The 137,090-nt window shown below is 43.3% G+C and overlaps 22 protein-coding genes and 1 non-coding gene across 35 annotated transcripts in view; 12 read left to right on the forward strand and 11 right to left on the reverse strand.

Moving 5' to 3' along the window:
• Positions 210-1,826, forward strand: LOC8078040. Its single transcript, XM_002456964.2, has 2 exons — positions 210-687; positions 789-1,826. The coding sequence occupies exons 1-2, from the start codon at positions 366-368 to the stop codon at positions 1,547-1,549; spliced, it is 1,083 nt and encodes a 360-aa protein (XP_002457009.1). The 5' UTR covers positions 210-365; the 3' UTR covers positions 1,550-1,826.
• On the forward strand, positions 16,137-17,484 carry LOC8078043. Its single transcript, XM_002456967.2, has 2 exons — positions 16,137-16,474; positions 16,561-17,484. Exons 1-2 carry the CDS (start codon positions 16,225-16,227, stop codon positions 17,313-17,315), a joined length of 1,005 nt encoding a protein of 334 aa, XP_002457012.1. The 5' UTR covers positions 16,137-16,224; the 3' UTR covers positions 17,316-17,484.
• On the forward strand, positions 18,567-25,607 carry LOC8078044 (BTB/POZ domain-containing protein FBL11). 4 transcript variants are annotated; one of them, XR_002451355.1, is made up of 19 exons: positions 18,567-18,813; positions 18,893-18,943; positions 19,031-19,157; positions 19,458-19,596; positions 19,700-19,749; positions 19,887-19,975; positions 20,065-20,173; positions 20,304-20,340; positions 20,471-20,616; positions 21,012-21,555; positions 21,657-21,917; positions 22,089-22,234; positions 22,973-23,311; positions 23,396-23,449; positions 23,583-23,636; positions 23,717-23,772; positions 24,593-25,009; positions 25,089-25,157; positions 25,233-25,607. XR_002451355.1 is itself a non-coding variant. In XM_021457037.1 (19 exons), exons 1-19 carry the CDS (start codon positions 18,614-18,616, stop codon positions 25,404-25,406), a joined length of 2,865 nt encoding a protein of 954 aa, XP_021312712.1. In that variant the 5' UTR covers positions 18,567-18,613; the 3' UTR covers positions 25,407-25,607. The 4 variants fall into 4 exon arrangements, 2 of the variants coding, with proteins under 2 accessions (XP_021312712.1, XP_021312711.1); XM_021457037.1 differs by having other exon boundaries at positions 19,700-19,753; positions 19,887-19,906; positions 20,039-20,173; ... (1 more) ...; positions 24,593-24,673; positions 24,965-25,009; XM_021457036.1 differs by having other exon boundaries at positions 23,396-23,636; positions 24,593-24,673; positions 24,965-25,009.
• Positions 25,797-28,713, forward strand: LOC8078046 (tRNA dimethylallyltransferase 2). Of its 2 annotated transcripts, XM_002456970.2 has the most exons (10): positions 25,797-26,315; positions 26,410-26,489; positions 26,607-26,675; positions 26,782-26,866; positions 26,960-27,054; positions 27,193-27,267; positions 27,467-27,820; positions 27,937-28,012; positions 28,106-28,275; positions 28,363-28,713. In XM_002456970.2, exons 1-10 carry the CDS (start codon positions 26,048-26,050, stop codon positions 28,498-28,500), a joined length of 1,410 nt encoding a protein of 469 aa, XP_002457015.1. In that variant the 5' UTR covers positions 25,797-26,047; the 3' UTR covers positions 28,501-28,713. The 2 variants fall into 2 exon arrangements, with proteins under 2 accessions (XP_002457015.1, XP_021312713.1); XM_021457038.1 differs by lacking the exon at positions 28,363-28,713 and having other exon boundaries at positions 27,937-28,016; positions 28,106-28,270.
• LOC8078047 (dehydration-responsive element-binding protein 1F) lies at positions 31,142-32,459 on the forward strand. Its single transcript, XM_002456971.2, has one exon. The coding sequence runs from the start codon at positions 31,184-31,186 to the stop codon at positions 31,910-31,912; it is 729 nt and encodes a 242-aa protein (XP_002457016.1). The 5' UTR covers positions 31,142-31,183; the 3' UTR covers positions 31,913-32,459.
• Positions 36,071-36,154, forward strand: TRNAL-UAA. The gene has a single exon. It is a non-coding gene; the product is annotated as a tRNA-Leu (tRNA).
• LOC110434015 (protein FAR1-RELATED SEQUENCE 5-like) lies at positions 38,856-40,226 on the forward strand. The gene is made up of 2 exons (XM_021457476.1): positions 38,856-39,622; positions 39,704-40,226. Exons 1-2 carry the CDS (start codon positions 38,891-38,893, stop codon positions 39,905-39,907), a joined length of 936 nt encoding a protein of 311 aa, XP_021313151.1. The 5' UTR covers positions 38,856-38,890; the 3' UTR covers positions 39,908-40,226.
• LOC8078049 lies at positions 40,444-42,293 on the reverse strand. The gene is made up of 2 exons (XM_002459125.2): positions 41,920-42,293; positions 40,444-40,897 (listed from the first exon to the last, which is right to left on the reverse strand). Exons 1-2 carry the CDS (start codon positions 42,142-42,144, stop codon positions 40,778-40,780), a joined length of 345 nt encoding a protein of 114 aa, XP_002459170.1. The 5' UTR covers positions 42,145-42,293; the 3' UTR covers positions 40,444-40,777.
• LOC8074130 (UDP-D-apiose/UDP-D-xylose synthase) lies at positions 43,030-46,658 on the reverse strand. The gene is made up of 9 exons (XM_002459126.2): positions 46,145-46,658; positions 45,854-45,946; positions 45,633-45,740; positions 44,450-44,564; positions 44,215-44,348; positions 44,020-44,121; positions 43,833-43,925; positions 43,610-43,745; positions 43,030-43,518 (listed from the first exon to the last, which is right to left on the reverse strand). Exons 1-9 carry the CDS (start codon positions 46,439-46,441, stop codon positions 43,403-43,405), a joined length of 1,194 nt encoding a protein of 397 aa, XP_002459171.1. The 5' UTR covers positions 46,442-46,658; the 3' UTR covers positions 43,030-43,402.
• On the forward strand, positions 52,868-55,645 carry LOC8074131 (eukaryotic translation initiation factor 4E-1). The gene is made up of 5 exons (XM_002456973.2): positions 52,868-53,191; positions 54,619-54,784; positions 54,894-55,019; positions 55,225-55,290; positions 55,379-55,645. The coding sequence occupies exons 1-5, from the start codon at positions 52,938-52,940 to the stop codon at positions 55,427-55,429; spliced, it is 663 nt and encodes a 220-aa protein (XP_002457018.1). The 5' UTR covers positions 52,868-52,937; the 3' UTR covers positions 55,430-55,645.
• LOC8078050 (cellulose synthase-like protein G2) lies at positions 56,770-60,106 on the reverse strand. Its single transcript, XM_021455434.1, has 5 exons — positions 59,361-60,106; positions 58,661-58,768; positions 58,446-58,577; positions 58,141-58,362; positions 56,770-58,040 (listed from the first exon to the last, which is right to left on the reverse strand). The coding sequence occupies exons 1-5, from the start codon at positions 59,982-59,984 to the stop codon at positions 56,871-56,873; spliced, it is 2,256 nt and encodes a 751-aa protein (XP_021311109.1). The 5' UTR covers positions 59,985-60,106; the 3' UTR covers positions 56,770-56,870.
• On the forward strand, positions 62,832-65,620 carry LOC8074132 (transcription initiation factor IIA subunit 2). The gene is made up of 4 exons (XM_002456974.2): positions 62,832-62,997; positions 63,367-63,498; positions 63,585-63,635; positions 65,197-65,620. Exons 2-4 carry the CDS (start codon positions 63,370-63,372, stop codon positions 65,344-65,346), a joined length of 330 nt encoding a protein of 109 aa, XP_002457019.1. The 5' UTR covers positions 62,832-62,997; positions 63,367-63,369; the 3' UTR covers positions 65,347-65,620.
• LOC110433946 (DEAD-box ATP-dependent RNA helicase 58, chloroplastic) lies at positions 65,744-69,349 on the reverse strand. 4 transcript variants are annotated; one of them, XM_021457151.1, is made up of 10 exons: positions 69,037-69,348; positions 68,851-68,944; positions 68,607-68,720; positions 68,434-68,520; positions 68,065-68,169; positions 67,789-67,947; positions 67,634-67,702; positions 67,133-67,222; positions 66,299-66,439; positions 65,744-66,217 (listed from the first exon to the last, which is right to left on the reverse strand). In XM_021457151.1, the coding sequence occupies exons 1-10, from the start codon at positions 69,216-69,218 to the stop codon at positions 65,936-65,938; spliced, it is 1,323 nt and encodes a 440-aa protein (XP_021312826.1). In that variant the 5' UTR covers positions 69,219-69,348; the 3' UTR covers positions 65,744-65,935. The 4 variants fall into 4 exon arrangements, with proteins under 4 accessions (XP_021312826.1, XP_021312825.1, XP_021312827.1 ...); XM_021457150.1 differs by having other exon boundaries at positions 68,434-68,529; XM_021457152.1 differs by lacking the exon at positions 67,634-67,702 and having other exon boundaries at positions 68,434-68,529; positions 69,037-69,349.
• On the reverse strand, positions 71,996-75,957 carry LOC8078052 (pentatricopeptide repeat-containing protein At3g48250, chloroplastic). The gene is made up of 2 exons (XM_002459128.2): positions 74,164-75,957; positions 71,996-72,301 (listed from the first exon to the last, which is right to left on the reverse strand). Exon 1 carries the CDS (start codon positions 75,910-75,912, stop codon positions 74,188-74,190), a length of 1,725 nt encoding a protein of 574 aa, XP_002459173.1. The 5' UTR covers positions 75,913-75,957; the 3' UTR covers positions 71,996-72,301; positions 74,164-74,187.
• Positions 82,041-84,246, forward strand: LOC8074133 (protein DEHYDRATION-INDUCED 19 homolog 5). Of its 2 annotated transcripts, none has more exons than XM_002456976.2 (5): positions 82,041-82,460; positions 83,045-83,157; positions 83,405-83,482; positions 83,577-83,836; positions 83,940-84,246. In XM_002456976.2, exons 1-5 carry the CDS (start codon positions 82,319-82,321, stop codon positions 84,055-84,057), a joined length of 711 nt encoding a protein of 236 aa, XP_002457021.2. In that variant the 5' UTR covers positions 82,041-82,318; the 3' UTR covers positions 84,058-84,246. The 2 variants fall into 2 exon arrangements, with proteins under 2 accessions (XP_002457021.2, XP_021312051.1); XM_021456376.1 differs by having other exon boundaries at positions 82,076-82,460; positions 83,048-83,157; positions 83,940-84,239.
• LOC8078053 lies at positions 84,649-89,051 on the reverse strand. 5 transcript variants are annotated; one of them, XM_021456372.1, is made up of 16 exons: positions 88,895-89,050; positions 88,351-88,565; positions 88,198-88,263; positions 87,981-88,089; positions 87,493-87,636; positions 87,220-87,324; positions 86,672-86,755; positions 86,373-86,488; positions 86,180-86,281; positions 85,987-86,100; positions 85,685-85,741; positions 85,531-85,597; positions 85,401-85,454; positions 85,192-85,266; positions 85,057-85,092; positions 84,649-84,949 (listed from the first exon to the last, which is right to left on the reverse strand). In XM_021456372.1, exons 2-16 carry the CDS (start codon positions 88,542-88,544, stop codon positions 84,833-84,835), a joined length of 1,440 nt encoding a protein of 479 aa, XP_021312047.1. In that variant the 5' UTR covers positions 88,545-88,565; positions 88,895-89,050; the 3' UTR covers positions 84,649-84,832. The 5 variants fall into 5 exon arrangements, with proteins under 5 accessions (XP_021312047.1, XP_021312050.1, XP_021312049.1 ...); XM_021456375.1 differs by having other exon boundaries at positions 88,351-88,359; positions 88,895-89,045; XM_021456374.1 differs by having other exon boundaries at positions 88,198-88,359; positions 88,895-89,051.
• LOC8074134 (cysteine protease XCP2) lies at positions 93,876-95,506 on the forward strand. The gene has a single exon (XM_002456977.2). It carries the CDS (start codon positions 94,081-94,083, stop codon positions 95,215-95,217), a length of 1,137 nt encoding a protein of 378 aa, XP_002457022.1. The 5' UTR covers positions 93,876-94,080; the 3' UTR covers positions 95,218-95,506.
• On the forward strand, positions 98,136-100,695 carry LOC8078054 (cytochrome b5). Its single transcript, XM_002456978.2, has 3 exons — positions 98,136-98,469; positions 100,065-100,131; positions 100,224-100,695. Exons 1-3 carry the CDS (start codon positions 98,386-98,388, stop codon positions 100,478-100,480), a joined length of 408 nt encoding a protein of 135 aa, XP_002457023.1. The 5' UTR covers positions 98,136-98,385; the 3' UTR covers positions 100,481-100,695.
• On the reverse strand, positions 102,721-107,756 carry LOC8078055 (glycerol-3-phosphate dehydrogenase [NAD(+)]). The gene is made up of 14 exons (XM_002459130.2): positions 107,668-107,756; positions 106,734-107,563; positions 106,595-106,656; positions 105,807-106,470; positions 105,211-105,287; positions 105,027-105,099; positions 104,606-104,823; positions 104,401-104,508; positions 103,899-103,962; positions 103,771-103,808; positions 103,563-103,683; positions 103,438-103,492; positions 103,255-103,303; positions 102,721-103,182 (listed from the first exon to the last, which is right to left on the reverse strand). The coding sequence occupies exons 4-14, from the start codon at positions 105,916-105,918 to the stop codon at positions 103,000-103,002; spliced, it is 1,098 nt and encodes a 365-aa protein (XP_002459175.1). The 5' UTR covers positions 105,919-106,470; positions 106,595-106,656; positions 106,734-107,563; positions 107,668-107,756; the 3' UTR covers positions 102,721-102,999.
• Positions 110,218-111,741, reverse strand: LOC8074135. The gene is made up of 3 exons (XM_021455035.1): positions 111,230-111,741; positions 110,934-111,107; positions 110,218-110,824 (listed from the first exon to the last, which is right to left on the reverse strand). Exons 1-3 carry the CDS (start codon positions 111,689-111,691, stop codon positions 110,759-110,761), a joined length of 702 nt encoding a protein of 233 aa, XP_021310710.1. The 5' UTR covers positions 111,692-111,741; the 3' UTR covers positions 110,218-110,758.
• On the reverse strand, positions 115,520-117,048 carry LOC8074136 (transcription factor PCL1). The gene has a single exon (XM_002459132.2). It carries the CDS (start codon positions 116,736-116,738, stop codon positions 115,884-115,886), a length of 855 nt encoding a protein of 284 aa, XP_002459177.1. The 5' UTR covers positions 116,739-117,048; the 3' UTR covers positions 115,520-115,883.
• LOC8074137 (zinc transporter 1) lies at positions 126,055-127,744 on the reverse strand. The gene has a single exon (XM_002459133.2). The coding sequence runs from the start codon at positions 127,590-127,592 to the stop codon at positions 126,507-126,509; it is 1,086 nt and encodes a 361-aa protein (XP_002459178.1). The 5' UTR covers positions 127,593-127,744; the 3' UTR covers positions 126,055-126,506.
• LOC110434147 overlaps positions 136,997-137,090 on the reverse strand; it is a 1,239-nt gene continuing 1,145 nt past the window's right edge. The window contains exon 1 of the mRNA XM_021457921.1: positions 136,997-137,090. This exon is cut by the window's right edge and continues 1,145 nt beyond it. The gene's annotated coding sequence lies outside the window, so the exon portion shown is untranslated.

A 137,090-nucleotide genomic window follows, 5' to 3' on the forward strand; every position in this document is an offset into this window, starting at 1 on the left:
CGTTGGATAAAATTAAATTCTAGTATTTGCCACTTTGTCAACTTGCACGCGACCAGTGTGTGTCTTCGTTCCCAGCAACTACACGTACTGCGCTTCTCTCTGGCAGTGCCAGCACGTACGTATTGTATTAGCTTATAATTGACCTTGATCCATCCAATTGTGAGCAAATTAACTGCATCCCTCTTCCAGCTAGCGCGCAGCTCGATATATCCATGGATGCAAACTTTCTATATATACTGTTGGTTCTAGCTAGCTCGATCAATATCATCATCGATCGAGCAGAGCAGGCGATCGATCTAGCTAGCCCTATAGCTCACGCACCATTGTATTATATTAATTATACAGAAAACTAAGCTGCTAGGACGATGATGATGGGGCGGAGGCGCGCCGGCATGGCGGTGGCGGTGGCGGTGGCGGTTCTGCTGGCGCTGTCGTCGTCCTGCGGCGTGGCGTCGGCGAGGGGGCCGACCAGGACCAGGAAACCCCCGGCCAAGAAGACGCTGCCGGCAGGGCAGAAGCCACCGGCAAAATCCAAGTTCTTCCCGCTCACCCCGGGCAGGTTTGGGCACAAGCGCAACTACGAGGCCTCCTGCGCCGACGAGGGCGGTCCGTCCTGCTACGTCGGCTGCCCTTCCGATTGCCCAAAATCCTGCCTCGTCTTCTGCGAATACTGCCTCGCCTTCTGTGGTACGTGCATGCATGCATGTCTGTCTCTTAAAGCTAGATATATACCACGTACGTGCGTACGCTCACTGACACTGTACCCTTGATGTGATGCATGCATGCAGCTTGTGACCTCCGGCCGGGCACCTCCTGCGGCGACCCTCGCTTCACCGGCGGCGACGGCAACACCTTCTACTTCCACGGCAACAAGGACCAGGATTTCTGCATCGTGTCCGACGCCGACCTCCACATCAACGCGCACTTCATCGGCAACCACAACCCGGCCCTCAACCGCGACTTCACCTGGGTGCAGGCGCTGGGCGTCACCTTCCGCGGCGGCGGCGACGACAACCACCACCGGCTCTACGTCGGTGCACGCAGGGCCGTGGAGTGGGACGAGGAGGAGGACCACATCCAGGTCACCTTGGACGGCGAGCCCGTCGACGTGGACGCCGTCCGGAACGCGCGCTGGTCGTCCAAGGCCCTCCCGGGGCTCTCCGTCAGGCGCACCAAGGACGTCAACGCCGTCACGGTGGAGCTGGACGGCGTCTTCGCCATCTCCGCCGGCGCCGTGCCCATCACCGACGAGGACGACAGGGTCCACCGCTACGGAAAGACGGGCCGCGACAGCCTCGTGCACCTCGACCTTGGATTCCAGTTCCATAACCTCACCGGCGACGTCGACGGCGTGCTGGGCCAGACCTACCGCCCTGGCTACGTCACCAAGCTGAACATCACCGCCAACATGCCCATCATGGGCGGCGCACCCAACTACCGGTCCGCGGGCCTCTTCTCCACTGACTGCGCCGTCTCCAGGTTCCACCGCCGCGACCGCGACGACGCCGCCATTGCTGCCGCAAGCGTCGTCACCACATATGCCTCTTAATTAAAAATACACACGCGTACACTCCTCCGCATGGCCGCTCATCCGTCATCGGGCGTGCTGCCATGCATGATCGAGGAAGACCAAATAATTAAGAATGAACGGAGCCAGCCCAACAATATACTCCGTCGTTGTCGTCGTCCTATATATGTACTACTCTTACATACCCTTGTCAGCAAGAAATAATTAAGCCTACGCTAAGTGATCATTCCATTGATCGAAAATTTGTTATTATGTAAGGAGCTCAACAAATTGAATTGTGATACTCGTTTCCCATGCATATATATGCTACTACTCTTGTTATTAGTTCTGACTCGATTTTAGTCGTCCAACTCGCACTACTACAGAATTGGTTTGTAAGAGCCAAGGGGTTTTCACTGTAAGGGCGGCTGGTGATGCAACCGCCCTTATAGTGCATTTTCCATCAGCACTAGGCTAGTTAATCACGAGCCGCCCTTACAAATAGCACAGTAAGAGCGGCTGGTAACACGAGCCGCCCTTACAAATGATTGCATTTGTAAGGGCTGTTGTTGATCCAGCCGCCCTTACTGTGGGATTTGTAAGGGCGGTTCGTGATCCAGCCGCCCTTACAAACTTATTTCTAAGGGCGGTTGGTGATTCAACCGCCCTTACAAATCACGACTATATATATGGCTGCAGCCTTCTTCCTCCTCGGGTCACTCACTCCAACCCGAGGAGATAAGGTTGGGAGGCCTTGGGCACCTCCTAAAAATTGCTCTAGTGAGGGGAGGAGGTTTTGGTCTCAAAAACTATCATGGGGAGCTTAGAAAAGGTAAGAAAATGCTATTCCAACACTTTAATTAAAGTTTTAGTGGTTGGTTAGTGAGTAATTTGAGTTTTGCTTTTCTCTCTCTTCCATGGTGCTTGAGCTTTGTATGGAGCAAATTAGACCCTTGTTCTTAAGCTATTAGTTGGAATTAGTTAGAGATATGAGCTTGCCCTCTTTATTGGTCGTTCTTGCTTGATTTTAGTGGTGATATATTTCACTCTATCATGTATGTTCATCTAGTTCTAGATCTAGGATTTGCTTTTTAATTTTTTTATTTATGGTTCATGAAATTAGAATGGTTTGGATATGAAAAATTGTTGGTAAAATAATAATTGTTTCTAATTGTTGACAATGGAACTATATATAAGTTTATTTATATAATTATAATTTAATAATTGTTGCTAATTATTGTTGATTGGTAAAATAATACTTGTTTCTAATTTCTTTTCTAAATATAGTTTCATTAATACCCAACTAATTAATATATAAGTTAATATTTTCTAAAATAATATTTGTTTTATGTATTTTGTATTTCCGTTTTGTTGCTAATTGTGGCTAATTGGTAAAATAAAACTTGTTTCTAATTTCTTTTCCAAATATTTAGTTTCATTAATAGCCAACTAATTAATATATAAGTTAATATTTTATAAAATAATGCTTGTTTTATGTATTTTGTATTTTCATTTTGTTGCTAATTGTTGCTAATTGGTAAAATAATATTTGTTGCTTATTTCTTTTCTAAATATTTAGTTTTATTAATAACCAACTAAATAATTATCCTCTACCATGAGTATATACACAATTAATGTCTAGTTTGTATTTTTTTCTTCATTAATTTATTTTTTTTATGTATTTTATATTTTTGTTTTGTTTTAAAAGACGGAGTACAGGAACTCTTGGATGTATGGTTGGTCAAGGATTGATGAAGGTTTTCGCGATGAGGTGGATAAATTTATTGAAGCCGCAGAGAAGCATGCATTAACGTTGACACATTATAAGGATACAATTATTTGTCCCTGCAAAGATTGCAAGAACCTTATGGCATTTGCAGATCTGAATACCATTAGATCACATCTGATTATGCGAGGATTTGTTCCGAACTACACAGTGTGGACTCATCATGGCGAAACAACGGTTATTGATGATGGCAACTTTGATCTAGGAGATGCCGCCGAAGCCGAGAGGTATATGCACCAATACACAACTGAGCTTGAAGAAGAAATGGGCTATGACTATGGCAATTGACAAGGTGGTCAGTACTTTGGCAATCAAGATGGTGCTAATGATGCTGGTGATGTCAGCACTGATGGAGGAGCACGCGAGGGGGATGAAGATGACTTTGACAATTTAGAGGACATCATTCGGGCGATTGGACCAGAAATATTACTGCGGAATAAAGGTGTAGAAAATGTAGAGAGGGTGAAAAAAGCATCGATGGAGACTGTGTACAGTGTTGAGAAGGGTTGTCCGACCCATTAGACACTGCTCCGTTTTGTGCTTGAGCTACTCATCTTGAAGGCAAAGTACGGCTGGTCTGACTGCAGTTTCAATGATCTGTTGGGTCTCTTATCATGGGTGTTGCCACAGCCAAACTTAGTTCCCACCAACACATATCATGCGAAGAAGGTTATAAGTCCATTATCAATGGGTGTTGAGAAAATAGATGCATGCCCCAACCACTGTATCCTTTTTCGTGGTGATACGTTCAAAGATCTAGACAAATGTCCGCGGTGTGGGGCCAGCCGGTACAAGAACAATGACCTTTACAGTGGTGGAGAATCCTCCACTGAGAACAAGAGGAACAAGAAGGGGGCAAAAAAGGTGGTACAAGAATCTCAACCACTAGAGGACACTACATTAGGCAACGATGCAAAGAAGAGAAAAATTCCTGCCTTGGTAATATGGTACCTGCCAGTGACCGACCGCTTGAGGCGTATCTTCATGAACCCTAAGGAAGCAGCGCTCATGACATGGTGGGACATTGAGCGCAACGTCGATGACGATGTCATTGCACACCCGGCCGATGCTAGTCAGTGGCAGGACTTCGATATGAACAACCCGTTGTTCAGCTCGGACCCAAGGAATGTACGATTCGCCTTGAGCACCGATGGAATGAATCCCTTCAATGAGAGGAACAGTGACCACAGCACTTGGCCAGTGATCTTGAGCATGTACAACATCCCAACATGGTTGTGTCAGAAGAGAAAGTACATTTTCCTCACTGTTCTAGTTTCTGGCCCTCGACAACCAGGCTTCGATATGGACGTGTTCCTCGAGCCTGTGATGCAAGAATTCGAGAAACTGTGGAGGACTGGGGAGCTGATGTATGATGCATTACGACACGAGACCTTCACATTAAGGGCAATAATAATTGTGACTATCAACGATCACCTAGCGTTGTTTGCCTTGTCTGGACAGTTCAAAGGCAAGATGGGATGCTTGGTCTGTCTGGATGATACTAGGTGGGTGTTCCTAGATGAATCCAAGAAGAGTGTTTACATCGGGAATCGCCGTTTCTTAAAGGAAGGTCACAGGTACCGCAGTAAACTATACTTAAAGTACTTTGGCAACATCCCAGAGTACGAAGAACGACCTCCAGAGAGACGTCATGATGGAAAATATGTGTATGAAATGGTGAAAACCATACGCGTCATCTATGGAAAGAAGAAAATGGATGGAACGACTAGAGATAGAAGCACACCTCCTATCGAAGGGGTACCTTTTAAGAAACAATCGATCTTCTTTCAGTATCTGCCATATTGGCCACAATTGGAGGTCCCCCATGCCATTGATTCTATGCACGTTCAAAAGAATGTCTTCGAGAGTCTCATTGCTACATTGATGGACACACCCAAGTCAAAGGATGGACTGAAAGCACGAAGGGACATGGAGCAACTAAAGGTGATGCTAGAGCTTCAACCAGTACGCCAGGATAATGGGAAATACACTCTGCCCGCAGCTGCCTATAACCTAGACCTAGAAGAGAGGAGAGATTTATGCAACTTTATGAGGCAGATCAAAGTGCCGACTGGGTTTTCAGCAAACCCAAAGAAGCTAGTGTCGATGAAGGAGCTATCATTTCACTACTGCAAAGCTCACGATTGTCATATGATGCTAACAGTGTACCTACCAATTGCAATTAGGGCTATAAAGCCAGAGTTTTTGAAAATGGCCATCACCCGCATGTGCTACTTCTGGTCAAAGATCTCACAGAAGACGATTCACAGGGAAGAGCTGAGAGACCTACATGATTTCGTTGTGGAGACCCAGAACCAACTAGAGATGTGTTTACCTCCTGCTTTTTTTGATATAATGGTACATCTTATGATTCACATGGTTCATCAGATAGAGGCATTGGGACCTTGTTACTTGCATGAAATGTGGTCCTATGAGCGGTTCATGTCGGTCCTAAGCCGTTACGTGCATAATCGAGCACACCCAGAGGGCTCCATGATAGAGGGTTATAGTACTGAAGAGGTCATCGAGTGTTGTCAAGAGTTCCTAAAAGTACAGAGAGGGATTGGCAATCCTAATTCTCGTCACAAGGGTAGGGTGGCTGGGAAGGGCACATGTGGTGGAAAAACATTCATCGACAATGATTTTACAGAGGTCAGTCGAGCGCATTACTGTGTCTTGCAGAGCACAAAACTGATGCAACCGTACGTTGACGAACACTTGCTATCATTATGGAGGAGAGGAATGGCCGTTCAGATGATTGGGTCATGAAACAGCACAAGCAACGCCTAACTTCATGGCTGAAGGACCAGAACATACCACCTGGAGAAAGTGCAAATTCGATTGTCATTAGTAAGTTGGCAAGGGGGCCATCGAGACAAGTGATGTCTTGGAATGCTTATGAAATCAATGGGTACACATACTACACCCACACAAAGGATAGTAAAAGTGTGAACCAGAACAGTGGTGTTCGATGTGAGGCGGTCGACGGGCACAGGAGAAAGGTCCCTTACTTTGGCATAATTGAAGATATATGGGAGCTTGAGTATGGAAGGGATCTAAAGATGGCCCTATTTCGATGTCGCTAGATCAAGCAACATAATGTAAATGAGATTGGGTTGACAGTCCTAGACCTACAGAACATAGGATACCAAGATGACCCTTGGGTGCTCGCTTCAAGTGTCGCACAAGTTTTCTATTTGCCAGACCCGCTAAGTATCCGCCCCCCGAGGAAGAAGATAATGCATGTGGTTGTCCCTGGGAAACAACACCTTATCGGAGTTGATGGAGTGGATGATGTTGAAGCTCACAATAACTATGAAGAGATGCATTTGTTTTCTGACTTTAGTAGGAAAATCAGTGTTGTGGAAAGAAACCTACCAAAAAACGTAATGCCATGGGAAAGAAAAGGTGGCAAGGCAAAATTTGTTACAGCGGGTCCTAGCTAGTTCGAATAAGTGTGTGTGTGTGTGTCTGTATCTGTAAAACTACCTGTTGTGTATGCTTGTGAGTCGGACTATATATTTATGTATGTTTGTGAGACTACTTTTCATGTTGGGGCCGTCTAGGGTGCTTCGGTAAACTATGTTCACATGTTCTCAAAATCCAAGACTTGACTTGGTCAAACGTGGTCAAACGAGGCACTTAATGACCTCAGCCGAAAAAACTTCGAATACAAAGTTGTTATAACTCATCAAGATATACGTTTCATACATAGGCCATTTTACCATCCGGAAAAGTTTTGGTAGACTATATCCACAAAATCTTGAATCTCACATAGACTTCATGAAACAATACGCGAGACTTGTGGATTTCGAACTACACATTCATAAAACTTTCTCCAATGGAAAAATGGTCTATATATCAAATGTAGATATTGATGAGTGGAACAAACTTGGTATTCAAGACTTTTCATGTTGGGGCCGTCTAGGGTGTCGAAACTCGCACGTTGCTATCAAAATTTCGAAATTCAAGATTCGAGCGGTCCAAACTTAGTCAAATGAAAAGTTGACCATTACAAGAAATGTAGATCTTGATGTAATTGACAAACTTTGTATTTATGATTTTTCTAGTTGAGACCGTCTAGGGTTCGGTCAACGAGCCTTTCTGTTAAAATCCTATAGTTGACTTGGTCAAACGTGGTCGAACGAGGCACTAAATGACCCCATATGAAAAACTTTTGAATACAAGAGTGTTAGAACTCATCAAAACCTATATTTCATACATGGACCATTTCATCATGTGAAAAAGCTTCGGTAAACTATGTTAACATGTTCTCAAAACCCAAGACTTGACTTGGTCAAACGTGGTCAAACGAGGCACTTAATGACCTCAGCCGGAAAACCTTTGAATACAAAGTTGTTATAACTCATCAAGATATACTTTTCATACATAGGCCATTCTACCATCCGGAAAAGTTTTGGTAGACTATATGCACAAAATCTTGAATCTCAACTTCATGAAACAATACGCGAGACTTGTGGATTTCGAACTACACATTCATAAAACTTTCTCCAATGGAAAAATGGTCTATATATCAAATGTAGATATTGATGAGTGGAACAAACTTGGTATTCATGACTTTTCATGTTGGGGCCATCTAGGGTGTCGAAACTCGCACGTTGCTATCAAAATTTCAAAATTCAAGATTCGAGCGATACAAACTCAGTCAAATGAAAAGTTGACCAGTACAAGAAATGTAGATCTTGATGTGATTGACAAACTTTGTATTTATAATTTTTCAAGTTGAGACCGTCTAAGGTTCGGTCAAAGAGCCTTTTTGTTTAAATCCAATAGTTGACTTGGTCAAACGTGGTCGAACGAGGCACTAAATGACCCCTTATGAAAAACTTTTGAATATAAGAGTGTTAGAACTCATCAAAACCTACATTTCATACATGGACCATTTCATCATCTGAGAAAGCTTCGGTAAACTATGTTCACATGTTCTAAAAACCCAAGACTTGACTTGGTCAAACGTGGTCAAACGAGGCACTTAATGACATCAGCCTGAAAACCTTTGAATACAAAGTTGTTATAACTCATCAAGATATACATTTCATACATAGGCCATTTTACCATCTGGAAAAGTTATCTACTCCAAGCTATGCTTTTTAGTATATACGTCTCATATTTTGGCCGTGCTCTACTATATATTATTATACATATTAGTACAAACTTGGTAAGATTAGGTTTGACTAATTTCTATTTTTATTATAAATAAATATGTCTCCAAGCTATATATTATTATAGATATTAACTATCTAATACGTCTCATATGTTAGTTCTGATTCAAAGGTGCAGTATGTTTGAATCGTAGTATATTCGTTTGAATGCTGCACTATATCAGTTTCTACTGTGAAACATGCAAAGTTTTCAGTTTCTACTGTGAAAGATGCAAAGTTTTCAGTTACAAGATGCAAAGTTTTCAGTTACAAGATGCAAAGTTTTCAGTTACTAGATGCAAAGTTTTTAGTTACTAGATGCAAAGTTTTCTATTACTAGATGCAAAGTTTTCAGTTACTAGATGCAAAGTTTTCAGTTACTATATGCAAAGTTTTCTATTACTAGATGCAAAGTTTTCAGTTACTAGATGCAAAGTTTTGAGTTACTAGATGTATGTTTCAATTTTTTATCAATTATACATTGTTGTGACCCGAATTATCAGTCTGGGAAACATCACAATAAAACTGTTGCATTGTGGAGGGTGTTTCAATGTTTGTTTCATGGAGGCTTTGTTAGCAAATTTGTTTGGGAAACTGTGCAATGACACCATGCACTCAGACTGGCCTAAGGGCGGCTTGATCAGGAACCGCCCCTAGAAATGTATTTGTAAGGGCGGCTCACTCACCAGCCGCCCTTACAAATGAATCGGGTATATATACATTCGCTAAAAAAATTTGGCTAAGTCTTGGGCGCATTACTCTCTGTTGACGCCGGCCACCCCGTGCGCTCCTCTCCCTCTAGCCCGGCGGCCCTCCTCCCTCCTCCCTCCTCCGTCCTCACTGGCGGCCCTCCACCCTCCTCCCCGCTGCTGGCGCCCGTGCTCGCGCGTGCCGGCGCCCCACGGCGTCTAGGGTTTCGAGATCCGCCACGCCTGCACCTCCCAAACCCTCCCGCCGAAGGAATCGAAGCAGCGCATCGTCTGTTTGCGGCGGCGGTCGCACTTCCTCGGCCGCGCAGCGCAGTCGCGCCACCACCCCCTCCTCGCCGTCCCGCCCCGCCCAGACCAGGCATCACGCCGGCCGCTCACTCCGCCCACCTGTGGACCGGAGCCGAGGGTCGCGTCCTCGGAGGCCGACGTCTGCTGGAAGTCCGCCGCAGCTGGGGCCCCTGCTCCTCCTTCTTCACTGTGCGCGTCTTTCTTCGGATTATTCACCTTCTTGGTATGTTGCTGCTGTAGATATTTTCCCTGCCTCCGTGAGGGATTCTTTTGTTCTGGTTTGCTGTGATTTGATATTGGTGCCTTCGTGCCCAGGTTTGTTCCAGATTTGGTCGTCTGGAGGTCTGAGACGCTGTCTATTTGTGCTGCTTGGGCTTCATTGTCGTCCACGCTGTCTACGTGATTCTGGGTATGTCTCTGCTGCATATATTCTTTCCTGACTCCTAGAGGTCACGCAATGATTCATCACAATCATAATCATCACACAATATATTATGCAATGTATACCTATTTACATATGGTTCAATTTCAAGTGATGTGTTCTTGCGGCTTTTTTATATTTTTAATACCATACTGAGATATTGCCCAGGTTTACTGTTGGTGTAGGAAGAGTCTCAATAACGTACCGAGATATGAAAAAAAGAGAATCTTCTGTGGGAATTGTTAACCCTCCTTCAATTTGTATTGCTTATTTAACTGCTGGGAATTGCAGTGCTATTTTCAGTCTTCAGTAACTGAATTAATTTCTGTGAAACTGATCAGTGCATTAGTTTTTGCATCCACTAATTTTTGTGAAACTGATCACTGCATTAGTTTTTGCATCCACTAATTCTTAGCTGTCATAGAATCTTGTTGCTGCAAAAATGCAAAATGGAAAAGAAAAGTTTTGTTCAATAAAAAAATAACTAGCACGTTGCAACTTGCTGCAATCCAAAATAAGTTCAGATACAGTAGTGGATAGTGGTCTATTGTAGTTAATTGCTCAATTGCATCTCGGTTTTTATGAATATGAGATAGGCCGGAGCCCGGAGGTCTAATTAAGAAGCAAATATCCACATCCTAACTCTGGTTGAAAAGGATTATTATTGGTGTTGAAACTTAAGCTTTCTTCAGACATGTTTCTTAACTGGCTGCGATTTGGTTTATGATTTTTGTTTGTGGTTGCCGGTAGGTTATCCTATTCTATCTTCTCTTTGGCAGCATGGATGAATCAATGCCCCTTGCTGTGTTGAGCCTGCAGGATAGCAAGGATGTCTTTTACCACTGCTACATTTCATACTCTACTAATACTACTAGCTGCTACCATGCTCTTCTCTTCCCTTTCCTCTCCTATCCTCTCCTCTTTTTTGTTTTGCCAATGATGGATTTATCTAAATCCATAGATAATATGGGATATGAGTTGATGATCAATAACTTGTGAGGGACTTGGCATCATCACAACAGCCGCCCCTACTTTACCTTCACTCTTATTTGTTATGATGTCGTGGCGCTCCAAGTTTATGATCAAATGATGATTGACATATTTCTGAGGCCACTATTTGGACCATATCTGCCAAGTCTCCCCTCTACTTTCTCCTTTGTTTTGCCGATGATGAAATTATCCAACTGCATACATTAATTTAGAATATGAGCTGATGATCTAGACATGTTTCTGAGGCCACTATTTATGTAGTTCATCACTCTCCTGTCCTCTACTTTGTTTTGCCCACTCTTCCCTCTCATGTCCTTTACTTTGTTTTGCCGATGATGAAATAGAGCAACTCTCCAATACTCTCCACTGCTTTCCTCTCCTACTACTGTCCAACTCTCCTCTCCTCTTCTAGTACTAAAATCTCTACTACTACTGTACTCTCTTCTCTCTACTGTATCTATGTATCTTTATTTGTTAACTGAGCCTGTGATGCTTCTTTATTTGTTAACTGAGCATATTGCCACTGCCTATGATGATCATATGCCAATTTTGAACACTTTGAGGACATTTTACCTGAAATGAGCACATCAATTTTTGGAGCTGGGTATATAGATCCTTTTTGGATCTCTTCATCAATTTTTAATGAACCCAAGCGCTGGAAACTTGATGGTGAAGAACTAGCTGCTGGAAAAACCGTTGAGGAGAAAGAGGCGATCCGGAAAGAAGCTATTCGCAAAAAGGCCTATATGGTTGCGGCACGAATTTCTAAAGCTCTTTTGAATCTCCAGTATAATGATATGATATGGATACCATACCACTTTGGGTAAGTTCGACTCTATACTTGAATAAAGCATTGTTGGATATATTTAGTTTGTTGCAAAAAACCTTATTTGTTTCTTTAATGATTAAATTCATGCAGGAATCACTGGATTGTTGTAGGGGTCGATGTTGGGTTGAGCATGGCACATGTCTATGATTCGGCAGATTATGCTCCAACGACATACAAGGACTTCATATCGATTCTCAAGACGTAATACAAATCCTCATTTGCTTTTATATGTTGCTATACATACATGTAAACTTTGCTTTTTGATACTAACAAGTTATCATTGATAAAACCATTTGAATAGGGCATTCAAGCACTATGTCGAATATCATAAAGGAAGGCATTGCCCAAAATTGAAGAGCGAATTGGCGATCAAGACGCTCTGTGCGGTACGTGTAACTTACATCGTTATACTCGATTACGTTAGGAAATAGCATTACTTACTATTTTCATATGCAAAACACACAGAGTCTCAAGCAGAGGCCTGGAAGTAACCATTGTGGATATTACATATGTTGTATGATGAGTAACACTAGTGCCTACACGAGACACCCCAATCTGGTTAGTTTCACACTTTGTTCCCTCATAGTATGAAATTTAGTTCCCTCATGTTATGAAATCTTAAACTTGTTCTCCTATAGTGGAAAGAATATAAAGACAAGCGAAGGAACCTAATCAAGGAGGATGAACTCCTAGGGCTCGTCGGCGATCTTTGCAACTTCATCATTGACGAGATTGTTGATTCTAAAGGCGCTTACCATGATGTAAGGTCCGACTTAGGCTCCAATCCACTTCACCAACACCTGCGTGAGACACACAAGCTCTGTCTTGGACGTTGATAACAATCTAGACTAAGATGCATATGGACTTGTAGGAATATTTGAACTTGTGAATTATGGTTATGTAATATATATGTGGTGGTCAGATTTGAATTATATATTACGTGCTCTAGTCATATTTTAATTCAGATTTAAAATTTTTTTTGCTGAAAAATAGGTTGTAGGGGCGGCTGTAGATTGAACCGCCCCTACAAATTATCACTTTAGGGGCGGATGTTGTTTCAGCCGCCCTTAGAAATACTATTTGTAAGGGGGGCTGGGTCACCAGCCGCCCTTAGAAATACTATTTGTAAGGGGGGCTGGGTCACCAGCCGCCCTTACAAATGATATTTGTAAGGGCGGCTGATAACACTAGCCGCCCTTACAAATACATTTGTAAGGGCGGCTGGGGCACCCGCCCTTACAAATGTTTTATTTGTAAGTGCGAGGCCGGAGGGGCGGCTGGGTCAGCCGCCCTTACAGAGGGTTCCTAGCCGCCCCTAGAAATGAATTCTGTAGTAGTGTCGGATGATGACTGCTATAAAGTAAATTGTATGTTTCTGCTATATATTCACTATAAAATGAAGTTTTTCTGTCAAATTGTTTAAAGTAATTTTAGCTTTTCTAAGTACATAGTTTGTTATGCATCTATATACACTATGTCTAAATACATAGCAAAAGTTATAATGTAGCTAGAAAAGCGAATACTACTCGTAATTTAAAACAGATGAAGTATACCACATGCATTTGGTCGTTGCATGTGCACTAAGCTTGTCTCGATCCATAAGAGAGTATGAAATACAGGTGACTTTTACAATCTCCGGTCCAACCGATCCACATTGAAATGTAAGTTTCCCGCCATATTTTTGCACATACAGAATAGTTCAACCATCACTTCTCGTGCATCACCATGAGATAGGCTCCACAATTTAAATTTACAATATGTCATTCCCAAGGATTTTGTCGACATGGTATCTAGTGCATACATGAATGCACTATATCTCGAGTCTAATAGCGAGTCAGTCTCAATGGAGAGTTTTATAATTTTCACTATTTAATAACTCTCTCTCCATTTAATTATTTGTCGCTAAGATAAATTCCTAAAAGGTTATTGGGCCAAAACTCTCCTTCTTTAACCGTACCCTTGCTTCCATGTAGGGTTATGTGAATGTGCACCACCAATGATTGTTGGGAGAGAGAGAAAGGAGGAGGAGGAAAGAGAATGAATATATAGAAAGCAAAAGGGAGGAAGAACAAAGGGCAGCACCAGAGGAAAAATACACATTTAATTATAGTCACCAACACCAAACTAATTAAAAATGTGGCGCCTTCTAATAAATTTGACACAAAATAGAATTCCCACCAACCAATTAGATTTTTTTTCATTGTCTGCTAGCAACACAACATCACCTTCAATATATCCCATAGCAAATTTTCCCTAAGGCCTAACTAATAGTGTGATATATTGCCTTCCTATTTCCACCAAACTTCACCAATGATCTTATTTCCATGTATTTCTTACTAAGAAACGAACTCTTCCCAAACCCCATCTTCATTTAATAACTTATATAGACACTTATTAAGAATCAGCAAACATTCTGACTTTCAAGATCCAAGATTCCTATACCACCTTTCTGTTTTGGTCAACAAAAACTCTCCAAATCATCAGCATGATTTTTTCTCTTAAGGTTACCGCCTTTCCCAGAAAAGGAGGACCAAAATATAAGTCTAATTTCTTAATATTACCTTTTTGATACTTCAAAGAAAGACATCATAAATATAGCAAGGCTACTCAAAACAAAGTTAATCAAGACTAGCTGTCCACCATAAGACAAGACGCGTTCCTTTCTAGCTACTCAACTTTTTGTCCTCAAAATGGTCTTCAACCACTTTCCAATCTTTATTATATATTCAACCATTTTGTGTTTCATTGGAATACACCAAATAATACTAGAAAGGAAAAATTCTCATTACACATCCAAAGATAGTGAATATTATTCCGTATGATCCTTTGCATCTTGATAGCGAAACAAACTCACTTTTGTGAAACTTATTTAGAAAAAAACTAAAAGTTGCTCGCAAACACATAAAATGTTTTTCATATTCTTTAATTTGCTTGCTTCAAGTTGTGCTCAATGAATATAGAGAGGCAGGAATGGGTGAGAGAGAGAGAGAGAGAGATGTGAGAGTTCGCCTCATTAACAGTATGTGTGTAAATCAATTTTAGGATGTGCTAAGTTTTTTTTACTGTCTCCATAAATAACCGACTGCCTCTAAAATTCAATGTGCAGTTTTATAGTGGTGAGAGTGGAGGAGCCAGGACATAGCTAGCGTTTGTGCCGGCCGATGAGGGGAAAGCGCCGATGAGAGCCAATCACCTGGCCATGCATGGACAACAGCTTGTCTCTGCATGCAGCTAGAGCTTGAGCTTTGCTTGCTGCTCAAGGAGCAGCTAGTAGTAGCTAAAGAATAACCAGCTAATAAAGGAAGCCTCTGGATTGCTTGATCTCGACTTGTGCTGCCTGTTAACTTGTTTGAAATACGGGCATAGTACACACACTCACATCTGTGTAAGTTGGGAGTATTTATAATCTTGGTCCTGCGTGCTTCTGAAGAAGGAAATGCGTCGTTTACTCGTGGTAGCTTGGGCGACATGCATGCGCGCTGCAAGTAGCAATAGCTAGTAGCAGAGTAGTAGGAATCCAAGACGTAGCATGGGATCGGAGGTACCGTAGCATGGGCAGAAGCTACACATGCACATATGCATGCATATCACAATGCAGACTCTATCATAGAGTCTAAAGTTATTTATTACCTCGAACAATGTGGACTTAGAGTCTAAATAAGACTTGGAGTCTTATTTTTTCTACCTCTTTCTTCAATAAATATGCTGCCACATCAGCAAAATATCATAAATAATGTGTAATTAATTGTCTTGGACTCTGTGATAGAGTCTTGCATTGTGAGTGCCCTAAAGGTAATAATAGTAAGATCGAGTTATCTTAATTATTTGCAGCAACAGCCGCGCTAACTAGCTGTTGGTCAGTGTAGTAAAATTAATGGCGATGCATGGGATGGTCATCATGCACTGCATTTCAACGCTGATAGATATAGTGATATGTATATTCACCGCCACTAGCTAATTAATAACTAGCTTGTCCTGCTAGTACTACGTACGTTGCCTATGAGTAGGATGTTGCTTGTACCGTCTGTACAAACAAAGGGATCGGAATGGAAGCACGTAGAAAAAGTCATGCATGCATTTGCTGAGGCGGGACTCAAGGCAAGGCAAAGGCAGTCCGATCCGATCCATGCATGCATGATCATCCCTCCGCCAGCGATGTCAACGTCAACGGATCAACGTAGCTTGTCATCCGATCGAGTATTATCTGTGGCCACTGGCCAGCAGAGAGAGGCAGCTAGCTGACGCCAAATTAATTAAAGGAACCCCCAGCTAGCTAGCTCGTATCGACTAGTAGGAGTGTGTGTGTGTGTGTGTGTGTGTGTGTGTGTATATATATATATATATATATATATATATATATATATATATATATATATATATATATATATACCGTGCCGTGTCACACACATTTCTGTACGTACGTACGTACTATATAAGCTAGGTTCAGCTTTGGCTGCGAGCAGACAACAACGACAGTAGCTAGGAGCATATTCAGCTAGCAAGCAGCGCCTTGCTGTAGTACTGTACCGCCATGGCGAGCAGCAGCAGTATGATGAGCTTCTTCTTGGCCTGCCTGCTGCTGGTGTGCATGGCGGCGTTGATGCAGTGCGCTTCTTCTCAGGGTCAGGGTCCGCCGGTGTTGGCGGTGGCCTCCAACGCGCGAGCCACCACTCTCAAGTGCACCAACACCAAGAACAACAAGACCACCTGCAGCGCCACCTGCAACAAGCGATGCCCTCACAAGTGCCTCATCCAGTGCCCCAGCTGCAAGACTTTCTGCTGTAAGTTGTTGTTCGTTATTCATGCATGCATGGCATATTGGCATGGCATTAGCTAGCTTGATTGCATTATTGCTCCATACATGCAGTGTGCGACTTCTACCCCGGCGTGTCCTGCGGCGACCCACGCTTCACAGGCGCCGACGGCAACAACTTCTACTTCCACGGCAACAAGGACAAGGACTTCTGCATCGTCTCCGACGCCGACCTCCACATCAACGCGCACTTCATCGGCAAGCGCAACCCGGCCATGAGCCGCGACTTCACCTGGATCCAGGCGCTCGGCATCCGCTTCGCGCACCACCACCTCTACGTCGGCGCCGCCAAGACCCCCAAGTGGAACAGCGACGTCGACCACCTCGCGCTCGCCTTCGACGACGACGACCACCTCGACGTGCCGCGCTTCGTCGGCGCCCGCTGGTCACCGCCCACAGCTCCCGCCCTGTCCGTCACCCGCACCGCGCGCGTCAACACCGTCGTCATCGAGCTCAGGGGCGTCTTCCGCATCGTCGCCAACGTCGTGCCCATCACCGCCGAGGACTCCAGGATCCACAACTACGGCGTCACCGAGGACGACGACGACAGCCTCGCGCACCTCGACCTCGGCTTCAAGTTCTACGACCTCACCGACGACGTCCACGGCGTGCTGGGCCAGACCTACCGCCCGGACTACGTCAACAGCCTCAACGTCACCTCCAAGATGCCCGTCATGGGCGGCGCGCCAAACTACCTCTCCTCCGACCTCTTCTCCACCGACTGTGCCGTCGCACGATTTCGCGGCGGACGCCACCAAGCCGCGCCCGCCGTTAATATTGCCATGGTCACCGACGACGACATGGAATAAATAAACACATGTACTCCTATATATATGTGTACTACGTACGTACGTCGTCTTAGCTAGACGTACGACCAGAGGATCTTGATCCATCGTCTCGTTTCCATCTTAATTAATTTCTTCCACACTGAAGAAGAGGAAGAAGAAGAAGCAATAACCACAGTTGTTATTATATATATGTTTGTTATATGCATATATAGAACCGACTGAAATGAAATTATATTCCATAATAAACAAGGCTTAATTATATACAACACATATATATTCCTAAATAAATATATAGTATATACGACATCGAGTTTGGCAGCTGCTTCAATTTTCTTTTTCGAAGAATCAGCTTCTTCAATTTTCAACACTTGTGTCTTCAACATTATTGTTATTCAGTTACATGTGCTTAGCTGGACCGTACACTCCAATATATTTTATATGCATAACCCATTTTATATTTGGTTTAATTTATTCATTATTATATTTTAAATTTAAATAACCAAGTTTGAGTTACCACTTCTGTCCTCTGGTACATATATATATTTGGCAGAATAGTTATTCTGGTCCTGGGGCTCAATTTTATTCCTCATATTTTTCAAAATGGTGGTTTCAATACTTGAACTTCTCTTTTGGGCTCATTTTTCATTCTAGGATCATCTTTGGCGATTGTTTTAGTACTCATACTTTTATTTCTGGGCTCAATTTCATCCTTGAATTAACATTGTGCATTTCAATCTAGTCATAGTTCTCGGAAGAAATCAAACACAAAATGAAAAGCTTGAGAACTAGAACGGTCACTTTGATAGTCCTGAGATATGAATTAAGCCCAAAATCAAAGTTTGAGGACCTCAATGATATATGGTACTCAAACCTCGAGCATCTCCAACAACTTGGTAAATTTTACTTGTCAAATCTTGAGTTATAGCAAGTTGCTAATTTGTTTAGCATAAGAAAAAAGGATGTGTCTCCAATAAGTTGCTATTCTCACTTGGTAAAAATAGAGGATGACAGATGGGACCCGCTCACTTGGTAAAAGAATATGGGTCTCCAACAAGTTGCGTTCTGGATAGCAACTTGGAAAATTTAGCAAGTTGAGATAAGGAGTTGTTGGAGGAGGATTTTTATGCTTTTAGCAAATTTGGTAGGATAGAATATTGAAATACCAAGTTGTTGGAGATGCTCAAAGAAATAGAGAATTTTGGTTTCTTTAGGATGGGGCTTGGCATTTTAAAGTTGGGCCTGTGGCCCACCTCATGAAGTCACAAACTCACAACAAACTGAAGGAACAGCCCATGAGTCTATAACCAAGCACCACGGCCATGGCCTTCCCCGGCGACGGGGAACACGCCGCCGCCAATACCGCCGGCGACGCGGTGGTCCTAGAGATCACCGACACATCATCCGTCTCCGCCGCCCGTGCTCCATCCTCACCTCATCCCCTGCCGGTCTCCATCTCCGACCTCGCGTGCTTCGACCCGCTCCCATCCCCAACCGTCGCCGTTCGCGTCGACCGACACAGGCAAGCGAGCGCTCTCTCATCTCAACCTAACCCCTAGCTGATTCCTGCGCTTTGGTAATTGAATCCTGTCTTGTGGCAGGCTAATCGAGAGCTCCTCCTACTTCCGCGCGCTCCTCGGCGGCAGCTTCAGGTCAGCGAAAACCCAAGCCTCGAGCTACTACTACTACAAGTTAGTGACGACTGGGCAGGGTATCTCATGGACGCTATTTGTGTGCAGTGAATCCGGCCGAGAGCATGTGCACGTGAGCTGTAATTTGGAGGCTGCCGTGCAAGTGCTGCGCTACCTTTTTGAGCCTTCCGAGAGCTTCAACATCACGCACGACAATTTCCTTCCGCTGTTGGAGGTACCCAGTGCTGAAAATCTAGCGTTCTACTTAGAAGTTGTGGTTGTCTTGGTTGATAATACAAGAAAATTGCCTTTTCAATTAGTTATGATGGATTTGTTATGTTTCATAAATTCCATGCCATGGGAAAAGGAACAACATTAGTATGACCTCCATTAGCAGTTACCAATGAACTAGTGCCTAACAGAAAGATGGTCATTTAGGCCATACTCGTTGCCAAATAATAATTTGAGGCTAGTGCTACTGCCTTCGGTTGATGTTAGGTGCTACTCTAAGTCTCTAACTTCACTTATCCTCCAGGGAGCTTTGTTTCTTGCTGTTGAGAGCCTTCTAGTGGAGTGTGAAAGATGGTTCAGCACCATAGCCTCTCAAACTTCCGCCATTGTTTCAGTTCCATTAGATTTCATAATTGAAGTCTGGGACTTTGCTCAAGAGCATGGTGAGTGTCTTTGTTATGGTTAGCTAATATCTTCCATTTTTAACAAAATCTAATCAACTCTTTGACCTTCTTTTTTTTTGGCCGACTTTCGATATGTTTGCAGGTGTTACTTTTGTTCAAGACATTTGCCGAGAATTTCTAGCTCAGAATTTTGTAGGTACAATTACTGCATTACCATTGTACATTCACTCGGTGCATATTATTTAAGAAATATATCTCCTGGCGATGTTTGGTTTCTTTCTGATATGCAACGTGCTTTCTGTACCACTACCATTCTGTGGACCATGCAGGCACATGTTATCTCAAGAAGGTCATTTAATAAAATACCTTATGATTTGCTATGTTCAACGATCGAATGTCCACATCTGACGGTGGATAGGTTCGTTGTATCTTTTCTCAGTGTTATTCTATAACATGCTTTCCGTGACTTCTCTCTGTGAAGGAAAATAATCTGCTGCCCTTGTCCAGTGAAAAACAATTGTGTGAAGCAATTTTGTATTGGGTTTCAGAAAATATGAAAACCTGTGAACAATCAAACCCCAACTCAGTAGATGGCCACCTCTTCCTTCTTAGCAAGGTACACTATTCCTCAAAATATTTGGGTAGTATTTAGTGTCAAATCTTTTCTGCCTCCTTCAGTATGTGCTCCATCATGAATCTGGCTGTCTTGACTTGTGTATATCTTTTCATTTGGACTGTTTCTGCAGGTGAAGATATGCCTTTTACCTTTGGGATTTGCTGCAGGTACAATTCCTAGATCTATATATTTTAAGTGATAACAGACATTTCTCATGTTTGTTCCTTTTTTTACACCTCACATCTTCCATTATTTATTGTCATGTATTAGTAATGCAATGGAAAATTGTATTTTTAGGAACAAAGAGGCATTGGTTTGAGTTTGGAAACAACATCGTCTGCACAATTCTTGATCTTCTCAAGGACAGCTTGAAAACTTTATTGGATGCTATTGCTGATGATAACTTGGAGAGATATTGCATTAGAATAACAGAATATTCAAAGGTTTATCCACTTCCATTTTACTAATATTGCAATGATACATTTAAGCTGTCTAGAATGAATTCTTCAACTTTGTGTTTCGTTCTCTTTTTTCTTTTTTTCTTGTTGCTTTGCAAAATATATACTACTATTTTTAGTGAACAGAACTTAATGCAACCTCTTCATGTACTTTAATCTGATCAAATGCTGGGAAATAGGTGAAGTTTATGATGTGATAGTTCAGGTTGACTATATCTTTTTACAAGATTCATGTTCTCCAAAATATTTTTGCTATGATAATGGTTTGCTTATCTTCCTTTTCAAAAAGGAAAATTACAAATGCATTAGCCTTGACCTTCACTGTCCATAGCAGATCATGCACTCTGTCTATTTTTAAGGAGGATGATTTTATTTTGCAGAACATAGTGCTTTCAGGATGTCCCCAAGTAACTACAGCATTCTTGTACATATCTGTTCTCCCTACTGATCTGGATGTTTCATTTAAGAGAAGGATAGTGAGTTCATACACCCAGGTTGATCATCGAAGCTTCATTCTTTATGATGAACTAGAGAAGGCTGCTAAAACCTTATCATTCAAGAATGTACACATGGTGGATATTTCGAAATGTCCAAATGTTCATTTTGGTGCAGCCATTGACTGGTTGAAGTTGTTTTTTCCAGAATTAAGGATATTCAGGGTTTCACATTGTTTATCGTTTCAATTTGATGATTTACTGTATCTGTTACTGAGATGTCCATGGATTGATGAAATTGATATGACTATTGATACTAGCACTGTAACACCCCAACATTCAGTAGTCTCATCTAGTTCAGAAGTCCTAAGCAAAGTGAAACCAAATCAGAAAAGATATGGCATACATTGTCCACCATATGACATGCAACTGAATTCTGTTTTCTTAAATATATCAAGATTGACATTGGAAGGCAGAAGTGATATTGATGGTAATGGAAAAGTTTTGTGCTTATCATCTCTTGCTTTGCAGCTGTGCGTATTGTTATGACCTTGCTGCAAGCTAGTAACTTCATTGTTAGCATGTGTGCAGATGTGGGCTTGCTGGAGATATCTGTTCTGAAAAGTTCTCTCTGCTATATAAACATCAGAAACTGCTTCCTGTTGACAGATGATGGTATTTCTAACCTTCTGATGAAGTGTACAAAGATCCATTCAATGGTTCTTTCTTATACTTCTTTTGGAAATCGATCAATTCAAACGCTATGCGCTACCAATCCTTCTGGCCACAACAGTGGAAATGCTCATGTTATGGCATTTTATATGCAAGAATTACATCTGGATGGCTGCAAGGGTAAAAACTGTTCTCTTTGTCTCATGCCCCAGGTCCCTCCATGACTGAGCAAATTATAACTTATTTTTATGACACCTTAAATATGATGCTATGCTTGTTTTTCAGTTATCATTGTGTTTGCCTTTCACTACCTAGGCATGTTGGTTGATATAGGTATATGTCAATATGTAGGTCTTGACTCTGCTGCTTTGTCACAGCTAATGAGTATTATAAGTATCACAAAGTTTCTGAGCTTAAGGGAAACATCACTTACAGATGGTGCACTCTGCAATTTTGTTGGCTCTAGTCTCGAGTACCTTGACGTTTCAGAGACTGTGGTATGATTTTCTGTTTGAATTATTGTTTTTGTTCAGTATGCCTGATCACTTCTTTTATATTAATGTGTCTATTTTTTAGAAAATATTTATCATACTGATTATGTAATTTAGTTTTGAGCTTCTAACTAATCAAGCACTATGATTGACCAGTTCATGAAACACTCATACTGGAATGTTCACTGAGCTAGGAGACTATTGATGAGTAATACATAGTGCACTGTGGGGCTATTATTTCTATCAGGTTTATATGTTATACTCCCTCCATCCCTAAATAAGTGTCGCTATGGGCCTATGGTATTCGTGTCGGTCAAACTTTTTAAAGTTTGACTAGGTTTGTAGAAAACATTAACAATATTTGTATCTCCAAATAAGTTTATTATAAAAATAGATTGAATGGTCTATCTAAAGATACTAATTATGTACTACAAGTATTAATATTTTCTTGTATATATTTGGTCAAAGATAAAAAAAAGTTTGACTTCCTAGGAAGCGAAAGCGTGTATTTAGGGACAGAGGGAATACACTTATACTGCCTTCAGGCTGCAGGGTGATAGAAGTATAAGGTTTTTCATTATGTTGACAAACTTTTCCGCTACTTTATTTTAGTATGACAGCTATCAGTTTTACCATCGCTGGTCCAAAGGACAAACCCCAAAAGTTTATTGTTAAATTTGTGTTTTTTTCATGTACCATTATAGAGTGTGCTTAATTCTTTACTTTTTGTCCATTCACTCACAGATTTCTATGGTATCATTAGCGCCAGTTATACGAAGAAATTGTAAATTGAACTGTCTGAAAACAGCTGGATGCCATAGTCTTCTGTTGGAATGTGGTAATGTAGAACATATCAGTGGTAACAAGTATGGAGATTTTCTACAGGAGGTAGGAATTACCTGCTGTTTGGAGGATGTTGAAATGGGCTGGGGATTTTGCCCTATTCGAATCGAAGATCTTGTTCCTTCTTTTAGCAAAGTAAGGAATATGACAATTGGTCTCGGCACAGCATTAGCTGAGAATGTCCTGTGTGCTGTTCCTATGATTTGTCCATTCCTCGAGTCTTTGATTCTGAGGTTTCAGGTGTGCCCCAACACTCTATGGCATGTTAAATTAAATATGAACTTGTGCTTTTCACTCCATAACAAATTGACAATATACATCCAGGTGATATCTGACAGAGTTGTTAGAAATCTATTGGAATCAGCAACGAATCTTCAGGTGCTTTGCCTGCACTATTGTCTTGGAAGTTTAACTTCATTTAGCTTCCAAACAAAGGCACCTGCATTAAGAGTATTGCGGCTTCATTGGGTAACTCCATGGCTTACAAATGATGACTTGACAATCCTTACAGAGAATTGTGATTTGGCTGAACTTTCACTGTCTGGTTGCAAACTCCTTGACTCCAGTAAGTTTTACTTTCAAATCCAGAACGTGGCTCCACCTGTAATTTGGTCATTTGGGTCTTCACTTTTTCTTGATCTACAGGCTCTCAAGACATCATCTCATCTGGGTGGCCAAAATTGGCACTTTTGCACCTTGAGGTATGCCTAACTGCAACTTTTATCTCGACAGTTCGAGTAAATCTTATTATTGTGTCAGTGCTGAATATCTGTTATTTTTTCCTCTAAAAATCAAAATTCGGGGTTCAGTTGCTAATATAAGTAGTTAAGTATATAATAACTAAATAAATAGGACTTGCTTTACTGGTGGGGCAGCAAAAGCCTCTTTAAAAGAGTAGCTTATAAAACTAACTGTTAGGAACCCTAGCTCTTCCGGGTTTGGGACGGAAGCTGTATGGATGGGAGATCAAGGGTCATGGCTTGAGCGAGCGAGGGCGGCGAGCAGGTGATGTGGCTGGCGCGCGAGGGAGATGGAGAGGCAGCTAGGGTTTTCCTGGCTCCCTGAGGAAGCCTGAAACAATAATATTGTTTCTGCTTAATTGCTGCATAATAGTCTTACAGAATATTTATATGTCCTCCTCTCTCTAAAAATAGAAATAACTCCCTAATAATTATAATAATTCTAGTAATAATAGATAGACAACGATTTGGGCCTTGAGCCCTCTCATGCGCACGCACCCCGTTAGCCACTGGCGGGCCTTTGTCGTTCATAGTGGACGCCCATCATAACACTAACAAAATAGCATGTCCATATTTTATGTGCCGGCATGTACTCTACAGCTCTATTTCATTCACTGCCAAATGTTTTAGATTAGTTAAAATTTAATTTTTATATGTATTTGACTTCCAATACTATAAAAAATTATAGTTTACAAATATCTAAATCTCTACTCAATATCTGAAACCATTTTCATCCTGTAAATGCTATCTTTTATGGATGGCATTACTTTTGCATATACAGGAATGTGGTAAAGTAACCGTTGAAGGAGTTTCTTCTTTTTTCAATTGTAAAGCTTTGGAAGACATCCTACTACGGCACACGGTGAGTATGAAAAGTCATAGCTGGTTCTTGAGATATAGTTCTGGTGGTGAGTCCTAAAACACAACGTAGGACCATACTAAATGATGCGAGCAACTTAATGCTTGTTAGCTGCTACTCAAAGAGGAAGTGGTGCCTGGCATGGTCACAGTCAAAACAAACTTTCACCATGCTATTGCAAAATCGCAGTCCATCTATATGTCATTTGCAGGATGTATGCAAGTGTAACTTTTCTTTGTTGAAGAAGTTGAATTGTCTGTTGGTTACATAGTTTCTGAGAGTTGAGAACCGCAGGGTAGGGGCATTGGAAGGAGCATCATAGACGATGCTATCAGAGAGGTGCCTTCCTTCTCTAGTTGTTACCATGGCACCATCGCCATCGGTTTTGAAAGCTGTAACTTGGTGACCTTTATTGCAGTTACCACTTCTGCGGAAGCTGGCTTTGGATCTTTGTGATGCCTGTGAAGAAGGTTATGATAGCCCAAATGTGAGCGCCGAAAAAGATTTCTATCTGTAGCTCTGATGAGATAGATGCTAATATAGTGCTGTCATTATTTTGTAGATTGCGGAAGGGACGATGATTAGAAGTGTAAGGATGAGTCGATGCAAGACGATGAAGGGGTCCTGTTTGGAGGTCCCTAGACAAGGGTCTTCAAGGCCGGTGCACAAGGACACCGTAGTGCTGGAATGGAGCAGCAGAAGGCTCACAACCACCATAGTGAAAGAAAGAGTGTGATAAGCCTCATTTCTGTACCTGATGAAGAACAAGAGTAGTCCACAACATATGTGGCTTGTATGAATGTTGTTTTTTTTTTCCCTTTCTGCTGATTTTGAATGCTTTGTCTGTGTGAAGTTATACAAGTGTGACGGACACGTACTTGGTTCCATGCTTTTGTTTGTATGTATGGTACCAAACGAAGATCATTTCTGACAAGTTTGTCCCGGGACCAAACGAAATGTACTCTCATATGTTGTGTTGATCCACGAACAAAATTTGAGACTGAACTTTTGTATGTATAGTATTTTCATTTCATGCGCTTTCTTCAGAAAAAAAAAAGATTGTCGTAGAGTTTGGAATTTTTGGATGACCATATTCAAATTATTCATGTTTGAAAACTACAGTTGTAAACAGTAATTTGAATGCAGTAGTTTTAGTAGCAAGCGCATGTATAACATCAGCAGAGGCAAATAAATACTGTCCCCCCACGTCATCAACTAGCCTGAATCATCAGGTTTCAAAAAAAAAAAAACTAACCTGAATCATCAATCAAGAAAACTTTAAAAGTATTTTAATAAAAAAAAAAGGTTTACTGCTTAACCCTCCTCACCGATCTGCCTGCCAGTTCCCCGCCTCCCCACCTCCGCCGCCGGTTAGGGATGGCCGACCCCTCCGCCGCCGCCGCCGCTGCAAACCCTAGCCCTGGCGCCGGCGAGGAAGGAGCCGCCTGCTCTCCGCCGTCGCCGTCTCAAAGGGGGCGGGGCAAGGTGGTTATCGTTATGGGCGCCACGGGAGCCGGCAAGTCGCGGCTGGCCGTCGACCTCGCGGCCCACTTCGCCGGCGTCGAGGTGGTCAGCGCCGACTCCATGCAGCTCTACCGCGGCCTCGACGTCCTCACCAACAAGGTCCCCCTCCACGAGCAGAACGGTCTGTCTCTGACTCACACCGCCTCCTACTCAGTTCCCCAACTTGAGTTTCCTCTCAGATTAAATGCTCGAACCCGTTCCATGCGTTATTCCAGGTGTTCCTCATCATCTCCTTAGCGTGATTGATCCCTCCGTTGAGTTCACTTGCCATGATTTCCGCGACCATGCCGTTCCGGTAAGCCATTGCTGCTGCCGCTGCCTCCACAAGTTTCAGTACTTGCTCTAGTTGGTCCTGTTCAGCCTTACTGGACCTGTGTCACATGATAGTTAACGCCTTCCCCTCTGCTCACAGATTATACAGGAAATATTGGATCGCGGTGGCCTCCCTGTGATTGTCGGCGGCACAAACTTCTACATCCAGGTTCTAATTTAAGTGTCCTGATTTCTGTATCGTTTGAGTCCATCTGCTTTCTGTGTGACCGCAGTGTCTGAACTACTGTCGTGTTTTTGCCCACAAAATACTTCAGAGTCTTGTTAGCCCATTCCTCTTTGATGATATGGCAGAAGAAATGCACGACTGTACTTTGAGAGAACACATAGATGATGATAGAGGTGAGTAATAAATCATGTTAAACGTTCCTTGTTCTTAGTGTGTAGCTCAATTCCCAAACAGCGGTTGACATGTCTGTTATCTATGCCAATCAGGCCTTACCAATGATGATGAAGACAGTGGGTATGAACGCTTGAAGGATATTGATCCTGTGGCTGCGCAAAGGATCCATCCAAACGACCATAGAAAAGTAAGGGTGTTGCCCCAAGTTTCCCGACTTTATACAACTCTATCATGTTAGAATTCCTTCTTGTACAGGTGCTCATTTTCCTACAACCATTGATTGTTCTGTGTTTTTCCATTCTGCATGGGTTTGTCTATTGCAAAGATCAAACGCTACCTCGAGTTGTATGCAACGACAGGTTCCCTACCCAGTGATCTTTTTCAAGGAGAGGCTGCTAAGGTGAGGAATTTCGCTATACTTGTCTGCTCAGTGATTTTTATCAATCTTGTAGAAATCCCAGTGAAATACCCTCCATTTGTCATGAACGTGATGAACCCATAATTGCCTTGCAACTCTCCTTTTCTTTTCCGATTTGAGTTTATAAACTTGCTGGGAATTCTAGATGTCTTAAATGAGATCATTGGTCGTGTCAGAACAGAAATGGGGTCGACCTAGTAACTCCAGATTCGACTGTTGTTTCCTGTGGGTAGATGCTGATCTTCAAGCTCTGGATAGTTATGTCAACAAAAGGGTCGATTGCATGATGGATGCTGGCCTGCTGAATGAAGTATGCAACATATATGATGCAGATGCTCTTTATACCCAAGGGCTGCGGCAGGCCATTGGGGTTCGTGAATTTGACGAGTTTTTCAGACTATATTTACCAAGACAAGAATCTGGTGAGGATTCTTCTGCAAACTTGTTAGATATACATGACGATCAGCTTAAGAGCTTGTTGGATGAAGCTGTTTCCCAGCTGAAGGCAAACACTCGCAGATTAGTTCGACGTCAAGTAAGCACTTAGTATCCTGTGTATTTTTATGTTAATTGTCATCTTTTACAACAGTCTGTCTGAGCACTGACACTTGCTCACTGTAAGCTTCTCACCCTATTTTCCCTTAATAAAAGAGACGAAGACTGCACCGACTGGGTAAAGATTTTGGGTGGAATTTGCATCACTTTGATGCAACTGAAGCATTCTGCTGTACGTAAGGCCATCTATAACACCTTTCGTGTGCTGTCAAATGCGATTGCCTTCTCTGCTGAAACTCATAATCTCTTGTGCATGTTTCGATAGGTGCCACTGGGGACTCGTGGCAAAAGAAAGTTGTTGAACCTTGTGTGGATGTCGTAAAAAGGTTCTTGTCCGATGATTCAACTGTTTTACCAAGCACGAGCGCCTCAGATGGTGTGGTTGGGAGCGTAAGGGGCCCGTCAAGAGAGCTGTGGACACAATATGTGTGCGAGGTGACTCTATTTTTCCGAGAGCTGTATGCATATGATTACTGAAGAATGCATGGATCATTCTGAATGCTGTGTTTATTTAATTTACAGGCCTGTGACAACCGGGTGCTTCGAGGGGCGCACGAGTGGGAGCAGCACAAGCAAGGGCGAGGTCACCGGAAGCGAGTGCAGCGCCTGAAGCAGAAGAGCCTGAGGCCACGGCCATTGCTGTCGCAAGACTGCAACTGATGGAGTGATGGTGATGGCAGCTGCAGGTGGCCATTGGTTTTGTTCCCAATCGAGTGATGGGGCATGCAGTTCCAGGTCTTGAGCAGTAGACGAGCTGAAAAGCGTTTTAACATGATGAATCACATGTATGTATGTATGTGGATGGGGTTATTGGTCTTGCTAATGAGTTCAGTGAAGAATGTTTTTTTATTAATAATTTGGTGATCTGCGGCACGTGCGTTTTTTGACTTGTGATGGTGGTGGTGGTGATGAGAACCAAAGTAAATGGCAGCAGGCCAGCAACAAAAACGGCGGGGGCCAAAAAGCGGGCTGGTGGCAAGACGTGGTCCAAGTCGAAACAAAACATGTCTCGCGCACTCATCACAAACTTGCTAGGCTGACAGCGACATGCTCCCCAATGGGGTAAATTTTCGCCACGCCGACGGAGAATATCTCCATGCTTTAGCTGAAGCAGGCACAGGCCCGGTGCTCCTGTTTGTAATTATATAGGCTCTGTTTTGGTTTTCCTTATTAAATTTTTAGCTAGCTAAACTTTAGTTATTTTAGTAGCTAAAGTTCCAAATACATTGATTAAAAAAACTAAAATAATTTAGTTCCATTAGTCTAGTTCTATTAGTCACCAAGAGTAGCTAAAATAATTTTAACTAGCTAAAATTTAGCAAGGAGAACCAAACAAGCGGCAGCGAGGGATCAGCTAGTACTAGGTAGCTTGCACACCTCCGAATCTCCTTCCTCTTCATTAGAGCATCCGTTTCACGATGTTGTTGGGTCCGCACGGCACCGGCACACACAACATAGTATGAAGTCGATCTTCGTGGATACATGAACAATGATCCAAAGAGTACAAATTTGACACATTCTTTTTCTTTTCTTTGAACACCTATGTACACATACGCACGCTCAAGTCTATAAACACATGCACCCTTATTACATGCATACATCGCATCTAGGATATAAACCCGATTGGACATATTCGATGACAGAGAAAATGGTTGCTGAGCTCATAAATTCTATATATTCAATTAAAATATTGGTACAATACTCCATATATTGTATAATATTTTGTCAAGAGAATGGACAATCTTGATTCAGTTGTTCTATATCAAGAGTGTCCTTTCTGTTAGCAAAAGTAGTTTTATATTCTCGATCGTGGACTAACTACTAGGTCGGTTAATGATTGAATCTTTTTAGGTCTTGTTTGGATGCACATGTATCATCTACTTCAACTCAATCCATGCGTGTTGGAGTGGATTGGGATGGACTTAGTTCAAGCTCCGCCCTAAACCACTACAACACACATGGATTGAGATGAATATGACTGCATCCAAACAATCTCTTAATTAAAAATAAATACCACTTGATTAGGACTTCTTTAAGCCAATAGGAAGCAGGATTAAGCCAGCTCAGCTCCTCCCTAGTTTATTCCAATCTTCGACAACATCATTGATGTTTCACATTGCTTATGAGAGACCATCCCCTCGCTGATAATTGATTTTGTTTTCCATCTTCAACAACATTAGTTATGTGTGGCAATGCATACAAAAGTGGAAGAAAAAACAAACCTATTATGTACAAAAGTAGAATGGATTGACACTGGTGGAAGGATGTTATTAAAATTGGCGCGGCACCATGGCCCATCATGTTCCCTCGAAAAGTATCATGTTGCATTTTGTTTCATCGGTGCTCTGAACGGACCGTCTTTGTTGAATTGGTCAAACTTAAGATGGTCTAGAGCTAGGACAAAAGTAGGACATAAATTGGTCATTGTATTATGAATTTTAATAAAAAAGATACCATTATTATTCAAGGAAAAAACAAAACAATATGAGCGCACAACCAACGAACTAAAAAAGGGCCACGGTTCCAAACCCAAAGAAAAACCATATGAACAAGTGTTCCCAATAAGTCCGCTGATCAGTCAAAGAAAATACATTTTTGTTGTAAATAAAAAAGAAAATACATTTTTGTTGTAAAGAAAAGAGGGGGGAAAAAAACCAAAGAGCTGCATGTGATGTGTGTGTGATTCATTAAACTGCAGAAGAGGCACCGACCTGCGGAGCTTGTCACAAAGATACAGATACGGTAAGGCAGCACAGCGCTTGTTGCAAATTTTTTGGTTTTTGGCTACTGTAGTACTTTCGTTTTTATTTGACAAACATTGTCCAATTATAGAGTAACTAGACTCAAAAGATTCATCTCACAAATTACAGATAAATTATGTAATTAGTTTTTATTTTCGTCTATATTTAATGCTCCATGCATACGACCAAAGATTCGATGTGATTGGAAATCTTGAAAATTTTTGTGAACTAAACGAGGCCAGAGTAATAAGCCTGCATCTCCTGGGACTGGGATGGGTGACGGGTGAGAAAAGCGGAGGCAGGCGCGCACGTGTTCCATTTCCGGACTCGCACATTCCCCACGTGAGTAAAAAGCGGTAGCGGGTCCCGTCCCTGCCCGCAAGCCGAGCCGCTGTGCTCAGTTCACACCCTTGAAGTCGCCCAGCGCAGGGAAGGGAAGTCGACGGGTCCCTATCAGAATACAGAATCAGACCCGTCGCGTCGACTCCTCCTCCTCCTATCTAAGTACTAGTATTTATTATAGCCAGCTCCAGGCTCCAGCTTCAGACAAAAATTTAAAACCCACTGCACTGCGGCCACTGCCAGTACTCCGCCGGACCATCATGGACGCCGACGACTCCTCTTCCGCATCCTCATCCTCACCGCCGGTGTCTCCCGCCGACCACCACCACCACCACAGCCTGCCCCCGAAGCGGCGTGCGGGGCGGAAGAAGTTCCGGGAGACGCGGCACCCGGTGTACCGCGGCGTGCGCGCGCGCGGCGGGGGCACCCGGTGGGTGTGCGAGGTGCGGGAGCCGCAGGCGCAGGCGCGCATCTGGCTCGGCACCTACCCGACCCCGGAGATGGCCGCGCGCGCGCACGACGTCGCCGCCATCGCGCTCCGCGGCGCCACCGCCGCCGACCTCAACTTCCCGGACTCCGCGCACGCGCTCCCGCGCGCGCGCACCGCCGCGCCCGAGGACATACGATGCGCCGCCGCGCAGGCCGCCGAGCTCTACCGCCCTTCCTCTTCCTCTTCTTCTTATTCCGCCTCATCCGGCCTGCTGCAGCAGCACGCCCGCCGGACGATCACCCCGCCGCCGCCGGAGGTTTCTTCTGCATGCTGCTGGACGACCAGTACGGGGACCCGATCAGCCGGCGGAGGAGGAGATAGCAGCACGGCGGCTAGCTGCTACGGCTTCCTGGACGAGGACGCTATATTTGACATGCCCGGGCTCATCGACGACATGGCCAGAGGGATGCTGCTCACGCCGCCGGCCATGGGACGGGGCGCCCTGCTTGACGACGACCACCATAGCCACGTGGACTGCACGCTCTGGATGGTGGACTGACGATGTGATGACGATCATTATATATTTATTATTGCCACGCAAACCTACGGATGTTTAATCTGAAAACATCTACCGTACCACCGATTATACGCGCGCTTTATTGCAAATAAGTTTTTTTTATTTATTTTCAGGCCCTGTTTGGTAATTAGGGTATTATTATACTCCCCTAATCTTACAGTAGTTTTTTTTTCTTTCGAGGTGTAGTATTAAAAAAAAATTAGTCCTAGTTTTTGTTGTGGTCAGTTTCATTGATGCCCGGCCACTTTCATTCGGAGCTCCACCACAAGAGATGTCTAAAACAACATACCTATGTTGTGAACGTGGCATGGTCAATTAAATCTCAGGTTTCAATCTTTGTGTATATCAATTTGTTTCTACGGCGGTTCGTCAATTTATAAGAGGCATGCATATATATATATGTATTATGCTTATGTTTATAGGGGTAGCTTTGATCTTCATCTATCGTGTGTTTGCCAAAAAGAAAAGACCAAATTAATTCATTATATATAGTTTCCAGGACTTTTTCACCATACACGCACTTGCTTAATTGTCTTAGGGGACGAGAGGATATGTACAAATACGACACTAGCATAGTATATTATTATATTAAGGGGTATATATATAATGGTCATCTTGTTTTCTTCTTCCACCCGAGTCTTCAAAAGAACTTTTATTTGGAACGGATGAAAATATATTTCTATAATTGTATTTGGTATTTGGACATACGATGATGTCATGCGCCAATTTCTCCCCAAGAATGTCCAGTTCAATTAAAATATCTATTATTTTTTCGCTGCCGTAGCACGTTTTTCATTAAAAGGAAGTTAAATATCCCATGTCGATGTCTTCCTTTAAATATGTTAGGATAGAGATCAGTTGGTGCGTGAACTCAACTTTTTTACAGACCTTAATTAATGACGAAAACCTTGACTTGATCTGTAACTATATGGGAGATTGAAGTGCTAGATATATGGTGCCCCTTCTAGTCATAAAAACATGACGTACGTTGAGGACAATATTTAGTCAAGTAATCATAGAACTACGAACAACAACGAGTTTAAAATTATCAATTTTAAAATTACATCGAGGACGGCAAAGTTAAATACAGGTAATTTTAACTGGACAAGGCACATGGATATGCACTTGATTAATAAACTCTTAAGCCTTAAAAATTATGGTGCAACTTCTCTAAAAGTCAAAGGTGAATCGGTAGGCCAGGTTGGTGCTTGCATTTGCTGGATCTATTCTTGAATTTAGGGATGATTTCTTTCAATGGTATTCGATGTGCCGGTTGATAGTTATAGCAAGCCGCATCTGGTAGCTTCAAGCTCAAGGTCATCTACCTACTCAATCTTCCGGATCTACTTAAAGACAGATAAGAGTAACTCCAACCCAGCATTCAAATTAGGTCTCTACTTTTTCCATTTGTATGTTGGCCTACAAAAAATAGGGACACAAAATTCATTGTAACTCCAGCCCAACACCCAAAATCGCACACCCAAAACCTGCATTCATTGCACGCGGAACCTCCGGGCGAGGTCTACACTCCCACGGGCACCACGATGCGACAATGGCAGGCGCGGCTGCGCGTGATGCAGTGCATCCACCAGCGCGCACGCAGGGCGACCTCGGCGGTGGCGCAGCCGGCGGCAGCGCAGTCGACGCGGAGCTCGACCTCCCACATCTGGAGCAGGATGGGCGTGGGCAGGTCGAGGCGGCCATACACGTGCGGCTGGTAGCTGGGCACGTCGGGGCTGTCGACGGCGCCCGGGTCGACGACGACCGCGTAGGCCATGGGCGCCGCGGGCATGAGCTGCAGCGGCGCCGCGGCGGGGTCGTTGTCCCGGTCCATCGCCGGGTGCAGACGCGGGCGGCGGTAGCCCGCCCCCGTTGGGAAGGACCAGGCGCTTGGTGAGCTTGAGGCCGTCCTCCATCGCGCGCGCGAAGGCCTCGTCCGTGGCTAGCCGCCCGGAAGAGGAGCAGCGGTTGGGGAGCGGAGGGCGAGGAGGTGGTGGGAATGGCGGCCGGCAGGGGAGGAGCACTGCATCACGCGGAACCTCCGTGCGGTGGCGGGGTTTGGAGAGGATAGGATCCTCTTGTTGCTGAGATCTAAAAACTAAAATTTGAGAGTGCGTCTAAAATGAGAGTCCTATTAGAGTGAATTTTTTTTTTCTTAAATCCCTAGATTTAATTTAGAATAGAAATCTAGCAGATCCCTGTTACCGCTGCGCTCTCGTGCCCAGACAGTCCTCGGGCATGCCTCCCCCATCATCCGTGACCGCGGGCGCTCGCCCCGTCCGTCCACACCTCGGCTATATATGCCCTCAGTCGTCCCTGTACGCGTCGCATGCATGGAGAGGGAGAGCGACGTACAACGGAAACCGATGGATCTCGATGCATCTCTGAAAACATGCATGCATGGACGATCGACAGGGATCGGCGCCAAAGTGCGTGGAATAATTCATACAGTAGGACAGAAGAAAATGAAATGCACGCAGGCGTACGTGGCGGCGGTGGTGCAAAAACGAAGACGACGACTATTCATTCTCTCGCTCGTGTCGTCCGTGTTCTTGGAGCCGTACGTGTACGTACACATCCGTCACGTTGTTAAATACTAGTAGTACGTATATTCCTATATATGACCAAACGAAAACGAGAACAATCACGTACTCTACTCCTGCGGGCTGTCGTTATGACCAGAGACGAGACCAGAGCTAGCAGAGACCAAACAAACGTCGTCGTCGTCGTCGCTTCTAAATTTGCTGGACGGATAATGGAGCAATGAACGCATGCATGGATGCTCTAATAATGAAAAGGGATCGATCGAATCGCATGCAGCAGTATATAGTGACACGCACGTACGTGACAGTGAGTGTGCGAGTGCAACACACCACACACACATATATATCGATCTATACATGCAGCACCGACGACCGATCGAGACCTGAATGAAAACGAGATCCAAGGCAACCGCGCACGCACGCGCATCGCGTACCTAGTCGTCGTACGACTACCACGACGTACGTACGCGCCACAAATAAGGCCGCCTTTGGTTGCCTGAGTTAAACTTTAACATCCATCGTATCAAATATTTAGACACATACGTATATAGAATAATAATGCTCAATATAGACTACTTATAAAACTAAAAACACAGCTACACAGTAATTTGTAAGACAACTAATTTGTCTATAACTAGACACTAATTATCAAATAAAACAAAAATACTACAGTAGCATGTTGTTAAACTTTAACACTCCAACCAAATATTTTCTAAGTATTGTCCCCCCTAAAAAAAACTGTCAAAAAGGGGCCACCATGCATGCGTCAACGTCCCCACGACCTGTCTAGCCGTAATCCGGTTTCCACTTTTCATTCCAGTCAATCAGTACGCTTGGACGACCATGGACCATAGCACAGCTAAGTTTCCACGAACACCATTTCAAATTATAAGTCATTCTATAAATCTTAGAGAGTCAAAAACATTTCAAGTTTGACTAAAAATATAGAAAAAATTATAAGGATTTATAACATCAAATGAATATACTATAAAAATATAATTATAATTAATAAAGAACCTAATAATAATTAGTTGGTATTATAAATATTACTATCTTATTATATAAATTTGGTCAAATTTGAAATACTTTGACTCTCCAAGATTCTTAAGTTCATAGGATAGAGGGAGGTATATAGCCTAGGGGTGTTTAGTTGAGGATGTTAAAGTTTTACATGCATTATAGTATTTTTGTTTTTATTTGATAATTAGTGTTTAATTATAGATTATATTTAATACTCTATATATGTGTCTAAATATTCGATGTGACAAAAATTAAACTTTACCGGAGGAAACCAAATGGGCCTTTATTTTGGTCCTTTGATTAATGAGTCGTGTACCAAATGTAACGGGAACGATGAACATGATCCTTTTAAATTGGTTAAGTTTTCACTAAATGTAAAATTGGGAAAGTTCTAAAATAATGAAGATGAAAGTATATTGGGCCTCAGATTTTCATCAAGTGGCCAGCGTGGTTCTCGTGGCGTGGATCACGTTTCATTGGTGTTCGTGTTCCCGTTGCACGAATTGGATAATGTTTGACTCAACCTGAAGATAACCAAAGTATACAAGAAATTTTACATTGAAAGTAAATGAAAACAGCTGGTTTGCCCGAGTGGTTAAGGGGGAAGACTTAAGATCTTCTGCAGTCAATCTGCGCGTGGGTTCGAACCCCACAGCCAGCATTTTTTTCTTTTATTTTTTGTTTTTGCTTTTTTATTGAAAAGGGCCAATTTCAGCACAAATTTTGTTCATTTTCTCTCATACAAAAACTTCTCAGATCTTTCTATTTTTGCTTCTCCTTTGTTTTTGCTTTTATTGAAAAGGGCCAATTTCAGCACAGATTTTGTTCATTTTCTCTCATACAAAAACTTCTCAATCTTTCTATTTTTGCTTCTCCTTTTCCCCCCAAAATCTCTCTATGTCAACTTCTCAAATATATCTTTTTAATTAAAAGGGACACTGTTCATGCAACAGCTTCAGCGTTCAGCAAATTTTTTTTTTCCCTTCTTACCTCAGTTAATTTTTTATGCAAGGGCAGAGCTTTCTTTGGCAACAGCATGGGCAATGGTCCCTTCTACTTTGTAATAAGCACTAGCTAAATGTGGTGTATGATTTATTGATTGGCCCATGATAGGTTCGGCGCCAATCTCTGCCCTCTGTATGCCACAACTTTTGCTCCTTAAAAAATATATATCTCGATTCTCGATGCACCATCATTTTGTTTTGATTGTTTCTCAATGCACCCACTTCTCAAATTTTCTTTTGTAAATGTTTTGTTGTCAGTATATATAGTTTTAGAGCTCTTTTACACTGGTTGGAGGTACTTCTTAGTTCCTCTTGGTTCCTAAGTAATTTATTAGTAGTAATTAATTTTATGAGTGGAAGGTTAGTAGGGTAATTGTGCCTATCTCTCCTGCCGCAACCCCTCCCCACGCCCATGCGCTCCGGTACCCGCACGCACTCGGCCAGGCCTCTCCGTGCCCACCCTACCGCTGCCTCGCCATCACACATCGTGCCCCTCGTGCGCCGCCGCCGCAGCCTGCCCTCATCCTTGCACGGCGCCGCCGGCGGCGGCCTGCCCTCGGCCGCGCTCGTCGCTTGAAGAAAGACGCTCCTCCCCGCCTCCCCTGCCTGACGCGAGCGGCACCTCTGCCTCACCATCGCACGTCATGCCCCTCGTGCGCCGCCGCCGCAGCCTGCCCTCGGCCGCGCTCGTCGCTTGAAGAAAGACTCTCCTCCCCGCCGCCCCTACCTGACGCAAGCTGGCCCTACAGATAGTTCCGACGCCAAGATCCTATCTTCGCTGCTCATCGGCCTTGTCCTCCTCCTTCTGCATGCTGCGCTGCACAAGGTCGACAACGCCGCCATCGCACTAGGTGTGAGATCCTCCCTCTCCCTTTACTGCTAGCGATTTCTAGTGTCTGATTCGTATCAGTTGTTGATGAATTAGTTGTCTAGCTCATATGCGACTTGTGTGCAATTGTGCTGATTTTACGATTATTAATTTATAATTCTGCTGATTTTAATTAGTTCTTCCAAGGAGAAAATCCCATGGTCTAACAGATCGCCTGTCCATGGTGGTGTTGGTTAGTCAACTCATCAGTAATTACCAATCGCTGATTATTGTTTGGTGAACCGAGTAGGCAGTGGTCTGAGATCCAAGTGGACAATAAAAAGTATCTGAGCCTGCCGTGATTGAATCTAATTAAACATTACTTGAGCTCCTCATACTGAAGGAGAGTATTTATAAGCTAGAATGTTCTAGTCATGTAAGCTACTATGCAGTTCCTCTCGCAATAGGAAACACAGACAAATGATGTAACTGTCTGCTGCTACCTTATTCAGTCAACAGATAGAAAGGCACTGAGATTAATATTTGGGCTCGCCCACTAAATTTGTTGGTTCATTCTCCTGTCTAGTATATCTTTTATTGGGTCAGTTTTGATGGTCTGGAGAGGTACCTTGCATAGATTAGCAAAAATGAGCTCTTGTTATCTAAGAAAATTGACATTTGTTTGAAAATTGTATTTCATCATAGTTGAAATGGCATACTTGCTGTACTTGTATGGACATAGTCAAGAATAATAGAGGCTATAGTGTTGTTGGTAGTGCACATATATGTGTTAGTTGTTGCTTTATTTGCCAATCTGCACACTCAGTTAATTATTTCTCACAGAATTAGTTTACTGCATTATTTTTATTGAATTATGTGTTACCTAGATATTTCTCGGAGCCCAATCACTTTTCACCTTTCTTACACTACCAATTGATGGATATAGGAGGAAATGCCGGATCTTGAGTCATTGCTAGAGTACAATGAAATTGTTAAGAAGATGTTTGCTAATGAAGAAGAAGGATTTCAGTTCTATAACAACTACGGTTCAGAGAAAGGATTTAGTGTGAGGAGAAGCTATTGTGAGTGGGACAATGGCCATAACGAGATGACCCTTCGGAAGTTCGTTTGCAGTCGTCAAGGTTTCCGTGAAGAGAAGCAGCTGAAGAGGGCAATTAAGAAGCGGAAGCCGCGGAATATTACCCGTGTTGGGTGTCTTGCTAAATTTGTGATTGCACGAGATCATATCACAGGGCAGTGGTATGTGAAGGATTTCATCGATGAACATAACCATCCGATGGCGCCAGCAGATCTCACTTATCTATTGCGTTCACATAGAAGAATCAGCGACGAGCTCAAAGCTGAGATTGTGGAGATGGAGAGTTCTGGGGTGCGCAAACACAAGATAATGGATATTTTGGAAATGCGGTATGGTGGGTATGATAAGGTTGGGTGTACAACAAGGGACTTGTATAATTTCTGCCACCGCTATAAGGCGAAGACAATTGCTGTCGGTGACACTCAAACGGTCATTAGCTACTTGACGGAACTTTAGCGCAGAGATCCTGATTTCTTTTTTGAGTACATGGTTGATGGGGAAGGACACCTAAAGGGCCTATTCTGGTGTGACAGTCAATGTCTGCTTGATTATGAAGCTTTTGGTGATGTCGTTGTATTTGATAGCACCTACAAAACTAATCGGTACAACCTACCCCTTGTTCCTTTTGTTGGGGTGAATCACCATCGAAGCACAGTTATTTTTGGGTGTGGAATTATTTCTCATGAGAATATTGAGTCATATGTGTGGATGCTACATACATTTTCTGAGGCCATGATTCAGAAGCATCCGGTCTCCGTGATCACTGATGGGGACCTTGCTATGCAGAGAGCAATCAGGTTGGTGTGGCCGAATTCATCGCATAGGCTCTGCATATGGCATATTGAGCAGAACATTGTGCGCAATGTTAAAGATGATGTTGTGAAAGATGAATTCAGGAGTTTCCTTTATGATTGTTGGCCCATAGAAGAGACTGAGACAAAATGGTTGCAATTTTTGGATAAGCATAAGGTTACCAATAAGGAGTCATGGTTGTGTCAGATGTATGATACGAGGGAAATCTGGTGTGCTTCGTATCATGCTGGTAAGTGCTACTTAGGACTAAGGAGCAACCAAAGGAGTGAGAGCCTAAACTCTAGGATTCATATGCGTCTAGATCGTAAAATGACACTGCTTGACATGGTACGTCATGTGGACCATTGCCTTTCAGGGCTGCGCGCAAATGAGGCAAAGTTGGACACCGATGCATTGCAATCTGAGGTATGCACAGATCCAGATGCTTCAATTATTGAGATAGAAGCCGTGAAATCGTTCACTCCAACAGTTTTCGCCATGGTGCAGTTCAACATAAAAGCAGCCAAGAAGTGTTTTTTGATTGAGATTGAGGATGGTGATAATATGAGTGAGTATATTGTCGGCAGGAAGGATAAAGGAGACATGATGTACTTCGTCAAATGTGAATTTTGTGATGAAGGCAATCTTAAGGAAATTTCTTGTTCTTGTCGTAAGTTACAATCGATTGGAACCCCCTGCTCACACATCTAGAACCTTCTTTATCTTTTTCTCCGAAATGTTTGTCTACACACCAAGTTCTCATGTAGAGGACTATTAGATCACCCATAGTGAGTGATATAAGAACATATGTAGTGCCATAATGTTGTTTAAATAGCAAGGGTAATTTCATCGAAGCCAATTTAACTAAAAACTCGGTTAACCAAATTTTCCATGATCTATTCAATGAAGATTTAGCACTATTCAGTGATCAGTGGTATGTTGTAGGTGGCGTTAACCAAATTTCTTTGTGACTATTTAAGTGTACCTCTATGAGGCTTTACTTGCTGGAAGCATTCTTTGTTGCTTTTCATTGCTTGTTGCATCTTTGATCGAGTGGTTTCCTATGCAAATGAGTTGTTACATTTTCTCCTAGAAAAATATGTGCTACAACCAACCGATTTTAGTCAGCTTCGAGTTTTTTAGCAGCAAATTTGATCAATATTTAGCCAAAATCGAAATTGTTTAAAACCAATATAACAAAACTGATTTTCTGATTTCACCGGTGAAATTAACCGGATGCCCACGCCTGCTAAATAGCCACCTGATGGCTCTCTTCCACGTACGTTCATTGACGTCGTTTATCAGTACAGTGAAGAGGCAGCACAAGATTGAAGTCAACCTGGCAGTCTATTATATCATAGATTGTAGCGCCACACCTCAGATAAAAAGGTTCCTACTAGAGTGAAAAAGGGGAGAATGTCACTTGCAAATTCTCAGCAAAATACATAATCCGGTACCCCACAGCAACATTGATGATGGATAGAGTGATCCATCATCATTGGTTCATCACGAAACGGCATTCGTCTTCTCTGGTAGTTTTAAACCGGAACAGAGCTTAGTCCACGCAGCAACAACCGGAGATTAAGTCGATCTGTCCGGTGCATCCCCATCGGCACCATCCGGTGAGTCCTTGCTGTCCTGGTTCTCCTTCCACTTAGCCCAGGCCCATCTCAACACAATGAACGCCCCAAGCGCATACACCTACAGCAATATAGTAGGAAGTGTCATATTTCCACAAGCCCACAATATAGCAGTACAAGAACAGTTGGAAGTAAAGCAAAACACAAGCAAATATTTGTCATGAAACAACCGCAGGAAGCAAGAGTAAAATCTCTCTTAAGGGGCAACATACTATATCTCAATCATCTGTATCAGGTATAGAATAACAATAGGCTGATAACAACAATATGACATGACCAGCATCTAAAAAAGCTTAGATCTTGCCAGTGTGTGATAGCATTTGTACAACATAGCAAATGAGAGGACCTTGAAGATATGTAACCGACCCCATGGTCTCCAAGTGGCTACTTGTTACAGACCCTGCCAAAGGTAACAATGGAAGCGCACCGTCGCTACAAGTGGTTCTGAGTCTAGATGATGCACATTTCTACTTTGACAGTGGGCAACTATATAATGTTTTTAGAGCAATATACACTGTGAGCACAACTCACAACAGTCAAGTGTGAGTTATAATCCTGATGGACAGTTTTATCCGGGTTGAAAGACCCTACGCGGCTGCATATTTTGTAGGTGTTAACTTGCAACTCAATCAGTCGGCGAATTGCATCCGGACAGTCTATTGCATACTAACATGCTTTGTGGGAAATATTAGGCGTTGAGGAATGAGGAGAAGGCTAATCCACAAATACAACAACTTGCGGACAGGGGTACTGCGCCCAATTTCATCTCTCAGACAGTCGAGATAGGTTGCAGCGTGGCAGGAGCAACAAGAATGCCACATTGCCACTGCAGTAGTAACATCTACAAACAGTGATTCACTCAGTGGCAATCATAATCATGGGGCGAATGTTTCGAGTGGGAAATCTCTAACTGTATCGTCAAGCAATATGCGCTGCGACTTGCAGGAACATGACCACTCAGATGACATCATGAGAAACTAGGAAATCGGGCCATCGCTATCGATACCGCAAATTCGCAACAAAGGGGTTTTGCGGTGGTTTAACCTAATCCGGTGAAGGGGGCAACTTGGAACGGCGGCGTACCTGCCAGAGGTTGCGCGGGGCCATCTCCTCCTCGGTGGCAGGCGGCGGCGGGACGCCCTCCTCCTCCTCGAGCTTTATCGGCGGCGGCTGCCGTGCCTTGTGGCGCTCCGCATCGGGGAAAAAACGCACCGTCGACGGCGGCCCGCGGCGGGCCTCCGCGTCGGCAGCGCTGCCCCCATCCGCCGAGTTCTTGGCCTGGTCCGGCGCACTCCCGGCGTTGCCCATGCTGTTCGCTGCCTCCTCGCAATCCCCGTTTGGTGTATTCTTCTATCTCTCAGTCTCAGGTCTCAGCAGTCAGCAGCGGCGGCCCCAATACTCTCGCCTCTCGACTCCACTAGTTTACTTGTCCCGGTTCAGAGATTGCATCGCAGGCAAAGCAAGGCAGCGACCTTTTTTTTTCTCTTTTCTTTTTCTTTTCCTTTGTTCCTACTTATCATTCTTGTTTATACAAAAAAAAACTAGAAAAACTTTATAACCAGAATAACCCCTGAATTATCAACTACTTCCTCCATTCTAAATTGTAAGTCATTCTAAGAATCTTGGAGAGTCAAACTTTTCTAAGTTTGACCAAATTTATATGATAAAATAATTATTATTATGATACCAACTAAGTATCATTAGATTGTTCCTTAATTATATTTTCATATTGTACTCAATTTAAGTTACAAATTTTAGTATTTTTCTCTATAATTTTGGTCAAACGTGAAAATGCTTTGACTCTACAAGATTCTTGAAATGACTTACAATTTAGAATAGAGGAGGTAGTAAAGTAATAGTCTAATGTTCACCTCTTAGCTGACGTGGCATCGTGTAAGACAACAACTGATGTGGCACCACATCAGCAAAAACTATCATTAAAAAATCGATTAGGATAAAAAGCAGACGGCAAATGGTTTTAAAGTTTAAGAGTAAAAAACATTTTTTTATATAAATGAGGGGAAATTGGATGACCACAAAAGTTGAGGGACAGTTTACTCTTGGGTTGTGGATTCAGCCTAAAAGGTGCTCAAGAGCTCCGGCAAACAGGCCCAAAGTTTCTTCATCCCGCCCATAGACTTCCATATAGTGGCAAGGCAGTATACATAGCATACTGCTGACAAACAGAAGGCATTTGGCAGCATCAATGACACGTAGTGAATTGGCAGAATATGAACCAACAAAAAAGGTCCTAGTAGTAGCATCAGCAGCAGTATACTCAACGGACAATAACAGCTCTCGCCAATGAAATGATTCCAAAGAATGACTTCACACAGCAGGAGGAGCAACCAACACAAGTACAAAGGATGGCCCAACCCACACATATCACATACGGATAACATCCCTTGGTAGCAGCATGGAATCTAACAACATGGACATCTAGGGCCTCAAAACGATTACTAGCGTATATGTATTCTGACTTCCGAAACATCATAACAGCTGCGACTAGGGCTCGAAACGAGAGCCGTCCCAGCCACCACCACCTTGAGGTCCGGTGACATGCCATCTAACTCGTTGATGAAGCCTGCGACATTTGCCTCTTCACAGCTTCTTTGTATGTCTTGTGCTGATATGTCAACGTTGTCTCCAGCAGATCCTTGAGAGGAGTCTTTGGGTTCCAACCTACAGTTAGTACACATTTGACCATTAGCCACAAGTTAGGGAAAACAAAGCATACACAGAGACCACCGCATCATATTGCCACCAGCAATACCTAGCTGCTTGTTGATTATAGTCATGTCGGGAATTCTCTTATCACTGTCATCATATCCTTCACCATAGAACTGACTCGAACTTACATCAATCATGGGCTCATCCAGTGGTGCCTCTCCTGAGACGTTTGCATAGACCTACACATACAAGACAACAGATGGCTTCAAACAGAAACGAGTAACACTAACTATTACTTTGCCGGCGTCATAAATTTAATGGCATACCTCTGTCATCATTTGGGCCAACTCCCTAACAGTAACCTCATTGTCAGGATTCCCAACATTGAAGATGTGACCATTGGCTCGAGCAGGATTTTCCTTTTCATAATTGGCAGCAGAAAAACAGGAGTTCAGTCAGTGAATTAGGGCATATAAGAACAAGGAGCCAGAGATAATAAAGGCAGTAGCATACAATCATTAGCACAACAGCTTCGATGGCATCCTTAATGTAAACAAAAGTTCTCTGAGACTGGCCCCCATCAACAAGCTTCAAGGGCTCTCGGCGGAGCAGATTCTGCAAAACGATTGTACCATGCATCTTCTGAGAAGACTGAATATGATGCAAAATTAAAGGTAGCCATCCTTAGTAAGAAACAAGTGCACATACGTTACTGAAGCAAGCCAAAACCCGGGGTACACCCTCACTAGGACCATCAACACCAGGAATGAAGTCCATTCTTGGGCCAATCCAATTGAAAGGTCTCACAATCGTGAATTCAAGGCCATTTTCTGCGCCTTCAGCTGGCAGACACTCAAATCAAAATGACAGTAAGTGTTAGAACAAGAAGACCATCAGCTGTATGTACAGTGGGAAAAAAATAAGACAATTTACTTTAACTGACCAAATATAAGCCTCTCAATAAGTTGCTTTGCGCATGCATAGGACCATCGTTGTTTCACAATTGGACCAAAAATACAGGGTGACTCATCTTCTTTCAGAACATAAAATTCAGGTTCCTGTTTGAAAGATAAGAGACACAAACGTCAGCAATGGACTGGACAAGTATGACCAAAGATTTCTGGCATGCCCACAAACGTCATTATATTATACTGCTGTAAAGCAGGACAAATGATTTACAACATAAGTTTCTTCTAGAGTATACCACATGAAGTTGTGCAAAGGTTCAGACTTCATCCTTTATCACAATTGACAATGTATTACAGTTCCATTAATAATCACATGGCAAACAGATGCATACAATAGTGTTAAAAAAGCAGATGAACACCATAGAGTGCCAACTTTCCATAGAACTAAGCACGAGTGCAGTACAAATGCAGAGAGCGGACTCTTTACTGCGAAAATCAGAATCAAAACAAAGCTGCCAGCTAAACAAAAACTGACCCTCTGAGGGTTGCCAATAGTTGACAATCCATAAATGATGCAGCATCGACAGAACTGGAGAAGTAGCTTATTGTTTAGAAAATGGTATTGGGAAAGGATAGTTCCTGGCAATGGTATACTTTATCCTAATTACTACTTGCAAGGGAACGTGCAGCAACAGACCAACAGGCATAAGCATGGCATAGCTTAAAACTATGAACAATATACAAATATCTGAAAGGCTGAAAGGAAAATAAATGGTACTGGACAATGTACAGAGATGGAGGGAACAGCAACACAAGCAAGACCTGATCTAGAATATGCAGTCAAACCATAGTATTCTTCAAAGAGTCAACCACACCCTATAATAATAATAATCAACTAATCATGACAAGATTTGAGCAAGACAATAGCATGCCAACAACCAAAGGAGGCTCAACTAGAAAATCCCTCCCCAACTAACACCTAATCTATCCCAACCTTGAGACAAGGACCGTACTACAAGGGCAGGAGCAGTTATTATAGTTAAACAGCACAATTTAGCAACCTGAACCATATCTGCAATCCTTTTTGTTTATCGACTGAGTGATGAAAGTCAAAACTACAAAGGAATATATAACTTGGAGCGTCAAAACCGTCTGACAAGCGTGGGCAGAACGAAACTTGGGACGGTGTGGAGTGGATAGAAAGAAAAATCACGTCACCTTGCGGAGCGGGTGGTCTTTGGGGAGGAAGCTGCCGATGGTCTTGCCATAGACCTCGCAGGTGGAGAAGTGGATGAGACGCTTGCTGTTCTCGGAGCAGTATTTGACCTGCAAAGGAAGGAAGGAATCGGTCATCAGTCATGCTACTGAGACATTCTTTCTTTCAGTGGTAGTAGGAAATGCGAAGGAAAAAAAGAAGAAGAAGAAGATCGAAGGCGGACCACTGGGAGTGCGTCGATGAAGTTGCTGTAGATGGTGTCGAGGGGGCGCGTGTTGTAGTCCGCCGGCGTGCAGATGGCCGCCAGGTTGATGGTCTTCAGATCCACCCAAGCAGCAGCAGCAGGAGAAGATGGGAAGGGAAGGAATTCGTGAGTGAGTTGTTGCGCTCCCGGCAGAATTTTGAAATGCATATATTATACTACTAGTGTACGTAATGTAACTGATGAGATGAAATCAGGGTCAGGGGAGGGTCCCGAAATCTGGTGGCAGCAGGCAATCGGGCGCAGGCTCACCAGATCGGCCATCTTGATGAGGCCCTCGAGCCTGGAGTCGTTCTTGATGTTGAGGCGGTGGAAAGAGATGCGGCCGGCGAGGTGCGGCGGCGCGGGGTCGACGAGGTGGCGGATCTTGTCGCAGTAGACGTCGACGGCGAGGACGACGTGGCGCGTCTCGGCCATGAGCTTCTCGCAGAGGTGGGACCCGATGAAGCCGCCGGCGCCAATCATGCAGATGGTGAGGGGCGCGATGGGGTTGCCGTCCAGATCCAGGCGCGCGGCCGCCGCCGCCGGAGAGGGAGACGACGACGACATATCCTCCTTCCCCTGGTCCGGTGGCGCGGCGGGGCGGGGCAGTGGGGATCGGGGAATGCACGCGGCTGGCTCCCCGGCGCGGGGTTCGGGGAATGGGGGCTGGTCGGGTCGGGTTACGAGGCGATGTCGGTGGCGGTGACGGTGGCGGTGGCCTTCTTCTCTCTCCTCTTCCTCTATCTATTTATGGAGAGAGAGAGAGAGCCGGAGCAGTGGGGGTGGGCCCGGAGAGAGGAATAGGAGGAGGAGGGCTAGCTAGCTTGCTCTACCCTACAAGATTGGCATCTCCAATCCATCGCCTCCTTCTCACCGTTTGATGATGGGACCACCGCTCAGATCCATTTTTCTTTCTAGTATTTTTTTCCCTGTTTCGTTATTACTCTATCATTTTACCAGGTTTTAAGCTTTGTTTTTTTAATATAAAGATAATAGAGTAAAGTCCACTACCGGTCCCTAAACTTGTGCTGTCGTGTCATCCCGGTCCCTAAACTCACAAATCGATTGTTTAGGTCCTCAAACTTGTTCATCTGTGTCATCTCGGTCCCTAAACTTGTTCAATTGTGTCATCCCGGTCCCTAAACTTCGAAATCATCCGTTTAGGTCCTCAAAGTTGTTCAGTTGTGTCATCTCGGTCCCCAAACTTGGTTTTGAATATCATCTGGGTCAAAACAAAGCGATCTAACAATTCTATATCAAAAAATAATTCATAACTTTTCATATGAACTCGAATGAAGACAAATTTTATACCAAAGTTATAGTCCTCAGCACAATCTACAACTTTGTAGTTGAAATGTTTTTTATTTGAAGTCGTTTAGTGTTATAAAATTTAATTTTAAATTTTAAATTTTAAAATCTATAAACTTATAAAAAATATTTTGGGAACCTAAACGATTTTAATTTAAAAACTTTTCAACTGCAAAGTTATAGATCATGTTGCTGCCTACAATTTTGATATAAAGTTTATCTCCATTTGAGTTCATATGAAAAAGTTATGAATTATTTTTCAATATAGAGTTTTTAGATTCGTCCTGTTTTGACCCAGATAAGACTTAAAAACAAGTTTAGGGACCGAGATGACACAACTGAACAAGTTTGAGGACCTAAATGGTAGATTTTTAAGTTTAGGGACCAAGATGACACAACCGAACAAGTTTAGGTACCTAAACGGTCATTTTGCGAGTTTAAGGACCGGGATGACACATCCGAACAAGTTTAAGGACCGCTGATGGACTTTACTCAAAATAATACAGCTTTAGGTTGGTCGAGTCCAAGACCAAGGGACACCTAGGTTTTTGGCCTAATAAAAAATAATTTATTCCCCCCTATAAAGCTAATGCATGAGCTACCAATTACCCTCTAAATTATAAGATATTTTAACTTTTAGATAATAAATTTATTATATACTTAGATATATAGATATTATATATATATATATAAACATTGAAAAACATTATCTACAAAAAAATAAAATATCTTATAACTTACAACGGATAAAGTACCTATTTGAAAATATGCGCATCCATTCCTCCCATGACAAAGGTAGTTCCAATTTATCTCGTTCGCAATCAAACTCCATTAAGATCGGGTCTCGTCTTGTTTGTTTGGTGGATAAGTCATGGTAGAAAGTAATGTTAGCTGATTTATTATGAGTGAAACACTACTAAGTGTTTAGCATATTTGGCTGATAAACTCAAACGAACATAGCTGTTTATAGTCGAGCTCATTCGGCAAGTGCTTCAGCCTCTATAGATACATGCACACCTAAAGGTTGTGGAAACAATTGTCCCATGGCATCGCAGACACATGATGGTTTAGAAGACAACTAAGAGCACCTCCAGTGGTTTGGCAATTTTGGTTTGACATTTGTTGTTGTTTGCCAACTCCCAATTACAAATGCAAAGGAAAAAATATGGTCATCCCCAATGGTTTGGCATTTTGGACTTGGCAATTACCTAGTGGAGATCGCTCGGCTGCGTGGATGCAATGGCCGCTCGCGTGTTTCTGTCCAGACGCGCGCGATCTTCAGGGAGGGATGTAGCAGACTCGATCGGCGTATTTCAATCGCGTTCAGGGAGGGACGACGTAGCAGACTCGATCTGCGTCTTTGAGTCGCGGCAAACCAATGGCGGCGCGGACTCTATTTGGCGCGAGGACTCCCTACGGTGAAGGAAACGGCGCCAAAGAGACCAGGCCGCGCACGGAATTGACGCAGGAAAACCGGCCGCAAGCGTTTGCTAATCCAAAAGCCAACTCCCAAATATGTCAAGGGGAGCATCTCAAATGCCAAGTTTACTAAAATGGCAAACCTGTTTGCAAAACCGTTGGAGGAGTGATTTTTACCTTTTTGCCAAATAACACAAATGTCAAACTAGAATAGCAATGCTCCAAACTATTCTTCACTGATCTCTCATGTTTCTACAGAGATAGAGTTATATGACTACGTTCTTAGATAAGGGTATATGCATATGCACTACGTACGCTCTGCAGAAAAGAGAATCATACCATGCTTTTTTTTATGTCAAGTAGATCTGATATGCTATGTGTTAAAGAGATTAGGTTTCCAACTGTTCGTCCAGGGTTAATGAATGTTTTAAAGACCATTTAGAATCTACTTCCTTCGTACTAAAAAATAAAGTTATTTGAAACAAGATTTTAGTCAAGCACTAAGAATATAAAATTGTTGTTGAATTTAGAAATGTGAAAACCATATAAATAGATTTGTCATATATATATATATATATATATATATATATATATATATATATATATATTGATAACTATTTTTTATAAAAAGAAGAAGTCAAAGTTATATTATGAAGCTTGTTCAAAACAATTTTATTTTTTTAGTATGGAGAGAGTATTTGGTAACGCTCTAGCTCCTCCAATAGAGCACCTTCTCCAATGCAGTTATAGTACTTTGAGAAGAAGTGTGGCAAAATGATTTTATAGAGTATATTAAAAACGGTAGAAATTTAAAATTTTATCTCCAGCTCCTCAATGGTTTCAGTGACGAACTGTTGTTTGGTACTTGGATTAATAGGGTTTGTCTTAGTGGTAAGAGTAGTTTATCGTTTATCTTATAAGTCATATTTTTCTACCAGTTAACAATATTTTTCTTTTACGGATAAATCAATGAACAGCGAATAGACTTAGTCAGAGAGTGTAGTCACATGTGACTGGGGCGACCAAAGCGATACCAGCACCCAGTAGCAGGGGAGACGGGTCCTTTGGCCAGATCTGGCTTTCACTGCATTTCGTTGCAATTGCATCATCGCCTAATCGGGCACTGTTTTGCTAGTAAAGTAGTCTAACGATTTGTCGATAGGGTAAGGGGCAAAGCACAAACGTCTCTCTCAATCTCAGTCTCATTCACGTGGGCATACTGACCACGTTTGTTTACACATGTATGTACCAATGCTAATTTAGCTTTAAAATGGTGTGTTGCGAGGCCTTTTTTTTAATAAAAAAACAGAATTTGTATCAATCATTATTATAAAAAAATAAACTCAGATAGGATAACATAATAGAGCTTATCAGCTCAGATCGGCTGTCGTCACGACAGTATTATACTCCTCCGGCCCTTTTTTTAAATCGGCGTAAATAAATTTTCTCAAGCTTTATTATTCAAAATTTACATTAAAAAGGTATGAGCGTCTGTGACATCAAACAATAGTCGATAGATGAGTACACTATCGAATATATTTCGAATTGATGTACTCCTAGATGTTAGAGTTGGAGAAGAGAGCAATGATGAAAGAGAGGGCAAGAGAATTCACAAAATCACAAAAGCTCCGCATACTTCACCACATCGGAGCAGTGGGCGGTGGCAGCGGAGCATCACGAGAATTCACAAAAGGAAGAAAAATGACAGGAGAATGAAAGAAGATACACGGGCACATATATAGAGTGATTAGGATTCATCGCTTGAACGTGACCTTAATTTCAAGCGCATGCACGTTAGCAAATCCCCATGTTTTCCTATAAACTTGAACACAATTAAATCTATACTCTCTCCGTGCCTAAAGAAAATCATTTAGGATAATAACATAGTCTCTAAAACTTAACTTCAACTCTTTCTTTTTATAAAAAACATTTATCAGGAAGTGGTATTTTTTATGAAAGTATTTTTCAACAAAAATATATTCATATGGTTTTCAAATTCCCAAACTCAACAACTTAAAAATTATTAATGATTTATATTCTAAATGTTTGACTTAATCTTGTCCAAAACGATTTTCTTTATAGGTATGGAGGGAGTACATATGAAATTGCACAAAACTAAAATGAATTATGATCTAAAACACCATCGTACTGCGTACACCATTTGCCTACTCTGTTCGGCTCGCTAAAATTTGGCTATTGTTGATGCTGATTTATTGAAAGAGAAAAACATTATTAGCTGAAAATTAGTGCCGTTAAGTTCAAGCAAACAGAGCCGAACTCAACCGCTATTTAAAACACTCTTATTGTTTAAATAAACAAAGAAAACAATATTAATTTATTTTAAGTAAGGGGAATAAAACAATATTGTTTCAGTCTCATCACTTCGGTTTTGGCCCCATGTTTGCTTACTTCTTTCATTCTCGCCTCGCCGGGAAATTAAACCACTCCTTCGCGCATCCTAATTTCTTTGCTTGGCGTGTCCTAATTTCTTTCCTTCACTTTCGACACGTTTCCTACCGGCCTGGTTAGTGGCTAGGCGGTGCGCAATTAATTATCGTCTTGCTAAACACACAAATTGATTTTTGTTTTATAAGGGCACTCACAATGCAGACTGTATCATGGAGTCTAAAGTTATTTATTATCTCGAACAATGTGGATTTGGAGTCTAAATAAGACTTGGAGTCTTATTTTTTCTACCTTTTTTTTCAATAAATATGCTGCCACATCAGCAAAATATCATAAATAATATATAATTAATTGTCTTGTACTCTGTGATAAAATCTTGCATTGGGAGTGCCCTAAAGGTACTTACAATTCCCTCGCGCGATAGTGACCTACTTACCTGCCCCAATTCAATTTGACTATCTTCTAAAACTATTTTGAAACAATAGAAATATTTTAAATTTATCCTCAAAATATAGAGAAATCAGCTGACGCTTATCATAGCAAAGCTGCACATTCAAACCTTCAGTTCTAAGTAAAGCTGGACGAAAAACTCGAAGCTTGTTAGCTCGCTTGGCTCGTAGCTAGCTCGGTTCAACTCGACTCGGCTCGTTAGGATAATGAGTTGAGTCGAGCCAAAATTTTAGCTCGTTAACTATAACGAGTCAACTCCTGAGCCGCTCGCGAGCCAAACGAGTTACAATATTACAGAAAAAAAATCATCATATCTTATATTAGTTCTGTATTACTTCATGTCTTATACTTTATAAATGGTTGATATGTTAGCTCATATGAATATTTTGTTGAACTTAAGACTACTGGATATATTATTATTATATTATTACTATTTTTAAGTTTTAGATAAATAAAAATATTATATTTTATATTTTTTTATACCTGACTAACGAGCTTAATGAGCCAGCTCAAGCTTTTTACGAGCCGAGCCGAGCTGACTTTCTGATTCATTAAGATAACAAGTCGAGCCGAGCTAGCTCGTTATCCTAACGAGCCAAAACGAGCCGAGCCGAGCTGGCTCATTATCCGACCTTAGTTTTAAGAAAGTCCTATGAGCTTTGTTCAACTACAAGAAATCTTGATTTGACATACTCTATCAGTTTTAAAACCCTCTAGGTATCCAAAATAAAGAAATAAATTACCTTACTTAAGTTAGGAAACATTGTCATTAGTTTTTTTAAAAGAAAACATTATCATTTGTCACCCGCTGCTGCACAGACGACAAAAGACATGATATTGACACAAACATACGATTCACGTGGAATGTTGACATGTCACCTAGAATATATATCCGGTGAAGTTCAACAAAGTCATGCATCGGAAATCGTTTCTTTATATTAGGCCTTGTTTAGTTCACAAATTTTTTCAAGATTTTCCGTTACATCGAATCTTGCAGCATATGCATAAAGCATTAAATATAGACAAAAACAAAAACTAATTACATAGTTTGTCTGTAAAATCGTGAGACAAATTTTTTGACCCTAATTAGTCTATAATTAGATAATGTTTGCCACAAACAAATGAAAGTGCTATAGTAGCGAAATCAAAAAATTTCGTCAACTGAACTAGGCCTTAAAATTAGTAATATAAAAAGTCCATTCATGTAATATATCATCAATTATATCAACTTGATAAAGAAGAAGAAGACCCCTGGGCCGGGCTGGCTGGCCCTGACCATATTCTCCAATCTCCAGTCCAATGAAAGCAGAAGAAACTCAGGTGACCCTGATCCTGACCCGGCCCATACAAGAGTAGCCCGTTCTACTGCTACCCAGGCCCAGGCCCAGGCGAAGACCGCAGACCTAATTCAGCAGAGCCAACCCCAAACCTCCGACTTGCCGCACCCGCACCCGCCCCATCCGCCGCCGCTGCTGCCGCCATGGCCGACGAGATCGACACGAGGCCGGCCTCCGCGGGCTCCCGGGGCCGCCCCGCGCACGCTACGGAGGACGACGACAGGGAGGAGGGAGAGATCGCCGACGACACCCCCGCGCCCGCCCTCCCCGTCACGCACCCGCTCGAGCACTCATGGACCTTCTGGTTCGACAACCCGCAGGGCAAGAACAAGCAGGCCGCCTGGGGGAGCTCCATCCGACCCATCCACACCTTCTCCACCGTCGAGGACTTCTGGGGGTGCGTCCCATTCTCCCTCCCTCCCTCCCTCCCCTCATCCCAAACCCTCGTTAGTATACGAGCCAAATCTCCCCTGGTTCACGGATCTGGGATCTTAGACTAGTTGATTGATGCATCAGTTTCTGGCTCTGTTTAATCGATAGCACTATTATTCATTTCCGACACTAGTTTCTAGAACGGGCAAGATCAATTCTGACGACATAGTTGCTGTCTTAACTTCGTAACTTTTCATGCCTCGCAAGACGCCTCTCTGAAGCAGATATCCATTTCCACATGTTTTGTGCTCAACTAGCTATTTTACCTATTTGGATTTTGGAGACTACCCCCCCCCCCCCCCCCCCCTCCCCCCTCCCTCCCTCCCCCAAAAAAAAAAAACAATGCAAAACTGTTGTTCTGATGTTGCGAGCTGTCTCTGTAGAAGCAGCTGTTGATCAATGTTACACTTCTTTCAGTTTCATTCATATACTGTATGAACCCTTTGTGAGTAAGCATGGTATGTTGCCATGGTCAACAGCCTGTTCTCCAGTCCTACCTGCTAGTCCTTGTTCACCCAAGGTTGTTGTTCGTACTCAAACGCACACCTTGTCAAGTCTATGGTTGATATTAAGTCAAAGCGACACCTGCCTCATGGCTCTAGTTTATATGAGAAAATTCAGTCTGTCATAATGCAAAATCTGTAACATATGTTTTTAAGTCTTCAGAAACAGAGGTTCGATATGATGCACTGAACTGAGCTTCATAGTTTATTGGCTCCCTTGCTTGTTGTTTCCTTTTTTTCAGAGTCAAATTTCTTAATGGTCGGTGTGCGGGATTGAAAGTTGGAAGATCTGATATTTAACACCCCCTCCTCTCTTCCTTAATGCAAAATGCCGTGCCTTGTTTACTTCCACTCCAAAACCTAAAATTTTTCAAGATTCCCCGTCACATCGAATCTTTAGACGTATGCATGGAGTATTAAATATAGACGAAAATAAAAACTAATTGCACAGTTTGGTCGGAATTGACGAGACGAATCTTTTGAGCCTAGTTAATCTATGGTTGGACAATAATTACCACAAACAAATGAAAGTGCTATAGTGTCGCGAAATTTTTTCCATGAGGAACTAAACACGGCCGTCTTTGGAATGATGAAATGCAAAATACCAAAATTTTTAGGGTGGTGTTTAGTTCCATCCAAAATGCAGAATTTATTGCCCTCATTATGGCCTCTTGAGGCCAAAATCCAAATAGAGAATAACCACCTTTTTGCCAAAAAAATTTGTATGGTGTTTAATTCCATTATGCAAAAAGATGGACCAAAACCCAATTTTTTTTGGGATGATCGTGTCAGACATCTGTTGATCTTTGATTTGTCCTTTTGTGTCCCCATCCAACTTTACCTTTTGTCTCTAAATATATTCCAACTAATGGATCTGTGGTTTTCTCAGCCTTTACAATAATATTCATCACCCTAGCAAGTTGGTCATTGGAGCTGACTTCCATTGCTTCAAGAACAAGATTGAACCAAAATGGGAAGACCCTATTTGTGCTAATGGCGGTAAATGGACCATCAGCTGTGGAAGAGGGAAATCTGACACACTGTGGCTGCACACTGTAAGCAATTCTATTTATCAAAAAAAAAGAAGATAATTTTGTGCTGCTCATCTCTCCTTATATAGCCTACTATCCTCCACGCATACTCTTTCAATTTTGTTTCATGTAGCTGTTGGCTATGATTGGCGAACAATTCGACTATGGTGATGAAATTTGTGGAGCAGTCGTCAGCGTGCGTGGCAAGCAGGAAAGAATAGCTATCTGGACAAAAAATGCTGCTAATGAAGCTGCTCAGGTAGGAGTGCTGCAATTACATCTCTGTCTGAATGTCTGTACACAAGCTTGTTTCCTTTCTCCTATGCAATCATCACGCTTTTCTGACTTTTTACACTACCATGATAGATACTCGTACAGCAACTTATATATTTTTCTTATTTACAAATAATATACTATTTTTTTTCTTGACATAAGGTGCTGAACATGTTCCCCCTTCCTTTCAGATAAGCATCGGGAAGCAGTGGAAGGAATTCCTGGATTACAAGGACTCCATTGGATTCATTGTTCATGTGAGTAGTGTGCACTAGTGCTTAAGCTCTCATTTTCAATTCCCTGGGTAAGGTGTGCCAATTCTCACTTGGTCCTCTTTGGCTGCAGGACGATGCAAAGAAGGCGGACAAGGGACCAAGGAACCGATACACGGTTTGATCCTGTTGCTAGAAATCTCAGAGTGTAGCATGCGCACGTGTAGGGTGGTTCTATCCGAATCTAATGCAGACATGCAGTAGCACCTTGCAGAGTTTAGACTCTAGTGTTGAAGGTTCTCTATTTGCTGAGGAGTTGCTTAAGCATAATCTAACATGTTGAATGTATTTCCTGTATGTTCCATAAACATAATCTAACACTCGGTTGTTGTTTCGTCTCCCTGCTCGATCCGTCTCTGCTTAATTTTGCTCGATCCGTCTCTGCTTAATTTTGTCGTTGTTCAGTTCATCAGTATGCTGTGCCTATATAGAACTGAAGAGTGGGAATGGAAATAATAATAACAGAGTAAAGTCCATCAGCGGTCCTTAAACTTGTTCGGATGTGTCATCCTGGTCTTTAAACTTACAAAATGACCGTTTAGTTAGCTAAACTTGTTCGGTTGTGTCATCTTGGTCTCTAAACTTAAAAATCTCCTTTATAGGTCCTCAAATTTGTTCATTTATGTTATCCCGGTCCCTAAACTTGTTTTTAAGTCGTCTCATCTGAGTCAAAACAAGATGAATCTAAAAACTCTATATTGAAAAATAACTCATAACTTTTTTATATAAATTCAAATGAAGATAAGCTTTATATCAAAATCGTAGGCAGCAACGTGATCTACAACTTTGTAGTTGAAAAATTTTTAAATTAAAATCGTTTAGGGTCCAAAAATACTTTTATAAGTTTATAGATTTTAAAATTTAAAATTTAAAATTAAATTTTATGACACTAAACGATTTCAAATAAAAAAATTTTCAACTACAAAGCTGTAGATTGTGCTGAGGACTACAACTTTGGTATAAAATTTGTCTTCATTCAAGTTCATATGAAAAAATTATGAATTATTTTTTGATATAGAGTTTTTTCAATCGCTTTGTTTTGACCCAGAAACCAAGTTTAGGGACGCGATGACAGAGCTGAATAAATTTGAGGACCTAAATAGATGATTTCTAAGTTTATGGACCGGAAGTTTAGAGACCCAGATGACACAGACGTCCCATTGTATGAGTATGGCGGAAGCCTTAAACGATCGATTTGTGAGTTTAAGGACCGGATGACACAATAGCATAAGGCCTTGTTTAATTTACAAAAATATTCAAGATTCTTCATCACATCGAATCTTGAGGCACATGCATAGAGCATTAAATATAGATAAAAACAAAAATTAATTGCACAGTTTGTCTGTAAATTGCGAAATGAATCTTTTGAACTTAGTTAGTCCATAGTTAGATAATATTTATCAAATAAAAACGAAAATGCTACGATGTGCGAAAACTCAAAATTTTTGGAAACTGAACAAGGCATAAATTTAGACACCGCTGGTGGTGGACTTTACTCATAATAATACGTAGTATACATACTGTATGAGTATGGCGGAAGCCTTACAAGTAGTAAACCGACATGGTCATCCAAACACGGCGAGCAGCACGGCTGCCGAGGCGACCGACAGTGCGGTGATGCGTGGCGGAACCCTGGCAGCATCCCACCGGAGGAACATCCCCTCCAGCAGCGGGTAGCTGAGCGCCGCGCCGTAGCACATGAGAAACAGCTGCGGGAGCAGCTCGCCGGCGAATTGGAACGTCATCTTCCAGGTTCCCGCGACGATGGCGGCGGCGTTGAGCACGGAGAGCGTGGTGGCAGGTAGCAGCAGGGTGGAGCAGCCCGTGAAGTCGAAGACGCCGTCCTGGTACAGCCTCCCGTCGGCGTCGGCGGCCTTGGTGGTGAGGTCGAAGTCCAAGGCGCGCGCGCCGAGCAGCTCCTGGGCGGCGCTGACGCAGCCCAAGAGCTGGCCGGTGAGGGCGTTGAGCACCCAGAACCTCTGCTCGTTCCACCACGTGCGCAGGTCCATCCTCCCACGCCTGGCCACGCACACCTCCGCCAGGTGCAGCAGCAGCGAGGACGCGAACGCCGCTGCGGCGGCGGCGGGGCAGGGGAAGAGCGGGACGCCGTGGAGGAGGCAGAGCTGCGGCAGGGTGGCGTAGCAGAGCACGGGGACGGCGTAGAGCGCGGCGAAGCCGAAGTAGGCGTAGCCCATGGCCTGGAGCAGGGAGGCCCTGAGGAGCGGGCGGCAGGCGAGCGGGCTGTGGTGCCTGGACACGCCGACGGCGAGCATCCCGGACATCCAGCGCTTGTTCTGGACCAGCACGTCGTTGAGGTTGGTGGGCACGCTGCCGAGGAACGCCGGCCGGGGCTCCGGGTAGCAGTAGGCGGACGTCCACCCCCGCGAGAAGAAGCGCTGGTACCCAGTGAAGTAGTCCTCCACCACCGACTGGTACATGAAGCCGACGCCGGTGCCCCAGGCGGTGCCCGCCTCGTACGCGCAGGTGGCCACCAGGGATTCTACTGGCTCTGGGGGGAGACGACGACGACGACGCTGGTCATCGCCGCCGCCGCGTAAGGATGCCACGAGACGGTCGGAGTGGCCGAACCTTGCCTTGAGGTCTCCGGCATCCATGGAGCTCAAGTCTGTGCTCCCGGGCGGCGGCGTGGCCCCGTACAGCGCGTCTCTCCTGACGTAGAAGCCGGTGCCGGAGAGGAAAGGGCCCCGGACGCCGTCCAGGCCGAACCATCGGGTCTGATCATGTACGTCGATCGATGGCCGGCGGGTACGTACGTTAACAATCATGTATGTATGTATATGATCGATGTGCGCATGCATGAATTAAAATTGGTACCCCAAAGATGTATCTGAGCTCGTTGGTGTAGATGTCGTTGTGGCTGAGGTTGTGGAACATCTGCGGGAACTGCACGAAGGCGAGGTTAGTCGGCGGGCTGCGGCGGTCGTCGAGGAGGAGGAAGCACATGGCGTCCATGGCGGAGGCGCGGCTGTTGCAGGCCATGTCGCAGTCGAGGACCAGCACGTAGGGCGCGTTGCTCACCACGCCCGACACTCGCAGCTGCATGCGCATATTCGGCCGGCATGGAAGTGATGAGTATATATATAGCACGACGATCATACATAAGAAATAGGGAGACGCACGCAGCGCACCAGGGCGTTGAGAGCGCCGGCCTTGAAGTGGTCAGGCCACGCCCTTCGCTTCTCGCGGGCTACGTACACCAGCGCCGGCGGCATCTCCTCCTCCTCGTCGCCGTCTTCCTTACCACTGATGATCTGCCAGCCATGGATCGCATGCATGCTTTGAATTTTCGACTTTGCATGCAGTCAATTCATTTATAGTTAGCTAGCTAGTTTACCTCCACGTAAGCATCGTGATCCTGGCGTTCTGCTTTTGTCCAGCTCCCGGAAATATTGTCGTCCTTGTTGGCCGCCTCTATGTCCGCTTTCAACTTCTCGTATAATTTCTGCCAAAAAAAAGGTCAGCAGGTCACATCAATATATAATTTTCTCCTTCTTGGTTGATTAACTGTGTGTTTAGTCGGGGTTGGGTGGGTTAGGTTAGATCCAATCTAGTTTTTGGGGACGGAGCCAACCTGTCTAGAGTTTGATTGCACTTCTGCTTTTAGAGACCGAGCCAACCCGTTTTAGTGTTTGGTTAAAGGATTGGGGACAGAGCGGCTCCGTTCAGTGTTTGGTTGGTGTTGGGTGGGAGTCAACCCGGCTGGAGCGGTTCCGTCCGCTAGATTTTGACGAAGGAGTCAAAATCTACTACAGTTGTGCTCATGTCCTTCCATGTACGTCAACACTACTACAGTTGTAGTAGACTAGTAGTACAAGTGCACTACACTTGTGTGACACCGATTTCCACACTTTGGAGTTGAACTTAATTAAGCTAAGAAGAGCGGCTCCTATACCCGGTAAACGCCGTGCCTGACCATCTCTGATCGATCTATCCACCACCCTCTGTGTCAGTTTGACGTCATCACACACGTCGACACGTACTGCCCAGAGGCAGAGCTAAAAAAAAAACACTAGAGACACGTACGGCGTACGTACCTTGACTCTTGCCCTCTCCTCGGCGAGCTCCTCCCGGCCGCCGTGAGCGTCGTCGTCGCCGGCGAAGTACCTGTCGGGCCAGGGACACCGCACGGAGTGCCTCCTGCAGAAGGGCACCCAGGCCCTGGCGAAGGCGTAGGCCTTTCTGGCGGCGAGCAGCGTGAGCGGCGACCCGGCGTCGTCCGACAGGTACACGCTGAGCGCCGCGCCGGGGTAGTCCAGCGCCATGGCCGACACCACCGTGTTCATCACACCGAGCGGCGGCTCCTTGTCCGGGTCGGCCGTCACCACCAGCACGTCCACGCGCGGCAGCGCGTCGCGGGGCACCGCCGCCAGCAGCCGGTCCGGGAACGCCGCGCGCGTGACGGGACGCCACAGCCCCGACTGCGACAGCGTCCACAGGAACAGCAGCGTCAGGTCGGCCAGCGCCATGGCCACGTCCACGTGCCGGGAGACGACTGAGACTGAGAGCAGCGCCAGGACGCGGTGCGCGATGACCGCGGCGACGAGCGCGGCATGGACGGCGGCCATGGCGCGGTTGGCGGCGACCAGGGGCCTGTTCACGTGCACCGCGCTCAGCGGTGGTGGTGGCGCTTGCGAATCCTTCTTCTCGCCATCCTCCATGACTGATGCCAGCGCTAGTGGCCTAGCGCTGAGCTATGCTAGCAGGCTATTGAACTGTAGCAGGTATATGAGTGTGTAACGATGCGATGCGATCCAACAATCCAGTATCCAGCACATGCCTGCTGTTTATATATGAAATGAATATCGCGGCATCAGTGTCTAGACGGCCGGGATAGAACAAATTCAAAAGCGGTATATAGAACCTATCCATCCATTAATATATATGCCAAACTGCCCCAATTTTCCAAAGTGATACTATATATGCAGTAAGTATATTCTAATGCTTTTAGTTACTTACAACGCTTTGTTAATTTCTATATATGCCCACTGACTGAAAAATATATATATGCAATTCTAGGTTTAGGATTAGAGATGACAACGGCTACGTACCCGATGGGTAGTGACCACCCGTACCCATACCCGTGAAGTCTAAATTTTACTCATCGGGTTACCCGTACCCGTACATAGGTAGGAAAATAATTCCATACCCGCACCAGTGGGTAATTTCTATGCGACGGGTAATCCACACCCGCTAGTATACCCGAGAATTACATGTAAATATAATATATTTACACACAGAAAATCATACTAAGTCTCCAACAAGTTACAAACTAATACTCATATGACAACATCAAATTCATATACATATATATTAGGAGAGTTTAGTTGGATTTATACTAAATTCATGTGCTATATAGGCTAAAATGACAATGGTGGCTAGTTATTTTGACAGGTATTTTTTACCCACGGGTAGGCAGGTATGGGTAGTAAACACCCACACTCGTACCCGCCATACCTGATGGGTATATAATTTTGCCTAATAACATACCCACGGGTAGAAAATTCATTTCATACCCGCCTCTTTATCAGGTAAAACCCGTCGGGTACTTGGTTTCCCGGTACCCGTTGCCATCTTGATTTAGGATAAATCAATCATTTTTTAAATTTGACTAAGTCTATAAAAAATTCAATATTTATATTTATATTTTCAAATAGATTTATTATAAAAATATATATTTTATAGTTAATCTAATGATACTTGTATGGGTGTATTTTATATACTCTTGGAATAGTTATTCCTATGATCAATAAATTACATTGCGTATGTATACATATCCATTTATAAGTTATAAGTTTGAGTACGTTGATATATTCATATTGTACGTAATACTCTAGGGGGAGGAGATATGTGCGTCGGGGCCAGTGCCGACCCCAAGGGGTAGGTAGGAGGTGTGACGGCCGAGGGCCTAAGCAGGATAGGAGCCTAAACCCAAGTATATAAGATTTCATATCCTTTAACTATAATCCATTAGGATTTAGATTAACAAGAAGGTATAGTGTCTCATCAGCAAAAGGAGTTTTTGGCCTCTTTCTTTCTAGGAGGCGAGGAGCCGAGCCGTCAATGTTTGCAGGCTCACACACGACACATAGTCATCGCGACTTCTCTGTTTCGCACTTCGGCACTTGGTGAGACGACGACACGTAGGCACACAACACTGATCAGATCACCATACGATCAACATCACTAGCGCTGATCACCAACATCTTGACGCCTGAGTTCCAGAATCCAGACGATGATGTTCTAGATGACGGCGGCGACTAAGCAGCTAACTAGCTGAGGCAAAGCCTTCTGTCCTTGTGTCTTTTTTGTGATTTTGTGAATCTTGATTCTGAATCAATTTATGTCTAAATTATATAAGTCCTAGGTTTTTTTTTCCTTATTCCGTTTTGTCTAGTACTTTGTACTCATAAAATTATATTTTTCTTAGAGAATTAGTCTATGAACTTGTTATCTTGAGCTTATATGCCGAATCTACCAATCATTTCAGAATACATTAGCATAGTACTTTCCACTATGACTTTTAAACAAGCAAACATACCCTATATAGTATAAGATTTTATGGTCTCCCGGGGCTATCGCGACGAATTCGTTAGAGAACCCTCGAAATCTTAGCTGGTCGGGGCATGTCTAGGTCCATGCACGTGTCGGGGATGTGACTGCATGCTACCGCAGCCCATCGTCGGCTCCCGCCCTCTGCCCACGCACGCCCGGCCTGCGTCGTGCCCTGCCCTTGAAAGACGCTGCGGTGCCTATCCAGCCGTCGGCGTCGGCTGCCGCTGCTCTGCTGCCACCGTACTTCTTCGGACCACAGCGCGCGCACGTGGGCGTCTTGCAGAACGCCGCCTAGGCTCCTGCTGCCACATCCATCTTGGCGTTCTCCTCACCAGAGCAAAGCCGCCTACCGAGGCCTCAATTAATCGCCGATGTCCTTTCTTCCTAGCTAGCTATATTCTCCTCTACACCTGGCCTGTGTGCAAGGTATATGAGCTTCCCTCCTTTCCTCGATTTCCTACTGCTGCCGAGTCCGTTTCTTCATGCCCACCTAGTTTTTCTCTTCCATAACAGTGCGACATGCATGGAGCCCAGACGCAAGCGAGAATGCATGTTCATCTTGATAATCCATGCCACGGTAAGTTGCCCGCGCTTCGCACGGGGTTGCTCACTAGTTACATAATATATGAGAGGGTTCATTTGAGATGTTCATTCATGCATCTTTATTTGCTAGGAAAAAGAAAAAGAAAAAGAAAAAAAGGAAAACGACAAAGAGCCAAATTAAGGAGAGGAGAGGAGATGAGAGGAGACGTGTGCGGTCGTCCTTGTACAGCTGATCGACAGTACAGTTGTATGCCAAGCCAAATTATGGTATGGGCAATGGAGAGGGCGGGGGGTAGAGTCGGTAATTGGCAGCGACCGACATGCGGAAGTGGTGGAACACGAACGAGTCCCTCAGAACCTCTCCGTCCTAGGCTCCTCCTATATAAGACCGACCGACGTCCCCAATTCCCCTTCTCCCACCTCCGTCCCGTCCGTATATATTTCGAATTCCCCCCTCCTCGGCTCCTCCTCTGCCTCGGTGCCTCCCTCAGCGCCTCTCCTCCTTCCCCTCCCCGGCGCTCCGCGTCAAGACCCGCCGTTCCTCGTCGCCCGATCCGTGCACGTCCGATCCGCCAGGTGAGCCTCGATCGTGTAAGGCCTTCGATCTCCGGAGTTTCTAGGCGGGTTTTGCTAGCTACTAGCTACACGCCCCGATTCGGCCTCCGCCGCCGCGAGTTTCAGTTAGGGTTTGCCCCTGCAGTCGTCGTCGTCGTCATCCGGTTCGCGGGTTACACGGGTGATCGATTCGTGATTAATATTGCGGGGGGATTTCGGTTACTTGGTTCATTCGTTTGTGCCTTGCAATGGAATGCCGTACGTGCTAGTCTGAGTTTCTCATCGTGACTTGAACTTGAGAGATGTCCGATCCGCGATCCTGTTTAATTTCCTGGGTGTGTGTGTGTTCTGACGCTCTTGAGGCCCGGCGCGGCGTGGCGTTGCATGCAGGGGATGGCCACCTTCGAGCTGTACCGGAGGTCCACCATTGGCACCTGCCTCACCGAGACGCTGGACGAGCTCGTCTCCAGCGGAGCCGTCAGCCCAGAGCTCGCTATCCAGGTCCTTGTGCAGTTTGACAAGGTCTGACGACATTACAGTACTATATATGGGTCTCAAAATTAACAGGCCCAGAGCTTGTTTTGACACCCTTCTCTTATTGTCTTTAGTCCATGACTGAGGCGCTGGAGATGCAGGTCAAGAGCAAGGTTAACGTCAAGGTACATACAATCGATGTGCCCTTTCTGTTGATTCAGATATATATGGATTCACTGCCATAGGAACCATAGGTCAATCTAGAGCTTTGAAGGGGAATGGTATTTAGATTCCTTTTTTTGTTATGCACCTACTTGTATATATAGATATAGCTAATAAATTAACTGTTAGTTGTTAGCCACCTAAAATGACCCTTTTCTTTTACACAAGTAGCAAAATTCACGCGGTAGAAATTTCAGACTATATATTGTGCTGATGGTGAATGATGTACACTTAGAAAATTAAACTAGACAACCTCTAACCATTTTGTTTAATCCTGTGTGCTACAATGTGTATTGGCTTGTACTTTACTGTTGTACACAATCATGTTATACACTACATATTTATTGGTTTTGTCCGTTAACCGCTGATAAAGCAAATAATGGCTATCAAAAACTGTACTTCCTCCATATGTGGGTTAAATTTTGTAGTATGCTGGAAAAATTTTGGAAGCACTTGTGTTAATGTTTACCTTTGTAGCACTCTTTGCACTGCACGTAGCCTCACATTATTTTACTGTTAGCCTTGCTATTTTCCATTGTTGTGATATGTTTTGAACTGTTGTCCGAAATCATTGATTTGCCCATGTACCAGTGACATATGTGCTTGCTCTTGACTTTAACATGTATTCAATTAATTAGTCTCTACTTCAACTTCCTCTGTTTGTTAGATGCAGTACATTGTACCATGAACTAGTTGTCAACTGTCACGCTCGCAGGAACTGTTCTAGCGTGCTTTAACAATGTATTGTACATCGTATCACCAGCATCATCATTATGAACTGCTACCCTTTCCACAGTGTTGTGCATATGTGCACACTGCTTCTGTCATGTCGTAAAACAAGTGTGGCTAGCTAGTGCAGTCTGTGGCTTGTCATTTTTTTTATATAAGCCAACACAGCTTCGTGTTCTTGTGAGAAAAAACCTCAACTTGTTTAATTTCCAAATTTGGCATCTGGTTCAACCTTCTGTATAACTGGGTCTGTAAATAACTGCAAATTGAACTTTCCTACCTAATTTATTGGACTATGAGTTCACACATTTTCTTGGGTAGCCTTTTAATTGGGAACCTAGATAGTTGTCTTTCTATAATAACTGGTATTCTCTTTTATGTTTTGAAACCATGAAGCAATTTTTGAGGCAAAGGGCCTTTTTTGTATGATCTAGAACGAACTTCGGTGATATCCTTCTTTGTTGAAGGTGATGTTCATGCTAATAGCTTCACATACTTTGTGCTTGCTATTATTTTGTTCGACTTCAAAGAAAATACGAGAGCCTCTGGCCTCATACCTTAATCTTAGTGTTTCAGCTAGGGCTTGTTCCTTTTTGAGTCCAGTATACGTGCTTCCTGCTTCTGTTTGATAGTTTGATACTCTAAATTCTGTAAGTTGGGGTTCAAATGTTACAATTAAAATCGGGCGTGGAAGTTTCCAAACACTCAGTACTCAGTATTTCTTTTCACTTTGGCATTTGAAATCTTATCAGTTATCAGACTAGATCTGTGACGGCTTTCCTTGTCGCTGTACAGGGTCATCTGCACACCTACAGGTTCTGCGACAATGTCTGGACCTTCATTCTAACAGATGCAACCTTCAAGAGCGAGGAGATTCAAGAAACACTGGGCAAGGTGAAGATCGTGGCCTGCGATTCCAAGTTGCTGCAGCCTCAACAACCATAAAAGAACCACCACCTGCCCAATCTCGATCCCGTCCAGTTTAGCTCAGTTTCATGCTATTATTGGCGCCACCCAAACTTTCCTAGTTCATGTGAATTTGCCCCCTCTGAACTTTGTTTGTGTGAAGTTAAGCCATCGGCCGTGACACTTGACTAGACTAGAGTACCATGGCTGCCAACATGTTATCCGTACTGAATATGGAATATGGTTTTGCTGCTTTCTGTTGATAATTTCACATGAATGACTAGATAAAAGCGTTGAATTTGACATTAATTCATAATCGTGCTCTGGTTTAAGTGACCAATGAACAATAACAGCTGTTGTTTAATAAGTTATAGTCCAGTGGACTAAGCTACATTGTTGTATTTTAGTTAAATCGTTTTCCGAGATGATAAAACAATTCAAGACAAACTTTGTCATGATTCAGGATCATTTCATAAGTATATATCCAGAAAAATGGATATGCAACTGCAGATGATGCTGAAGAATTTTCCCTATATTGATGCTCACAGCGAGAGCAAAAAAATCATTCTCCTGTAGCAGTACCCAAAAAAAGGAAATTAAAAAAAAAGGCTAGTATTCACATCCGAGTTCAAGAGAACGTGAACATGGATTCAAGGGGCAGCTCTTCACAGTGGAACTTGAGCTCATTCTGAAACCTCTGCAGCACGAAGTGCTCATCCTCTGTTATAAGGGTTGTCACGCCGCATTCCAACCTGGAGAAAGGTTCTCTCCCAGTTCTTCCAGCACGGTGCAGATAGTCTGTCGCCGTCTTAGGAAGGTCGAAGTTGTATATGTGGCTGGTTTGAGGAAGGTCAAACCCCCTGCTTGCTATGTCTGTTGAAACCAGCAGGAATCCTCTTCCCTTGACTTCCTGCAGATGACACAAATCTCAGTGTCAATACAGAGAATGAAGATGCTGGGAGATCAGACAAGGAACTCGGAGAGCACTTACAGAGAACGAGGCAGCTCGAGCGTTGAAGTTCATATCTTCTTCCAGCAGCAGCACATCTAGGCTTCCCTTATATGCATTTCTCAAGAACTCAGCGACGACGGTGGTTGAAGGAGGATTTCCAGCCTTCTTTGATCTCTCAGACTAAGAACATAGGTTCAGAGTTACAAAACAGAATGCAGATGTGCAGGTGACACACCAGTTCTTTTTTATTCAGTTAAGAACTTAAGATCCATTCACCGTCAATATAACTGCTCAGAACTAGGTGATGAATAGGAACTTCTTTGTTGGTGAACAAACCAGTTACTTATAAATGTCAGTGTCCAAAGCTTTTAAAAAGGAAGTGACAGAAAATATGGGAACTGAAAATATGACGAAATTATGCACTGGTAGACACTGCCAGTACCTCAGACAACTAAGTCATCATGGGCCTGGATCTTGGTGTTTACATGATGGATGATAACTGGGGTATTGATTTTGCAGACACTTGCCCAGGCATTAGTAGTAATTGAAAGGGAAATAAACAAGCTTGCCAAAGTCAAATACCAAATTGGCTCAAATCATCACAGATGTGCATGGCAGTACAGCATCACAGCGCATAACTGTATCATGCGTTATTCTGTATCATTCCATATAAGCAGATAGCTATGGCAAAATACTACACGGCTAATTTGAATTTGCATCGGACATAATATTGCTGGCCTCTCATAAGATCACTTGGCCTATTGACAATAATACTGAGGAAGCACCCCAGAAAATAGATGACGAAATCCCAAGATACTAGAGAAACTATATAAACATGGTATGGTATCAAAAGAACATAATGTACACCGGTACCTGTTCAGCAACAAATATGATTCCAGACTTTGGTGCATCCCTCTCAAGCAAGGATAGTAAGACATGCAACCTTTCCTTCTTGGTGCAGATCTGCACATTGATTGTGTTGTCATAGTCACCAAGATTCAGACAGACTGAAAAGAATTCTCAGGAGAAAGGAGGTTGGTTTGATTGTGGACTTAGTTGTCCAGGAGGCACTAATTATGGGAAAGAAGAAAAAACAGGTTGCCTCTATATGCATTGGATTAGTTGAGAATTTGGAGAATGTGACATGCCTATAGGTAGGTGCTGTTGAGTAGGTGTCATGCATCGCAGATTAGTTGTCAAGAAGAACATTAGTATTACTTTAAACACAATGAGCCTGTGGGTGGGCATTGTGGGTAAGTGCCTATGGTTGAGAGAAACAAAGGAGAAAACTGAGACGTCCTTTGCATGAGTGAGCTAAAAGAGGAATTGGATACAAGGTCATCAATCATTATAATGTGAATTTGATGTGCTCACCACATATTTGTGACACAGGTGCGAAGGCATGGGCTGTACAGGGTGGACATGAACATGAACCACATCACTCTATACCATGTTAAGGGGAAAAATACATTAGCCTTCTTTGAAGTACAAAAATAAACAGCAATTTGTTCAGTAGAAGTTAGTACAACCTTGGTCCATTTATGCTGTACACAGTCGTGCAGAAAGCGATTGTGCTGAGGGATCGATGCGCTTGCAAATATGGTTTGACGACTGGAAGCTGCTGAATAAGAGGTTAATATCTTGCGAAGAGAGCTGACTTGCTTTGATGACCCAAAAATAAAATCAACCTAAGAAAACAACAAGGTTAGCCCCCTTGGCAGATATAATTACAGAGCATCAGCGAGCAGAGCAAACTCTGACAGTAATTTGATTCAAGACTTAAGGAAGTGGAATGATGATCTCACCTCATCGATAACTAACACTCTCATGGATTGAAGGCTGAACGCCCGCCTTTCGACCATTTGACACAAGCTTGCCACGGTAGCTACAATTACTGCAGGGGGCTCTGCCTGTGAATTTATCGACAGTTCTATCACAAACACATGGCAACAGAGAAAAGGAAACCTTAAATAGCACTACCCTCTACATGATGGCATAAGTGGATTCCAATACCATGTCATAACCGCCAATATCGAAACAATATAAACATACGCTGAATGCATAAGATAGATCTGGACCTAACCATTCAATAGCCACTTCCTATCAAAATGGTCCCAGGTAATCAGGCATCGACATAGATACAAATGCAGCAAGAGATGTTCAGTACTATTTACCTTGACCCAGCTCTTTTGCCTCTTGAGCATACCGCCATCAAGCAAAGCCATGACGGTGCAGGCCTTGGCTGCGAGTAGTCTAGCAACCTTGGTAACCTTGGAGCAGCACAGTTAGAGAAGACACCAGAATCAGAGATCAGACGGACAACAACCAGCGCCGGCAGTCAAATCACCTGCATGCCGAGCTCCCTTGTGGGGACAACAACCAGCGCTTGCACCGAGGACCTGCTGAAGTCGATGGCGGAGAAGACGGACAGGAGGTAGGCAAGCGTCTTCCCGGAGCCTGTCTACAGATCACCGTGAAATGCGATAACAGGGCACAGCAGTATGGCACGACAGGGAACTCTTGGTCTAGTCTAGCAGAGAGACGAGCAAGAAAGGTTAAGGAGGGAGTCACGTCAGGGAGAGGACCACCACCTGCGCGTGGAGAATGCAATCCTGGCCGGACAGCAGAAGCGGCAGGGATTGCTCCTGCACCTCGGTGGGCACGACATAGCCAACCTCCTCAGCCCTGAAACCGAATTTCCAATCTTTCATCAGTAGTAGTAAATGAGCTAATGGCATGGTGAGGAACTGACGGCTGGTCTGGTTGTGGGGGTTCACCTCTGCAGGACGTGGTCCGGGACGCGGCCGGCGCAGACCTCGCGGAGTGTGGCAGCGGCGGCGACCACGGCGGCGCGCCGTGGGAGGAGGCTGAAGCGGAAGCGCAGAGTGAACGGGGCGAGGTGGGTGCTGGGAGTAGTGGGGAGGAGGGAGCCGGGGGCGAAGGCCGCCGCCACGGCCATGGCCACGACACGAGAGAGCCGGTCGGTCCCTTTCCTCTTGTCCACCAGCGCCGGCGGCGGGCGGATAAGAGGAAAACAACAGTAGTGGCTTCAGGTGCTGCTTCGGCCCAAGGTTACTGTAGCAAGCACGGGAGAACACACAGCTAAAGGCAATGTTGGTGTATTGAGAATTTTATTTTAAAATTTATTGCAAAAGTATTAATAAGGATCAAAGTCTCAAAGAGTCCATGCCCTTGTTTAGTTCACCCCGAAATTCAAAAAGTTTTTTAAGATTCCTTGTCACACTAAATCTTACGGCACATGAAGCATTAAACATAGAAAAAAATAAAAACTAATCATACAGTTTGACTGTAAATCACGAGACAAATCTTTTGACCCTAGTTAGCCTATGATTGGACAATATTTACCACAAACAAACAAAAGTGCAAGTGCTATAGTAACAAAATTCAAAAAAATTTCACATCTAAACAAGGCCCAGTAGAGACTAAGTTAAATAATTATTGGCCGGACAAAATTTAAAGCTCGTTGAGCTGGCTCAACGGCTTGTTTTTTTTTTAAGAAAAATGACTTTCGACTTCACCTCGTTAGGCTCGGCTTGTTAAGCTCAGCATGAAGTTGGGACTCAAATAATTGAGAAGACTTTGATAAATAAAATTATGCCAATTTTCAAAAATAAAAAAATTGAAAAAAAGTGCAGTTGGCTTGATATCCACTCCTTAGATAGGTTGTTCTTAAGCATCTCCAACAGTTTAGTATTTTTTGTTTGTCATTTGTTGTAGTTTGCCAATTTACAAAACGATATGACAAGTGAAAAAAAGGACATCTTCAAGTGTTTGACATAATTGACTTGGCAAAAACCAAAATTGTAGATCTAACCGTATTTGTCGGGACTTTTCTTCCGCGCCGTATCTGGTCCCGCGCTTTTGGTCACGCGCGTTTCTTTTTCGCGGCATTTTCTCGTCGTCGCGCCGCCAGTTCGTGAGCATCCAGGTCGCCGCTGTTTCTTGGTACCTGTATCCGAGACGCTACAGGTTGTCATCGAGGGCTTCCTGCTATAGAGTCCTTCCTGTCAAAGAGTCCTTCGTCCTGTTGCCGTGGACTGCAGATCGTCATCGATCTCCAATGTTCGTCACCACGCGCGAAGAGTCCCCCATGCACGGGAGTAGCGCGGGAGGAGCGCCCGATCGGCATTTGCCAAGCGGCCCGCGGCCTTGCATTTATGCCAAATTTTCTCCCTCAATTGCCAAGTTGCCCAAATTGCAAAACACAAATACAAAATTGTTGAATACCTCATTTTCATAATTTTGGCAAATTACAAGAATGCAAATCATAAATGCAAAACTGTTAAAGATGCTCTTAGTGGAGAGTTTCACAACGATATTTTTAAGAATACCATGTTTGATAAAATGCAATGAAATATGATGAAACAATTCTTCTCAATGTATACTTCTTTAATACTAGTGTTCCAAAGACATTTAATTCCACACCACTCATCAAGAGTTAGAAACCGAGCCTAATAAAATTTCTTTTATTTATTAAAACATTAATTATATCGCCATAAATGCTTATGTGACAATCTATTAAATGCGGATAGAACCTGTAAAAATCTTGTTTCCGACCTAACTCTAGCATCTCTCAATATGTCATTGATCTTGGTGATTAACTCAGTAGATGAAGCATGGAAAAAGGTTTCATGTGTTTCATTCCTCCCACCCAAGCGGCTCTTTGCCACAAGCCAAGACAAGACGAGGTCCCAGATCCAGGTGGAGTGGAGGTAGTAGAGGCATTGAAGAGCAGTTTCATCGTGTGTTCTACAGACTACGAGCCTGTCCGCTGTTAAGGTCAGTCTCAATGGAGGTTTCATTAGAGTTTCATGCACATTAAATATGCTGATGTGGCGCTATATTAATGAAGAGAGAGATGATAAGAGTTTCATGGGAGTAGAGAGAGTTTCATCCCCATGAAACTCCTATGCACTGTTTCCAAAATATGGATGTGTTGGAAACAGTGTCATGAAACTTCCATTGAGGATGGCCTAATATCCGCAGAAGCCAGGAGAGAATTTACGCAATCAGTTTGTCCAATGCCCAAGGGCCAAGGGTATTGATCCCACAATCTGAGAGTCCAAACCACTAATTCTACCAGGGAGTAAGAATAACTGTTCAGAGTAACTGCTCTTGGGAGCAGGCGGCAAGGCAGCAAGTCTCAATCAAGGCAACATTGCGCATCCTCTCAAAAGAGGGGAAAGAAACACGCCACCAAGCATACCATACATACATCTCAGTAGTTTTCAGGACCGTACGAGTGAAATTTTATATATCCAAACAAAACAGTGCCCCCTACCTATTGTCAACAACTTAATTAAGACTAGCTAATGCAAGGTTCAAATTTCTGACAAACTGATAGCACGGTCAGCAAAAGATTGTGGAATGCTTGTCCAAACGTCTAACTCGCACTAGTAACTTTGGCATCAACTCCCAAATGATAAGAAAATGATCTTGTTCATTGAAACCTGGCTTCTTGCAGTTTTAGGCCTTGTTTAGACCCGAAAAGTTTTTGGATTTGACACTGTAGCACTTTCGTTTTTATTTGATAAACATTGTTCAATTATAAAGTAACAAGGCTTAAAAAATTAGTCTCGTGATTTAGACAAACTATGCAATTAGTTTTTGCTTTTATCTATATTTAATGCTTCATGCATGTGCCGCAAAATTCGATGTGACAGAAAATCTTGAAAAGTTTTTGGTTTTTAGGGTGAACTAAACCAGGCCTCAGAATAAAGCTAGAACTTAAGATGCTCACGCAGATGATATTCTGCAGATATTGTCAGTGCACAAGGGAAGCAGCATCTTCCAAAGAAGAGCCACTCTCCAACTGCTTTCTGGTACCCATCTACATCATGCCTGGCCAAACTGCCGTCAAACCTGGAGGGCTAGACGTCCACTCATACAATAATATATATGATATCTATCTATCTATCTATGTATCCACCAAGTCTCGTGTTTTCTGCTTCTGCCTCTGTGCAGGAAATCCCACGTCCGTATTGGCGATCGACCCACGTGAAAAGCATCCAATTATTCACTCTGGAAGAGAGAAAAGGTAAAAGAGAATCATATTCAATCGAACGAGAATAACTTTGCATAAAGAATTGCTTGCAGCATCTTCAGCCAAATGTCAAATCTGCCGGCTATTCAGCAGTGTTTTTCTCTAATAATAAATCAGCCAACAGTAACAAAACAGCCACATACATGCTTAAAAACACAAAGGCTTCTAAGCTGATTTACAGGGAAAGATGTGTTGTGGTCCTCAAATGCTTTCCCTAGTAACACAAATCCAAGTCCAAGAGCATTATAAGGAAAAATATTTGACACTAGAAAACAAATAAAAACAATACACCATGTTTTTCTTATTACTCACATTTGACCCAAAAAAACAAACTATAATCTTCGACCCAGAGCATAACTTGACGCTTCTCTTAAAAGACAAGAGAAGAAGAAACCTTATTGGGAACTAACTTTACAATCAAACAAAGTAAAACCTAGCCGTCCAAATTAGCTGAACTACTACTAGTAGTAGTAGTAAAGGGATGACACTTAAGTCATGTGACACCTAACAAATTTGAATGAAGAAAGAGAACAAGGCAATTCTTCAAAAGAGGAGAATCGGATGCTTGATTGTCTAAAAAAAAGAGTAAATATCCATTGTGCCTATAAAAGAAGGCACGAAAACATCACAATTGCATACCAACCTAGCAATCACCACTTGCATTTTCTCAATACCTTAAGCAAGGACCAATGTCTCAAGCCCAGCCCCTTCGTTTCCAGGCCCAGCGGAAACATGTCAAGTTCCAGGATAGCCAAGCCAATGCTATGAAGGAACCAGGAACCAGTGGGTATGGCTATGGGATGAAAGATGACAAGAATAAGGATGTGGATACAATAGCTTCGGACTTCATCAAGCTTAAGCACAGGGCTTGGGCGCTCCAGAAGAGCACAACCATGTACCAACCTTCTACTTAAAGGTGTCGCTAGTTCAAGAAGTCGGTACTATATACTTATGCTTGTGTCTATATAGTCTACAGGTCCTAGTTTAAATAATAGATGCTGCTTGCAGCCTTGGATATTTGCGGAGTGAAGTTATCATGGCATTGTTCATAGAATACAAATAACAAAGTAATGTATTATGCGGAGATGTGTAATTATGTGGCAATATTATTTGCAAAAATGATGTATGGAGTACCTTTATATATGATACTGAGGCTTTTGTCATACTGCTAGTTGATTAGCTTCTATTTGGAAATTGAAAAAGTAAAGCATCGAGCATACATATTCTTCTAATTATTAGCCAACTCCACGATCAGATAAGAAAAACAAGTTGAAGAGTCTTGACATGCTCATATGAGTACCCCAATAAATCAAGATATCATTGAAGTATAAAACATCTCCCAAGGTTCTGGACATGCGGAGCTGTAACTCCACAGGACATTTGTTTAGTAAAATTGTCATGTTAAAATGCATCAGACATTACACCAGATCAAATGATTGTGGCATGTAGTAATATTAAGCAATACTGTTGGTGATTGCAACCATATAAACTTATTTGTCAAAGCATTTGCTTTTCAGAGCTCCTGAAATGATAATTGTCAGTATAACAAACATGGTGTTCAAACTGAGCAGGTGCTTTGATTCATTTTAGTCATTTTGAAGGAAAATCCATCTGCATAGCTGCAATGATACTAGCAAGTAGCAACAATGACTAGAACAAACAAAAACAGTTTCAAGTACATGCCAGTTGGCAGTGGCACCTTCCTATATACTAAAATTCGACTTAGCTGAACCATATATCATTAGAAGATGGAGTATTTGATAAAAATACCCAATACCAAGGCTACTTAAAAACAGAAAGCTAGCTAGCATGCAAAGCTAAGGGTTCACCATAATCTCACCAATCATTGCTTGCTTGAACCCAATCAAGAGGCAGAGGCACTCTCAACTTTTATTGATTCAAACAGTTTGGTGACATGGGGGTGCTTGCGGATGTGGTTAGGGCATTTGTACAGTAACTCTTGAGCTTCAGAGTATCTTCCCTCAGCAAAGAACAACTTGAGAACATCCACGTAGACAGCAGGTGCTGGAGAAGTTTTCACTGTCAAGGCCTTGAAAAAGTTCCTTGCATCTTCAACCGTCCCATGCTTGGCAATGTAAGGATGGAATGGGTCCACGAAAGCTGGGAACTTGCAGGTTTTCATTGTCTTCAGAAGGGCCAGTGCCTCCTCAAGTTTGTTTACCCTCAGCAAGTCACCAATTAGACGCTGGCAAGTGCCTTGAAAAGGCCTCAACTCAGCCTTATCCACCATCTCAACAAACAAAGAGTAAGCCTCTTCAACCTTTTCATGGCTACACAGACCTTTCAATATCACATCCAGCAAATCGGCATCCGCGTCCAAGCCCTTCTCGATCATCTCAGTGAAGTACTGCACAGCTCTGTCCACATCCCCAGCTGAACAGTACCCTTGGATCAACAGGGTCCAAGTCTTCAAATCTGGGACACACCCTTCGGCCTCCATTTCATCGAGCACCTTGCGAGCATCCTCCAGCTTGCCAGCCTTGCAAAGACCATATACCAACTGGCTATATGTAACATTGTCCGGCTGGTGGCCTTGGTCCCTCATTGTTTGCACAATCTCTGCAGCCTCGTCGAACTTCCCATTACTGGTAAGTGCCCTATGGACCCCGTCAAGCAACTCTTTGGTCTTGACGCCCCAGACGGCTTCAAACTTGTTGACAACCCGGTTGACAAGCTCAAGGTCCGGTGACCGCCCCAGCGAGATGCGCCTGATGATGATGGGTCCATCCTGCTGGGATGGCTTGAAAGGGCCATCCATCATGAGCTCATACAGCTCCACAGCCTCCCTGACCATGTGCCGCTTCTGGAAGTTCCTGGACAGCTTGAGGTAAGTGTCGATATCAACGTGCATCCCGGCAGCCTTAATTTCCTGGATCAAGTCCCAAAACTCTGGCACCGACTCCTCCCGGCCGAGCACCCTTGCCATGGCATTGTAGGCCACCGAGCTGTGCGTGTACCCCTGCTGCTGCTCAGCCCATCTGAAGAAGGCGAGAGCCTTGATCGGATACTCCCTCAGCTCCCGGAGCACCGTGATGACGGTGGTTTCCGTGAGCGGAAGGAGACCGATGTCAGCGAGCCTGCTATCGAGGCCCGCGGCGTCGTGGTCCCGGACAGCCTCCGCGGCGGCGGCGGCGGCGGCGGCGGCGGCGGAGTTGGCCCCCTTCCGGAACTTGTTGTAGTGCGCGGTGAGGGAGGCGTAGTCGGCGGTGAGGCTGGCCTTCTTGAAGGAGGCGAGGGCGGCGAGGTAGGTGCCCTGGTCGACGGAGTGGCCAGCCTCTTGCATCTCCCGGAGGAAGGGCCAGAAATGGCGCTGGGCGGAGGAGGGGTGGGATGCGAGGGTGCGGAGCGTGAGGTTGTATGCCGCGGAGCTGACGGGCTGGCCGGCGGCGGCGGAGCGGCGGAAGACGGCGAGCGCTTGGGAGGGGTCCTTGGAGAGGCTGTGGATGTCGTAGAGCACGGCCTCTGGGGTAGGGGGGTTGCTGGATGAGGCGGCGGGAGTGGTGGTGGAGAGGAGGCGGCGGTGGCCGCGGAGGGCCAGGAGGCGGCGGAGGGGGGGAAGCGCCGCCATTTGTTTACTTTAGGGGTTTGCGGCGAGCCGACGAGGAGGAATTGTTGTTGGGGATGCTATGCTATGCTATATATGGGCCATGGGGTGACATGGGCTGGGCCATGGGTGCTAATGTGTTTGTAGCCCATACATTTGATTCCATCAACATATAAGGCCAGTTTGGGCCCAAATAACTTCCTTTGAAAAAGGGAGGAAAACCTGCTTTTATTATGGGCCGACATGACGGCGTTTTATAGAAAGCAAATAACTAAATCAGACTATAAGGCAAGCTTGATAGGAGTATTACTATATTGTAGTGCTAGTAGTTATTTATATATAGCAACTGAACTTAATACTAGTAATGGATACAAACGAAGATTCTAATAGGCTAGCTACGGACCGCTAACTCACTATTTTTAAAGTGTGCCTGTCTCCTAAAATGTACAACATTTTTGGTTCGGAGGCACTAATAAATAAAACATCGCCTGTCTCTGCAAAATCATAAACATAGTTGTGCCTCTTAAGCAGTGTTGTTGTAAAGAACTATATAGTTTGTTTATACATCGTTTAAAATAATACTCCGTCTATACCGTAAAGAAAAACATTTTAGATAAGGTTTGAGTCAAACATTAAAAATATAAATTATAAAAAAAAAATTAAATTGTTAAATTTGAAAATATAAAAACATATGAATAGATTTGTCTTGAATAACTTTTAAGTTGTTGATGCCGCCTCCTCCTCCTCCTCCTTCCTTTGCATGTGAGCGAATAGTACTTTCTCATAGTAGCACGAACAAAATGTTCGCACGAATCGGCAACGTGTGCAAGCAGATGTCATCCTCAGCTCATCTCTGTTATTTTTCATGAGTAGAGGTCTGTTGCTACAGGTTCTACGAGTTGTGCAAGCCTTGAGGTGATCTGGCTGACTGGCTCTCACGGACACACAAGTACACTAGAGAGGCCTGTTACAAAGAGCAGAACAAGGAAAATAGACTAGGGGCAAAGTTTTCAAAATTTTTCGTTACATAGGATCATACGGCACATACGTGGATCATTAAATATAGATAAAAACAACTAATTACATAGTTTGTCTGTAATTTACGAGACAAATCTTTAAAGCCTAATTAGTCCATAATTAATTACTCCCTCCGTCCCCAAATACTGCTATTTCTAGCAGATTTCAGACAGATTAGTGTGGCAAACAAAAGACCATTCTACCCTCAATTAATTTGGGTTCCACCATTTAGTCATGCACGTTAAGCCATGGTTCTCTGGTTCCAACGAGCTACATTTAATGCCAACTAAACAGACTCAAACAATTACCATGCGCCAAAGTACTACTCCCTAGAAAAAATTAAATGGGCTGATGGACCACGGAAGTTCCAAGAAGAATTAAATGGGCTGATGTACTGAGTATGCTAGTAGTTGTGGACAAAATTTTCTCCTAGAAATAGCAGTATTTAGGGATGAAGGAAGTAGACAATAATTATCAAATACAAACAAAAGTGTTATAAAAGTCAAAACCAAAAAAATTCACCAACATACCAGCAAACTTTCCCGCCATAGCAAAAAGACAAGATGTCTACATCCAAATTTCTATCACTGGTCCATGAACAGATCAGCAGGGAGGGGCCCTACTCACCTACTGACCTACTCTCGTTAATCAGAAAATAAATATATGCATGCAGCATGTTCTCAACCCAAAAAAGAAAAGAAAAACTGCATCGCTCAAACAATTGCAAGCAATGGGAGCGAAAACAGAGGGCTGTAGCCGTCCAATGGAAACAGAGGAGATCGAAAACTCAAAAAGGCAGATTAATTGCTAGTGCATGGAAAGGGACAAAAGAAGAAGAGCACCATGATCATAATTAGGAAAAGCAGGCAAGTGCATCAACAACATTCCATACCTTGGACCCAATGCAACTAATTGGCCACATCTATCTATCATGCCCTAATTGGCCAACCGATATATATGCATACATAATACACACATATAATAACCCACTAAACAAAAACCTGAACTTTCTTTCTTTCTTTCTGACGATGATGACTAATAAGAAACAAACAAACATACAAAATAAATACTGGATGCAGCATATTCCATGGACCGGAAAAGAACATGCTGCAGAAAGGCGACAGCGATGCATGCAACTGGCCGGGGGAGCGAGAAAGAAGCAAGTGATGGAGCTGAGTCACCTCCAGGTCACTTGCTTGACGGTTGCTGGCCATCTAGCTAGCTGCTAGTAGGGCATGATCCACTGATTGGTTGCCCCAACGGGATGGTGCAAAGGTCCATCCGGCTCCATTTGATGCACTCGGCCCGTGTTTGGTTGCTCGTCTCGTATTATTTGTCTGTATGCTTTCATTCCTTTCCACCCCTCCATCCCGGCTCTCCCCGTCTCCTCGAGGCGAGCTTCGCTCGCGAGCCGGGACGGCGCGGCGCAGTGTTGGAACCCTGCGCGTGCGCGGGAAGGCTTGGCGGGAGATGGATCCATTAGGGGCGCGCACGATTCTGGAGTTAGGGTTACCGCCTCCATTTCTCCAGTCCCCTCATGCCTCCATTCCTCCGGTGAGACCTCTGTCATTGGTTCTCCGGTGCCTCGGCTGGTATACCTCGCCCTACCCCTCTTCCTCTTTCTCTGATTTCGTCGTCTGTGATTCTGCATAGGTTTCGTGTTCTTCTTGCTCGTACCCATAGATCTATGAGTTCATGATGCAAACCACTAGTTCCTGGCTCAGATCTGTTTGTTTTACTATGATTCTGCTATGGATTTAACTGAGCACAATGCATGGGTCGATGATTATTACTATTTTCTGGCTCAGATCTGTTTGTTTTATGATGCAGGATTTTATGTGCTCATGGGTTTGGTTGATGATGTAGGTTATATTTGCTCATGGGTTCTGTTCATGATGGAGGTAATGGTTGGGTTCTTGCTTGGCCTATGATGCAACTACTTCTAATCTGAGGTGGCTCTTTTTGTTACTCTGTTTTTTATCCTTTGTCAATGCAACCGAATGGTCAATGTCATTCTGGATGGCTGACAGTGGAATTTTGTGAAGTCATTGCTTATTTATGCCATCAATGATGAAATTATTGTGAGAAACAACCATATTTCTGAGGCCAATGTTTGATTTGCCAATTCGGATTTGATTTTGCTCACTCTTATTTGGTCTCTTTCATATTTTCCTATGATGAAATACTTGTGATGAAGATGTCTTGTTTGAATGTGATGTGGTGGTAAGCACACCAAAACAATAGTTTGTTAACCTAAAGGATCCATCCAGGCAACCAATCACACTCGCAACCATCAAATATCACTAGGTCTTTGTGAACCAAACATGAGAGCCTGCACGGTTTCAGCGTGCCTGAAACTGGCCTGGACTACCCCTCCGTCCTGGCCCAAATCGATTTGGGCAACCAATCACCCCCAAAATGGAGCTCGCTTTGCTTTAACTTGTCGTCCCATCCAAAGAAAAATCAGAGTGCACTGCAGTGATCCGCTCGGCCCCAACAGGATCTTTAGCATGTGCCATGTGCCATTCATTTGCCTGGAGATTTGTGCTCCACTGTATATACAGCTGGTTCATCCTTTTTGGCAGGGCAGGGGGCTTCACCTTTGCCTTCTGTACGTGTTTCTTTTTTGTGAAACTTTGCTAATAAACACTCACACTAGAAAACGGCATATGAAGCCAAAAGGCTAAAACCAAACATAAAATGTAAAGCCGAAGCCTTTTGACCTAGAAACCAAAGCCACAAAAAATATAGCCTTTTTCCGTTTTTAGAGAAGCCAAAGCCTTAGCAACAAAGAGTCTTAGACACTGACCAAGAAATATTATATAGTACAGAAAGTGCATCTGCTGAAGCCTGATGGGCAAGCATATATTACACGTGTTGAATCTGGATTGGCTTATTCAGCAGCTCCCTTTTTGTTCGGACCAAAAAAAATCTCATTCAGTCTGCAACGAGCACAAATCCAAAAGAAAAAGGATTAGAGGAGCAACGAGACCAAAACCAAATTGATGCAAGATGGAGTAAAATTTATTTAATTTATTATGTGGTTGTGGTGAACAAGAAGATGGATTGATCGACGCAGCAGCTACAACATTTATTTATTTGGTTTTGTTCGTTAATAGAAAGGGGATTATTGTGGTGTGTTAGGTCAAGAGGTTGCATGGACTGATGTATGTGTCATGGGATGGGAGAATCTAATGACATATCAGCTGGACAGCAATAGGAATAGCATGACCGACTTATTAGTTGGCTCACTGCTAGCAAGCTTGTTATAATAATCGACGACAACACGAGTACTCCTCCATCCACGCCAGCTTTCCCTGTCATTCTCATGCATGCCTTTTTTTTCTGAACCTGAACTCTCTTTGTTTCATTAATCTATGAGCCAGTTGGAACTGCATTTGGATAGCTACGCTTACGCAGCAGTAAACTAAGGTTTGTTGTAGATTTTGCACTAATTTGTTCATCGAGTCTGTCCCTGCTGTGTCATATAAATACATGTGGTGGTCCAAAAGAAGAGATGGAGGGAATCTCATTGATGCATGGAAAGAATACTAAACTGATGTACTGTATGTCTCCCGATCCATGTGTTGCCTCGAGCTGAGCACAACTCTAGCCAGGAGATCCGGAGTGAAGACCAAGAAGGATACCATCAAAGCAAGCTCTCGCATGGTAGTACGTATCACCCAATGCATGCAGCAGACTGTGATGAATTAATGTCAGGTTCTGAAGATACATATGACTGATGGACTGAAGTATGAAAAAGAAACTGTCATATTTTACTACTGTATATGCGTTTGATTTGAAGACGTACAGATCAGATGGAACAGAACCGCGAGCCAGTAAAGGAAATCGATGCTCCAACTCCAGCTCCAGTGTTGGGTTGGGGTGGGGCGAATGACAATCGGTTTTTCAGACACTCAAGAATGAAAAGGTGAAGGTGTGGTGCAGCAGGTGCAGGTCCACACAAGTCCCTGTCGATGGTCGATGCAGGACGAGGAAGAAAAGCAGCCACTTTCATGGCTGTCTCCGATCGAAGTTGAGTTGAAGGCAGCGCGAGTGGCCACAACTAGCCTGTTGCATGCTTTCGGTTTCGGCATTTTTTTTGGGTATCTACACCCTCCAAACTAAAAGCCCATCCATCGATCTGTAGCTTTCTGCGGATGGATGGATCGTGATCGTGCGGAAAGAAAGAAAGGAAGGTGGAACAGTAGCACTTACTGATAATAATTCGCTCTCCGGCTGCTTTCAGCCGTCCTGCCTACTACAGAGTCAGACAGAGGGAGAGAGAGAGAGAGAAAGAGAGAGCATTACAGAGTACAGACAGTATATATTTTCCTTGGATGCATATGCATGCAGAAGAGAAATATCAAGCAAAGCAAAGCACTTCACTTTGATAAAATGGGACGGAACTGAACGAGTGCTGTTGTGTTGAGGCAGCTAGCCAGCCAGCCATGTGGGAGACAGAACGAAAACCATGACTTGACTTGGCACAAAAAACTGCGTTCGTAATGCTAGCTGTAGCTGCTGCTCCGTCACACCGTCATCAGGCAGCAACCTTTCCTTGGGCATAGGCCGGATAGCAAGCGTGTAAACTGTAAACAGACCTAATAATACAGTATAAACTTTATTTTATATAATGCTGCAGCTGATTTTGAGCCCTATTTGTACTGTATCTTCCCGGTTCTTAACTTGCTGTACTGAAACTTGTTGGTTAATGTTAGTTAAGCAGTAAAAAGTTTATTTGCCAGGACGAACGTACGAATGTTATTACATATAGTATTATTTTGTAACTCTGCATGTATCCTAGAGAAATAACAAACCCCTTCTCAACCGTATTCATTCATCATGCACTGATTTATGCCTGATGATGAACAGAAATATTCTACCTTGAAAAGTAGGAACTGCGATTCCTTGCGCCTCACGCAGCTAATCTCCCCGGCCTCCCCTCAAATCAAAGAAAGATTTCTCCAACCTTTGTCTCCTTTTGCATCCTCCGCTCCCTTAGCTAGCTTTTGGTCTCTTGTCCCTTTTTCTTTCTTTTTGATTGATGTATAATATATGCAAACTTTTGAGTCACCAAAAAACACAAACCCTGTGTTTATTTGTTTGTTTATTTCTTATTATGTGGCCAGGAAAGGCAGGGTCCTTGACATGGAGCCTATATATATGTGTATAAACACACAAGGAGGGGAGGGACTAAGGAAGGAGCGCTGATCCAACTCCAAGCTAGCAGCTCAGCTCTCCACCCCCTTTTGTGCTGTGAGCTGTGTATTCGTTGCATGCATGCCCTTGCTGTTCTTCAGTTTGTTGCAACACTACTTTGCTCGCTCCCCTTCTCCTTCGCTCCTTCTCCTTGTTGTTGGGACAGGCAGTTAGCTAGGTGAGAGTGCAGTGGAGCTCATCGGCGATAGCAATGGAGGTAGAGGCTTGCTACAACTACGGCTTCCCTCCTGCAGACAGAGGCAGAGGCAGAGGCAGCAGGCACCAACCACCACCTCCACCATCATATGGGCATGGGCATGGGCATGGCCCCCTTACTCACACTGCAGCTGCAGGTAATATCTTCTTTACTAGTTTCTGATTCTTTTCCCCCTGCTTTCAGCTCGTCTCTTTAATTTGCTCATCTCGCTCTTTGCTGATCTTCTCCATAAAGAAAAGAAGAAACTACTTCGATTCCTGAATTTGGTTCCTTTAGATTTTTCCTCTCTCACCCTTTTGCCTTTTTTTTTCCCCTGTAACTTCATCTTACTGCTGCTTTGGAAAACATTCGTCTGGCTGCTCCGCTCTCGTCTGTTTTCAGCACTTCCTAGTGGATTCTGTTCTCTGTGTTATATCCATTGTGTTTCGTCATATGCAACAAGAATTTCCATCAGGAGAAATAAATGTCCTTTCTTGCTTTTATTTCTGATAAATTAAGGAGACTGGCCTCATGTTGGAATCTGCAGATTTATAATACAACAACAAAAAAGAGAAGGGAAATTTGCAATAAAACGCTGAAATGGGAACTGAGCAACCTTTTCTTCAATACAAGGAATAGTTTTGACAGAATATAAAACTGTTCTTTTTTTTAGGGGAATATAAAACTGTTCTGCTAAACATAGTGTAAAGCGGTTTTAATTGATTATTGTTTATAATTCAGAAGAAGGTGAGTTGTGGGAGTACTTCCCTTGCCCTTTTTGCTACATCGAGGTTGAGGTGCCCTGCATCTGCAACCACCTTCAGGAGGAACATTGCTTCGACACCAGAAATGCTGTAAGTATTACTACTTTGCGAAGCTACGCTGATCAATCAATCAGGACCTGATCTCAGTATGCAACCTGGAATCCCTCTCTGCTAGGTCATAGCCTATTACTGTAATTTATTCCAACCACAAGTCACTGTAATTATTTTTAACCACAACTCCTAAAAGCCATTAGTGATAGATGGTAATACTCACCTAACCAGCACCCTTTCATCTACCAAATCTGAATACAGACGGTTTATTACTGATGAACTTCAGGTCTGTCCGATCTGCGCCAACAATCTAGGGAGAGACATGGCTGCACATTTCAGAGTGCAACACTCGCATCTTCTCAAGGTACAGTAATTATGTTCCTGCTACACTTTTAACCCCTATTGAGAAATAGCAGCCCATGCTCACTCATGAACTAACTGATCATGATTCATGACAGAGGAGGAAGCCTTACAGGCCAAGCTCATGCTCTGCGGCTGCCACCAGCTCAGCATCTGGGAAGGGAACAGCAACATATGAAATGAACTCCTCTTACTATGAAGAGCCAGAACCACAACACTACAGGATGAGCAGCAGACCATACAAAGATCCTGCACCTGACCCACTGCTCTCCCAGTTCATCTGCAGAGTCGCACAGGCCGACGACACGGTCCCGAGTGATGGCAACGCCGAAAAGGGTATCTCATCAGATGATCAGAGGTAATTCAGATTTTCAATTGCTGACAAATCCCAAGTGCTGGCTGTGCCAGTAAGAGTGTCACTGGAGGCTCCAAGTGACAGCGGTTTCTCTTTTTTTCCCCAGGTTGAAGTTGAACAAGGGAGCAACAGCTAGCGATGATGCATCATCCAAGCTGGGACTGGAGGAGAGGCTGCAGAGGATCGACTTTCTGACGGAGATCCTCATGTCCACCATTCTTTAATGTGTTGCTGCTATCTAGGGTTTCTTGAGCAGCTCTAGGCATGGCTATTAGGATGTGTTTTCTGGGCGCAGACGTGTACCACTGTCACGTAAGCAAAAGCAATTCCCTGCACACATGTACACCTATACTATAACCTTGGCTATCTACAGAATGAAGTGGCATATTTTGGCCATCCTTGTCCATCTTAAATGTTTTCTGAAGAATCTTCGTGTGCCCCATACAGTCAAGTATAGAAATACAACAGTCAGAAACTCAGAATATAAACTCTTAACTGACAAACATATCATTCACACTTCACAAGATAATCTCCAAGTTAGTGATAGAAATTTGGAACCGGGTTTCTGTGCTCGCAGTATGTGATACCACAATAACCAGATCTTAGTAAAAGAACAGCCCGGGCTATATATATATATATATATATATATATATATATATATATATATATATATATGCAATGTATCTAGTGCAAACTCATCTCCCGTGCAAACTGTGCAAACTCTAATCTGGACCGCAGGATGTTGATCCAAGGGGGCGCATGAGAGAGGTGGAAGGAGGGATTTGTAAAAGTGTGATTAAGAGCGGGCGGTTAAGTGCAAAATTACCCAATCTTTCCGCGCCCCTTGGATCAACATCCTATGGTCCAGATTAGAGTTTGCACAGTTTATATATAATGTCACGTATGCTCTACATGTATCATCAATATCTAACTCTATTCGAAGAGCTACTGCTGGACAAAAAGAAAAAGGTGAGTGGATTTAACATGTGAACTTTTATCCTAGGAGACAAATGTTACATTCGGAGGAGTAACTCCCATCATCTCGTAATATGCTTTCTCAGCTTCTGCCATTCTTGTCTGGAAGAGTCCCCATTCTTTCCGGCAACGCTCTCTTACCTACATAGACAGCACCAGAATAAAGATCAGTCACAGCTTCACCAGTCTCGACACACTCTTATACTCGCAAAAGGTGAGATTATCTAACAAAGTCGTCAGATTCATACCCCTTCCCATGGTGCCCTCCCATTCTCCGCCTGCCCCTGTGCATTTTGAAGATGGGACAAGGTTGACATTAGATGAAATTCAGGCGCTACAGTAGAATCTGATGGTACACAGTTTGGTTCATTTTTCCCCCTTACCTGGTTCCCGAGAGAAGGAACCACTTGGTGTACAATCCATTGAGAATCAACGACACCAATTTTCTCATGAGCAGGCTGCAAAGAGTTTTAAAGGCTTAATTGAAGGCATGGACAAGGTGTTCAAAAGCTACTGTGCTGAAAAAGGCAAGGGCCAGCAGAAGTAGTCACAAATTCTCTTCAATGCTATAACTATGCTGTGATGTGTGTACCTCCACACATTTCCGGAGAGCAAAATCAAGACCCCATCCATGAACTAAGTCATTCTGCAACAACAAGAAGATATCAACCAAACCAAGCCCAGTGGATGGGTAGAGTGCAGACAGTGAAATTGTGTTATACCTGAATCATATGCCAGACACATCTCCATGCATCTCTGGAGAAAACTGGAGCCATTATTTCAACAAACCTGTACAGCAAACAGATCAGGTAGGTTCCTCAATGCAAGGCAAACAGAGCAAGCAGATTCAGCTGCTATGGGGGCAAAATTACATACCCAGCGCATGGGGGAACATGAGGATCAGAGCACCAACCTTCTCTCTCCTCTGTAACCCTGTCAGAATCAGTTTTATAAGATTCCTTTTTAAACTTTTTTAAAAAAGTTTCTGTGCCTCAGCGAAGAGGTAGGAGGACAATGTAGCCTGGTACCAGCACCAGGCTTAAAATTTTTCTATCCTCGTGCAAAGAACATTTTCATAAACAATGCCTCCACATCTTTATCTATACATTAAGTAACACAAATTTGTAGAGGATAAAGCAAAAGGATCGTTGCTGCTACAAACCAGAGCCCCCACTTACATATGAACCTGACGATCCCCTCTTCTCTTGGTCATCTGCCATGTTAATCCCCTATCTGGCTCTAAACCAGGTTGTGAGATTTCTAGTCTATATTTCTTGACAAGTTTAATGTACCTGCAATCAAATCATATTAGTGAGTCACGTACAAAACATGATATGAAGAAATGGTCAAGTGAAGATCGAAATTACATACTCATCTCCATTAAAATGATCAACTCCAAGGTCCTCATCCCAGATAAATACATACTCGTAGGCTGCCACGATATCAGGATGCAAGAACCTTTTAGCATACCACCTAGAGGTCATGATAATCATAAAACTTTTAGAACCACAACCACCCTCAATATTGAAACATGTAAATAATAATAAAGAATCAAAGCACACACCATTTTGCTTGTTTCCGGACGCTTACATGGATAGCTCGCTTTGACCACTCGAATTCATCCCATTCAGTCACCCGGCCATCATAGTGAAACAACAGGATTGCAAAATCTTTTGAAAACTGCAACAGCAACCAAAGGGAAAAAGGAATGATGTAATTTGCCAAGTTATTACTCAACGATGATTGTACGTTTACAAACGTATTTGAAGTTGCCAAAACAAAGAAAACGGCGGTAGTCCCAACTAGACAACAGAACTTGAGATGTGAGAGTAGTGTCAGATGTAAATAGTCTCTAAAAGTTACCTTCTTGACAGCCCTATTTATGTTATCTTTCTGTGAAATGCCAACAGTGAAAGTAACAAGGTACTTTGGCTTGAAGGGTAGGTCCTGTAAATTTAAACATCCGCATCAGCAAGAATGTTAATGTGCAAGTTACAGAACATGTGCGAGAATTAGGTAAAACATTGAGACAAAGCATCATGGCTCGGGTGCTGAAATTAAGATGGAAGTAATCAACTTTTATGGAAGATAAAGCCATAAAGGGCAGCATGCCAAAAAAACCTAAAAATCAGCAAGAATACAGTGCATATATGAGCTGGATAAATAATAAGTCAAGAATTCATAGCAACACTCAGATCTTGAGTAAATTACTTATTTCGCCAACAGCAGGAGAACAAAAAGATATTGAAAAGATACATTAGAGAAGCACACAAGCATCATAAGAATTTACAAGATTGCAAAGGAGCAAGCATATTCTAATTGTTGCTGACAATGTGAAGGGAAGGATATAGCAGAATCTCATCTGAAATACATAACAGTATGAGATGAGAAGTGAATACAAGAATAGTTACCTCATCTGGGTCTCCCCATAACCTGTGCTGATGAAAATCAGACTCTGGTACAACAATACCAGGTGCTAGGCTCTCGGCGCCCCTGGGATTTGTTGGTACATAAATCTACAAAGTTATCAACCAAGGACTTTTTTTAATTTATTAACAGATATACTAAAGGAGACAGGGTCGGTCACAGGACAAAAATCTGAGGTGGAATCCTCAGCAATACATGTCACAAGAGGATGAGATGTATTGGGCAGTTCAGGAAGCAGGCACACAGGATCCTCCTACCTTGAAGTTGTCACTTGAGATTGGTTCAGAGCCATTTCCCCTTGCATTCCTGGCGGTAGTCCAAGCATGATTAAGTATAGCTTGAGCAGAGAGGCCCGAGTTCTTGTCCTCTATGTAGGAGACGATGCTAGATGGAAAGTGAAGCTGCAACATATGTATTTTTTGTGGGAAAAACAGTAATGAGTCATGATCGTTGAGATGCTATTGCCTAGGCCTTGTTTAGTTCCCAAAAAATTTTGCAAATTCCCCGTCACATCGAATCTTTAGACACATGCATGAAGTGTTAAATATAGACAAAAATAAAAACTAATTATACAGTTTGGTCGAAATTGACGAGACGAATCTTTTGAGCCTAGTTAGTCCATGATTGGACAATATTTGTCAAATACAAACGAAAAAGCTACAGTGTCGATTTTGCAAAATATTTTGGAACTAAACAAGGCCTAGTAGATGCTGCATATGGAATTATGGATAGAGCGTGGCCATACCTTTGTTATGCTAACTGTTGGGAGCGAGATTCCGATAAAGAAACCAAAGACCGCTCCAACGATCGTTACTACAATAAGCCTCATGCTTTCGTTAGGCTTCCTGATGGCACTGGAAGTAAAGGAGCAAAGATGGAAAAGAAAGATATGCATCACAGCAGAGTTTAGGGGGAAAAAACGGTAGCAGTAACGAACTGAAAGGGATGGATGGCGTGCAAACCTGCGTGCAAGTACTGGAAGTTTGGCCATTGCCTGGAACAGCGGGAAAAGTATGAAAGACGGAGACCTGCGAGCGACGACTTTTATGCATTGCTCAACGGGAGCATAATGACGGTGATAGCTGGAGTGTGATGGACACCAAGAAATCGCCCACCTGGTCCTCCTGGATGGATGGATTAAGGAGGAGGTTATGCTAGCAGAATAATTCTCCTGCGTACTGTTGGTATGCAAAGGCGAAAATAAAGGTGGAAGAGGATTGGATTCGTGTTGGTCCCGGCGATGAGAATATTGGCTATGTCGTCTGTAGAAGTAGTAACGCCTAAGCCTAACCAAGACGAATGGCTCCATCCATCCCTATAGTACTGGCAACTGGATGGAGTAGTAATAAGAAGCAATAAATACAAATATGGTGTTGCCCTCAGAATAATAATAATAATAAATTATATAAATGAATGATAACGCGGTGTGGTGTTCCCCTGCCCTGCCCTCTAGAAACGGCAACGGCATTCCGTATGAATGAATGGAGGATCCCATGGGCGGATCCAGCAAAAGGACATGCGTGTACACATGCACACCCAACAATTTTGCAAAAACTTCCAAGTTAGGAGGATCGTCAAATAGCTAAATAGCTTTAGGTTAGGGTTTCGGTGCTCAGCTTCGCACAGCATAAGGGAAGGGATGAGAAGGGGTGGGAGTACCTGGTGGGTGCTCGTCGCCGGCGAAGAGAGCCTCAGCACCTGGCCTAGGGCGGCGGCTGCGGCCCAGCAGTCGTCTGAGAGCGAGCGAGCGAGACGAGAGAGAGAAAGAGAGGAAGGTTGGTTGGAGAGGGATCCTGCAGCGGATGGAAGGGGAAGCATTGACGGCGGAAAAAAAAAACGCACGGGCTTCTTGTGGGCCGTTTTCTCAGTTTCTTTGAAAAAAATTTCTGTTTTTTTCTTTCTTTCTCTCCCTTTTAAATTTTTATTATTCTTGTTGGTTTCATTATTCATATATCTATTCTCTTCATTGGACATTATTAATGGCTAATAAATATATAGTACATTGTAAATAATTTTTTTTAATATTTTATTAAGGTTCAATTTTTTCTATTGAAGCTAGAAGTCACTTTCACAAAAACATATACCAATTTCACAAACCAACAAGTGATAACAACATTTTTTCTAAAATAAAAATAATTTTCTCTTTGTGGCAATTTTCCAAGTGAATGTTAAATATTTTGTACTGCTAAACATGTAATAATAGTTTTCATGAACTAGGAGCACTTCTATCATCAACAACAAAAAATGGTATGAACTCATTGAAAAAATCATACTCCAACAAGAACTAATAAAGAGTATTGACACTTCAATATCTTTCGAAAAAATTTGAGTTTTCCTAGCACTCTCTTTTCACTCTATAATTTAATGAAGATTTTATGTTGTAGCACAGTAGCAGGGTTAAATATTAGGTTGCAAAATACTTTCGTGTGTTAGAATTGTCACACTTTATCAACCTTAAACAAAAGTGAGTGCTTATTATCCACAAAGGCACAAAGATAGTAGAGGCACATAGTAGTGACGTTAAGTCCATAGAACATCTCCAACCAAAAATAAAGGTATATATAAGTTAAAAAGATATACACCATTATATGGCAAGAGCAAAAGAAGGCTTGACATGATAGGATAGGAATAGAAATAGTTTTACCATAAAAACAATTATGTATTCAAAAAAAATCGTATAACAAAACTATATAATTAATAAATTAGAAATATTGCCACTCTTATGTGACACTAACTGTCCTTTATACAACGAATTGTTCTTTTTTACACGTAGAACATTTTTTAAAAGTAAGGTTGGATAACAAGCCAACTGAGCTCGCCTCGTTAAGCTCGCATGTTAGGTAAAAAGTACATAAAATATAATATTTGTATTTATCTAAAGCTTAATAATAATAATAATAATAATAATAATAATAATAATAGAAAAAATAATATATTCAATAGCCTTAAGTCAAACAAAATATTAATATGAGCTAACATATCAACTATATATAAAGTGTAAGACATGCGGTAATACAAAACTAATAGAAATTATATATGGTTACTTTTTTCTTGAACCTGTAGCTCGTTTGGCTCGCGAGGGGCTCAAAATCTTGGCTCGGTCCCAAGTCGAGTTGAGCCGAGCCAGCCACAAGCCGAACGAGCTAACAAACTTTTAGTTTTTTGTCCAACCTTAGACAGAATAGATGGAAGGATAGGCATATATATATATATATATATATATATATATACTCCCTCCGTCCCTTTTTAATTGTCGCTTGCGCTTCTCGAAAAATAAATACCGGCAATTATATATTTAAAAGTATTAATATTTATAATACATAATTAGTATCATTAGAAAGATCTTTGAATCTAGTTTTTAACAAATTTATTTGGAGATACAAATGTTGCATGTATTTTTTACAAATCGAGTCAAACTTGTGGCACGCACACCAACGACGACAATTAAAAAGAGACAGAGGGAGTATGTATGGAGTAACTAAATAATAGAATGGAGAGGTGGAAACCAACAATGGATTGAGCTTTCCTACCCATCCATCCAACATATATAGGAAAGTTTTGTGTAGAACTAATATAATATTATAGTCGTAAAATCTAAAACCTTGAGAGGAGACGAGAGGATATGGAAATTACTCACCTGAATGGATGGAAGCAGGCAGGACGCGTGGACGAGCGACGGAAGCAGAGGATAAACCCTAGCCTAGCCTAGCCTAGAGGAGGGAGGGTGTGGCTCGAGGAGAGGAATTCGACGCATGCATGCAGCTAGCTAGGGACGTGTGTGCGTGGGACACACGCACGTGAATCAAGTTGATGAAGAGAAGAATGAAATGAAAGGAAGAACGAGAGAGAGGGAGATGCATGGACGCATCATCTATCAGCCTTGAAGAAAGAGAAGAGAAAGGCGCGGCCAGACGAATGAAGCTGTGTGCTGGGCTGTTAGCTAGCTCGGTAGTTTGAGACGAGAGGATCGGAGACGAACAAAACAGAACATAACAGTAAGCACCGAGCAGTTATTTATTACGAAATTGCCTGGCCTGGTCCAGTTGTCTAGTGAACGCTGTCCTCTCGTCTACAATGGACCGATCCGTTATACATATATATATACCACATCTCACTTTACTATTCTATATACAAACAATGACAAACACAGATAGCATCTCAAAATAACCTTCCACTTCCCAATATAAAGGCAGGGTAACCTCACATGAATTTCATGGGTTGACTTTTCTTTCTTACTTATACCACGTGACACACATATAGGCCCACATGTCACCGGCAACGCTGTTAGGATACAACAATAGCCAACCGTCGACCTTTATGCACATCGGTCAAAACAAAATTGCCAAACCAACTAAGCTTCAAAAGGTGCTGACAGGAATAACATCGCTTGTCATGTTTAGGGATCACTTTGAAAGTTTAGAAACCACGATAACACCGCCGACTAAATCTAGGAACATACAGTGATCACCTTTCAAGTATAAGGTTCTGAATGACACCGTCTGCTAAGTTTAAGAACCCATAGATATCATTTTAGAAGTTAGAAACTTGAATGACACTATGCAACCAGTGATAAATTTTGCTCTAAAAATAGCATACACTGGTTCGTTTGTTTTTTTAAAAACTTTTTTTCACTACGTCAACGGCCCTTGTGTAACAGGAATACTGGATAACGCTGCCCCGTACAATGGTGCAACAGCGTTGCCATTGGCGGACTCAAGGGGGGGCTGGGGTGGCTGCAGCCCCCCTCTTGGACTCAAAAATTTTTTAACAGATTTTCTTTTTAGCAAAAGACTTCATGTATTTAGTATTTTTCTATGTTTATTTTATGAATCTTTGCTTTTGAGCACTTTGAATCAATATTAAATTATCAATCTTAGATATATCTATTAGTGTACTGGATTGAGCGAGAAAAAAAAATTTAGCTATGTTATTTAGCCCCTCTCTTGGTCCGTTTTTGGGTCCGCCAACTAAGCGTTGCCACCCTGACCAGGATAGCTAGCATGGCCGCTATGATGGGCCACCTTCGCCAGACTACCTGACGTGCTGGTATAAGGGCCAGTGCGAGTATCAATATATTCATTAAAACTACTTCATCCATCTCTCTCAAATCATAAGTCATTCCAAGAATCTCGAAGAGTCAAAAATTTTGAACTAAATTTATATGACTCAAAATATTTCAAGTTTAACTAAATTTATATGATAAAATAATAACTATTATGATACCAAAACTAAATATCATTTGTTTCCTCCTTAATTATATTTTCAAAATCCTTTTTTTTGAAAAAAAACTGTTTTGGTACAACATAGAGAGCTAGCTTATTCAAATGGACTAGGACATCTTGAAAGAATTGGAGACATTCTTTGCAAGCAATATAATTGGGTTTTCCACAATGAGGGTGAGCACCCTTTATTTATCCTATGGAGTGGGAGCATTGGGCCAACACATTGGGGAATGGAGCACAAATCACAAAGTCCTAAGGCAGTGGGAGCATGGATCACAATGTGTTTTGGATAGTGCATGGGAGATAAGGGGTGGGCGCACAACCTATCGTGGATGTGCATTTATGTATTTGAATGCACAAACATATATAGAAAGCGAAGTGATGAATAAGGCCAGTCTCAATGCTAAGTTTCACTTCACAGTTTTCAACATGTGAAACTTAGACATAAAATAGAGCTTTCTTCCAATGCAGAGTTTCATTGCACAGTTTCCTATCTTATTTACCTATTCATGGGTCCCACACATCTCTGTCTTCTTCTTCCCGCATCGACCCGCGGCGGAGGCGTTCACCCACGGCAGAGCGGCCTCGCCCGCTTGGCGGAGGGCTCGCCCCGGTGGAGCGGCCTCGCCCGCTCGGCGGAGGCGCTCGCCCACGGCGGAGCGGCCTCGCTCGCGGCGGAGGCGCTCGCCCGCTCGGCCTCGCTCGCGCCGGTGCTTGCGGGCGACAGAGCCCGCACGGCGTCCCTCGCGCCCGTTCTCGCGGCCGATGAAACTCGCGTGGTTCCTCAATGGGAGTTTCATTCTCGTTTCACGGTTTTGGAAACGCTACCGAGCTCGTGTCGTGGGGATGAAACGAATCCCTTCTCTCTCCTCTTCGTTTCATGCAAAAAGGTCAGATCTGCTGATGTGGCACCCTAATAAATGTGCATGACATCCCCATGAAACCCCCATTAAGACTGGCCTAACTTGGCTTTTATAACTTGGTTTATAGTTAAGCACTTGACTCTATTATTATTGACCTTGCTCCTACACAACAACTTAATTATCTCTGTGCTTGTTATATCATTAATTGAAATCACTAATCACTATATTAGACGTGTTATGCCATTCTATAAAATTTTTCATTGGCATGCGCATGCATGCGCTGATGATGCGCGCGCAAATCACAGTCTTGTATATGTGTGGTTATTGCTTGCTTCTTTGGACTGCAGGAGGCATGCTTTAAGGTACATCTTCATTTTGGCTTGAGACAGAGAGATTATATATTCAGACCAACAAATCATGCATGCTTTGAAGGCAAGTCCTTGTTCACACACACCAACAAATCCGAGGCCAAACCTTAAAGCTAGCTCATCTGGCATATATCATTGCATCATCCGTCTGCGATGACAGGCCCAAGCAATGACGAAGAAGCAAATAATAAAGTTTTTATTTACATGCATGCATGTATGTATTCGTTGGTTGTGTATATATATGCATGCATCCGGCCTCGATCCTGCAGTCTGCTCTGAGCACCACCTGACTGCACGGACCATTATTGAGATCGATCCTTTGAGTTGAGCAGAGCAGCTAGCCAGCCAGCACTTGTACATACGTTGTTCCTGTGCCACGCGAAGCGCGGAAGATGGCCGCCGCCGGCATTGTTGTCGTCCTCTGCATCGGCCTGTTGTCGTCGTGCGTTGGCCTTGGCCTTGCGCGCGGAGACTTCTCCATCGTGGGCTACTCGGAGGAGGACCTGTCGTCGCACGAGAGCCTAGCGGAGCTGTTCGAGCGGTGGCTGTCCCGCCACCGCAAGGGGGCGTACGCGAGCCTGGAAGAGAAGCTCCGGCGGTTCGAGGTGTTCAAGGACAACCTGCACCACATCGACGAGACCAACCGCAAGGTGAGCAGCTACTGGCTGGGGCTCAACGAGTTCGCCGACCTCACGCACGACGAGTTCAAGGCCACCTACCTCGGCCTAAGCCCCAGCGGCGGCGGCGGCGATGTCGTCCATATGCATCATGATGATGATGACGAGGAGCCGGAGGAGGAGGGCTCGTCGTCGTCGTCGTCCTTCCGGTTCCGGTACGAGGGCGTTGACGCGGCGCGCCTCCCCAAGTCCGTGGACTGGCGGAGCAAGGGCGCGGTGACCGGGGTGAAGAACCAGGGGCAGTGCGGCAGCTGCTGGGCCTTCTCCACGGTGGCGGCCGTGGAGGGCATCAACCAGATCGTGACGGGCAACCTGACGGCGCTGTCGGAGCAGGAGCTCGTCGACTGCGACACGGACGGCAACAACGGCTGCAACGGGGGCCTCATGGACTACGCCTTCTCCTACATCGCACACAACGGCGGCCTCCACACGGAGGAGGCGTATCCGTACCTCATGGAGGAAGGCACCTGCAGCAGAGGATCCTCCGCCGCCGTGGTCACCATCTCCGGGTACGAGGACGTGCCCAGGAACAACGAGCAGGCGCTGCTCAAAGCGCTGGCGCACCAGCCCGTCAGCGTCGCCATCGAGGCCTCCGGCAGGAACTTGCAGTTCTACAGCGGCGGCGTCTTCGATGGGCCCTGCGGCACGCAGCTGGACCACGGCGTGGCGGCCGTCGGCTACGGGACGGCGGGCAAGGACAATGGCCATGTGGTGGCGGACTACATCATCGTCAAGAACTCGTGGGGACCCAGCTGGGGTGAGAAGGGGTACATCCGCATGAGGAGAGGCACCGGCAAGCGCCAAGGACTCTGCGGCATCAACAAGATGCCCTCCTACCCAACCAAGAACTAACTGATATATATATATATATATATATATATATATGATGATCCAACTCGATCAACCATCGTCGTCGTCATGCATCTGCTACGTACCCGATCGATTTAATTTGGAACGACCAGCCCACTGCACATCAGGCTGGATCTACCACTTCGATCACTAGCTACCTCTTCTTCTTCTTTTTCCATTTGGTTTGGTTTCACGATTATATATTGTCCGTTTACTGCTTCATATCATCAATCATCCATCATGCATCAACTTTCGCTGTTTGAAATAATAATAATAACGATGAAGTTAATCAGTGTCCCCACCCCAACAAACCACGGCCATCATTGCTTTTGATCCGGAGCTTCTTCTTCGATCTCCTACTTATGTACTGTGGCCCTGTTTAGTTTTTCACCTAAAAATTTTTCGTCCATCCCATCGAATCTTTGGACATATGTATGAAATATTAAATGTAGATAAAAAAATAAACTAATTACACAGTTTGGTTGAAAATCGCGAGACGAATCTTTTAAGCTTAGTTAATCCATTATTAGCCTTAAGTGCTACAGTAACCCACATATGCTAATGACAGATTAATTATGCTTAATAAATTTGTCTTGCAGTTTCCAGACGAGCTATGTAATTTGTTTTTTTATTAGTTTCTAAAACCCCTCCTGACATCCTTCCGACATATTCGATGTGACACCTAAAATTTTTTCATCTACAATCTAAACAGGACCAAGACGACATTAATTGTTGGTTCGAGCAACGTAACTCCACCAGAAGGTAACTCCACCAGAAGGTAGAGTCCCCGGCAGATCAATGTCCCTCCCTTTGATTTTGATTTAGGGCTCTGCTTCCTCTTTTAGGTGCGTGTCATGTTTTGTAGCCTCAAGCTAGCTAGCTCTAACAACTCTAGCTACTACTACGAGCTAGCTCTCGAATAATAAGGGCCTATATGAATGTTTTTGTCTCCATAGGATATTCACAATGCAGACTCTATTATAGAGTTTAAAGTTATTTATTACCTCGAACAATGTGGACTTAGAGTCTTATTTTTTCTACCTTTTTCTTCAATAAATATACTGCCACATCAGCAAAATAGCATAAATAATATGTAATTAAGTGTCTTGAACTCTGTGATAGAGTCTTGCATTGTGAATGCCTTTATTTCTTCTTCTCCCATGCCTGCATTCCCCAATGCAACCGGATGGATAGCGCATCATGCGCGCACCACACACCCATCGCGCGTCATCGGAGTTTGGGGTTTTGCTGAGAGAAGGCAATAAGAGCAGTGTTATTATAGCAGGTTGTAAGCTAGCTAAATGCTGAAGTGGAAGAGAGAGAATAAGAGAGAGTATGTAAGCTTACACCCGGTTCAGACACAAAAACCAAGAAAATCTGTGAGACAGACAAGTGGGCTATGTATTAATAGTGATGAGCTAAAGGCTGCAAGAAGGCTGTAAAGAAATCTTACAGCCAACAACTGTCTGTATTATAATACTTGCTCTCAATGCATGTTTTATGAGAGTGTCATGCACATTAAATAGAGTACCACATAAGCGTAATTGCTGACTTGACAGGGTCATTAAATGAAAAAACTCCTGTGGCTCGGTTACTTAGTTAATAGTCTTGGTAACTGTGTCATGAAACTATGCATTGTGACTGACCTAATATCGGTCTAGCTTGTTGGGAGGCCCGGAGCTCGATCGAGCGCGAACCTGACCTCAGGGAAGACACTAGGACCCTATTTGGTTTCCCTTGCTAAATTTTAGCTAGCTAAACTTTAGTCACTTTAGCAACTAAAGTTTTAAACACATTAACTAAAAGGAATTAAAATAGTTTAGTTTTATTAGTCACTTTGACAAATAGTTTGTTGATCAAAGATTTAAGGTTAAATCTTGAGATGCCGTGGCGGGCAACTTACCACAGGGAGAAAGGGAGCGGTCAACTCTCAACTAGACAGACGGTGACGAATGTAGTACTGCTGTACTACTCTGGCCTTGTTTAGTTTATTTTTTTTAAAAAATAGTCATTGTAGTATTTTCAATTATATTTGATAAATATTATCTAATTATAAAATAAATAAGTTTAAAAGATTCGTCTTATAAATTACAGACAAACTGTGTAATTAGTTATTATTTATATTTATATTTAATACTCCATGCGCACAAGATTTGATGTGACAAGAAATTTGAATTTTTTATAAAATTTTTTGTAACGCCCTGTTTAGTTACTCATCCAAAAAATTTTCATCCATCCCATCGAATCTTTGGACATATGCATAGAACATTAAATGTAGGTAAAAAAATAAACTAATTACACAGTTTGGTTAAAAATCGTGAGACGAATTTTTTAAGCCTAGTTACTCCATGATTAGCCTGAAGTGCCACAGTTGCTAATAATAGATTAATTATACTTAATAGATTTATCTTGTAGTTTCCTTACGAGCTATGTAATTTGTTTCTTTATTAGTTTCTAAAAACCCTTTTCAACATCCTTTCGACACATCCGATGTGACACCCAAAAAATTTTCATTCTCAATCTAAACAGGCCAAGCATAATAAGGACTGGTTTAGTTCTAAAAAATTTTGCAAATTTTTTTAGATTATCTGTTATATTGAATCTTACGATACATATCTAAAGTATTAAATATAAATAAACAAATAATTAATTGCACAGTTTACTGTAATTTATGAGACTAATTTTAAGCCTAATTAATTCATAATTAGATAATATTTGTTAAATATAAATAAAAATACTATATTATTTATTTTATAAAAAAAATTAAATTAAAACTAAACGAGGCGCGCACGCGATCCAAGGCGAGCAAACGGCGGGCGGGCGGAGCTGCTGGACGAACGGTAGTAGTAGTAGTAGGTAGTAGGTAGTAGCTGATGAACTCTTTATATTACCCCGATAGACAATGACAGGTGGGGTTCTTTTTCATTCCCCCCACCCGACCCACCTTGACCAGGCGCCCCCCACCCCCACCTACTACTACTTGACCCACCTCCACCTAAAGCAATCCATCCTCCTCTGCTGCTCTCGTCTCGCTCGTCTTCGTCTTGCTCCAGCCGTCGGATCGGATCCGATCCAAAGCAAGCAGCAGCCGGGAGGAGGGAGAGCCCTCGCCTCCGTCTCCCGCAGACGCCGCACCCCGTCCGTCACCAAAGCAAGAGGAGGAAGACGAGGATGTCGGAGTCCAAGGTGTACACCCTCGAGGAGGTGGCCAAGCACAACACCAAGGACGACTGCTGGCTCGTCATCGGCGGAAAGGTTACTTCTTTTCAATATATATATATATATCTCTCTCTGCCTGGCTGCGGAATTCGGAAGGAATCCCTAGTCCCTCCCCTTGCCTTCCTGGGTCGGCGTGGGAAGTGGGATCTCTCCCACATCAGAATTATCGTTAAGATCCGCTCGATTTCCCCGGCCCCTTCGTTTGCTGCCCTCCAGCCAGTCTTCATCACTGCAAGAAGGATCGAGCTCTGTTCCCTGTCCCGTCCGTTCAAAAAAAAAAGAGGAAGAATTCATTCCTTTGGGATCTGGGAATTCTGTCTCTCCTTTCTTTTAGATTCTGACTCTGACTCAGCGGAGCCTCAGCCCTTTCCCTAGGTACTACGTGGGCCGTGGGCGGTAGTAGTGTTCCTAATGTTTTATTAGTACCATTTCATTCATACGGAGTTGCTAGTTTTACTACCAGCTCTCACTGATGTTGCTAGTTTTGCTTCCAAGAATATGCATATGAGTCTCTATTGCCTATGGGACTCATTTGTTCTTGATTCCTTCTGGGTGTTGCTACTTTTCCTTCCAAGAATAGGCATGCAACCAAAAAAAGGTCCATCCACACCCCCTAAGATGCTAGTGCTAAAAATCAATCTTCCTAGTGGCGAATTCAATTTCATTTCACCACCCTGTTTCATTCCGGTTCAGCTGCTTCTACTACCTCTACACTGGACCCATTTCCCTGCGACATCCAGTTAGACCATGATGATTAAATCAAACACAAGTATGCAACGATAGCACTTGTCTGCACAAGCCCATCGTTCAATGACACACTGACACTTCAAGACCATTGTTCAATGATGACACACTGACACTTCAAGACCATCATTCAGTGACACACTGACACCTGGTGTGGTATCTAAACGACCATGATTTCTCTTCCACTATTTTGGTTATCATAGGTTCCCTACTGCTCAGATGTTTCATCCTCATTCTTTTCTTTAAAACATCTCTCTACTCTCTCAGAATCTCCCAAGAATCGAGCTTTCTAACAGGATCTTGATTCACAGGTGATAAGGAAACATATGCATCGATTACTCACCATATACTGTCCTTACTTTCTCCTAATTTCTCCTGGGTACCTCCGTTGTCCATATTTGTCTGTACATGCTCATTTAGTTGTTTTTTTGGTGACCCATCACTCTCTTGGAGCCGGACCCACTCCTTAAAGATTGTCATGTAGCCTATAATATTTGGCACCTCGCTTCCAAAAACCATAGCCTTGTGGTACAACAACTAGAATGCTCTTGTTGTCGTCTTTTCTTGTTTCGTGTGGGATCTGCCATTTAGTTGGAGTGTAATGCTCAAGCTGTGCATACTGCCAAAGTCAGTCTGTTTTGCATCGATATTTAAAGTTCAACAGAAATATACTTGTCTAGATGCAGGATGCCACTAATTTACATGATTTCTTCCTTCTTCTTTTTTTTTTTTTTTGAAACTGATGGTGTTTAGATGTGATGAAGAAAGCTGTGCTAGCTATCTGGGTTCATTCGCTATTTCATATGAATGGCAGTGCACCATGATGTTTCTGCAGTAGCAAATCTTCATATGATGAAAACAATAAACCCTTTTGTGTTTGTTTGTAGGTGTACAATGTGACCAAGTTCCTGGATGACCACCCTGGAGGTGATGATGTTCTGCTGTCTTCCACTGGTAAAGCTGCATCCTTCTCATATCAAGTGTTTGAAGTTGGTGAAGCCGTCATTTCAGCTTTTGATTGCTAATTCGATATGGGTGTTTTGCAGCCAAGGATGCTACTGATGATTTTGAAGATGTGGGGCACAGCACCACTGCTCGTGCAATGATGGACGAGTACTTAGTCGGCGAAATTGATGCAGCCACAATACCCACCAAGGTGAAGTACACGCCCCCCAAGCAGCCACACTACAACCAGGATAAGACCCCAGAGTTCGTCATCAAGATCCTCCAGTTTTTGGTCCCCCTGGCAATATTGGGCTTGGCTGTCGCTGTAAGGATCTACACCAAGTCGGAATCTGCCTAGTTTGCTGTCAATGCTTAAATGAAAGATCATGAACTGAATAAGTTAGTGAGGATTGCATCGTGTACCAGCATCGCCTGTCATTAATTCAGAAACTTCAGTCTTTGCTGTCGAATGGTTGTGTGAGACGTCTATTGGTAAAGTGAGACCTGAATGGAATTGATGGCTGTTCTCTTATATTTTTATTTGTTTTTGAGGAATGTAGTGATTTACCTTATTGTTGGGTGCGGTTTGTTCTGTGTTCTCCCCTGTTCTAATCGAGATGTTTTGGCGTGTATTTCATGTGTTTTTTTCCCCTTACAACAGTAGTTTGAACGCAAGGGTGTTCGTAGAGTTTGTAGCATTCATCACAAACATGTCCGGTGCAAGGAAATTGGAACTGGAAGTTGGCTTAAACATTCAGAATTTTTATATTACATTAGTGGCACGACCCACAGGCTTTACACAGTGTAGGTGGCTCAAAGCGCAATGTTCATACATGTAGGCTCGTGGACTCCGCAGTCAGGATCCAGCTCTTCTGAGATCACAATCGACCGCAATGTTTAATCCCCAGATTACAGAAAGGATCACAGAAATTCAAAACCAGAAGTAAGCCTTTTTGATGTCCCAATCCCAATGTTTGCAGACTGGGGAAGGTATTGCAAGAAAGTCTACCACCGTTGTGAATCTTCAGTGGAACCCAGAAAACGAAGGTATTGCAAGACGATAGCAAAAGCAGTTCTCTCTGCTAAGATATAGCATATGATTCCACTGCTTATATCCAACAAAAAAGACATGCGAGCACCATCAGTATCTGTTACAACCAGCTATCAGGCAGTGCATCCTGCGAGAAATGAATTCCCTGAGCATGACTTGAGGTACCAAGCGATATCAGGAAATGAATTAGCCACTACCAAGGGATGGAAAGGTCTTCAATAAACCAAAAAATGTTCTCCATGCCACCTTCACTTGCTCCCTGATTCTTGTCAGCACACAAAAGAAAAATCTTAATGTCTCAGTGCGAGCATGTTTGCTTGTCTCAAAAGTCATGGAAAGTACTGCTAAATGGATGACAGATTCGGCAGACAAGTTCAAGCGAACAAGAACTGTAACTCTGCCAAATGCACCTGTTTTGAGCAAAAATGAAATACCATCCAGGCCAAATAAGTTCTGTTTAGCTCTTCTCATGTAGTCATGTTTGCTTGTTGAAGGATAAATCACCAAAATAACTTCTGGAAACGCAATACAACATTCTCGTGTTCTTTCAGTTATGGTTTTGGCATTTTGCTGAACTGTAACTCTGCCAAATGCTACTAAAATGTCCTGTGATTGGCTATTGACAGTGTTAGCATTTAATATGACTCTGTAACTGTGCAGACGCCTTGGCACCTGTGTGCTGCGCCTGGGCACTTATGTGCCATAGTTATTAGCTACTTTCTCTAGATCCCAAGAGCTGGTTTCACACCTTGGCTCCTTGGTTACTCCCTCTATATATATGTGTAATCCCTCCTCTGTAATCTAAGATTGATTCAATATATCTTCCTTCAATATCACCTGCAGGTTCCTCTGGTGCTATGGTCACACCCCGAACAAGCTCTAACTGTGTCCAGAACTCCCTTGGTGCCGCCCAACTTGACAGGGCTGGGTCTCCAGAACCCCTCGCCGTGCCTACTGGGTTTCCTTCGCCCACCAGCAAAGGCACATGGGTGGACACAATAAGTCTAAAGAAGAGCTTGATGCGACATCTATCACAATCTGGATTTTATGGTTACATAGTTTGCCAAGTTATTATTAGCCACAACAAACTATGAACCATGAGTATCTTGGGTTCCTTCCATTTAGAGTATAAAAGATGATTTTGAATTGGCTGACAATTTGTACTGCAGTTTTCCGTTGTACAAAAATGAACTTTACCGAAGTACAAATGATCCCAATGTCAAAGTTCTGAAAACCATGTAGCAGGTCTACCATGTCAAATGTCACCAGTAATTCAATTAGTAGCTACCTTTTCTTGGAATTAGTTTATGTAGCTTAGTCACAAAGCTATACTAAAACATAATGTTTTACAGGATTATGCACTGATTGAAAAAACCGACCCAATTGAGTAGATGCCGGTGCTTGATGTAAACTCCAGGAGCTAAAAATCGGTAACGAGTTAAACACATAACTGCCTAGTTATGCAGTATAACTGGCAATACATTTATGGCTTACTAGAGCAATTTCTACAACTATGATAAACTGTATCATACTAAGAGAAAAATGTATAGTTCTTGATCTTGAGCTGCCATTTTGGAATCATACCACATATTTCTTCAATACAAACTATAAGCTGATTCTCATTAACTGATGTCCAATTAGTATTAATAGGCAACTAACTGGATACACAATCACAGATTCATAAAGTCATGCACCTAATAAGGTGACATGACTGAAATCATATTTATATGCAAAACAGTTTCAGATATTCAGTATATCTCAGCTTGCTTAGTTTATAACAAGTGATACTGAGAACTGGAGCAGTAGTCCAAACTGCAGTATCTAGCTCAGTAGAATGGAGTAGGACCACCGATGAGGGAGAGGTTGGGCGTGTGCTCACTGTATTCAACTATTGATGTAGGAGGCAATTGTCCAATACAAATCTCATGCACTGTGGATAACAGAGGAAACAGCTCCTGCCATCCTCGATAAGTCAAGACTTCATAGACTTCCCTTGCTGTGGACACTCCCTGTAAAATTAAAGAAATTAGATGCACTGAGCAGAGTATTTCTCTATGCATGGCATCATATATTTGCTTTACCTGGAGTTTTTGGCCACGCAACATCTCGGCCTCCAGGTCATCAAAAGACCTGCATCAGCAATAAGATGGTATGACTATACAACCGCAGGACATGAGAAAACTCTCCAATTTAATATAGGCCATGAACATCGCCAGACTGTTTTGGATATTAAAAAATAGAAATGTGTAGTTTAAAGTAAAAACCTTTTGCCACCATTTCGTGCAAAGGCCTCAGCCACTCTTCTGTTCCTCCCGCCAACTGTCATGGAACAATTACTTTTCAGTATTTATCTGTTGGATGGTTAATTGGCAATGGTGAAGATACATACGGCATGTGGTTATTAGGTCAGCGACACCACAACTCTCAAAGAATGTGTTATCTCTGACTGAAGGAAACAGAAGCTTAGAGAAAGCACGCATTTCTCGCAAACCAATCCGCATTATTGCAGCCTAACAAAAAGGGAAAGAAAAGAGGCCATAAGATCACACGATGCCATGAAAACCATGTATTTTATTCAAAATGTGTTAAATTGCAACCTTTGTATTGTTTCCCATATCCAAGCCGTCAACAAGGCCTGCAAGATAATTCCGCCACATAAGCCATCAATAAAATGCAAAGCAAAACAATGGATGTAACCACACAAAAGACTTGATCCATTAAAAACCTGCTGCAATAGCCACGATATTTTTCAGAGTTCCACACAGCTCTACTCCTTCAATATCTTCTGCCTGCATATGAAGGACAAGATGCACCGATAAGAACTCCATTCAATGTTCATTTTTATACCTGATAAATTATCTTTTATACTTATAATATTATTTGTTTCACATGTGGTGCTAAGTATAATGTTCATTATTGGTGTTCTAGTGAGCGTTTTGCCGCTCTTCTCTGTTTGGGTTGGTTTGGTAACCTTGTTGTTACCAGGGTGGTGTACTTGTGAACGTTCTTTCTGCTTAATGAAATACACGTCGTCCGACATGCTTTCAAAAAAAAAAAATATTGGTATCTCTGTACCTGTGCATGACTGTTTTATGAAAGGAATCCCTCATTTGCTAAGATTATGACTTTCATTTACTCAAACATCGCTATATATTATTAAGAGGACCAGAATCCATAGGTTTTTCTCCTACTTCATTTATTTATGAGAATAGAATAAAAGAACTCACGATAGAAACTAGGAAGTAGGGTGTGGTAAAAAGTTGAGCCCATCGGTTTGCCACTTCCTTATCTTTCCTATACCCAATTGTTGCTTCACTGAACTCTTCAACAGCAATCTGCACTTGAAATATATATACAACCATCAATTATTTTTGCTTATGAACGAGGGCTGCATGAAACTTTGCACAGCAAGTTGAAGAAACGCTTGCTTGCCTCGTTTGCAATGTTAGCACCCATGAGGACACAACAATTGACTCCAAGTGTATCCGCGATTAATTTGGATATCATGCACGGTCCTTCCATCTTGACCTCCATGCCCTTGATGAGGGAGATAGCCTCAGCTCCTGGTCTTAGCTTCCCTACAAGCTTCTTACATATACCCTCCACAAATTGATGGGGAGTCACAAAAACCAGCATATTGGCATCTTTGACTGCGAAGGAAAAGAAAAGGTTTTATTCGATAAAATTTATTTGACAATGTGCAAGCAGCTTTATGCTGTAAGTTTATTTTGATGATAATGACAAGACATGTTTACTCATGCATGCTCGTTGCTCTTTATGAAACTGTAGTCTACGACTAGCATGTACCCTCCAAATCATCAGAATAGCTGGGCGAGACGCTTTGATTAATTACCTGCACTCTCCAAGTCAGGGTCGGCAATAACGTTCTTTCCAAGCTTTATACCTGGCAAGTATTTGCAGTTCTCCTGTAACCAAAAAGAATTATTTAGAGTCATTATTACTAGTGTCATGTCATAGATAAGCCATTTAATTTGTTGATCCAGAAGCAAGATAAGCTGACGAGCTTGAACTCTTACATTTTGTTCGTTAATGGACTCGGATAGCTTCTTGCCTGTTGGCAGTATTTCCTCAAAGACCCACATCCTTACTTCATCTTCAGGGAAAAATGAAATTCCGTCACTAGAGAAGTTAGTACATACCAACAGATACAAGAAATTAAAAGCTGTGTACGTAGGTAATACATGGAGTACCTAGCTAGCATCGAATGAGAATATATATTGCATTAATCAGCCATAACATTTACAATAGTAGTAGTTATGCAGCTAGTAGGCAAAGATGGAAATAGTGGCATGGGACATAGGGAAGGTTGGTGCATGTCTATGTCTATGTCTATGTCTATGTCTATGGAGACCCAACAAAAAGACAAGACATGATATAAGCAAAGCAATCTTATCTATCTAGAAACTAGATTAGATGTAGAATAGAATGATGAGGACGCGATGGAAATGGCATGCATGACCCAATCACCCAATAGCGTATTACAGTTATGGCATTACAGCTATAGTAGGAGAAGGAGAAGCAGGGAGAGCGTGTGCACGGCAGCCAATTCTAATTCTATTGAATTGAAGGAGCTGAGACAGAGTCAGGGTCAGAGAGAATGCGCAGACCATACCATAGAAGGAGGGCAGCTTGGCGGTGTTGGAGGCGATGAGGCGGGAGGCGACGCTGCCCCAGTTGCCGCTGCCAATGACGGCCACCCGGTACTTGGCGTGCCCGTTCTCCATCTCCGGCGAGTAGGCGGGCGGCGGCGGTCCGAATTATATTAAATAATGCAGATCAAGAAACCAACCACACCGCCGGCCGGGCAATCCAAGAACAAAGCAGGAGGACGGAGCGGCAGCGTGGATATATACTAGAGATTGGAGGCGCCTCCCTGGCGGGCGGAGAGGAGAAGAAAAGTGAAGTTGAATTTAGAGGGCAGGCAGTGACGACTGACGAACAATGTCCTGCCCGTGGTTCGCTTAGATTGGTGGGAGGGGCGGCATCCCCAAGAATCGCATGTGGTTGTTTCCTCTGTCCCTCCACCGCTGCTGCTTTGTTTTTGTTTGTTGGCAAAAAAAGAAGAAAGAAAAAAACCGAGGCGGCAGTCGCTGCCATTTCCTCCTCCTTGGGATTGATGATGAAGGAGAGAATAGACCAGCAGAGGAGGAGGGGGAGCCTGTGTGCTGTGCCTCCAGTCTCGGGGGTATCGCCGCGCCGCCCCGCCCCGCCACTTGGCCCAGCAAAACCAAAGGGATCGGATCGATCACCTCTCCATTTTTGTTTTGATTCATTCACTGCCACAGCAAATAAAACCATGCTCATGATATCCTCCAATTTGCACAAACATAGCAGCATGCAAGTGCCGATGCATTCTGTGTTGACCATGCATGTGATTGCAGGCCAGGCTCGCTCGCTTACCTTTCTCTTCTCTGGACTCCTCTCAAGTGCCGCCTGCTGAATTCCGTCCACACCATTGTCTTCTGCATACGCATAAATAAAATATATAAGTGCACCCATCTAATAACAACTTTTACTACTGGAGGTGGAGGGTGCTAACCTACTCCACAAGTGACAAAAGTGAACCGGCTGTAGAAGCAATGGTGACACGGCGTGCAAGGGTGGATAGTTTTTGGTACCAGTACAGCTTGTTAGTATTATGTACTACTGACAACCTTAACAGAAGATACTAATCTGTTGCCAAGACTAACAGATACAGAGGTTTGTATAGTGATATACTGATTACTATCTTCTGTTAAGATAACATCCTTCTGTTAAAGAGACCATACATAACAGATACAGGTGTCTGTTGAAGAGATAACAAAAGAAATGATACATGCAAACATACAGAGGTTTGTCACCTCTTCAAACAAGTCAATCACAACCCATGCCGAGCACATAACATATACGATACAAAGTCTGATTCTTCCAAGCAACAAATAGCTCAGGACATCCAGCCGCTGTTGTCGTTTGGCATGAACACAGACTTACAGACACCTGCAATGCAGCTTCCGGTTTCGTATCATCCTTGCCTTTTTCAAGGACAAGGATCTGTTTCCTGCCAACAAGCAGCTGCCAAAAGGCTTATGATTGTATTGGGAGGGGAGGATTACATGAAACACAGTTGCAGCGTCAACATCCATCTTCTGCTTTTGCTAGACTAGAGTACGTTGCAAAAACAAATGCTAAAGCGCAACGTCCCTTTTCTGGGACAAGGTCAAATCTTCTCGAGACTCCAAACGAATGATGATCCTGCATGTTCCTACTACATATTGTCATCAACTCATCACTCACTCACATGTACAGTTGACCAGTGAGCATGTCAGACACCACATCCTTCAGCAATACCATGTACCGGTATCACCTTCATTTTACCTGCATTCCTCCTCCCTGTGGTAGTAATAGTAAGTAGTAAGTTAGTAACATGGCCACCCATCAGGCAAGGTCCATTCATCTGCCAGACGAGACCAAACCATATAGCTCAATATACCAACCTCTCATTTAGGCGCCATGGCCACCACTGCCAATCAATCAACCAACTTGTCACAATACCTTCACAGAGGCGCTACCTATATCACTGAAAATATGCAAACCAAACTTCAGCACTGCATATGAACTATTTGAGGACATCAAGAAACAAGGCACACTACTCTAAGACAACACTTAGTGCAAATTGCAGAGAGAACATACTATTCCAAATACACAATTGCTTAGATATATATACAATGAATGTTCTATGCCAAGGACATGCTGCTGTTACATGAACACGACTAACAAATTGGATGCCTTCTGGATGTCATAATAGTATACTAATATAGTAGTTGAGAAACGTTACCTCATGCTGTAATCTCTGAATCCTCTGTGCTTGTTCTCTGATGCAAACAAGGTTGTTCTTGATCTCACTACATATCCTTCCTTCCAGTAGTCTCACTGGAACCCAGAGCTTGGGCTCCAGCTCAAGCAGGTAAGACAGTGTCGTCTGGAATTCCTGCTCCTCTGAATTTCCACCACCTTCAACAATGCTACCATCAACCTATGCAAAACACAGGGGCATCATCAACAGCCATGTAGACAGTAGACTCCTTATCAAAATAACAATGCTATTGACGTTTGCAACCAAAATTATGCCACAATTCAACAGCTGGATATGCTAGAGCCAGATTGGGTTTTCGAGAAAACTCTTGACATAGTGAGATAAACTATGGATAAGTGAAAAATCTAGACTTGCCCATATATAATATAAGAGGACTAAGACTAGGTTTGTCTGTGGATCTCATAGGGACCAAAAGCGTACTTAGTACTGCCACAGGATCATAAATTCATAACATCGGTACAGCACTCACGGAATTAGCAACGTTAAGGCATGTACAGCGCGTCTCTATGCCTCGTCTGTAAACTGTACATTTTGCGAAAAACACCCAGTTTTCTCGAATTGAATGAGGAAAGCGAATGAATCCGTCATCTCATGAGGCAACGAGCTCGGCGCGTGCTCCCAAGTCTCGTTTATGGTCCAGAGCAGCGCTGTATGGGGCACGTCGTCTCCAAGCGAGGGCATGGGATCTGGATGCGGCAAGTGCTATTTTGCTTCTTCCCCGCCAAAATCCTTCCCGGTAAGAGGCAGTGCTGGCGCAAGGAGTAGCGTGCGGCCCGGCTCCATGCCGCCGCCTGGCCACCTCCATGCCGGCGCCTGCCTGTCTCCAGGCGACCGCCCGCTTCCATGACGCAGGCTGCATCCACGCCAGCGCTCGCCTACTGCCGCCACCATTCTTCCCCTCCCCGCCACCGTCTCTCGTTTCCTTTGCGTCAATCTCTTCCCCTTCTCGCAGTTGCAGGATGACACGCCGGCGCTGAGGCCTGAGGGAGCAAAACAGCACGTTGCTGGGATGGGGAGCACAAGGTCATGGTGCCGTTGCAGCAAGAATGAGTGCAGGCAGGGGCGAAGTACGGCGCATTGGCAGCTCTCTTGATGCCTGGATCTAGCGCTGGTGATTCCCTGATAGTATTATGAGAGCAGTATATTGATATGGTTACTTCTGTGTTAGTTGTTCTAGAATGAAATGGGAAATAGTAGCTCCATGAGCAAGCTCCATGAAGTGAATGGGAACTGAATTTTTTTCCTGTTACATATGCTGATGGGGAAAAAGGTTAAAAAATAGAGAACATGGTTTTCCCATGTTTCTTTTGCTGTTAGTAATAATTCATTTGTTCATTATACAGCCTGACAGTTCTTTTATACATTCAGAAGAACAAAAGGGACAATGGAGAAAGAAAATTAGTAGCTTTGTTTTATATTTGATAGGATGAAAGATTTTGTACGAAAAAGACTACATTATTGAGAGAAGATATCTATGTCCTTGATCCTTGCCCCTTACATTATTAAGAGTCACAAAGTAGTGGGCCTGATGATTTGTTTCCAGAGATGTTACAACCTTTTAAGTTCAGGTTATCTGAACATGAACAAGAACTGACTTGCAATGATGAAGATGCTTTTTCCTGCAACATACGTATATGCAGTGTCTGTTTTAGCAACCTATATGTGGATGAAGTTGGTTAAGATTATCAAATTTATGTGCTTCCAGGAAAAGATATCTGCTAGATTCAGACATGTGACTTGTAAAAGAAAGCTCATTTTGGTTTCTGTTGTCTGAATGTTTCGTATATGCAGAAAGGTCATTGTGATATATATTAGATCAGTAGTGCTGTAGATGAGTGGTGACTTGCTTTTTTATAGTTCATTAGTCTGTTGTTTGCTTGTGGGTGAAAGAGAATTTTTGACAATTATATAATATAAACATATGTAGTCTTTGGTTGCTTTGTGGGTATGAAATCATGTTGTATCAAATAGCAACATAAAGGTATACTAAAATAATATTCATGATTGATCATGACTACTTGTAAGCATTAAACCACTTAGGCCAGTCTCACTGGGGGTTTCACCAGGATGTCATGCACATTTATTAGAGCGTCATGTCAGCAAAACTGCACTTTTTGCATGGAACGAAGAGGAGAGAGAAGGAAGTAGTTTCACCATGGTGAAACCCCACGGGCGTTGTTTCCCACGCGGTGAAACGAGATGAAATCCCCACTGAGGGCTAAATCGTTTCACCATCTTGCATGTGATCCAATCATTTTACAGTAATTAAATGCTTTGCTTAGCCTTGGAAACAACAGAGTGAAATGCTTCATTGCTGGGGTTATTTCATAGATGGTTTCATTTCAATCTTGATGACGCGTTGGTCTGTGAAACCGTGCAGTGACACTGTCCATTGAGACTGGCCTTACAGACGATTCTTGTCTATGGGTTGTATGAGCTGTCTGTTTAATTGTCTATGTTGTGGATTCCAAGAACTTATAGTCAGGTTTCTGACTGTGGGTTGTACGTGCCCTTATGCCCGCAGCCCCACATTAAAGGATGGTTCCCTTGCCAATTCACAAAAAGCGAGAGTTAACAATGATTTCAACATCCTTATTACCTAGCTCAACCAGCACAATGTGGTGAACCTAAAACGCCCGATCAGTGAGTGAGTCTGGATCCAGTCAGAGATCACTGGACCCCGACCAATGTCGGTGGTGATTAATTTAGGGCTAGACTAGACTGTACCAGTGCTGCACTGAGCAGAGATAACTGGATTCAGTAGCACAGCTGGGGATCTGCGAGCAGCAAGCAATAAGGACAGCTAGGATCACAGTTGGATATACATACATACTTGTGAGCAATGAGAAAGGAAGGATTAAGGAAAGAACAGGTAGAGGTAGGTACCTCTTCGACAGACCATTTCCCCTGGAAGAGCTTGAAATCGCCGTCGATCATGTTGAAGGCGATCTCCCTCCTGCGCGCCCCAGCGTCGGGCAGCACCTCCATGTCCCCCTCGTAGCAGTCAATGGTGCCCTTGGCGTTGAACTTGAATCCCAGCGCGAGGTCCTGCTCCCCGACCTAGCCTTTCCACACGGTGCACACGAGAAATTCCCCATTCATTCATGCATGAACAAGCAGGATGCATTTACAGGCTGAGCCGTATAGTAGTAGGAGGAGGAATCGAATTGGGGATTGCGGACCTGGTAGATGCGCGCGAAGCCATCGTGCTGGTCGAGGAGGCGGCACTCGGAGAGTCCCGGGATGAAATCGGCGAGGCCCTCGTAGTCGGTGAGCGTGGCCCAGACGGCCTCGAGCGGCGCGTGGACGCGCACCCGCGCGCGCACAAGGCGCCGGTTCCGCTTGCCGACCTTGGAGACCTGGATCTGGAAGCCGATGAGTTCGTCGCGGTCCTCCTGGTCCTGGTCGTCGTCGTCGTCAGGCGCGGGCCAGTCGTCCTCGCGGGTCGCGTCTCCGGCGGCGACGTCGAGCGGCGGATCGGGCGAGGCGGGGATTCGGCGGGAAGAGAACCTCGGGGAAGGGACGGAAGGGAAGACTAGGCGGAGGCGGGCGGGGCTGGCGGTGCGGAGGCGATGGAGCGGGCGGTAGAGGCCGTGGCCGTGGCCGTGGGAGGAGACGCAGCAGCAGGAGGAGCTGGTCGCCATGCCGATTGTCCGTCGTCCGGGCCCGCCTGCCGCCTCCGTCTGTTTTTAGTCTTCTCCAGCAACGAGACCTAAAAGAAAATACTCTCTGTAAATGGGTCTCGAGGAGAGAGAATACTCAAATTTGGGTTATGCCTCTCCTTATACCTAAAATGAGTTTTCTATATGGGTACTCCGTTGGAGGCTATAGTTATTGGGTTGGAGATCCATTTTGGATTTAGGTTCCCAAATAAGTCTCCTACATATTATTATTATTATTATTATTATTATTATTATTATTATTATTATTATTATTATTATTATTATTATTATTATTATTATTATTATAGTATTATTTATTGTTATAGTCAGTATAATACTAATAAGTACTCTTTCTGTTCAAAAAAAATATAGTTCTCGTTTCTCAAAAAGTCACAACGAATTAAATTTACATAAAAATACAAACATTCATAATACAAAATAAATATCAATAGATTTGTTATAGAATATATTTTTATATAAAAAAATAGAGTAAAAAATACTAATAATATTTACTATAAATTTAATTAAATTTAAATTATTTTGATCGGCACGTATCTTATAATTATATTTATTTACAAACGAAGGTATTATATTTGTATTATTAGTTTAGCGTATACTGCTGCGTTGCAAATTAAATAAACAAAGGCCGGCCTGGCACCGGCAATACCAAAAGATTAGCAACTAGTAGTAGGAGAGGATAAGATTTGCTATAGTCTCTTCCGTGTCTCGATGTGTATACTCGCTTAGGCAAGATGTTTGATTATATTTCTGATGAACAAGCCTCCCGTCAGGCCGTCCACTTTTAGGAATAGTCCCCTTACGTGTCTGTTAATAACTTGAAAAAATAAAGCTCCCCACTAACGTAGCTACATCGACTCCACACGATTACTTAAAACTACTCGAGTACCAGATGGACACCTTGAAGCGAGGGGCAGCACACGAGAGTAGAGGTTTCATTTGGCCAAGACGAGTCTCCAAATGCTAAGGATGGCTTATTTGGCCTTTCGACTAGAGAAGGAGAAGCTCTGCAACGACATCCCCAATAGGAAAAGCCACACCCTCAAGTGCAGCCTCCGTTGGCCTAAATAAAATCCACATAGAAATATTATCGACCTCTGTATAAAAGCACATGGCCTAAATAAATAAAAAGATGAGAGCCTGATAATCGAAACTATTAATTCTGAAACTAGGTCGCTATAACCATATATACAAAGTGAAAAACAGCGTAACTGCACATCCAAAACCAGAGTGTAACGTATGTCGAGCCTAAAGCCTGGTAGAGTTGACTTGGTAGGGCGCACGGTGAGGTATTGTGGTGAGCTTTCCAAGGCCTTGTTTAGTTCCAAAACAAATTGTAAAAAATTTCAGATTCCTCGTCACATCAAATCTTTCGACGTATGTATGGAACACTAAAAATAGATAAAAAATAATAACTATTGCAAAGTTTGCCTGTAATAACTAATCTTTTAAGTCTGGTTAGTCCATAATTGGACAATATTTATCAAATACAAACGAAATTGCTACAATATCGATTTTGTAAAAAAATTTAGAACTAAGGCCTTGTTTAGTTCGCAAAAAATTCAGTTTTTGGCTACTGTAGCACTTTCGTTTTTATTTGACAAACATTGTCCAATCATGGAGTAACTAAGCTCAAAAGATTAATCTCACAAATTACAGATAAAATGTGCAATTAGTTTTTATTTTCATCTATATTTAATGTTTCATACATATGATCAAAGATTCGATGTGACGATGAATCTTGAAAATTTTTACGAACTAAACAAGGCCTAAACAAAGCCCAAATCCATATATTATCTCACGATGAGGTAGCAATGAGTATTGCCCATATCTTAAGGGCGCGTTTGGAACAAAGGATTTTTAAGGAAAATTGAAGGAATCTAAAAACAAAGGAAAGGAAGTAAACTGGACCGTTTGGAACACAGGAAAGTACCAATTCCTTTCCTCTATTTTACTGTAGCCTAATGCACATTTCACAGGAAATAAAACATCTACTCGGATCTCTTAGTTTTGTTTCCTTTGCGTATGTCCGATGCAGCGCTCGTGAAGAAGACATGAAAAAAAGGAGGGTACAGCAGGTTGTCAGGGTGTCAGTGAGGTTACATGCTGCTGCCCAATAAAGATTCCTGTAATTCTAATTCCTATGTTCCAAACGCTACCTTATATAAGTTTCCTGTATTTTTTCTATCCTCTGTTTTATCATCTCATCTTCATCCTATTCCTATGTTTTTTTATATTCCTGTATTTTTAATTCCTCCGTTCCAAACAAGCCCTAAATTCGTACGCAAGTGCTTGTGTTTTGAAATCCGGCGGTTTTGTGGTCACCGGGATTGGATGGTTTCCCCTCACCTTGGCGCGCTAGTCGGCATGCACGGATTGCATTGGGATTTGGTGGTCGTCATTTGTATCCGTGGCCTCTTCTCCTCCTCTCAAGTGTCGAGTACCACTCAAACGCGTGTGTGGTTTTCTGTTTCCGTTTTTTTTTTGAAAAAAGAAAATGAAAAATAAAAAGAGAGAATTGATGAGAGGATTGGTCAGAGTGTGTCGGGGTCTCCATGCAATCCAATCCAATCCTGAGCTTTCAGACGCTATCCATGATTTGTGCGCTGGATGTTATCAAAAGCCCAGTTGTAATCGTGGCTCGTCGCAAAAAAAAAAAAAAAAAAGTTGTAGTCGTGGCCAGGCAAGTTTTGCTTTGGTGACCAACCATACATGCAATGCATGCAGAGAAGAAAACAGAGTCCTTGCCACCTGCCCTGCTTATGTCTCTCTGTGTCTCCTCTGCTTTGGCCTCATCGAAGCTTCTCTGCTTGTTGGGTTACTAGTACTACTTGGGAGTCACACGGTAGGATCCTAGGAAGAAGTCACCACCGCAACAACTTTTCTATCAAGGTCTTGTTTAGTTCCGAAAAGTGAAAAGTTTTCGTTACTGTAGCACTTTCGTTGGTTTGTGACAAATATTATCTAATCATAGATTAACTAGGATGAAAAGATTCGTCTCGTCATTTACAGCTAAACTGTGTAATTAGTTTTTGTTTTCGTCTATATTTAATGTTTCATGTGCCACAAGATTCGATGTGACGAGGAATCTTGAAAACTTTTTGGTTTTCAGGGTAAACTAAGGCCTTGTTCAGTTTGGGAAAAATTTTGGTTTTGGCTACTGTAGCACTTTCGTTTGTTTGTGACAAATATTGTCCAATCATAGACTAACTAGACTCCAAAGATTCATCTCGCGAATTACAGATAAACTGTGTAATTAGTATTTATTTTTGCCTACATTTAATATTTCATGCATGTGTTACAAGATTTGATGTGACGGAGAATCTTAAAATTTTTTGCGAACTGAACAAGGCCTAAACAAGACCCAAGATGTGTGTTTTCTTCCTCGCTTTGCACACGACTTCAATTCGCAAGAGATCAAAAACCAAGTCTAGATGGAATAGAATGCAGGCACAAGGCGGCAAGTAGATGGATTATACACATAATAGTACGCGCCCTGCTCTCCTCCTCCCGGTCCCGGTGCATAATAATAACATGTATGTTGAATGTAGTAGTGCTATGGATGGGAATCGGATGGGGCAATAGCCAAGCCAAATGGGGCAAGAGCCTACTTGAGGATGGATACCAGGATATGGGTATCAAAAATGAAATGAGGTTCGGCTCACTGATTTTTTTTAGATATTGCTGATGATGCTGATTTGTTGTGAGAGAACTATTGCTGAAAAGTCACCATTTCGGTCGGTTCGCGGATTAGAGGAGTGATGAGATATACTGTATGTATTTCCAAATGTATGAGTAGTCGTACTAATAAGTAGTCAAATGAATGGAACAGGGACAAATCTTCGTTTTCGCCCTTTACATATATGTATATAGACTTATTCAGGAAGGGATCCAATTGGGAATCCCATCTCATCTCAACTCTAATACAGCAGCAGTTGTAGTACATTACAGAATGAGGCAGGCAGGAATTAGATACTAGAGCAGGATTGGCTTGTTATTGTTGTTGCTTGGATTTTCTTTCTTTCTTTTTTTCTCTTCTCCGAGTCGTGGTCGTGGCTGCAAATGAGAAATACTATGTAGTACTGTATATAGGATAGGATAGGATAGGAGGAGTAGATACAGAGGGCGGCCGGCTGCGGTGCGGAAGAAGCGAATGTCATTTGTCGGCGTGGTGGTATGCTGCCGCCTGCGGGTACCCTCTTCCTCCTCCTGCTGTTGCGTTGTGGTGGTGGTGGTAGTGGTGGTACGCCGCCTGTCCGCCGCTGGCCATGGGCACCATGCTGCCGACAGCGGCGACGTACATGCTGGTTGGCACGGGCACCTGCGGCTCGTGCACCAGGGAGTGCGGCACCGGCGTGGACGCGAAGATGTGGTCGGACGGGGAAGGCCCCTCGTTGGAGAGCCCCTGCATCCGCTTCACGTACAGCCGGTACTTCTGCAGGTGGCTGGCCACGTTCTCCCTCGTCAGCCCTTCCACGTTCATCAGCTGCATGATGGTCTTGGGCACCGCGTTCTTGATCCCCAGGTGCGCCACCACGTCCACGAACCGCTTGTGCAGCTGCGGCGTCCACACCAGCCGGGGACGCTTGCTGTTGGTGCCTGTGTTGGTGGTCGTCGTCGCCGCGTTGCCGCCGCCCAAGGCCGCCGCCGACGAGTCCGCATCCTCGTCCCCCCTCGCGTGTCCCGCCGCCGCCGCCGCCTGCGGATGGGGATGGAAGGGCGCGAAGGAGGAGGAGCCGCTCCCTCCGCTGCCCGACGACGACGACGACGGCGCGCGCCGCAGCCGCGACACCGTGGCCGCCGACGCGCGGTGCACGTCCAGCAGCGTCCGCCCGGGCTCCGGCGGGATGCGGAACGCCGCCGCCAGACCCGGGGGAACCAGCGGCTGCGACAGAGGGGTCAGCTCGTCGGCGCCCGGGAGCCCCGACTCCCACTCCATCACGCGGCCGTCGTCGTCGCCGCCGTAGCACACCATGTGGAGCTCGTAGTCGTCCATGGCCTCCTCGCCCATCCGAATCGATGGATCCCACCTACCCTACACACCTGCCTAATCCCCAAATCGATTGAGCAGCACAGGCACAGGCACAGGCACAGGCACAGGCACAGCGGCAACCCCAAATCAATCAATCAATCAATTCCCATATATACGGAATCGAGCAATCCAGCCACCCGCCTCCGTCGATTCGACCGCCGGCGGCGGGTGAGAAGAGATAGGGGACAGGGACGGAGATATTTGTGCCCGTGGGGAGGAGGAAGGAAGAGGCCTTGCTCTGCTCTGCTCTGCTGGCTGCCGCGGCCCTTAATTTAATGGGCGAAATGGGAATAAAGGGCAAAAGCGGAGGCGAAAAGCGCACAACAGGATAGGATTTTAGATCCCCTCCCCCTCCACGTGTACCGCCTGCCCCTCCGATATTTTCCGATTCGCCTCTCCACCCTCTCCCGCCGTCCGATCCTGCGCTTTCCCGTGGCACGATCGGGGTTCCCCTGCTCTTTCTGGGGCGGACTCGCAGGCGGCCCACCGAGATATTTCCTCGAGATTCGCCTACCGCAAATCCGACGGCATTTTCTTTTCTCTCTTCGTTCGCTTTTCCTACCCTTTATTCACTCCTTCATCTGCTTGGTCAAATTAACCAGCACCAGATTTTTCTTGCCCTATCCCCTCCCCTCTCTTTTCTTTTCTTTTCTTTTCTTTTCTTTTCGCCTACGTGTACGAGAATCAGATTCTGAACAGTACCCTAATAGATTGGCATGAGATATTTTTTCATCGTCCAAATACATCTTGTTATTAATTAACAAAATCAAATAAAAAAATTACATAGATTCAAGACAAGAACATCAACCAGACATAGCTCTTTTTTTCTTACAAGTCACTACTCACAAAGTATTTTTCAAACAGACAATGACTTCTTTCTTATCCATTTCTTCATTTTATTTAAGATTCTAATGATGCAACATTTACTGTGAAAATGACACGCCAGCCACTAGAAGGCCGCTATAAAGGGCGTATTTGATGCCAGTGCTCAAGCCGGCCTGGCTATGGTCAGTCACGGCCTGGTGCAAATGGTGCACGTCATCTTGTTTGGTTGCGGGCCGCGTAGAGCCAAGCCGAGCAAGTAGAGAAGAGGAAAGGGAGGTGAGCAGCGTAGAACAGGAGGTGAGAGGATAAGAAGGGAAGGTGGGCCAGACGATTGCTCAATCTAGCCCGGCTCTGAAAAAACGATCCTCCAATTTTTTTCTCAGGCATGGGCTAAAGTACTTTAAGGTTCATGCGAGGTGGACTCTGAGGATGGGCCAACATAACCAAACATGGGCTGCTGCAGCTGGGGACGCCCAAAAAAATCCAATGGTCATATGCAAGATCCCCCTAAATCATGTGAAATCCATGTGGACTTTTCTATTAAATTCATGGATTCCAAACGCCTATAAAAAGGGAACAGTAGGAACCAACTTTCACTCATGCGGCAAGCAGCTCCGTAGGAGTTCATATGCATGGTATGTTTACGAAAATATGACAAAAAAAATATTTCTCGTTAAATTTATTAGAAATTAAAAATTATGTGTCTCATTTGTTTAATTAATCAAGTACAATTAGAATAACTTCATTAGATCATCTTTCCCTTTTTCCTTAAAGTTTACTATATGAGACGTGAAAATAGAGTTCGAGATTATAGGAAGTGTTCATACGATAGATTTGTAGACTGAAAAAATTCTTTATTAATTAGGACCCACCTGTCAATTAGTACAACTCTTCTTTTCTTTCTCTTCCAACCCCTATCTCGATAGTACAAAACCAATCGCTTGTTCGCGCGAGGCCAATGCCCATCGCCACTTGCCATGTCATGCAATCTTCACTTATGCGTAGCCCCAGACGTGGCTCGTGGCTCCCTCGGTTGTGCATAACTCCAACACGTCAGTGTGGCCTAACGATCTCGCCTATCCACAGCCCAGCATAGCTGTGTGGCCAGTGCCTTCACCTACGAAGTGCTCCAGTGCTCGTGTGCTGCTTTGACGTAGTGGCATGGCCCATTGGGAATGAGAGCCACTTGTAGATGTGGCTAACCCAACGGTAGTCGCAAAGTTGCCAATAAACGTAGATGCCATCAAATGATCTATGACCTCGCTTACCACCCCACCCCACCCTCCCCACACACATAAAAGCCAACAAGTCATCTCACGCTTACAATAAGGCTTAGCCTCATATTATATATATGTGTGTGCACTTTATCATCCATCCTCTTCTCGTTGAGCGCACATTTGAGCCAACATGTCCATGTTTTCTTCTGTCACAGTTGAACTCGGTGTCCCTTAAATTTAGAAGTCATCAACACCATCTACTTGTCGCCATGGACTATAAAAAAATGACATGCCTCATACAGGCCTACATGCACACCACACATACACCGAGCACGTCATTCACTTGCTTATTCCTTGCCATAGCACACAACAACATATAACATACACTTCTTGGGTGTATAGTGACATGCTCGTCAAAAGAAGATAATTGATTTTATTTACACATGCTACTAGCTTGTTTTTTTGAAACAACAATACAACTATAGATCTTAAAATTGACAAAGTCTCCAAGTCATCACATATTACTCACTATGGATAAGCATATCGCCTACCAGGTTATCATTGAAAGAATAATATTGTGAAATCCTAAAAAAATATAAAAAATGTCCATTTCAAGTTGATGTCTAGCTTGATTTATCGCAGACAACCTAAACAAGCTAGTAACCTACTAGCCTTTTGGAGTTGCTTACACATCTAACACACAAAAGAAGTTTGTAGTGTTTTGATTTAATTTCTATTCCCACACAATCACAAGACTTTATTTACTAAAATTTTAGAGATCAATAGAGGATGAACTTTTTACACCTTAATTGAATTACCATGGATGTCGACGAGGTCGGGAATGGTAAATTATGAATGTTGGGGGCGCCGGTTTTGATAGAAGCTGAAACGACCTAGATTTTTCCACAAAGAGAAAAATCCACATATTCGAATTATAATGTGATAATTCAGAGATTGAGCCATCACATTATCATATATCAGCTGTTATCATAGTCTTACATCGTGAGAAACAAGATTACAACACATTTACTTTACAACTCTTGGTCAGCAAGCCTATTTACATCGTTTTCTAGCGGAAACACACACGGGTCTTTATCAGAGTTGATGTAGCGCGTCAGCGGTGAAGGCTCCTCCTTCACGGGCAATCATCAGAGTCGGCGTAGTTTATCAGCGGGCGTAGCCTTCATCTCCGAACCAAACTTGAGCGCAGGAACGAGACCACCTAATCCTTCTATTCTTCGTAGTTATCGTCATACACCCCGTTCAAACCTGCTAAACAATTTTCAGTACGATTTGTACTGGCCACTGGTTCCCACCCTATGCTTTTGCGTAGCTTTGTGGTAAGTGGAATGCAAAGGGTAGATCAAGAGGCCTATATATATGGCTGTAGTTTTTCCTATGCAAGTTCATCAATATTTAATAATAATAATTCATCAAGTTTTAATCCATCTCAACCACACGTCCATCCATCTATCCATCCATCCCATCACACACATCTCACCACACTCTCACACTCTAGGCGGCAAGTACGACTCCCGCTCGTGCCTTGCCTCAACGGCCAACGCCGGATCCAACACAAACCTAGGGGAAGGTAGAAGGGACTCCTCTCTCTAGTCAAGTGAAGCTGTACTTAGGAAAGGTCCATAGCCGACGAATCGGCATATGTATCGATCGATCAACCAAACTCTGCAGAGGTTTACACTAACCACAAGATCACCATCATCGACGGTGGCTCCCGTCTAGGCTGATTCCGAGCTGCCTCCCAACTAAATACGATGCCACCCTACCACTCAGAACTGTGGCCATACCGGAGTACCACCGGCATGCTGAGACTGTGAGGCATAGTACCGGGCCCCCAAGGTCACTACGCTGTCTTAGGAGGGTGTGGGTCCTCATGCCCGTACCTCCCTACACTATCTGCTATCAACCTGGTAGTAGTGGCACCGCACTAGCTGGTCGTACATCCGTCCCGTTCCATGGCTAAGGCGAGTGGCGTGTAAGGCTTCCTAAGACCCGGTCCACAGAACACCTCAGTCCTTAGGGTGACCAAATAGGACATCTTCACGAGGGGCCAACCGATGCCCCGCTCGACGGGACATCCGGCTACCCCGTGCTAAACAGCACCTCCCATCCCGGCGCTTCGTCCCATGAAGACACTCCACTCCGGGACCTCTCCCTGTCACATGTACCCGCCACAGGTATCTCTCTTGGAGAACGCCCAAGTAGCGTCCTCCGGCAAGACTTGTCCCAAGACTCGTCGTAGATCCTGCTCGGTCGACTCAACCCTCACCACACACCCAAGACACACGCCAAGATCTCCCCCAAATCCATTCCCATCTCATTATCCAGTTATTGGCACCACGTGCCTTATCCACTCACATCCAATCTCCCACATTGCATCACATCACAGATATAATGCGTAGTAGAAGCAGTAGCAAGTAGTATGCAAACATCTATCCTAACAGCGGGTGTGCAAGGGTTATAGGTTGCAACAAGGCAATGGCTCACAAGCATTTCTACCATGCAACCTATCTCAGTTCATTTGCATAAAAGTAAAGCACTAGCATCTACATTATTGCATGTCTAATAGGATTCTACGAGGTTGGGTGGGACGTGGCACCTGTTGAATGTCATTTCCAAGATCCTCAGTGCACTTGTAGTTGTTCTCATCCAAAGTCCTTCCATCTGCATGTCCTTCCTCCAACGGGTCACAAATCGATCAATGCTAACCCCAAGGCGACTACCTCGTAAGCGACAAACAAGGCGAAACAATCAGACCCCTAGACCTAGAAAGACTGCGAAGAGAGGTGGCAGAACACCAAAGAACAACTACACTAAAAGAGTACCGAAAGGATAATGACTTAGCCCTCTCGGCGGATGTCCGATCCCTAGGCTAAAAGAAACGGAAATGGTTGTTCACTAAGTATAAGCTTGAGTCTTAGCCTAGCCGGTACTTCCCGGGTCGACTGTGTCAACCTGTACAGCTTTCATAAATGGCTTCGGCCCTAACTTATCTCGAGTAAACACCACGGCTAGCGGGCTTTCGATCCAGTGTCATAGAAATCGACGGAAATCGAAAAGACTACGAGCACGGGAAGTTCTGGTCTCTCTCAATCCATACGCTATTGTAGTTAGCGAGAGCCAAGAGAGGGTGGAACAAAGAGAGAAGAAAAAGGGAGTGGTCTACTCCTTCCAATCCACTCGCCATGGTAAGAGACGAGGAATTAGAAAGAGTGACGCACAAAGAACACGAGTGCTCAAGCTACTTGTAGGGTACCACAACCTAGGTACACTGAATGCACTAAGACATCACCATGGTTGCTAGCGGTGCGGTTGTCACCACGAGAACCAAAGAAGTGCTACAGTCATTATAGGTACAAGCATACAAGAGTTTAAACACGAAAAACCAAAAAGGCAAGAAAAGACACGAGATTCACCTTCCTTTGATCCACTCGCCATAGCAACAGCGGGAATCGTAGAAATGGAATCAAAACACCAAACAAACAAAAGGGCTCAATCTACATCTTACTGGATCGACGAGGATTGAGAATAAGAGAGAAGAAGAATGGAGTTTACGTTCTTTCGACCAACTCATCATGGAACAAACGACGGTTGGATAAAAAGAGATACGACCCCCACGATCTATTCCAACTTATAACCCTTCACGACCTAGGTGCTTCTAGATCGGCACAAGGTCATTCCCATAGGTCCAGGCGATGCGGTTGTCACCGCGGAAACTAGGGAAATGTCCGGGTCTAGGTGGCATAAGCATACGAGACAGATAAGATAAACATGCGAGAAAAATAGGGTAAGCTCGATGGCCATGGCGAGGCGACTCGCGACCATGAGCTTCACCTGACGAGTTGGCGTCTGACTATTCCACATAGGTTGCCCGCTAATTCTTATCCCACTAGACTAGGCCACCTAGGTCTCGAGTGTGCGGGTAAGAACCGCGTCGATAACGACATCGAGTCCGTGACGGCCACGTCCGAGGGACGAGAATAGAGGCTAACGAGCGTAGTACAACGAAGACAACTAAAGCACCAAAGAGGGATCATGTTTGGCGTCACGGTCATGGCGAGACGAGTTCGCGATCGTAACGTTTAAACACATCGCTCTCTCAACCGGCTCGATGGCACGGTCCACAACGACAAGAACAAATGCACAAACTGCAACACTAACAAGACGATAACTCGGAGTAGCACTTTTCCATAGCACGAGAGATAGATAGAGATAGATAGGTAAATAGACCGGCACGAAGGCACGGCACAGGCATGGATATAGATAAAGATAGGTCATGCAACAAGTATAGACGATGATATAGATGACAACTATCAAGTATGTACAAAGGTACAAGAAAGGACAAGGGTTTTGCCGACGTCGGAGACGATGTCGGCTAGGTTCAAGGTTCGACCTTGTTGTTGGGCGAAGATCTACTGCGGGCTTGCTGCTGCTCTTGGCTGGCTTCTGCTCGCTGTGGCTCGGCAAAAGCACAACGGAACCAATGCTTCCCTGCAACAGTGGATGAAATGCGGCGCGAAGGCCGGTCTCAGATAGGAGCATGACGACTACGTGAAAAAGAAAGGCTTCAGGCTTTGTTGCTCACTGGCTATAGAGGATCGACTCTGGCGAGGCGCTGCTGTTGCTGCACGTTCTGGCTCGGTGGAGGGGGTGTTCGCGATCACCACGGCGAGGTGAGCACGACTTCACGGACGGTGTAGGGTCCGTGGGCTCGCCATGGCGAGGCAAGGCGATGTTGTGCTCACGGCACGACGTGGGGGTGGTCCTGGCTGGCGCGACGGTGGAGCAGGGTACCATTGTTGCAGGCGACGTCGCGGCGGGGACGACGTCGTGGTGCTCGCGGGGCAGAGACAGAGGCGTCGTGGTCGGGGCGAGGTCGTGGCCGTGGTCCTGCTGCTGCTCGGCGTCACGACGAGGAAGAGGACGGCGGTGCGGCCGTGTCAGTCGTGCAGCTGCGCGTCGTTGGGGCACGTCGTCGTGGCGGACAGGGTTGGGTTGGTGACCGCGGCGAGCTCGGAGCCGCGGTCGGCTTGGTGGCGAGGATCGACGTAGAGGCAAGCCACGGCGTCGAGGACGGGGCTCGGCGTCTTGGGCGCGGCGAGGTCGAGGACGCGGACGCGGATGCGTCGGGGCTCGACGTCGCCGTGGGCGCGGAGGTGGCTCACGGTGACCGGAGCGGTGGCGAGGCCGAGGATGATGCCGAAGCTCGCAGTCGGCACCACGTGGGCGAGGTCGAGGGGAGCTTCGTCGCGGTCGCGACCTTGGAGCGGAGCACTGCACGGCGAGGCGGCTCTGGTGCACGAGCAGGAAGGAGCTCAGGCGGTGGCGAAGCGCTGCAGGAAGCTTGGCGTCGTGGTCGGCTCGGCGGGGTCGCAGTTCGCGGACAGAGCGGTGTCCGCGGCAAGCTCGGAGCCGCGCTCGGCTTGGCGTCGCGGCGGCTCGGATGCGGGGACGGGCGAGATGACGAGGATGGCAGCGCCGATGGGGAATCGGACAAGGGTAGCGGCGGCTCCTGTTTTTGTTGACACCGTTTTTGGGCACGTGTCTAGGATGGCAAGGTAAGGTGGCAGTACGATGTTTACAAGGTAAGTTGCCGATGAGGATGGTTGCCGATGAGGGAGAAGTTGAACGTGACTAAGTCTACAGGTAGTGATATTGTGCCTATGGCTAGATAAGAAAGTCTGCCGATGACTATGGCAAAAGGTCTGCCGATGATGCGAAGAGGGAGTCCGGAAGCTACCGGTCGTTGTGTGGAGGAGTTTCGGTTTGTCACGAGGGATGGTTTTGTTATTTCCTTAATTATTTACATCGCTTTGTATACGGATTCCGTGTAATTTGGAATTCGAATTCTAATCGTGTCTGGTTGTAGCTCTTTGAGCAGGGTATAAATATAGACCCTAGGGCCTTGTAATGAGGGATCTATCAATCAATCAAACATACGTTTTTACTCATATTCCAGCATCTACTTTTCGACGACTTCGTCATATTTTTTCCTTTTGTTACGAGTTCTTAGGAATTCGTCGACTTAAGCTCGGCGTGTTCTCGAGTTCCGCGTGAGTACCTCTTAGCCGTGACATCCGGGCGCATCGCTGTTGTCAGGACTAAAGTATTCGAGTTATCACCTTTGCCGATAGTAAGGTCAAATCGGCTGGCACGCCTTAACGTTTGAATCGGGTATTAGCCCTTTGTGTTTGCAGATTAGCTTTGCATCAACAGTTTTATAGCGCGCGCGAGGGCTAGGGTTTGGGGGATGGTCGTCCATCCTCGGCGTCCGTGCCGTGGGCGGGCCACGTGGCGCACATCCAAGAGGGGCACGGAGGCCAGGGCGTGGCGTCGGGGCGCTGGCGCTGCCCAGCAGGCGGGCGGCGGCGGCCTGGGGTTGGGGGCAGCTGCTCCCTAGGGTTCCAGGGAACAGGGGTGCCGCGGCTTGGGCCAGCTGGGCCACGTGCATGCCTGCGCAGTGGAGGGGAAAGGGGTTTTGGGCCGCGGCGCCACTGGGCTGAGCAGAGAGGGGATGGGCCAAAAGGAGAAGAAAGATAGGAGGGGGGGCGGCCTGGGCTGTACGGAAGGGAGAGGAAAAGAGTAAAAGTTAGCCCAAGAAAGGAAGAGGGATTTCCACATTTGATTTAAAGGATTTTGAGATAAGACTTGGAGAAGATTTAGATTTGATTCGACGAATGATTTGAAGAGGATTTGCCGGTGGAGATTTGAGATGAGACCAAAGAGGGAGGGAGAGCTTGAGAAGAGAACTTCGACAAGAGTTTGGAAAGAATTCAAGAAGGTGAGAAAGGATCTACTTTGTCTGGGAGATAGGCTCAACGAAAATTTAGGAAGATTTTACTATGGATTTGTGCACTCCAAAAGAAACTCAAAACCCTAAACAAGACCCAACTCAAAACGACTCACGAACAAGGGCACTCGCCTACAAACAATTCTATATGTATGCCACGATTTGTTAGCGGGTTATGATCGAGTTAGACCTAAAAACTATATGCTTCACATAATTACAGGAAAAATTTTAAAAATCTCGTATTTTTGGTTTATGTAAAAATCTGGGATGTTACGTAAGCAAGGTTGAGGTTGGCATATTACATCGAGAATAGAGTACCAACTTTTCGAAACCCATATGAATTCTACGGGAAGGCGGCAGCTCTACTTCTGACATTCACCAGATCGACACGGCCTTATAAGTTAATGGACAAAACATGCAATTTAATCGATAGTGTGTTTTCGACTTTTCACATGAGGTACTTATATTATGTTGCAAATTAATCATACTCATCATAAATACATGATTATTGGAAAGAGATCACAAAACCGAGCCAATTAATGCGAAAATACGTTACACATTGTTTGCAAACGCATGCAATTTTGTTTGTAATACTCAATCCATCCTAAATTGTAAGTCGTTTGACTTTTTAAATATCAAGTTTGACCACTCGTCTTATTTAAAGTTTTGTACAAAATATCACTTTTTTTTGGTTGTGTATTGGTTTATTAATAAAAGTTCTTCAAGAATGACTTAAATTTGCACAAAATTTTTGAATAAGACGAGTGGTGAAACTTAGGATAAAAAAAGTCAAATGACTTATAATTTGTTGGGATGGAGGGAGTATAATGCAAGGAAGAAATGAAACTGGATGGATGTGATGGATGGATTGGATTTTTACGTGAGGACGAACGTCTAGCCCCAGATCATGACGACGGCCATGACAGCGACGCCGAGGAGCACGCCGAGGAACTTGAAGGAGGGGCTGTCCACGCGGGTGGGCTCCTGGGGTCGGTAGCCCTTGGCGATGAGGTGGTTGATGGCCACGTAGAGGAACACCCCCGTGGCGAAGCCCATGGAGATGGCGAACGTCCAGTCCGCCGCCCTGCCCTCGGCCGTGGCGTCGATGCCGATACCGATGCCCACGCCGACGGGGCTGGACACGGCGAACGCCAGCGAGTAGGCCACCGTCATCAGGAACGGGCGCTTGGGGATCATGCGCAGCAGCGCGATACCCATGGCCACCGCCGCGAACACCTTGTGCAGCCCGATCGTCCACAGGTTGCGCCACGCGTCGCTCTTGGTTGCCGAGACGCCGATAGCGATGCCTTCGAAGATGGAGTGGAAGCAGAGCGCGAAGATGAGCAGGACGGCGTCCTCAAACGACGCCGTCCTGACCGTGACCAACATGGGGTGGCGCGCGTGCGCCGCATCCTCCTGCTTGGTCTGAGTCTGATGACGGGCGTCACCTTCTTCCCTGGCGGCCTCGTTGACCACCCTCTGGCCGCCGCCGCCGCCGGCGGCGCTTCTCTTGGTGACCGCGGCGACGACGCAGTCGGCGAGCATGGTGAGCAGGAAGCCGACGCAGGCCAGCATGTAGGAGAACGGGTACTGGTTCTTGGTGAGCCCGTGGAAGGTGCTGGTGGAGTCGGCAAGGAAGTGCATGAGCGCTGTCCCGAGGAAGACACCGGCGGCGAACTGTGTGCCCAGGAGGAGGAAGGCCTCGTTCCAGCGGTAGAAGTAGGGTGACACGCCGCCGAGGAAGGTGAAGATGAGCAGGATGACGAGGCACCACACCTTGACGGCGATCAGGCCCTTGGAACGCAGGTGCTGATGAACCGACGACGGGTCGGCGTCGGCCGGCGGAGTGGTGGCATGTCCGTCGTTGTCACCGTCGTCGATGCCGCCATGGGCGCTTGCCAGATGGAAGCACGGCAGGGAGAGGAGGAGCAGGGTGCAAAGGAGCGTGGAGGCCCTCCTCCTCATCCTCACCATCATCATCAAATTAAGATCTTGGTCGCATGCGATGAGGGGTTCGGCCGGAGAGAGCGAGGTTTCAGACAGACTTTCAGTTTCAGACTTTCAGCCACTAGTAGCTTATTTGTGTGTGTGTGTGTGTGTAGCTACTACTCCGTAGATATATCAACAGATATGTTCATCTCGCCAATCAAGTGGATCGATTTATTAGATGCTGATGAAGGATAAACAATATACAAATAATGCTAATTTGATCATTGCTGAACTAAGGCCTTGTTTAGATGCAAAATCTTTTTGATTTTTGACAATGTAGCGCTTTCGTTTGTATTTGACAAACATTGTCTAATCATAGACTAACTAGGCTTAAAAGATTTGTCTCGTAATTTATAGGTAAACTGTGCGATTAATTATTTTTTATTTATATTTAATGCTCCATGCATATGCCGCAACATCCGATGTGATGGAGAGAGTCTTGTAAACTTTTGGGTTTTTATTTGCATCTAAACATGCCCTAAGCCCCTGTTGAATGTTAATAATAAGATGAAGGTTCCATTAGATCAGCATCAGCTGTACCTGTACATTTAGACTACATGCGCATAGCTTATATGCAGAAGAAGATGTAGTACAAGTGGTAGTTAGCTGACTTTGTGAGGTTGTACTACACAGCTCTCGCTCGCGCTCTCTACTCTAGCTAGTAGTAGAGATGTACGTACATGTCTATATGTAAGTACGCATGCTAGCACGCGTGTACTTCAATTCACTCCCGTCTTTTGTCGTTGGATTTTATATTATATCCATCTTCACAAGGTGCCCAACTATATACCAGTTCAACTTCTATACATTCCTCCATTAGATCAACCTGCTGTTTTTATATTAATTTTGTTGTTTTCTGAAGGATTTTTTAGGCCTGTTTAGTTCAAGAAAAAAAAAATTAGGTGTCACATCGAGTATATTGGAATAATATCAGAAGGGATTTTCGGATACTAATAAAAAAACAAATTATATAGCTCACATGAAAACTGCGAGATAAATTTAGTAAGCCTAATTAATCCGTCATTAGCATACGGTAGCAATTATGGCTAATCATGGACTTATTAGGTTTAAAAGATTCGTCACGCAATTTACAACTAAACTGTACAATTAGTTTTTTATCTATATTTAATGCTTCATACTCGTGTTCAAAGATTTTATGAGATGGGTAAAAAGTTTTTAGATAGGAAACTAAACAGGGCCTTAATTATTAGAGCAAGCAAGCTAGCTGGGGTAGCTGACTGTGTATATCATCTGATCACCATAATATGACACCGTTGATTAAATAAATAAAAAAAAGAGCAACAAAAACAAGTCATCGCGTCCCACTCCACCCGTCCCAGTTATATAGTAAGGCTTTTATTAGCTTCTTACGGTCAAAGGTCAGAAGCTGAAAGGAACATACCAACTTTTGGGTTGATTTTTGAAAAGCTAAAAAGTTAGCTTACGAGAGAACAAATCAAAAGTTGAGCAATATGTTATGAGAAGCTTCTGTGTTTTTTCTTTTGCTAGATAATTAAGGTCTTTTTTTTAATACAATGATATGTCCGGGGCTGTGTCTTACCCCCCTCCTCTACAGGTTGAGTTTTTTTAAGGAAGCTCAAAACTTATTATAAAATTATTAGGGGAAAAAAGCTCGAAGGCAAAAGACATAAGCCACAAAAAAACCAACGTTAAACAAAAAAGTTACAGTCAAACAAAGCTTTTATCTAGCTTCTACCGGCAAAAACCAGAAGCTGAAACAAAATAGCCTAGCTTTTAAGTTGGCTTTTGACAAGCTGGCTTAAGAAAATGAACCAAAAGCTGGAAATGATGTTCTAATGAGCTTTTTTTGGCTTTTGATATGCCAAGAAGCTTAAAATTTATTACAAAATTCAATAAAAAACAACAATTGAAAGCCAAAAGCTCAAAAGCTACAACTCAGACAAACAGGCTGTGTCAATATGTTTGTGAGGTTAATGTTGACTCGAGACGAAGATATACATTAGAAAATTAATGATGGATATACTTTTGGGACCCTCACAAAATGATGGAGGCGTTGACTTCTCTGTTGCTCACACCGGCGGAGCCAAAGGCCCGCCGGGCACCCTAGGCCGGTGGCCAGGCTCTCATAATATGGTCTAAGTACTGATTTATTTTTCAACGTTGTAGGCCAGAATGTTATATTCTTTTGTCTAAAAAATCCACATATTTCCATTGTCTAAAACAATACGCATATATAAATACTCTGTAATCTTTGTCTATTTGTGATAGACTTTATTAGCTAGTTTTCAATTACTCCGCATTGCACCTCTATGTGTTTGACATGGATATCGATATCTAGTCGCTTCTTGCATAAATGTATACGTGATCAGCATAGTAACACACATTTACATATGTATACCTGACTTTTTTTTTATCAATAATTGAAAATTGAGTAATGCTGATGAAGAGAAATATAGGAGTAATTTTGGGTCTTCTTTTTATAACAGTAAAGGTATGCAACTTTGAGGCAAATATAGGGGATACTTTAGGTTATTTATTTTAAAAAATGGTTGAGGTGGGTGATTTTGAACCAAAATTTAGTGGTTGCTTTGGATTTTATTTAGTAACGTCTTAGGTGGTAATAATTTAGATGAGAAGATCTAGTGGTTGCTTTAGGTTATTATTATTCATAATGTCAAAGTGTGAAATTTTTGTGCCAGCATATATAGCTTGACCTCCAACGACGTACGGCCGCAACTGGACACGCTCGACCCTGCACGATGTCCCCACACGTGGCTAATTAACGGGCAAGGAGCACCGATCAAGCCCAATGGGACGATCCATGTTAGTGCCATTGATTTAGGCCCCTGCCACCAAATGAAGCTTGCATTGGGAAGAAGAGAAAAACCGTTCGGATGAATGAAGTGGGCCGGGGACAAGGAAATGGTGAAATCGTGCACTTTCCTCCTCCACTCTCCATGGAGATATTTAATTTCGTAGAGACCATCCATCCATCCATCCATCCATATGTCAGATCATCTCCTCGTCCCATCCCCATTACAAATTCGATTCGAAATCTCCTTCAGTTCCTATTGGCTACTCCCCTTCCCACATGACGATATGTTGGACGACTTCACTTATACAGCCGGTTAATTAGTTACAGGTTATAGCCATGAATTGTTCGTACCATCTCTCTGCCTAGCTATATGACTAATAAGTAATAACAACGATGCATGACAATAATGTTCATCTACCGCCGATTCTCAGATCTCTAACCATTAGTAGTGATGATTCCATTCATGGTTACTGACCAGTGGTGTAAATATTTTTTATGGTTAGGAAGTTGATCAAATTCGGACGAAGAGGATATATAGAAATGAGATGTGAAGGGACATTTGATAGGTTCATTGTACGTAGGTACTCCCTCGCGTTAAAAAATATTGTTTTTTTTTCCTATGAATCAGCAAAAACAATATTCTTTTTGGTATGGAGGGAGTATGACAACAGTTGGGATATACGTAGTTGCACATCCAAGTCCAATGCATGGGGTGGAATGGAAAGGGAAAGAAACATACTCCCTTCCTCCCAAAAAAAGTGACGTTTTTGACTTTCAGACATCGTGTTTGACCGTTTGTCATATTCAAAAAATTTCTATAAATTATAAAATAAATAAATAAATATTAAAATAAACTTAATGATAAAATAAGCCATAACAAATATATAATATTTAGATAAAAAATTCAAATAAGACAGATGGTCAAACAAGATATCTAAAAGTCAAAAACGTTATTTTTGGGACCGGGGGTTACATTGAAAGGGAATGATGAGTTAGTTAATTCATGTGCATCCATGTAAGTAGAGTAAACATCTATGTTTTTTAGATAAATGATAGTTTATATCCGGCTTTATCTACCAGAAGGTAGAATTAGGCCAATTATTACAAACTCCAACCAAACGACCAGCACACTTGAGGTAGGTTAATTTAAGGAAAATGAAACGGAGAGAAAGATTTTGACTAAGAGAGACCAATACACCTCGTTGACAACCCATTGAATCTAAAGAAATGCAGAGCCGAAGTCTTCAAAAATAGTGCAGCAAGCAGAAGATGGTCCTTTAGTAACTAACACCGCTGCAGTCCTACCCACTGACGAAGCCAATGGGTTCCCCAGAATAGTATCTGCAAAAACGTTTTTGGTCTGTATTTTTCAAAAACCACTTTATTTCTTGTTATCCAAATTGTCCAAAGAAACTTGTCGCTGTCGTTAATACTAAGGAATTAAGAATGTTACCACCACTCTTAGACCAATTAACTAAAAAATCATTTGTGCTAAGAGGAGGTGCAATTCCAAACATAAGGTGTACGACATGCCAAAGAAATTTGGCATAAATGCATTCGAAAAAGAGGTGGTGAATAGTTTCTTGAGAATCATAAAAGGCATATCTTATGTCTCCAGTCCAGTTACGCCTGACAAGATTATCTTTGGTTAAAATAACACATATTTTTAAATACCACAAATTTTTTTTTATTCTTGTAGGTATTTTGATCTGCCAAATATCTTGTGGCACCCTAATTCTATTATTTATTAACGCAACATAGATTGATTTAAAAAATTGCCTGATGAATGCAAAGCTCAAACAAAAGTATCTCTCTTCCCTTGTAAGGAATAACTCCTTCTACGTGGCCAACTTCCTTTGATTTGGCAATCATTATGGCCAACATGTCCACCACTATATTAAATAGTATTGAAGATATTGTGTCACCTTGCCTTAAGCCTTTTTTGTTTGGAAGTAAGAGCCTAGTTGGTCATGCACCTTAATATTTACATTCCCTCCTTGAGTGAATCGTTGTACCCAAGAACACCATTTGTTTGAGAAACCTTTCATCCTTAAGGCTTGTTGCAAAAAATTCTATTTCACATTATCATAAGCTTTTTCAAAATCTATTTTAAAGATTAGCCCATCCTATTTTTTGGAATGCAGTTCGTGAATGGTCTCATGGAGAATTACCGCGCTCTCCATATCCTAGGGAGGAAGGCACTCATCTATGCAGTTGTAGCCCATTAAAAAAACAATTCTTGTTTCCCGATGAGTGAAAATAATTCAAACTTTGACAAAAGTTATATTAAAATTACTAACATTCATCATACAAAATAGATATTATTAAATTTGTTATGAAATGTATTTTGTAGTGAGCTTTATTAGAGACACGAAATATTATCTTTTGTCACAAAATTAACTAATTCAATTGACACAAATTCTATAGTTACATTTTCACGAAGGGAGTACTACGGAGTACATTGCATGGCTAATTGGCTATGGCATTTGGCATGTGGTGCGTGCTTTGCTTCGGGTACCGGGTACGCACTGTACTGGATTTTTCTCTCACATGGCCTTGTTTAGTTTACCAAAAACTAATTTTTTTTAAAAAATTCTTCGTCATATCAAATTTTGCAGCAAATGAATTACTATTAAATATAGATAAAAATAAAAACTAATTATATAGTTTGCCTATAAATTATGACATGAATTTTTTAACATTAGTTACTTTATAATTGGACAATGTTTATCAAATAAAAATAAAAAAGACTATAGTATCAAATTTCAAAAAAAAATCTAAATACACAATGCGCACGCTGGCACACACATTTTTGTCTGCACAGCTAGCAGTCAGCAAAGCAATGATCCATGCATGAATTTCTGCTCCGTCCTTTTGTATTACTATAAAGTACGGAGTAGTACGTATGATTCAGGCCTTGTCCTAAAAATTCAAAAACTTTTTCAAAATTCCCTGTCACATCGAATCTTATGTCACATGTATAAATTATTAAATTTAAACAAAAACAAAAATTAATTGCACAGTTTGTCTATAAATTATGAAATAAATCTTTTAAGTCTAGTTAGTCTATAATTGAATAATATTTGTCAAATAAAAACAAAAATGCTACAGTGCCAAAATCTAAAAAATTTCGGAACTAAACAAGGCCTCAGTCTCGGTGAGCAGATAGATACTTTAAAACTTTTGCAAAATGGGTATGGTAGTATTTTCGTTTATATTTGATAAATATTATTCAATAATGAATTAACTAGACTTAAAAGATTCATTTCATAAATTATAGATAAATTGTGTAATTAATTATTTTTTTATCTATAGTTAATGCTTCATGCATGTGCCACAAGATTCGATGTGACGACGAATATGAGAAATTTTGTAAAATTTTTTGGAAACTAAACAAGGCCTAAAGGTATACTAGTACATGGTACTTTGTTAATAATAATCCAGTAAGCATCAATTTCAGCTGACCGCCCCTTGGTGCTGCTTTTCTTGTTAGGCCTTGTTTAGTTATACACTAAATTCAAAAAAAATTCAAGATTTCTTATCGCATCGAATTTTGTGACATATGTATAGAATCTTAAATATAGATTAAAAATAACTAATTGCATAATGTGTCTATAATTTGATACACGAATCTTTTAAGTCTAATTAATCTATAATTAGACGATAATTACTAAATACAAACGAAAATGCCTTAGGTACTACAGTACAGGACGTACTGCAGTCTTGTTGCATGTGCTGCTGCTTGATGAGGTCTTGTTCAGTTGACCTAAAAACTAAAAACTTTTCAAGATTACTCGTCACATCAAATATTGCGACACATGTATAGAACATTAAATATAGAAAAAAACAAAAACTAATTACGTTTGCCTGTAAATCATGAGATGAATCTTTTGAGCCTAGTTAGTCTATGATTAGACAATATTTATCAAATAAAAATGAAAATACTACAATACCCAAAATCCAAAAATTTTCGGAACTAAATAAGGCCTGAATTGTTATTTATTTATTAAGCATTTGCTAGTACTAGCAGCTGGAAGTATATACTAATACAGAAAATAACGTACAAAATACACAGGTGAGTAGCTTAATTATTGATAAGCAACAAACGGTGTGGCAAAAGTAATCAATTAATGAGAAGTAAGAGCAGAGCAGAGCATGCAAAGGTGACTGGCTAGCTGCTACTACTGGTGCATCTCTCGATGGATCATTACGCCTTATTGTTTAGTTCTCAAAAAAATTTGCAAAATTTTTTAAATTTTCCATCATATCAAATCTTGAGGTATATGTATGAAGCATTAAATATAGATAAAAAATAATAATTGCACAATTTACATGTAATTTGTGAGACAAATCTTTTGAACCTCCATAATTGGACAATATTTGTCAAATACAAATGAAAGTGTTACCGGGTCTATTTTGCAAAAAAAAAATTAAACTAAACAAGGCCTTAATCTGAAACTGATGGATGAGTGGCATGGCTGACTGGCTGGCGCTGCCAGGTACATTCCGCCAGCACAGCCAGCAGCAAGCTAGCAAAGCAGAGTGTCAGCTGATTGATCACCAACGCATGCATGATCGGAGGCGGGGAAGCCGACGACGATCGGTCTAGGCACAAATTAAATGTCCTCCATCAACTGCGCGCATGCTTTATTATTATATTATTATCAGAAGATCACACAATTCAGTTCCGGAGCTGATGTTTATATACGCCTTTGTTGTTTTCTTGAGGATCGGATCGGATCGCACGCAACGCAACGCAACGCAACGCAAAATGGTCGATGTATATGAGCTCGCCGCTCCGGCCCGGCCGGAGATGCAAATAACATAATTCTGCTGCTGCAAACACAATGCATATATTTAATTTGTTTCTTGCGTTGCATTGCATGATATATACTACTATATACAGCAGCAGCATGCATGCTGTTGTATCGCCGCTATTGACTATGGCTTGTTTAGTTTGCAAAATTTTTGGTTTTTGACTAGTGTAGCACTTTCGTTTTTATTTGATAAACATTATCCAATCACGGAGTAATTAGGCTTAAAAGATTTATCTCATAAATTACAGATAAACTGTGTAATTAGCTTTTATTTTCGTCTATATTTAACACTCCATGCATACGACCAAAATTCGATGTGACGGAAAATTTTGAAATTTTTTGCGAACTAAACAAGGCCATATATATTGCTAGCCAATCGATATGACCACGCGTACGTATGTAGGTACGACGTGTGTTTCCGGCCCTGCGCCGGCCTCCAATGATAAGCCTTGTTTAGATACATCCAAAAACTCAAAACTTTACAAGATTCCTCATCACATCGAATCTTGCGGCACATGCATGAAACATTAAATATAGATAAAAAAGATAACTAATTGCACAGTTTGTTTGTAAATCACGAGACGAATCTTTTAAGCCTAGTTGTTCCATGATTAGATAATGTTTGTCAAATAAAAACGAAAATGCTACAGTATCAAAATCAAAAAAATTTTGGATCTAAACAAGGCCTAAATCCGACGGACGGACCATAATGCATGCCAGGCATATACTGTATATATATATGGCGTCCTTTCTCCATATCTGTGATTGGTCCAAAACCGACATCTCTCCTGGTGGCTGTACGTGGTGGTCTCGCCTAACCTCTCTCTCATCATGCATGCATGCATGGGGCCAGTACGTCAGCCAGAGCCAGAGAGAGCCCCCAGTTGTACGCTACGACCTGTCACTATTGCACTACATGCATGAAGAAGAATACAGTAATGAAGACAGACCACCGTTGCATCATGCGTGCTTCATTCCATTCCATCATGTTTTGCTCTTTAATTAGTAGGATAGGAGTATTTGACTGCTGGTATTTATGTTAGGTGGTGCTACTAGTACACAGCAGTAACCAGTACAGTACCCACACTACCCCAGTCAGCAGCATTTGCAATTGCAATTGCAGTTGCAGTTGCTTCCCTTCCATCAGCCGGTCAAATACATGCGGGGCTATACTTATTACTACTAGTAATTATGCACCTTCCAGTCCAGACGACATGAAATAGCTAGGAATGGATGAATGAAGAATATTTTTGAAAAGCCTTGTATATATGTAAGTAGTAAAAAGAATAGATAGAATATTTATATATATCATTTTTTTTTAAAAAAAACAACGGATGGGAACTAACTCGTCATCAATTAGTAATTTGTACAGTAACAGTAGTGCTATACTGGAGCTATCTAGCTGGAGTTGTAATAATTAACATCTAACATGTTCATCTCGATCATCTCAGCCTCGCGCGCTCTCAAGGCAGGGGAATTAGGGAAAGCAGAATCAATCAAGCTAGTGAAAAAGCTCCAGTCTCCGGCAGCATGTAGCTCCAGCTCCAGCTTAAAACAAAACAAAAAAAGGGGGGGGGGGGGGGTCCAATTCAATCAAGGACCGGGAGAGAGAGAGAGAGAGAGAGAGAGATATGACGTACTACGATGATCTTTTACTTTAGCGCATGCAAGTTGGCCGGCCGGCGGGACCAATGCAATGCAAGCTATACTATAATGAATGAAAGAAAGCAAGTTAAGTGCATGCATGACAAAGGTACGTACGGTGGACGGGCCCTGCCCTGGTTGAGATACATACTGTACGTAGTACGGAGTAGTATAGGGGAGAGAGAGAGAGAGAGTCACCGTGCAACAATTGCTGCATTATATTGGATCCCC

The sequence above is a fragment of the Sorghum bicolor genome, chromosome 3, assembly GCF_000003195.3.
Source record: "Sorghum bicolor cultivar BTx623 chromosome 3, Sorghum_bicolor_NCBIv3, whole genome shotgun sequence".
In the NCBI taxonomy this organism is placed as follows: Eukaryota; Viridiplantae; Streptophyta; class Magnoliopsida; order Poales; family Poaceae; genus Sorghum; species Sorghum bicolor.

Bases quoted from the DNA above. Each gene is read 5' to 3' on its own strand.
- LOC8074134 (XM_002456977.2), top strand. From the start codon at position 94,081: ATGGCCGCCGCCGGCATTGTTGTCGTCCTCTGCATCGGCCTGTTGTCG.
- LOC8078055 (XM_002459130.2), bottom strand. From the start codon at position 105,918: ATGGAGAACGGGCACGCCAAGTACCGGGTGGCCGTCATTGGCAGCGGC. The intron at 104,509-104,605 runs GCAAGCAAGCGT...TTTCAAGTGCAG, and splicing joins GTGCTAACATTGCAAACGAG to ATTGCTGTTGAAGAGTTCAG. The intron at 103,493-103,562 runs GTATGTATCTTC...GTTCCATGACAG, and splicing joins TGACCTAATAACCACATGCC to TTGGCGGGAGGAACAGAAGA.
- LOC8074135 (XM_021455035.1), bottom strand. From the start codon at position 111,691: ATGGCGACCAGCTCCTCCTGCTGCTGCGTCTCCTCCCACGGCCACGGC. The intron at 111,108-111,229 runs GTCCGCAATCCC...TGGAAAGGCTAG, and splicing joins GCTTCGCGCGCATCTACCAG to GTCGGGGAGCAGGACCTCGC. The intron at 110,825-110,933 runs GTACCTACCTCT...TGCTGCTCGCAG, and splicing joins GGAAATGGTCTGTCGAAGAG to ATCCCCAGCTGTGCTACTGA.
- LOC8078043 (XM_002456967.2), top strand. From the start codon at position 16,225: ATGGCGAGCAGCAGCAGTATGATGAGCTTCTTCTTGGCCTGCCTGCTG. The intron at 16,475-16,560 runs GTAAGTTGTTGT...CCATACATGCAG, and splicing joins CAGCTGCAAGACTTTCTGCT to TGTGCGACTTCTACCCCGGC.
- LOC8074130 (XM_002459126.2), bottom strand. From the start codon at position 46,441: ATGTCGTCGTCGTCTCCCTCTCCGGCGGCGGCGGCCGCGCGCCTGGAT. The intron at 45,947-46,144 runs GTGAGCCTGCGC...GTGGATCTGAAG, and splicing joins TCATCAAGATGGCCGATCTG to ACCATCAACCTGGCGGCCAT. The intron at 44,349-44,449 runs GTCAGTTAAAGT...AGTGTCTGCCAG, and splicing joins TATTGAGAGGCTTATATTTG to CTGAAGGCGCAGAAAATGGC.
- LOC8078046 (XM_002456970.2), top strand. From the start codon at position 26,048: ATGGCCGACCCCTCCGCCGCCGCCGCCGCTGCAAACCCTAGCCCTGGC. The intron at 26,676-26,781 runs GTTCTAATTTAA...AAAATACTTCAG, and splicing joins GCACAAACTTCTACATCCAG to AGTCTTGTTAGCCCATTCCT. The intron at 28,276-28,362 runs GTGACTCTATTT...TTTAATTTACAG, and splicing joins GGACACAATATGTGTGCGAG to GCCTGTGACAACCGGGTGCT.
- LOC8078052 (XM_002459128.2), bottom strand. From the start codon at position 75,912: ATGGCGGCGCTTCCCCCCCTCCGCCGCCTCCTGGCCCTCCGCGGCCAC.
- LOC8074131 (XM_002456973.2), top strand. From the start codon at position 52,938: ATGGCCGACGAGATCGACACGAGGCCGGCCTCCGCGGGCTCCCGGGGC. The intron at 54,785-54,893 runs GTAAGCAATTCT...TGTTTCATGTAG, and splicing joins ACACACTGTGGCTGCACACT to CTGTTGGCTATGATTGGCGA. The intron at 55,020-55,224 runs GTAGGAGTGCTG...CCTTCCTTTCAG, and splicing joins CTGCTAATGAAGCTGCTCAG to ATAAGCATCGGGAAGCAGTG.
- LOC8074136 (XM_002459132.2), bottom strand. From the start codon at position 116,738: ATGGGCGAGGAGGCCATGGACGACTACGAGCTCCACATGGTGTGCTAC.
- LOC8074132 (XM_002456974.2), top strand. From the start codon at position 63,370: ATGGCCACCTTCGAGCTGTACCGGAGGTCCACCATTGGCACCTGCCTC. The intron at 63,499-63,584 runs GTCTGACGACAT...TATTGTCTTTAG, and splicing joins TCCTTGTGCAGTTTGACAAG to TCCATGACTGAGGCGCTGGA. The intron at 63,636-65,196 runs GTACATACAATC...GTCGCTGTACAG, and splicing joins AGAGCAAGGTTAACGTCAAG to GGTCATCTGCACACCTACAG.
- LOC8078053 (XM_021456371.1), bottom strand. From the start codon at position 88,544: ATGGAGCCATTCGTCTTGGTTAGGCTTAGGCGTTACTACTTCTACAGA. The intron at 87,637-87,980 runs GTATGGCCACGC...CATATGTTGCAG, and splicing joins CAACAGTTAGCATAACAAAG to CTTCACTTTCCATCTAGCAT. The intron at 86,282-86,372 runs GTGTGTGCTTTG...CATGACCTCTAG, and splicing joins GTCCGGAAACAAGCAAAATG to GTGGTATGCTAAAAGGTTCT.
- LOC8078040 (XM_002456964.2), top strand. From the start codon at position 366: ATGATGATGGGGCGGAGGCGCGCCGGCATGGCGGTGGCGGTGGCGGTG. The intron at 688-788 runs GTACGTGCATGC...GCATGCATGCAG, and splicing joins ATACTGCCTCGCCTTCTGTG to CTTGTGACCTCCGGCCGGGC.
- LOC8074133 (XM_002456976.2), top strand. From the start codon at position 82,319: ATGGAGGTAGAGGCTTGCTACAACTACGGCTTCCCTCCTGCAGACAGA. The intron at 82,461-83,044 runs GTAATATCTTCT...TTTATAATTCAG, and splicing joins TACTCACACTGCAGCTGCAG to AAGAAGGTGAGTTGTGGGAG. The intron at 83,483-83,576 runs GTACAGTAATTA...GATTCATGACAG, and splicing joins AACACTCGCATCTTCTCAAG to AGGAGGAAGCCTTACAGGCC.
- LOC8078049 (XM_002459125.2), bottom strand. From the start codon at position 42,144: ATGGGCAACGCCGGGAGTGCGCCGGACCAGGCCAAGAACTCGGCGGAT. The intron at 40,898-41,919 runs GTACGCCGCCGT...ATATTGCTGTAG, and splicing joins CCCCGCGCAACCTCTGGCAG to GTGTATGCGCTTGGGGCGTT.
- LOC8074137 (XM_002459133.2), bottom strand. From the start codon at position 127,592: ATGATGATGGTGAGGATGAGGAGGAGGGCCTCCACGCTCCTTTGCACC.
- LOC110434015 (XM_021457476.1), top strand. From the start codon at position 38,891: ATGGTTGATGGGGAAGGACACCTAAAGGGCCTATTCTGGTGTGACAGT. The intron at 39,623-39,703 runs GTATGCACAGAT...GCCATGGTGCAG, and splicing joins CCGATGCATTGCAATCTGAG to TTCAACATAAAAGCAGCCAA.
- LOC8078050 (XM_021455434.1), bottom strand. From the start codon at position 59,984: ATGGAGGATGGCGAGAAGAAGGATTCGCAAGCGCCACCACCACCGCTG. The intron at 58,363-58,445 runs GTGCGTCTCCCT...ATGCGCATGCAG, and splicing joins TCAACGCCCTGGTGCGCTGC to CTGCGAGTGTCGGGCGTGGT. The intron at 58,041-58,140 runs GTACCAATTTTA...GTACATGATCAG, and splicing joins AGCTCAGATACATCTTTGGG to ACCCGATGGTTCGGCCTGGA.
- LOC8078054 (XM_002456978.2), top strand. From the start codon at position 98,386: ATGTCGGAGTCCAAGGTGTACACCCTCGAGGAGGTGGCCAAGCACAAC. The intron at 98,470-100,064 runs GTTACTTCTTTT...GTTTGTTTGTAG, and splicing joins GGCTCGTCATCGGCGGAAAG to GTGTACAATGTGACCAAGTT. The intron at 100,132-100,223 runs GTAAAGCTGCAT...GGTGTTTTGCAG, and splicing joins TGTTCTGCTGTCTTCCACTG to CCAAGGATGCTACTGATGAT.
- LOC8078044 (XM_021457036.1), top strand. From the start codon at position 18,614: ATGGCCTTCCCCGGCGACGGGGAACACGCCGCCGCCAATACCGCCGGC. The intron at 21,918-22,088 runs GTAAAAACTGTT...GTCAATATGTAG, and splicing joins ACATCTGGATGGCTGCAAGG to GTCTTGACTCTGCTGCTTTG. The intron at 25,010-25,088 runs GTGCCTTCCTTC...CCTTTATTGCAG, and splicing joins TAGACGATGCTATCAGAGAG to TTACCACTTCTGCGGAAGCT.
- LOC110433946 (XM_021457150.1), bottom strand. From the start codon at position 69,218: ATGGCCGTGGCGGCGGCCTTCGCCCCCGGCTCCCTCCTCCCCACTACT. The intron at 67,948-68,064 runs GTGAGATCATCA...TTGTTTTCTTAG, and splicing joins GAGTGTTAGTTATCGATGAG to GTTGATTTTATTTTTGGGTC. The intron at 66,218-66,298 runs GTAAGTGCTCTC...TGTCATCTGCAG, and splicing joins CTCGAGCTGCCTCGTTCTCT to GAAGTCAAGGGAAGAGGATT.
- LOC8078047 (XM_002456971.2), top strand. From the start codon at position 31,184: ATGGACGCCGACGACTCCTCTTCCGCATCCTCATCCTCACCGCCGGTG.